The following is a 101,179-nucleotide window of genomic DNA, read 5'->3' as shown; positions in this document are numbered from 1 at the left end:
TTGTGCCATGTTGCCTTTGCCCCCCCTTTCTTCAACCCCCTGTGCCATGCTGCCTTTGCCCCCCCTTTCTTCATCCCCCTGTGCCATGCTGCCTTTGCCCCCCCTTTCTTCATCTCCCTATGCCATGCTGCCTTTGCCCCCCCTTTCTTCAACCCCCTGTGCCATGCTGCATTTGCCCCCCCCTTTCTTCATCCCCCTGTGCCATGCTGCCTTTGCCCCCCTTTCTTCATCCCCCTGTGCCATGTTGCCTTTGCCCCCCCCTTTCTTCATCCCCCTGTGCCTTGCTGCCTTTGCCCCCCCTTTCCTCATCCCCCTGTGCCATGCTGCCTTTGCCCCCTTTCTACAACCCCCTGTGCCATGCTGCCTTTGTCCCTCCTTTCTTCATCCCCTGTGCCATGCTGCCTTTGCCCCCCTTTCTTCATCCCCCTGTGCCATGCTGACTTTGCCCCCCTTTCTTCATCTCCCTGTGCCATGCTGCCTTTGCCCCTCCTTTCTTCATCCCTCTGTGCCATGCTGCCTTTGCCCCCCTTTCTACAACCCCCTGTGCCATGCTGCCTTTGTCCCTCCTTTCTTCATCCCCTGTGCCATGCTGCCTTTGCCCCCCCTTTCTTCATCCCCCTGTGCCATGTTGCCTTTGCCCCCCCTTTCTTCACCCCCCTGTGCCATGTTGCCTTTGCCCCCCCCTTTCTTCAACCCCCTGTGCCATGTTGCCTTTGCCCCCCCCTTTCTTCAACCCCCTGTGCCATGCTGCCTTTGCCCCCCTTTCTTCATCTCCCTGTGCCATGCTGCCTTTGCCCCCCCCTTCTTTAACCCCCTATGCCTCTCTGCGTTTCTCTTCTTTCACTTACCTCTGTATTGCTTTCTTTCATCTTTATTTTCTTTTCTTCTCTTTTCTTCTCTTTTCTGTCTTCTGCCTTCTTCTGTGCTTGGCTCTTCATTGAATGTCGGGCAAGGCGACGTCATGCCCGACATTCATTGCAAACAGAGAGGGGAGGAGGGACGCCGGCGCCGCGATCATGTGAGTATTTGTATACACACCTGCGAGTACTCATTTATGCATTTATAGGTGTACTCGTCACCATGTGCAAAGCACTGCTTAAAAAAAAAACTGGGCTGCGTGCTCCTGCTCACACATACTCACAAGGCCCCATGCTCTCCACCCTCCGTTGGTAGCAACTGGGGCAAATGTCCTAGCTGTTGGGATGGTGGGACAGTCTAAATTGAGACAGATGAAACAGATATGCTCACACTACACACACCTGCGAGAAATTACTATAGCTGGGAGTCCCAGCGGCTGACATTCACCTTCCAACCAATCACAGGTGTTTTCCAACACTTACCGCATGTTTTTTAAGTTTATGACCCTGTATACCCGTATTTAAAATAAAATCCTGGTTTCTTATTTCCTCTTAATCAGTTGTAATCGAAAAGGGGGGGGGGAGCAAATTTGCCATAACAAAGGGCCACCTTACCCTCTTTTTAATTTTTTTAAACAGATCAACGTGGAAACTGTTGTGTTCCATTACAGTATCGGAGTTGGTGCAGATCTTGTTGGCGGGGGGGGGGGGGGGGGGGCTACTACAGGCTATGGCTGCGCATGACCCTGAAAAATGCATTGTCTCCACACTTCTATCATATTTCCTGCACTACTCGCCAAATTGAGGCGCTCGGGTGCGTCTACTCCACACTTCACCAGGAACGCCTTCACTACACCTAACTCATCCGTTCTGACTGTTGCTGCCTTTACGCTGTGTCTGCATCTGAGCAGAGACTGGTAATGGTTCTGTAGCCCTCTGTTTGCTATGTATTCCGAATCCATCAGGTTAATGTGTGAAAGATGCATAAAAAGCAGATGGAAACTGCATGCATGAACAAGTCCATAGAAAGTTATTGTTAATACAGTTGTGCAGTGAGAGGTTATGTTGGAGGTTGGAACTTTTATCCATTTTTCTGTACAGTACAATTGTGATTCTAATATAATATGGTGCATTGTTACAGTAATCTGTTTCCAACTATTTTCAGTTTCTTGGTGTCCCATGTTAGCCAGTAGAGGGCGGCAGTTGAATACTATTTGGAGAATATACTCAACATTTTCAACTTGAAAAGTGATTTTGCTGCCACAAAAAATGAGGTGCTGCACTGACTGTATTAAAAAAAATAATTAATTTCTACAAACGCAAAGGTCTGTGATATTTAGGATTTTAGCTATTAATGTGCATTTAGAAGGCTGATTTTTATTTTATATCAATAAATATCAATAAAATATTGTGGGGCCAGCCAGGCGATGCTCAGCTACCTGAGCAATACTGGACAGAAGCAATAACTTGGGCTTTCAGTTCCATATTTATAGCTATCGCAGGCAATACCCCCTTGATGTACAGGAAGAAACCCTATCAAAGGCGAAAACACCCTTTTTTTGTACAAAAGCTTCTCCCGTGCTGCTGCCCATTTATGGAATTCCTGACCATGCTTGATCAGATATCCCACACCCTTCAAGTCTTTAAATGCACTTCACCCCCACGACGCTGACAGCACAGACCCCCTGGATGTTGACAGCACTTCAGGCCCTGGATGCTGACAGCACAGATACAGCAGCACTCACACACAGACGTACCTTTTTCCCTCTCACGTGCCGACAAGTGTCAAATGCATACTTGCCAACTCTCCCGAAATGTCCGGGAGACTCCAGCATTTTGCGAGAGTCTCATGGACTCCCAGGAGAGTGTGGCAATCTCCCGCATCTGGAGAATTCTGCCCACTTCCTAGTAAAGTGGGCAGAATTAGGTCCCAAACGCTGCGATTCCCGGTGAATCGTGGCGTTTGACCCCACCCCCCGCTGTCAAATGACGCACATTTTGGAGCCCCCCCGTCACGCCCACCTCCTCCGCAGGCTCCCGGAATTGAACATCATGAAGTTGGTAAGTATGGTCAAATCAAATGACAAGCAAAGAGCACATATCTGAAGGTAAATAGTGTATACACAGGAATCGGCAGGCTGATTGTGACTTTTTTTTATCGCCGTTGGTAAAATTGGTGAATTATCGCCTCCGGAGAATTTTCTTGCAGTGTGTACCTAGCCTAATGCACTACTGTACCAGTCTCCACTCTAAGCCACACTACTTCCTTTTCTTACAGCTGTGCTCTCTTCCAATTACAATGCAAGCTCTGTTATGTACAGGGGTCAGGGCCCTCCTTATCATTTGTTTTCATTTATTTTGTCTACTTTGTTTGTCCCTGTTTTATGTATGTTCTGATCGTGCAGAGCACTGTGGCTCCTTATAAATCCCCATGCTGCCTGCTCAAATGTTGGGAGGTATATATAAGAGTCTAATCATACATTGCTGGCATTTAAACAGTATTGTGGAAACAGCTAAGGACAGTAACACCAACAGATTAAAGTTGATCATATTATTATAATATTCTGTGGACACAAAATATTGTATTGCACTTCATCAACACCTTGAAAATCATAAATCACCTGGGGCACTTGGTCATTAAGGAAAGTAAGGAAAAAGAAGGAGTAATTGTTCTCTGGGACAAACCATGTAACAATGCAAGGGCACAAATTAGTTTATTATTTTGCACATAAGTTAAATACTGGTTGTTTTTTCATCTAGCACACAAATACTTGATAGCTTTATTTTTAGACTGAAATTTACAATTGATCTAGGACATGCCCTACCCCAACTATAAATTTGTCCCCACATTTTAAATTTATCTCCCCCTCCAATGCAACATGGTTTTGCCCAGGTGCAAAGTTACTCCCTTTTTATGCTTTGCTCTCCTTAATGACTCAGACCTTGTGATCTTTGCAGTGAATGTCAAGTCTTAACTCACATGTCCTGATATATTGTGTTATTATTTGCTTATGCAAGCATGTAATGAGTACAAAACATATATTACAAGTACTGTATTATGTATTATTAAGGTGAACTGGCCATAATTGAAAAATGGAAAGTTCTTATCTCATTACAATTATCTATTCTAGATTAAATCACTTATGCAACACTTATTCTAACAATATATAACAATTTCACTAAGTGTGGCTTCATAACTACAAATCTCCCAACATTATGGAAAGTCAAACAGTGACAGTTAATCTTGTTAAGTAAAAGAAGTCTAGTTACATGACTGTGAGATGCTTGGTTCAAACGTTATTGGTATTACAAAGCAAATCTTTGGTTAATTTTATGCCAACTTTTTATGTTTATGTGGGCATTAGGTTGCATTGTATTATTGCTATTTATGGTTAATGTATTTACATTGATACAGAACAGATATTACCAAAAGGCCTAGTACAATAGAGGGCAGGAAAAGCACTGGGTTGCATAGGTGGGACCAAGACAATAATTAAGGGTACTTTGGGGGGCAGTGTGGAAGTCTTTCTTTTTAAAGTTAATTCTGGGGTAAGGAGAAGGCGCAGAAGTAGAGCTGGGGGAAGAGCAAATCTGGGTCCTCCAGGGGCATGTAGGCCACTAAGAGCCCTGCAAACACCAAAAAGTAATACATTATTATTATCACATAATAAAACAAAACTGGGTATTACAGACAGAGAGATAAGAGAGTCCTGTTCGCACACTTACAATCTATAGGACAATAGGAGTTTATTAAATGAGGTTAAGTGCTACACATTGCATATTAGTCCAGCAAGGGTAAAAATGCTTAGTGGGCTTTATGACTCACACAGCATTATTGATCACATGGTCAGAGGATTGTTGAGTACCGAAAGAACACAAGTAAGTCTTGAGACTTGAAGGTTTGGCGGCGAGAGGAAAGTCTTGTTGTAAGAGGGAGAGCAGAGAAAAAAGTCCTGTAACCCGGACAGTTATGAGTGTGGATGATTTGAGAGATATTTTGAGACAGGTGAAGAGATTTATATTGGTGCAGTTTTCTTGATGACCACATATATTAGTAAAAGTATTTTATATTATGTTCAATAAAAAACAAGCAACCAATGTATGGGCTGACTGAGGAGCAGTAGTGGAAAAACATTTTACAAGACAAATCAGCCTTGGCGCTGCATGCAAAATAGATGGCAATGGTGAAGACATGTAAGGAAGGTATTGTAATAGTCAATGCAGGAAAGGAATGTCCTTATTCTGGATAAGTTTAGGATTTAGATAAAGATTGGATGTGGGATAACACCTAGGCAGCAAGCTTGGAATATAGGGTTTATTGTCATGTTATCAGCAGAAATAGAGATGTCAGGTAGAGAGCTTCTGTTGGCTGGTGTGAATATTTCTAGCTCTGCTTTTGACAACTTGAGTTTGAGGTGGCAAGGGGAGATCTAAGATGAAATGACAGAAAGATATTCAGTAAGCAGGTCAAAACAGATGGAGAGCATAGATATCATCTGCATAGATATGATGCTGAAATCCAAAGGAGTAGTATAGATAGAGAAGAAGAGAGGACCTGGAACTGAGTCTGGTACTCCAACTGATAAAGGAAGTAGAGGTGAGGTGGATGCAGAGAAATGAACACTGAAAGAGCGATTACAGTGATTAGATTGGTAGAATGAAAACCAGGATAGGACAGTGTTCAGAAGACCTAAGAATTGTAGTGTTTGTATGAGAAAAGTGGTCAACAGTGTCAAATATAGTAGAGAGATCCAGGAGAATTAGAAGTGAGTAATGGCCTTTTAATTTAGCAGTGTCCAAATCACTGACCACTTTAGTCAGTGCAGTTTCTGTACAGTGTTGGTAGCGAAAGCCTGACTGACGATGGTCCAATAGCTTGTGTAAGGAAAGAACGCTTGGGAGCGAGTGTAGGTTATTCTTTCAAGAAGCTTAGAGGGACATGGGAACTGAGAAATGGGACGGCAATTTAAGAGAGAGTTTGAGTCAGAATTTTGTTTTTCAGAATAGGAGTAATCACTGCATACTTAAATAATGATGGAAAGATATCAGTAGAGAGAGAAATTACAGGTTTCAGTAAAGGTTGGCATGAGCACAGATGGATTAGTGAGGGTATTGAATCAGGAGGACAGTTAGCAGAGTGGGAAGATAAGAAGAGAGTATATACTTCATCCTCATTTGTGGGATCAAATGAAGAGAAGATGCCAGAGGGTGCAGGTGTAATGGGGGGTTGTGGATGGGGACCTATGAAAGGGGAGAAGACTAAACACTTACTTACTTTACGCATCATGTGGGTATCTGGTAGTCCTTGAGAGCGCATTCATTTCCTTCGAAGGCGTTCACGCCGAGATGGGGGAAGAGGACTGGGGGGTGTCCGAGTACCTGAATGCAGCAAAGGAGTGAGACCTTCATAAGCCAGGCAATCATTTTGCTGTGGGGGGGGGGATACAGGGAGGACTATTCTGCAGGGTGAGTGCGCCACTGGGAACGCCCTTGCCGAACTATATGTCACGGAATTTCAGAGATGGCCTCTAACCGGTATTAGCACAACTGAACAGGAAGGCGCGGAGTCTAACGTACCCCCAGTATTCACCTGGGACCCCCGCAAGGGAGTTTGGGTTTAGCTGTAGAGGGTACGCATGCCGCGGTTCTCCAAGACAGTCACCGGTGTAGCGACAGTAGTAGACAGGTGTAGTCAGGCAGTCCAGGTCAAAGCCAAACGAGCAGTGCGGTACACAGGGAGGTTCAAGAGAGAAGTCAGATCAAGCCAAATAGTCAAACAAGCTGGGCAGTGAGGTACCAAAACGAACCACAGGAGAATAGTAACAGGAAGCCGAGTCAAAATTGAAGAACACTGGATCAGAAGTTCAGGAAGCGCTGGAGCAGGAGTGAACCAATACTCTGGCACACAACATGTGTCAGAGGGTGCTCTTTATATAATAAAGTGTATCCTGATTGGGTGATGGAGACTTGGCAGTCAGACACGCTGACCGCTGACAGGTGAGCGGATGTAGCATCCTGCTGCTAGGCAATGGGACGCGGCTTACAAAAAGGTGCACTGACACTTGGTGCAGGAGACGGCACCTGACACTATACTTATGAAATGCTGGTCCACCACAGTGAATTCTTTGGTCCTGGCAAAATCTAGGGGGGGTTATCTCGCTTGCTAGGATCTTCCAATGTCCATGAACACCTGTAAAGAAAGTACAGTCTCCCTACCATAGCTGTCCCTACCGTTACTGAAATGGTTCTAGGACTCCTAGGATCCTAACCCTTACAGCTATCTTGCGCACAACCACTCGTGAATAAAAGGTGCACCATACAGCAGCAATACAATAATGGGACAATCATAGACAGTGGGGGAGAGGTACATTACACATTCATGGTCCAGCGTGCGTGCACAACACAATATCGCAAAGTGCACTAGGCTAAGGGTGGCCTACACAGTTGCTTCTGCATTAAGGGGTACAGACCAGTGACCAAGTGATGCTGTGGCCTAGAGGCCTGGCTGGGGTCCAGTGGCCTAGCGCTGGCTGGGCAGACTAAGTCTAAGGGCTAGGAGTCTGGGGATAGCAGGCCCATGGCTAATGGGGGCTGGGGGCAGACTGGGTCTGGGGCTATTGGGGTCTGGGAGCTGACTGGGGCTATTGGGGTTGACTGAGCCAGGGGCTTTCATGGCCTAGCTGACCTGGGCTGTGGAACAGCAATACGAGGAAGGCTGGGGCACACAAACTGAAAGAAACCACTTACCTGGTCCTTCTAAGTGGCTGTGAGTCCTGTAGCTGCTGCTCACCCACATGCTCAGGACTTTCACTCTTTTTATCTTCCTCTTCTTTGTTCTTGTCTTCTTCATTGGTCATGAAGGAGTGGGAAGGTTGAGACTTCTACTCATCATTATTCCCCTCGCCAGTCTCTTTCCTCCTGCTATATCTCTCTTTTAGTTTCTGAGTCTTATTACCCTTCTCCTCTGATCCAGCTCTTATTCTGTCGCTATTTCATTTCAAGCTCTCTTGCAGCCAATCACCTCTTCTCATTGGCTGAGAATAGAGGATTGTCAGGAGTCTCTCAGGGTCATGTGGGGGGACCATGGCTCTGCAGATGCGCTGATGACAGGCATTGTGTTATTACTACACAGTGGTGGATCTGCAACTCACTTCTGTTCTGGGCTAAAAGCAGGGAGATTATGAGACTGTCCTGGGAGTTTGGGATATCACCTGCTATTTGGAGAGTCTTGCAGATATTTCTAGGAGAGTCAGCAAGTATGCAGTAAAGTATAGGATGTTTAATACATTTTTAAATAGCCTCTCTCTTGGATTGCCCTACAATGCTTATTGCTGAAGAGACCAAGTTATGTTTTTTTGGACTGCTTACTGCAAGTCCATAGCCCTGAAATGAATCCAGCCTCGTTATATCACTCTGAAATCAACTGATTAATGTGACAACATTTTCCCAAATTATGAAAACAATCTGTACAAAATGTATAAGTACCCAGACACCATATCTAGAACTTGGGACAAATATTGTATGACAGTATTCTTGACTACTTGTTACTTGTGGGGTTTTATGATGGTCAACCGTGGAAATATTTAGTTTACAGACCGTCCTTAGCTTTGACTTTCCAAAATGTTAGGAAGTTTGTAGTAACGCAGCTATGCTTAGGGTCTATTTACCATTAGGTGAAATCAAGGATGTTCTGTCACCACTTATTGCAGTAATAGAAAATCTTCTTTCGCTTCAATTTACCAATAAAATGTCACAAGGCAGCTGATATTCAGCTTTCCTGTTGATACTGGCTGATGTAAGAGGACTATTACCACTTCTCCATCCTCTTTTCAGAGTATCTTCATATGCGTGACCTGCCTGGCTAGTTTACACATGCGCAGGAACTGGAAGCCCGGACTCCTTATGGATTGTTAGAATAAGTGTTGCATAAGTGATTTAATCTAGAATAGATAATTGTTGTGATATTTCCATTTTTAAATTATTGCCAATTCATCTTGATAATATACCCTACAATACAGGTATTATGGGCCGGATTCATGTTCGAATGCAACCTGCACGTAAAATGCATTTTTAAAACAAACATGGAAGTTGAGGATATGTGCGCCCGTATTCTAATCCAAGTGGATCTCAAGAGATGTTTCCATTTGAATCTGGGTATAAGTATGTTCCGCCTAATCAGTACTTGTCGTATGTTAACAGATAAACAGACTGCAGAATGAGCACATGCTTATGTGCAATATCAAGTCCCATCAGAACACATGCAAAAAAATAACCCTATAAAATAAATGAATAACTTATAGTACTATAACCATTGATAAAAAAAATGTTTGTTTTTTTTTAAAAAAAACAACATTTTTATTCCATAATTAAATACATAAATCAGGATGTTCTTAATGTGACTGTGCATACAATTTTTTTTTTTTTTTTTTTTTTTATATTTTATAGTTTCTCTTCCTTGCATACACATGTCCTAGTTGCACGCATATGTGTATTTTTTTTTAAACAAATACAGTGCTATGACAGTCATCACTATCAGTCTGCACTTACACCTGCCCTGTAGCTGTTGCAAATAATACAGCTACAAAACACATACATACAAGATGCCTTGAATTGGCTGCATCTGCGTTGGCACTACTCTTGGAATGCCCTAGCTCTATATTGCCAACATTCATCCGCCCCTTCCCTCCTCTGTTCTGCTTTTCCAGTCATAGGCTGTTGTGTCATTTACGTTCGGACATGACTTGCATGCAATTGCGTTCATTGATATAAGGTTCCAATTTAAACAGTTTGGCGCTTGGATCAATTTCAAATATAAGTGAGAGATCGCAGGAGATCCAAATAGGTTGAACTTCATGGACTGGTGTCTTTTTTTCAACCTCATCAACTATGTTGCTATGTTTGTTCCTGAGCATGCACAGAGCAATTTCATGAAAGATACGGCACGCAAAGGGACTTACATCCAAACATGAATCAGGCCCTAGATGTTTTGTAAGCATTACATGCTTGCACGAGCAAACAATTGCACCATAAATCAGGACATAAGAGCGAAGATGTGACATTCACAATACAAATATACTCAAGATCAGATGATTAGGGATTTTATTAGTATTGACAAGGTGCAGTACAATATTTTATGTCAACAGAATATTATAATAATATGATCAACTTTAATTTGTAGGTGTTATTCATTATTTCCACAATACTGTATAAACGCTGCACATGTGTGGCCAACTTATTCATTACACATTGGTTTTTGATGACAGATGTCTTGTATTGTACTGCTGTATAAGGTAATGACTGAGCATTTAGCTGACGTATTCTCAAAACCATTTTAGGTAGTGGCATAACTACCCAGAGATACTAGTCTGTCTGCTACGAAGTCCTAGTTTTTCTGAACATGCAGTACAGTACAGTAAAATCCTGTTTGGGCTTTCAGGGTTCCCCCAGACACATATTGTCGACCCACCCTTCAGGTCTTGCTAAGAGGTATGTTTGTAGTGATTTGGAGGCATGGTTTCCACAAACGTGACAAGGCTTAATTTGTCCAGATTTTGCCTTCATAAATGTTGGGAGATGCTGGCTAAACTCTGGGCACAGAGTGTAATGGGTACCCACCCTGGTCTTCAGCAGAGACCCCCCAGGCTCATTTCACTAGGTGGCTGCTACCAGACACTGAATCATATATGGGCCAAGGCTAGGGATTGCAGCTCAGATGCAAACATCAGAATATAATCCAAGGTCAGGGGCAGGTAGGGAATCAAAACTGAAGTACAAGGCCTAAGTAGAATAATAGAGAACTTCAGACGAGGTTGCTGAGACAATGGTCAGAGAACCACAATCATTTAAATAGAGGCCGAAGGACATTATGATGCAAGAACACTCTCTTGTACCCATAGTATGCCTAATTAGCCATGACTATAAAGCAAGCGCCACTTCATCTGCACAGACAATGCTGTGCATGCAGCCCAGAGGGGGTAATACAATTGGCCGTGTTACACCTGAATGTAACGCAACCTGCACTCTATTACTGTTAATACGGTAATTTTTTAACCCAGATTTCTGCCTGCGGCTCCCTGAGCCTCAGCGTTAACAATTACCGTACTAATGGTAATAATGCACACTTTTACTGTAGTAACAGTAATAGTGTGTAGGCTGCGTTACTTTCGGCAGTAACGCGCCAAATTGAATTCCATCCAGAGTGTCTATGGACAGGTCAGTGATAGGAGGGATAAAAAGCAAGGAATACTGAAATTCAGGTTTAAAAGATAGATTCTCTTTATAAACAAGAGAAGCTGTATATAAATTATTTGAATTATTTTATTTCAACCATATGTTTTACAGATGCAGTATGAGAATTTACATATAAATCTATACAACTCCTTTCTTTTGTGCGTTAACGTTTCCTTGAAGGAATTTCAGGTGTGTGCTGTTGTGCTGTATGCCTTTCATTTCTCAGTTAGTTGATAGGTGCAGGCTGAAAGTATGTGGTTAGTGGAGTAGGAATGGAATGCAGATTAGTAATAAAGATTAGGTTTGCTACTCTTTGCTTACACAAAGCAGCACATTATACAACTGGGGGATACAATTGCATGACCTAATGACTTTATAATATGAGTCCAATCAACTGTGAAGTACAGTAGACAACAGTTTTCACAGATTTCATAACTGAATTTAAATAGAAGAGCTCCTAATATTTCTCCTGGTTCCTCATCAGTCATTTTGTACACAATAACTAGGAATGTTCACTGACCCCCTTGTTTTGGTTTTGGTTTTGGATCTGTATTAACTTTGTGTTTTGGTTTTTGGTTTTAGTTTTAACAAAACTGTCCTCATGTGTTTTGGTTTTGGTTTTGGTATTGGAATTGAATTTTTATTTTTTTAAAAATAAATGCTAAAAAATGGTAAAAATTACATAATTAAGCTCTTTTTTTGTTCCTACATTATTATTATTATCCTCAATAACATTAATTTCCAGTAATTTCCATTCATTTTTTGTCAAGTGAGAAGAACACTGCTACCCCTCCTATTTCTGTATGAGAAATGGCACTGAGCAAAGGCACAGGGGAATGGAGAGAGACAAGAACACTGCTACCCCTCCTATTTCTGTATGAGAAATGGCACTGAGCAAAGGCACAGGGGAATGGAGAGAGACAAGAACACTGCTACCCCTCCTATTTCTGTATGAGAAATGGCACTGAGCAAAGGCACAGGAGAATGGAGAGAGACAAGAACACTGCTACCCCTGTTTCTGTGTGAGCAATGGTACTGAGCAATGTCACTGGAGAATGGAGAGTGACAAGAACACTGCTACCCCTGTTTCTGTGTGAGCAATGACGCTGAATCTCCTAGGGAGGGAGGTACTTATGGAATCCAAAATACGCAAGATCCAACAACGCTACAATGACGTTTTGCCTTGATTCAGATCAGAGGAAGTGGGAATGTACCAAGCTGGCTCGGTACTCGGATTGGCGATGTTCGGGGGGTTCGGTTTTCGGAAAACCAAGCATGAGCATCTCTAACAACCCTTTGCTGGGATCTGTGAACTTCCAATTTTGTTGACTTACTAGTCCCACCCTGTTCTATCATCCACTGATTAAACCTGCATGCTGGCCACATATATTGCAATATGGTAAGCTGGCGCAGCAATCTGATCTGTGAGGAATTTCACCAAACACCTGTGGTGCCATATTGGATAGATACAAATGTCCAGGTGCCAGGCTGAACAATCAGCTTACAACGTGAATGAAGACACACATGCCACCTTCCGGATTGGCTGATGACCTCACCAACTCACAGATGGAAAGCATCAGATGGTCTGGTTTTCCATGCTACTAGAATCTGATAACAATGGTTTTTGACTGTTGAGGATAGATGGCAATCCAATGTGGTCAAAAATCTGCAAAAGGAGTGAAGGCCGACCAAATCTGAAGATATTGGTTAACTGTTGGGTTATGGCTGTGCCATTGTTTTAGGTCCCTCTGATGTTGTAATGTGCTATATAAATAGATATTTGGAAAGTAACAGACATGGAGTTAGATTGATGCATTCAGATAATCCAGATCCATAGGACACACTAATATGGATAGCGGCTGAGATGCAGACATATGTCTGCCAGTTTATAAATATTCTTGGATTTATAATTAGTGGTGGAATATATTTATTTAATTTATACAGATTGGATGCGGTCATATCTTCCGATATTCCAATTTTTGGATTTGGGACAAGAGTATGACCGCCTTTCTGTGATTGCATTATGAACAGGGTATGGCTGTGGCACTAGGGTGTGTGACCACGTCCTTCAAGCGTATGCATGACACCTCTGAAGTGCTAGGCTACCCCCAGCCCCCTTTCATCCCCATAACCACCCTTGCATGGTCGCACGCACCAGAGGTAAGCATGGAATACCTCCCAGCTATGGAGGAAAAATGTCCTAGCTGTTGGGACAGTCCCCCGGAATCAGTACTGCGGTACTGTATCTAAATTGGGGCAGTTTGGAGGTAAGGATGTGGTGGGATTTCTGCACAAACAGTGTACGGGCGCAGCAGCGCCGGTAAGTAACGGGAACACAGCACTGCAAGGGTTAATTCTCGGCGCTGAGAGCCGGGAGTGTGAAAGGGTAGCATAACTATGTGTACGGAAAATATATATATAAACTAAATGTATGGTCACAGAAATATTTTTCATATATTTGCCTGTCATTTCCCTGTGACATGCGGTCTGCATTGAGTTTGCCAATGGTGATCTCTGTACAAACCTCCTCTGTATCATATGACTGCTGGATAATATAATTATAATAATAATACTTTTTAATACAGCATATAGAGTAAAAAGAGAATTTCCCAAGCAATGTCCAGGTGGGGAGTACATAGGCAAATGGAGGGGCTATTAGAGATGGCCGTCATGTCCTCTCTAGACTGACTTTACTGATTAAAATATGGAGAAACTGCTGCACTGACATTTTTCGCACACACAGGGCTAGATTTACTAAGCTGCAGGTTTGACAAAGTGGGGATGTTGCCTATAGCAACCAATCAGATTCTAGCTTTCATTTATTTAGTACTTTCTACAAAACAGTGGCGGATCCAGGGGGGGGCGATCGGGGCTTGCTGCCGACAGCTACACACTGTGCAGGTCCGTTCAGCAGTGACAGTGTGCTGCCCGGCTGCTCTGATTGTGTTTTAAACACAATCAGAGCAGCGGGACAGCACACTGTCACTGCTGAACAGACCTGCACATACTGTGCAGCCGCCGGCAGCCTTAGAAGTCGGAAAGGGGACGGGGCCTAAATCGCCCCCCCCCCCCCCCCCCCCCCTACATCGCCCGGGGTATAATAATTTTCTAGATCCGCCCCTGCTACAAAATGACAGCTAGAATCTGATTGGTTGCTATAGGCAACATCCCCACTTTTTTAAACCCGCAGCTTAGTAAATCTAGCCCACAGTCTTGTAATATTGGCTCTAGTATTTGAGTGTAGGTGAAGTATCTGTCTTTAGGGTTAAGGACGTATGCGATGCTCTGCATATATCCAGGCAACACTACTGAGTCATCTGCTGATGTTAGTGCTTGTTATCCCTAGGGGTGGAAAGCTATTTGTGCTGGGTACTTTTAACTGACATAGCGGAGGAGGCTGGAAGTATGCAAACTCCTTCTGAACAAACACTATTTTTTACCTCCAATTAATATTAGATACACTCTAACAGAGTATATCTAATCAAGTAGACAAGTCAGCTCTACATTATGTCTCATTTCTGTCTACCTCATTTGCCTCTGTGATGTCCTACGCTGAATTCTGTGTGTGACCGTTATGCTGATTGTTTACTCATACACAAGGAAGTTGTTGTTGTGCAACCTGTAATTGCTCGAGCATTACTCATACTTGGAGTTTGTACCACACATCTGCTATTATGCTGAATTGTATGTGTTATTTAGTGTTCATGTAGCTGTATGCCGACTCTCCAGCGCCGCGGAATCTTTGTCGCCTTATAATTAAACAATGATGAAGATAAAGCTAATATAATATATAATATAGTACTCTACACACAATACTATATAATATATAATATAGGGGCATGGCAAGGAACTGCCTATAAAATCAAGAGCACTTGGTAAAGTTGCTAATCTCCAATGTCAAATATATAAAAACAGGGGTAAGAAACTAGTATACAGGTTAAAATCAACAAGCTGTATCCAGAATGGAAAATTATATAACCTGTTTTAGAGATAAAAATCTGTCTGTTAGCCTCTAGCACAATGTTGTGTCAACATATGACATTTGCGCTTTGTTAAATTACTTTTAACATGCAAAAATATTTTATTTGACAAACTTATCAAATTAGCCTGAGTCATTAAGGAAAGTAAGGCTAAAAAAGGTTTCCGGGACAAGCCATGTTACAATGCAAGGGGTGCAAAATTAGTTTATTATTTTGCACATAAGTTAAATACTGGCTGTTTTTCATGTAGCACACAAATACTTAATAGCTTTATTTTTACACTGAAATATAAAGTTGGTCTAGGACATGACCTACCCCAACTATAAATCTGTCTCCACCTCCAATGCAACATGGTTTTGCCCAGGTGCAAAGTTACTCATTTTATTGCTTTGCTCTCCTTATCATCATCATCATCATCATCATCATTTATTTATATAACGCCACTAATTCCGCAGCGCTGTACAGAGAACTCACTCACATCAGTCCCTGCCCCATTGGAGCTTACAGTCTAAATTCCCTAACATACTGACAAGCCCATATGTATTAAGAATTGTGTAACACTCAAATTTAATGTGTATATATCTTTGTGTAACATATAAAAGGCAGGTCTTTGAAATTTGTAGAGCTCCATGTCCGAAAACATACCTCAAATTTCAATAAGCAGGACTGTACTATAGAGGTGACCAAGGTGACCTTTAAAGTCTAATGATTTACTGTAGGGGGAATGTTATTCTAATATACAAATTTACAGTCACGCCTGGTGCATCTTATAAGTTGAACTACTATTCTCACACACTGCAATGCTATAGAACACACATACACACAAACATTATCGCAGACAGAGAAAAACTTACATTTTATAAATGCATAACACTTTTAATAAGAGCAAAAACTATATTATCAAGATGGTGATAACAGAACAAACCAAATAAAAAAAAATTATTTGAATATAGCATTTTTTTTAATATATAAAGGTTTTAAAATATTTTTTAATGTTTTTATTTTTCTATTTTCAAGGGAACCCTTACCACCACAGGCTAATGTTGCCAGAGCGGCCAAGTATTTTTTCAGGGGTATATTTTTGTAAAAATATATCAACAATTTTTTTTTTTCATTACCGCAATAAAATTTGTCACAACTTTGTAAGTTCTATACCCTTTAGCAATCTCTGGGAATACTGTAATACACATCACTATTCATAGCAGGTGTAACAGGGACCGCAAATCTGGTAATGATTTAAAATTGATCTGATAATGCAGTAGTCATATGCCATATATTCTATAACATTAATCTTCTAAAATGTCTGTACTGTTCAGAGAGAGAAACTGTAACCAGCAAACAACTTTCAGACACAGGTCCCAGGGTAAGTAATAAGAGATATATAAATAAGTGTATTGGAAAAAACAACGGTGGCTCGCGGCCGTTACTGGTGATGGGTGGTATATGCATGGTCTGATATAACTATGCCACTAATGGTCTGTGTGTGCATCTGTGAAACCTGAACATTTGTCATTAACATATAATGAATTGTGGAAAGAGATCTGTGTACTGCAGAATAAAATGTGTAGGACCTATCGGAAGAATTAAGGAGCCGACTAGGATCCGAGAGTTGGTCATTGGTTTTTAAAGTTTTATTTGTTTCGAAAGGGGAAAGTATTTCTGGATGCAGGTGGAGATTTTTCCAGTTTATGTGGATTATTCATTATGCATTAAAGTTTCTCCCACTTATGTGATATGGTGTGTCTCTTTGGGAAAGCATTTGGGATATAAATTACCTAATAAATCCTGGGAGACATATTAGGGAATTAATCTTCAGGAGGGTGTATCATGTATGCAGCATATCGATGTTGATGAGAATAACATGACCCCCATGGGCCTAGGATTTTGTCCAGGATTGTGCCAATATGAAGCACTACGCCGCTCTGTCTCCCATTTGGTAGTGGTGTCCCCTGTGATCTATTAAAGACATCGCTCTAATGGGCCCAGACAGGCATGTTCTTCCAGTCACAGTTGAACTGCATCCACAGTTGACAGCAGAGCTGCATCATGTTTGTGTAAAACTTACTTATATATAGATATACAAAGTGAGTGGCAGCACAAAAGTATATATGAGCAACCTGGTCTCCTACATTGGCCACAATATAAGTGTCAAACCAGAGTATATGCGAATTGCCATCATAAAAACTGAGGCAGCAGACTTTGTGAAAAATAATATTTGTGTCATTCTCAAAACTTCTTGCCCATGACTGTACATCAGTATCCTATTGGTGCATCATCAATCCCAGTGGCACCTGGAATGGTACTCTCAGATCAGTCTGCTAACCTACACCTGATAAGATACACCACAATTTAAGAGTAAGCCTGTGGGCAACCAAATATCATAAGAAAGGGGGTTGCTATAAGTGAAGCTCTCATCAAGATCAATTCTGCTAACATAGCAAGTAAGGATTTCATGACATTATAACTGGCCCAACAAATTGGGAGGTATTCATATGGAGAGTAGTCCCCTGTCTAATGCACAGGTTCTGGCCAGTCAGCTACAAGCTCTGTTGCTCATTGTTCAAGATATTTCTACAATGCTTCCTCCTCCTAACATCTAGTAAACAATAATAGAGCCCATCCTCCATGAGTAAGACCTTCCGCCAGCCTCCTAGTTTCCACTTCATCCCTGCCACAGCTAGTCCCAAGGATCTTGAGACGGATCATAGAAACCCTATTGCTGTGACAGAGGCCTTCTCTTAGCCTGGCTGGCAACTGTGCATGTGGATTACAGTGTATTTCAGGTGTCTATAAAGGCTGTCTGGGGGCAGAGACTAGGAAGGCCAGGAGGCACATGGGGCCAGATGACTGTATGAGTCACCCAGCCCTGTGTGCTTCCCGGCCTTCCATGTCTCTTGATTTATAAGTTATATTAAATTAATACTGTTTGATTATTTGGCAGAGATGTTTGAAACAGACCAGTGCTCCTCTAATGGTCTGCTGTAGCCTGTGTATGGCCTGGATTTTAGGCTATTTACTAGATCCCCAGCTGCTATTCATCATGCAAAGAAGTTAAGGTTTTGTTCACATGCATGGACTATTTGGTCAATAGGTCCTCCACAGAGACCAGATTGTATTGGGTTAGTCCGTCTCTGATGTCTGGTCCGTGACTCTAAACATACCCTGTAAACCATCACACAGATGAGGAGCCCCAGGAATAGATCATTTAGGGTGGCTCTTGTGTTAGTAACACCTGCAATTTAGAGGGAGTCTCTTGAAGTAGTTTGTGATTCTCTGAAGCACTCTTACTCTACAGAGGTGGTGACTCCTGGGCAGACCAGGGTGTGATGTAGGTCTTTGTCATTTGTTGGGCCAAACTGGGTGGCCTATTGGCTTCTCCATTAAGGGTGCAGGATTTCATTAGCCCTTCCACGAGTTGTTACAGCTGTTATTTGATAAGTGTTTTATGGCTTGTCCTCTTAGTTAGTGGGAATGCATAGCCTATGACTGGCCTGCCACGTGTTGTACTTAAGCTGCACTTCAAGTGGTCATGTAGGCTTGGAAGTATGGGTTCCCGTTTAAATAATAGGTAGTGACAAATAAATGTGCTGTATATTTTAAAGGACATCTCATACTTGTCTGGCCCTCAAATTAGATTTAATTGGACCCCTTAATCTCTGAACTACTTTATTTCTTATGGTAACTTCTTTCCTACAAATAAAGTTTTACAGCAAATACCATGTTGTCAAGTCACCTGTTTGTTTCCTGAGAGTTATCACGAGAACCCTTGTTTCAACATTTTCTTCCCCCATGTCTCTGATATCTTGGAGAGGTGTTAAAACCAATAAAGCAGGTACAGTGCAGTACAGAAGCTATTTTTTGACTCATTCTACTTATATTTAAATCAGTGACCAGCACTTTTTGCTAGGGAACATGCAGGAGATTGTCATGACAAGCATCAGTCTATTTCTTGCAAAAGGCTTGCTGCATTTTATACAGTGAACCGCAACAGTCCACTGCACAAGTGCCATCACCATCAACCAACTGGACCTCGCCCTTGGATGATATTACAGTCCCTATCACTTCCAAAAAATTAAAACATTTTAAATGTGAGACCAAGATCAACAAGGACCAGGTAATTTTGTCCTCATTCATTTCCATTTACTTGCACTATTGATAACTGGATATAATAATGTTTTGATCTCCAACACATTCTTCAATAAAGGTGGCATTGTTATCACAAATGTAGACATAGTTACATATGTTGATTGCTGTCACTTTTATTCCCTGAATATGTAGCTTAACCTCGCTGGCTAATAAGACAGTGGTAAAGCTGACTAATCTGATAGTTTGATCAGTAAGGGTTTTGCTAAATAGCAAAAATAGTTCACAACTAATAACTTAATACTCAGTAATTAATTCATGTTGTAATGTCATTAAAGCAGGATATAAGATCTAAGATAACTTAGTCTAACAGATGTATTTTTATCCACATAAACCTGTTGATCTAGTAATTAACTGGTTCTTTTTCTCATCTGCAGGTAAATATAGGTGCCTTTTGTCAGTCATTTGGAGTACATCATTAATTAGAAACCAGCACATAATTGTTTGTTGTGTTAAATAAATAAAGCTCTGTGTTACAAATTGTTTTCAAAATACAGAAATTACTGCTGTAATACAATTGATTTTGTAACAAAAATCTATTCTGTGTGCTAGAAATAGATATTCTGAGGTCCAAAACAATGTTTTGCAACTGAATCAAATGTGTTAAAAGGTGTTTGCATAAGAAAATCAATGATGTGCGTTAAAATAAATAATATTGTGTTGGTAAAATATTTGTGTGCCACAGAATCAGATTTGTGTTATGTAATAATGTTTTTAATGGAAGAAGGAAGCAAAAGAGACCTAGGGAGGCAAACAAGTTCACTCCAGACCTGATTATAGCAGTGGTAGCCATTGAATATCGCGTGTGTGTGTGTGTGTGTGTGTGTGTGTGTGTGTGTGTGTTTTCACATTTAAAACCTGACATGTGAAATAAATATGCTATATAGTTACACAGTTAGCATGAGAACTGGAGTGTAGCCATACAAGTGTCCAATTTGTAAAGGCTTTTGTCTCAATTGGCGGGACGTGTGTCCTGCTAACCTCACTCCTGCCACCGATGAGTGTGGCAATGAAGGGAAAAATTTGTAGAAGAGGAGACGGGGAGGCCCTAATGCTTCAGAAGACCATGGTGGTCGTCAGGACTCCCAAGAGAAATTCAGGTCCCCGGTACAACAACTTCATAGATAAGAAAGTAAAAAAAATTGCGCCGCCAGTTGCTAGTGGGTGCATTCATACAATTGGGAGCACACATGACATACAACTTATACAAGCCGCTGTTCTGCAGTTGTTTCATATGCATGATATATGGATGTTTACAATATTAGCCATGTAAATCCTGACACACATGAAATGCACAGGCTACAAGTTTATGCTGCAAATATTTTACATGCATGTATCATCACCATCAACATTTATTTATATAGCGCCAGCAGATTCCATAGCGCTTTACAAATGTGTGCATAGTAACAACTGTATCCCTTTTTATGAAATGTAGTACAGAATACTGGAAATATATATTCATTTACTCACTTGCCACTTTTTTAGGTACACCTTTCTAGGGCTAGGTAGGACCCTCCAGAACAGCCTACATTGTTTGTGGCATGGATTCCACGAGGTGCTGCAAACATTTCTTAAGAGATTCTGATCCATGTTGACATGATAGCATCATTCAGTAGCTGGATATTTGGATTATATCTCTCCCTTCTGGTGCCTCCTCTCAGGGTATCCTTGATGGTGGGGATCCCTCTCTTGCTCTGTTTCTCTCAGGAGTCATTACTGACTGCAGTTCTGCGGAATTTGCCACCCGCCCCTCCACCATGGAGCGTCTTTTAATGGTCTCCCCTGTTCCCCCAGGCTACATCCTTCCCACACGCCGGGGGAGTCAGGGACCTCATCCTTTTCTATCCAGAATCAAGAGCAAGATAGCCACCTCTCTACAAACGCGGGGAAACCAGAGTCTTATAGATTCTAGTCCCCCACGTGATGTCCCTATACCCAGCGCTGGTGCTTTTGGGCTTGCCAATAACCATGCCCCCCACCAATGACAGAGCTGCCCGCAATATCATATGGTGACACCTACCCTGTGTTGCAACACCAGCCCCAGTGACTGAGGCATTGCCTCAATAACTAAATATCCCCCCAGTGACCTTGCCTGCCATCACTGGGGGAGGGGGAGCAGTGTAACACTACATGCATTACACGTTATACTGCTGGAAGAAGCCATTAGGTGGTAGATCTGGTCAGCAATAATTCGCAGATAGGCTTTCATTTAAACAACACTGTTGTGTCTGTTGGCCAATGGGCAGGCAGAGGATGCTGGATGACCACATTGATTGTGTTTAAAACTAATGCTGTTCCCATTACCATGTTCTAATATTTGAACACCCTGTTTACCATTTTGTCACAACCTATTTCTTATGTATTAACGTACTTCTTGTATGATAGATTGTATTGTTAAAACACAAAAACTGTATGAAAAAGATGTTTAAAAATGTATCACTAAAATATGTCTAAAGTGTGCTTTACTCTTTGTTTGCTATATAATGACAATCAGTAATATACAATGTACAGCTCAGCAGGGGTGCACGGAGGATTTGTCAGGGGGAGGTTTCCTCCGCCCGACAAAAAAATAAATAAAATCTAGAGACCTGCCGCGCATGCGCTGCCGCGCCGTTTCGGCTGCACTGTAGTATACAGCAGCCGCTGCGCTGTCAAAGAAGCGTCCGCGGCGGTGCTGTATACAATACTATATTACTATACTATAATACTGTATACAATACAGCACCGCCGCGGACGCTTCTTAGACAGCGCCGCGGCTGCTGTATACTACAGTAGGGCACTTGTAGGGCACTTTTTAGCGGAGGGGGGGGGGTTTCTGGAGACCCAGAAACCTCCCCTGCGTGCCCCACTGAGCTGTGTGTAGACTGTAGCTGAGGTGGCAGGGGCCATAAGTCAGGTTAAATTTCATTCTAACGTCAATGGTTTAGTACAGGCAGCAGATACGGTAGGTACAGAAATGTACAGCAATTAGTAAACCATGGCTTGAAAAAGAAATGCAGCTCTTTACAACCTAGCAGTTATTTCTGATAGGTGTAAGTCAAGATTTCCCCTAATTAAAGATTGAAAACACCTGAAGGCCATCACCTGGCAAAAGGATATGTAAAACAATGAGCAAGTGTGTGCAAAATCTGTCTCTTATGTCAATGTTTCTCAAACCCCCTCTCCAGGGACTGCTAACAATGCATCCGCTCCAGGTCTCCACACAGAATCACAAGTGACATGATTAGTGCCACCTGTAGATCTTTCCAAATGTGTCAGTCGGTAATTAATATACTGGATGTATGGGAAACATTCACTGTTAGCGATCCCGGAGGACAGGTTGCCAGAAGCACATAGTTTGTACACTTTAATCGACTTATATTTTGATTAAATATGTCAGAAACTCTGACAAGTCAGTGACCACACTGGCATGCCTGCATGTGCTTTCTTTAGCCTATCCGACTACATGGAGGCTCTGTAGCCCTGTTATTTGGCCCAACCTATGAATGTATTTAATTTAACTTTGGGTGTATTTGAAAGAAGCAGACTTACAGTCTACATAAAAACTACTAAAGGTTATTTACGGAGCTGGCAAAGTACAGATGCAGTTTTGCACCTTCCTAGCTAAATGGACCATTCCGATGTATTTGATGTGGGGAAGTGATTTTTCTTATGTGCACATATACTATATGTAGTAAAAAGATTTGAATATACAAACTTGACACGAGAAATAAAGAAAGACCTGATGGTAGGCAGTGACATTTTTACCTTGTGCTTTTCCTAAAAATAGAATAAGGGCATTTATTCTTGGTGCACATAAAGACACATTAGCCCAAAGTGAAATGCGCTAGCTGTGTGCATATCCTGCAGTTATTAAGCGACCATTATTGTGTTTAGAGCAGGGTTTCCCAAACCCAGTCCTCAAGGCTCCCTAACAGTGCAGGTTTTCTGGATCACATGTGACATAATTAGGACCACCTGTAGATCTGTTACAATGTGTCAGTCAGTAATGATTACACCTGTGCTCCAGCAAGGAGATATGGAAAACCTGCACTGTTAGGGAGCCCTGAGGACTGGGTTTGGGAACTAAACTTTAGAGCCTAAATATTAATACAGTTTAATCGATAGATATTACAAGTAATATTTGTTTTAAATCAGCAAAAGTACGGAATACTGCTTTAAGGTGGGGAGGGGGTGCTAGCAAACTGTACATGAGAAAGGGGGAGTACTAAACAAGAAGTTGACATACATAGTAGATAGGTAACAATGAATCACAAAATACAAATCACTGGTCAACACTCCTTTTATTGCCAATCATAATAGAGTGATTTTGGAGTAACTTTGTTGTGCTGATTCCGAATATGACATCGGTTTTGCTAAATTGGTTCTAATTTTTGAGAAAATTGGTACCCCATTTACAAATCGCACTGAAAAAATTGCCTCAAATCATGCAAAAGTAAATAATTACAGTTAATGCATAGCAAAAATGCTGTTTGTACGATTCCTTTTATGTGGGTTACCAGGACAATCATGTTGCAGGCTCCAGCAATAGGCCCCAGGTGCCTTTATACCATTCCTTCATCACCTTTATATCTTGATAAAACCTCTCCCCTTGATTCTAACAAAAATCACCAAGATTATCTGGAAATCTGTGTAAGTAGCCATGTGACTTTATTCAGAAAGCAGTCACTAATATTAGGTCTACAGTGAATAAATTGGTTTTTCCTATCTCACAATACATTAACTGTGAGACAACTTTTGTCATCTACGTGCTGGAGTGCCCTTGTGGACTCCAGTACGTGGGCCGCACCACTCGCTCTCTGAAAAGTCGTTTCAGAGAGCATAGGCAAAATGTTATGAAGGGCTACATGAAACACAGTGTTTCTAGGCATTTCTCGGAAGCTCATGGTAATAATCCGAAGGGTTTGAAGATAACTGGAATAGAAAGATTTTGTCCTACAGATAGGGGGGGGGATCGTTAAAGGGAATTGTGTAAAAGCGAGGTATCATGGATTTTTAAATTACAAACACTACACCCAGAAGGTTTGAATGAAACCTTGGAATTTAACGATTGGGATATTTCGATTTTAATTTATGTATTTATTTTTATATATATTTTTTAATTTAATTTAGTTTACCTATTATATTCTTTTTGGTGTTATTATTATGATTTATATCTTGTTAGTTTTTGATTATCCTTATGTACGGATTCATATATATGTACTAAAGATCAGATAGTGTTATGCACTTTCTAAGTGCATTAATGGACATTTGTACCTTTAAGACCTTAAAGATCTGAACAGATGAATGTAATTAAATGAAGGAATACTCCCTTTAAAAAGGGCAACTATCCAGATGGAATAATACTGCTTGAAAAAGTCTGTTCATCAGACGAAACGCGTCGCCTTGTTTTATGTTGCCTACCACTATCTGAGTGCCTGAGTAATTTGATTGCTATTACCAAGCCTGAAACGCTATTATTATTGGGACCTATCATCCACACGTCATTTGTGTGTCTGGATCCGGATTTGGTGCGCACCGAAGGAACTGCTGTATGTTTTTTATCCTGACCCGCTTTCTGGTAAGGTGGTCAATCTTTGCCATTGCTGACAGACACTCATCATCAGCCGATTTGGATCCCCAGAGGTATGTGGTCTTTTGATTATATAGAGCCACTGAAGCGGAAAGAAGCTGCACCTCTGTTGGACGCTTAACATACATAGTATGGTTCGATATACGGAATTGTTATTGAATTTCAGTGGCGGTTGCGACAGATCTTATTTTACTGATGATTTATAATATTCAAATTCTCTTCATCTGTCTATTTACCGGATATTATTCATATTAGATCCACAATAACGGAACTGTTTTTATTCTTGGAGACATGTGGTATTTGATTGCCAATAGCCGCTGAAGCACTAATAAGCGGTGCCTCTATTTGATGTTTCACACACAAAGTGTGGTTCTCTCTATATATAGGATCATATTTGTTTTATAACAGTGACTGTGACAAGAGATTCCACTTTCTGGATAATTAACAGCATTTTCATTATTCCCTTGCACTGTTTGATGACTGGATAACATCTATATTTGATCCTTATAAGGACAGTTTTCTGAAGATCTAAACTCCATTAAGAAACATCATTTGCATGTACATGTAATAGTTCAATTTCAACTGTATTTATATATTTGAAGAGCTAAAAGGGAAAAACAATTTCTCTGCCTTCCTTATATCCTGCAGGATCCAATTAAATCTGGATATCCCAATTATATTTACCAGCTGGTGATAAATAGGTGTATTGGATTGCATCGCAATATATGCATGTATATACATGATTATGAGGTCATGTGATCTGTTTTTATTGAGATTTATTTTTATCTTTACATTTTTATTTTTATTTTTTTCTTAGAAAAGCTAGTGTATACATAGTATACGTTCCACCGTAACTCTGTGGTTGTCAGTATGTGATACATGTATTTTACACAGCTGTTTGACATTTTTTATTAAAAACCTATTAGGTACTTCTGCGCAACTCTCCTTTTTCCCTTTTGTATGCTTTGTTGGGAGGGTTAACACTACCTCCTTTTGAGAGCTGCTGCATTTGTTACCTGGTCAGAAATTGTGTTCTTCTTCCTATACCTGTGATATTCATATTAGCGCCAGAGATTTCTTTCGTTCTGATGGAGAAAGTGTACCTCTAAAGTCATATTAGTTCACACATTTTTAAAGATTGTGACCATTTTTTGCACCACTTCTTCATAATTGTCTGCTTCGTGGTTACCCTAAAAGTTCTTGATACCTGAGACATAACTGCAGCAGGCAGAAGCTTCAACGCCATTTATAAATTTGTTGAAATTAGAATTCTTGATAAGTTTAGGAATTTGAGGGCCATCAAAGATTCCAGCTTTCAGTTTTTTCATACTTGGAGTCCGATCTACAAATGTATTTGATACAATCGACATCTTTGTCCATGGCTTTACCAAATTGTTTCATTAGTTCCAGCTTGATATGGAGTGGTAGGAGAATGATTTTATTTCCTGTCAACCAATGACTTGCTAATGATGTTTGCTGCACCTACAATCATGTCACTTCCCGTCTAGAATGTTCAGGTAGATTCCCATATGAAAGCTAAGTTTCCTATTAATTGAGGGTATCCCTTATCTCAAGAACTAGAGCCAATTTGAAAAAAAAACTTTAATTTTCTAATTCAACAAACACAAAATACCCTAAAATCGTTCAAATATATTAGGCAACTAAAATATTTGTTGTTGTTGTTGTTTGGACTGTGTTAACAGATCTATTCCCTCGTATACTCACACACTTATGCGGTCTATGTAAACACTTCAGGATTAAGGGGGTTAATATTGAGACTGCGTGTATGATAATGTGAGGATGGACACCTGGTTTTGTGTGCAACAAACTGGAAGAACCTGTTTGTAGTCATGCTATATGGAATCTCCCTGACAATCCAAAAGGGGAAAGAGACAACATTTTGGTTTATTGGTTTCTAGAGAGGGGGGGGGGGGGGGTGTTGCGCTCTACTCCTAGTGTTGCAAGAGCTGCATTAACAAAGAGTATCCCTCCCTTAAGGACAATACTTTTAATCAGTTAAGCGCTCATTGACTAATGATTAAGTTAGTTCCCAGCGTAGCTTGTTGTAATGTAGCTCTAGCGTCTGGTGGTGGCCCATACAATCACTTAGGGCTCGAGAGGATCAAACTAATAAACCATGTAAAATAAACCATGTAAATAAAATCAATCTCAATTTATTAATTAGATAGTTAAAATAATACAATTCAAATATACAATCCTAACTTAAATTATCTTTGACACATATGTCAGTGTATTTAGGTATTTCAACTGGATAAATCCCATTTCAATCCATGAATAACTATACACACAGATTCACTCTATTAAAATAGTCCCAATGAGGCAAGTGATGTTAAGTGTAAGTCCAATGGAATCTAATATTGGCACATTCACCAATGTTCCATAGGGTTAATAGCAGTGTTTATATTATACCCATATTAGGGTTACTCAATCTGGGAGTGTCCTGTAAGGTCTTCATCAGTAGTTTATACTTGTAAATAGTTCCCTATAGTTGAAACGTTAGTAGTGTGTAATGCACTGATCACATATATATACTTGCTGTTAGCTGAGTTCCGACGATGGCCGGGTACCCAGCGTGAATGTTAGCTAAGAGGTAAGCAGTTGTATCGGTGTTCGGCGTTGCGGAAGTAGGGAAGCAGATGCGTTCCACTGGGGAACGCACTCGTCACTTCAGGTGTTCACGTGTGTCCAATGGATGGCCAGTGGGCGTAACCCAACGCGTTTCATCCTGGCGGACTTTCTCAAGGGAAATTTGTTTCAGTAGATTCAGTAGTTTCTGTATATGCTTAAAATATATGTTTTATGGTTTCTTGTTACAGATATACATTATTCATCTTCCTTCCAGTTGCTATATTTCAGTATAGTATAGGGTTGTATTCTTGGACCGCACTAAGTCTATTTAGATAATTATACAAAAGTATTGTTTACTCTGTAAAATATTTTATATGTCATGAATGTCTCAGAAAATCACACTTATGAAACATATTAAAGTATTTAAGCTTGTGAGCAGGACCTTCATACCTCTCTGTCTGTATTACCAAGTATTGTTTTATTACTGTGTTTGTTCCGAATTGTAAAGTGCTACGGAATATGCTGGCGCTATATAAATAAATGAGGGAGAGAGAAAAAAATGGTACAAAATGCATATCCCTGCAAATATGTGTCCAAAGAGGCTGCACATTTTATGGCTTTGCACTGATTTTTGCCATATTACAAGACATTGGGGCATGTTTATCACGTACTGTATTTTAAACATGATCATTTTCACCTTAGATCAATGATAAGGAATGAAAGATTGTGACTGTTTTTTAAAAATCTTCTTTAGGAAGAGCAGTCACAATAAACTCCTGTTCCTGTGAACTGACAAGCTTACAACGTCTTCACTTCCAATCAGATTTGCAGTGCAGATCAGCATTGATAGATCTGTGCATGCTTCATCTGAAACTCTGCCCTTCTGAAAACTATCAGGAGACGCCAGTCTGAGCTGGCATACATTAAGGAGAACAAGCGGGGGCGGATTGGCCATACAACCTACCAGGACTTTTCCCAATAGGCCGCTGGCCTCAGGAGGCCGAACACCGATACAACTGCTTACCCCTTAGCTAACATTCACGCTGGGTACCCGGCCATCGTCGGAACTCAGCTAACAGCAAGTATATATATGTGATCAGTGCATTACACACTACTAACGTTTCAACTATAGGGAACTATAGCTTGCCTTTTATATGCTGTAAGGTGACCATTCATAGATGTCAGGCAAAGGAGACAAAAACAAGATAATTTAACAACTTGTTCCAGCAAAATAAAATTACAATTTAAAAATCTTTCCACTATGAATACAATTTTTTTTAAGTAATCCCCTTTATTAACTTGGGTGTTCACAGCTAAATATATATCATGGATATAGCAAGTAATGAACTTAAATTGTCTCTATTATCATGTATAATTGGGTTACAGGTATACCCTGCCCTACTCTTTACATACACCCTTGTCTTTTCAGCACTCATTTTGTTCCATTTATTTGCTGAGACATTGCAGCAAGTTTGTACTAGAGAGAAATAATAGAAACTTCTAAATGTACTTTAGAAGCTCATTAACTTGAAACATTTTATTGTCACTTTTCTTTTCAACAGAATAAGGGTGAGCACACACAAGCATTCCTGCCACCATCCAAGGACACCAAACTTTGAAATGATAGATAGATAGATAGATAGATATATAGTTTGACCTGCAGCTCTTTCTAATGGGATTACCACCCTTTTTATCTCATTCAGTCTTTATGTAATGGCATTGTCCTCTCTCTCTGCAGCTTCCTTCTCCACAACAGTAACACTTCCAGCAGCTCATGTGATCCCTGGCAGGTTAGTGGACATAGCTGCATAGTAGCTTCTCCTTTATTGGCTCCAATCAGTAAAGATGCATTCACGGCAATGACCGCATTCCTGCACTTCTCACTTTCTGGCAAGTAACAGACTCTAATGTCATTTGTGGACTCTCTGCTCTTTGGGCATACTGGGATGTGTAGTTTCCAGAGCCCAAGGCAGCAATGGACTGCCCCAGCAGCTCCTCCTCCTGCCTTTATACTCCCTGACCACTAGCCTCACAAGACAGTTACACAAATAAATGCTACTCTTACCAATATTAGCTTCAAATTGCAAGCATATAATTTACATAGTTGCCAACATCTGATTATATCTTCCAGAGGCACTAGGCTTCTGGGCACAAACCTTGAAGCTCATCATACAAGTTGCAGTCCCAGCAGATCTTGGTGCACTATAACTCCCAGGGCATTTTCACTAAACATGGTTATAATGTCATGTCTTATATTTTCAATGTTCCTCTTTACCATTATACATATAATGGACAGAGAAAATATATATAGTGGCCTCCGAGTTAAAACGGGAATTATCGCAATTGATCTCCCATGTTTACCATCAAAATATCATCTGCCTCTGCTGTTAAATTAGTTAAACATTATTCCAAAAACGAAGCATTTTTAAAAATTATTTTGTTATGGTAATGTCACCCTGAGATGACGTTACTTAAACAGGCATTGTTTTGGTACAAGCACCATTGTGATTATTGATAACTAGGGACAAGAGCATGGGGAAAGCCTTTTCCGGCAATAACCCTTTAATAATAGATATTTTTATTGCATCTACCTACAGTTGGTGAAAATATCCGATTTTGGAGACAAATTGATTAATAGCCCCATAGTAAGATTTGTGTCTTATACACAGGATACATGAAACTACAGTACCATTTCCAATAGTGAAAGATAGCGACATTATATGGGACGGAAAATTCCAGGAATCTTTAAAACCTGGGAGTGTCCCTGTTCTTAAGTCATAATTGTCAACTTTGTATTGTTGGCCCCGGAGGGGGCGTGTGGTGGGAGGGTGTAAGGGGATGGGGTGCAGAAAATTGCGTGAAGTTGACCCTGCGGCTACGATGAAACCACTGTTTTGTCGTGGGGCGGGGCCAACATGACGCAATTCTCTATCAAACGCGTCATTGAGGCTCCAATTGGACAGGATGCGGGAGAATTGTCCCGGGAGACCTACGTGAAATTCGAGAATCTCCCAGACATTCCGGGAGAGTGGGCGAGTAGGTCTTAATTTGGCTGCTATCCATGTAATTAAATATATTTATTCAAAATAAAGGACATGCAAAATAACTCTTCTTTTCATTAGATTACATGGCTGCTTTTCACAGAGTGGGTTCAGTATAAATCATCCATAAACAAAGTTTGGTCATACTCACCAACTTTGTTACATCAACAGGAGAAATATTGCATTACAATGCTGGCAGGTGCAGCAGCCTTCCAGGACTGGGGTGGATTTCATTGCATTAAAACGGTCTATGCAGATGCAGAGAATAGGAATTAGGTACAGGAAGTAAATCAATTAACCTACTGCCAAAAGAGGTTTGGTGGATACAAAAAACAAACAAAACAATTGCTAAAATAATAAATATGCATCAGTCAATAATCATTACAGCACACAATATATGAAAGCTGCTTAGAGTTACTTACGTTCTCTAAACATTTTTAGTTGATGTTTGTAGAAGTTCAGCAAGTATTATATAGGATATATATTATATCTTATATTAAACCGCATATATCCCAACATGATCTTTTCACAATGTGATAATACTCATTCTGGTTATCACGCTTATTTTCCTAAGGCAATAACCAAGGCTCAATAGATTGTAAGCTCTGTCATGAGCAGGGCCCTCCCTACCTTTTGTTTTCACCTCTGAATTTATTTTACCTACTTTGCATGTTTCTGTTTATGCTTTGTTTTCCCCAATGTCCTTCGCTGCAGAGCACCATGGTGCCTTACTTTATTAATATTATTGCATTAATTTGTATTATCTCACCTAAAAGTGAAAATTCAGAATTGGGTAGAATAATCTATGTTAAATCCAGTCCCCAAAGGTTTTCACCTCTAGCCCGGCGATAAAACCATCGTTATCTTGCGCACACCCACCATCGCTCCCCTCTCTCGCACCGGCAGTGACGCTGCCTGTCTGTAAAAAAATAGGCGAGCTATATCTGCCACATTTATACTGACCCAGTCGCTCTGCACAGCATGTTATTCACAGAGAACACAGGATTGTGCAGAAACTAAGGAATCAATGGCAGATGGCTGAACACAGGGCCTCAAGCAAGTAAACTTTGAGGACCATGTTTTACATAGGACAGGGGTAGGCAACCTGCGGCTGGCCAGCTGTTGTGAAACTACAAGCCCCAGCATGCTTTGCCAGTAGATAACCAGCAGATAGGTGACAAGGCATTCTGGGATTTGTAGTTTCACAACACATGGCGAGCTGCAGGTTGCCTACCCCTGACATAGGATATATGGAATTATTTTTTAAATATCTGGAGTTATAAAGTGTTTTTTAACCTTAATTATTGCAGTTGAAAATAAGTGTGCAAAGCAAACACAGAATATTATCAAACTGTGAAAAGGAGCCAGGTATATGAACAGTGTAGAGCACAAATACATTTATGTTATATCTAGTCTCATCAATTCTAACTACTTATCTTTTTTCCTGACTACACAAACCTGCCATCTTTCACACATAACTCTATCCACAACCCTGCCCCTCTGTGTGTCTATTCCTATCACTGCTTCTATTGGCCCTAATCCAATTCCATCCTACCCTGTATCCTGCTACCTGTCTGCACCTCTGTTCTTTCCAATGGCTTCCCAGGTTAACTGTCAATTACCTGACCACAAAGTATCACATTAGGTTTCTTTAAGAACTGTAGTATCAAATACATAAGAAACTCTTCCATTATGCTCTGTAATGTCATTGTGAATCACACTGACAAGCACAGAGTTGGATGCATGCACATAGCAGAGAAGGGTTAAATTGTAGCCTCGCCTATGGGAGGACCTGTGTGCAGCACCTGGAGTGCAGGTAATACTGGGAGGGGTTGTTTAATCACTCAGCAGTACAAAGAAAACAGAACTGTATACAGGACATACTCTCTGGTGTTGTCTGAGGAGTCCTATCTTGGGGTTTTTGCTTTTGTTAGGAGAAAAATGAGGCTCAAATCAGGTCGAGCCAAAGTTCCCTGCTATCAACTGCCTTATTCTCTATTGTTGCTATACTGTCTGGCTGTTCAGGACTCTGTTGCTGATGTTCTATGGACAGCCAATGTGAACTACTCATATGTAGTGGACAATAGAACCTTGTCGGAAGGGGGAGAGATTGGGGTCTATGGCCATGACTCGCCAGTGGATAAGGCATATGGACTGGTGCTTCTGCAAAAGAAAAGATCGCCACATGTGGTCTGTCCACCAGATTTGAATTTTACTATTCCAGTGAACTATGTTGGTCGTTGGATCGCTCTTATCCAACGAGGGGGCTGCACCTTCAGTGAAAAGATCAATGCTGCTGCAGCAGCAGGAGCCAGTGCAGTGGTCATATACAACAACAAAGGCGATGACAATGAGGTTATTGAGATGTCTCATGCTGGTGAGTATTTCAGACTTTTCAACCAAACACCCATTACTACCTCATATTCAATTACATTTCAATTAGCGCAATCCATACAGCACATATCCATGTTGGCTCATTGCCATTTTATATTCCTGCCAATTTTTCTTTTGACCAAATTCCTACAATGAAAATATTAATGTTTAATGTTATTTGTGCTATTCTTATTTCTTTCTCACTCCGCTACTTTTTGTTGTTCAGTATATTTTGAGCTTGTCATGCGTTAGACGCTCATCAAACTGCGCACAGCCTGTCAACGCCACATATAAGCAATGCATTTTTGTTTGCAGGTTTCAGTTATCTATGTTTGTCCCAACTAAAAATGTCACTTTGAACATTTTGTATTGTCTCTGTAGGATTCTGTTACAGATACCTTTTTAATATGGTTGGTCTGCTCTATGGACTCTGACCAGATGTATTTTCTTTTAGTCAATCACCTAGACATTATATGAATGGCAATGTAAAGTGTTTTTGCAGCATGTCCTACGTCAGTGATGGCTAACCTGTGACACTCCAGATGTTGTGAAACTACAAACCCCAGCATGCTTTCCCAGCTATCAGCTAGTAATCTCTACTGGCAAAGCATGCTGGGGCTTGTAGTTTCACAACACCTGGAGTGTCACAGGTTAGCCATCACTATCCTACGTGATGAAGTTCCACTGGAAATGACTATTAGTAACACCGAGGCGGATGTGTCAGGTTAATTAAATACTTCAATAAGGATTAGATGTATGACATAATGTAAACAAAGTCTCCAAATTGTGACTCGCCCCTGGGGTCTGCTCACTGTGCAGGCACAGCTTGCTCCGCAAAAAGACCCATGGGAGGAGGTGCTTCAGCTGGGCATGGGCAGCAGCTCCATTTCCGCCATTTTGTTTATTACTACAGCGGCGGTACTGCTAGAGCGTAGAGAGAAGGCAAGCATTCGCGATACAGAAACGAAGCACAAAGGTTCCAGCCGCGGAAGATGAATTGGGCCGCGGAAGATTTTCTACCCGTAAATCTTCGGCGGCCCAATTCATCAAGGAAATCAGCTGAACTGATACTCTGCTCCCCAGGGACACTGACGGCAGAGGAGTCTTACTGCGCTCCCTCTGCACAGTCTCGCTCAGTCGACGTAATCCTATTTGACCACATTCTTTGGTGCATTTGTAAAATAAATTGATGGCACATTGGGAGGGTTCAGTCTGGTTTTAGTTTTATGTAGGGATAAGTTTCCATTTAAATCTGCACTACCAAACAGCTTAAAGATTTTACCCAGGTGTCCCATTTCCTTTGCTGGAGACATCGGGGTGCTATATGGGTTTTCCTGGGACTTTGTCTATTTGTAAAAAAAAAAAGAACCAGCAAATTTATTCTGTTTGCCACTTTAAAATGGCGGCAGAGGGTGGGGTGAGCAGGTGGGCCAATCCCAAACCGTAATCTCTTCGTCAAAAGTAGAATATTTAACTAGGTGGTAGTGCAGTTTAATTTCCTGTAATACACACCCTTAATGACATAGTCAAAAGAAAGTATTGAGCTGAAAGTTTTGCTGTTTTATTGTTGCCAAGAAAGGATTAGTTTTTGAGCTGTAAATAACCTTATAGAAACTAGATACCTTCCTTTGTTCCTGTCATTTACAGACCGAGAATAAGACAAACATTTGCAAAACAATAGGACCTGTTGTTTAACTGTTTGGCTAAACTTTTGTAATAGAAACTGAACATAAAAGCACCCTTCACTAGTGGGGGTTGCAGACACAGACAATCCTATAGTTTGTCATTAATATATATATATATATATATATATCTCTTTTCAACCTTAATGTATTGATTTTTGTTCCCACAGATACCATTATATATGGATCCTTATATTACACCATTTGTCATCTTTATTTAATAACTTTGCAAATATATAGTTACAATTTATCTGTTTCATTATCTGGCTCATGTTAACATTTTCAGTGTATCTCTTAGCTTTGCAAAACTGGTACTAGCATAAATTATTGCAGGGTTATTTTTACTCCAGGAGATCTGTACAAGGAATGTGTGGTAGTGTTGGGGCTGTTTAGTGGCTACTTTATTAACTTTAAATTATTGTAAAACTACTGTATTGAAGATACTAAAATTGCCTATTTATCAAACTTTTTTCTTTTTTTTTATTCTGAATATCATGCAGAAACGGCCTGCATGAATATCTAAAATGTCTGTAACAGAGGCATTTATCAATAGGCTACCACAGAAGATATCACAATACCGCCATCCCCAAAGATTTTTATGGGGATGGTAAACTGGGGCAATTTAATAAGCTGTGAAAAGGTTAGCTTTATGCAGCTCGTCTCTGATTGATGAGGATCAGCTTGTCTCTGATAGCTGACGCCATGTGAAGATGATGTTCGCAGCTGTTACCTATAGTAAAGGCCCAGCCAGACAGTGGTCCTCTGAATTGCACTAAATATGCACGTTATGTTATGTTAACAGGATTTTTCCACATTACTAACATGTTTGTTTTCCCTCGCACTACTACTGGTTGCCTGACCTCTAGGATCTCGGAGCTTTCTGCACAGTCCCTAGTAATGTTACTGAGGATCTTGGCCAATCAGGCTCCATAGTCCTCTCTGAGCATAGAGCATCTGATGCACACATTACAATGAAGGCTGCTTACTGATTTGAATGTTACATCAATATTCAACCATTTTCCAAGTTTGCATGTATAGTCTACATTTCTGCTCAATGGTAATAGCCATTAACCATTAGCTGTATGCTTTATACTATGGCTATAAAAAATATTTAACCCTTTGACATTGTTTTCTTACACCATGGAATCGAACTGGATTTGGCAGAAATTTTTAACCTCAAACAATTACTTACTGTAATGTCAAATATTTGTTTTTAATTTAAAAAAAAAAAAAACCAGAACAAAACTAAATCTTTTTCTTAATTTAGAATAAAAAGCAGACAAGAATTGTTTACATAAGTGTTCACGTCCCCTTCTTTTCATACTTGGTATAAGCACCTTTCAGTCGCAAGTTTCTTTGGGTTAGCCTCTAAGAATTTTGCAAATCTTGACGCAGCAATTGTTGCCTATTGTGTCTTAACGTCTCATGCAGGCTGAAGCAGGCATTCCTCTAAGGCTGGGTACACATTACAGGGACAATTCTAACAATGTGATAGTTTTAGCGATTTTACAGATTATAGGGAAAAAAAAGTCCCCATTAGAATGCCGATTCATGTGTACACACCATACACGTTGTACACGATTACATTCAGATCTGTGTTCTTCATCTGTCATAACCATTGGCTGAAAATTTTTGTAGTCTTCAAATGAGCAGTACACCTTCTGGGGGAGTGATCCCCGAGACTGAGGTGAAGGAAGTGGATGAACCAATAGACATAACGAGACCAGTTTCAGCAGTGCCCTCACTGACTCTACAGTCCATCTCCTCATTAGTTCTACTAGCCAATAACATCTCTGTGCCTATTGGAGAATTGCTACCAGGAGTCCTAACCCTGCAAGAAACCACACAAGCAGCAGCACTTTATATCCACTGAGGGGGCTGACATGATGGAGACCAATAGCACAGATGAAGAAAGATGCCATGCAGTAAAGCCTCTTAACATCCCGGCCTGAGAAGCGCAAGTCTACTCCCAAGGAGCACATAGACGAGTAAGGTACATGTTATGTCCAGTGTTGGATGGGGTAATGCAGTGATAGGGGTCCACTACATTGCGGTGTGGCCAAGTGTAAGAGTGGGTGTGGCCAGTCAAGGGGGTGTGGCCAGCCCATGGAGGACAACTTATTGCACTATAGTGTGGTCCTTAAAGAACAAAGTGGACATTGCAAATTAGGTGAGTTTCACATGTATCATGTACACAAAACTATAGATAAGTCTGTGGCAGATGCTTTTCAGGAGCTTGCTGTGGCCTGGTAGCATTGAGTTCCTGAAAAACCTGACATTGATTTTTTTCTATTTGCAGCATAATCATGAAAACCCACCATTGTGATTTAAAGCTCTTTTCTCTCTGTTCCATGGACATTGCCATGGAACAAAGAGAGAGGGCAGGACGTATGGATTTGGGAACTACCAGTCTGTGGCCAAAAGACCAGAGAGATGCATGTTGTGAGCACCAGGAGTGGAGAGAGTTGTCTTGAAAGGAGAGAGAAATCAACGGAGATGGGGGGAAAATCAGAAGAGCAAACACGATAGGCAGAGATAACTACATGTGAGGTGATGACAGGTTTATCTGTTGTATCTGCAAAATAATTTTGTAAAGATATAGGATCTTGTTCTGCAGTGTGGGCTATACTCTTAACAACTGCAAACTTGGTAGGCAACATAGTAGCATCAAGCAATCATACAATAAAGTATTTATATTGTATTTCAGACCTGAGAAGGTGAGGAACCCATGTTTACACCAAAGGGTGGCAAAATTGCTATAACGGCTACAGCATATGCTGAGTCGGTATAGCTATTTACCTCACAGCTCTCAGTCAGCTCAAGAGTAATGGCAAGGATTGTTATAGTTTAGCAGCTTGTGACGTTTTTGGATGTGATAGAACTGAAGCATGTAGCACATATCCTGCACCATTGCCACTGAGCAACCCACAAGATTGGGAGCGCACTGAGTCACTACTTACCTGTGACTGTAAAAAACTCCGGCATCTTGCTCCTCTGGGTGGCGGCAGCTAGTGAGAACAGGAAGGCAGCCTCAGCAGAAACTCCTCCTCCCTTGCTGAAGTGAAAAACGCACTGCCGTGCAGGTCATGTGCTCCCCGTAAGCTCTGCCCTAACAGCGGAGGGGGCGGAGCTTCAACGCAGCAGGGCCTTGGTGGATAGCCCGGCAGGCCAGTCCGAGGCTGGTTATGTCCCAGTTAAACATTGCAGGGAATTGCTTGCTGTGTGCAAGGCTGGAAAACTCGTCTTTGTGCTGCTCAGCTAACTAAACTGAAGCAAGATGTGTTTAATCAGCTGTGTTGAAAGAAGGTCTCACCCGCAAAAAGAAAATTTCCACAAATGATGATTTGCACAAAATCAAAAAACTAATTCAGGTTAACATGCAGCGCTGTAAACTTGTCATGGATCAGATCACCAAATCCCAGGACCACGTGCTTAAAGTACCAGATCACAAGGACAAAGACTGGACAGGGAGCTGTTAAAGCTGAGCCACTGCGAGGACAAAGACAGTTGTCGTTGAACGAGATTTTTAGTTCAGTTTAAAAATCTCGTTCAACCATATCATGGGCTGTAGAATGATAACTGTCCATCATTGCAGGGTACACTCTACTGTGATATCGGGCCCACCGGTTGTTTATCATATGATTGGCCTGATAATTGGCTGAAAACACTATAGTGTGTACCCATCCTAAGATTTGTCTATCCATTGCCCTGGAGATATCCATCCCCATAGCTTCACAGTAAGGATACTGTCAATTGAACTATGTGCAGTGTTAGACTTATGTTAAACACTGCACCTAGCATTGATGTCAAAAAGTTCAATCTTGGTCTCATCAGACCATGGGGCCTATTTACTAACAAGCGGTAATAGCGATGATTTTGTAATAGTGCTTATTGTTGTAATAAAAATAATAAATCTTATTGCCGAAATTTATCAATAAAATATTGCCGATGCAGCTGTGCGATAATCAGCTCCCTCTTATATAGTGGCCAGAGTGGTAAGGGTCATCTTACTGTCTTACCAAGCCAGTGTCTGCCCATATGAGCTGTCTAGATGATTTGCACGTGTGCAGTGGAACTGAAAGCCCAGTTTCCACTTAATTAATAATATTGCAGAAAAAAATAGAAATTTGAACTACTGACCGTAACAAAAATGCTTTATTCAAATAAAGCATTTTTTCCAGTAATTTACTAGAGATGGCATAACCAGTATTGAGGCAGTACATTTACAGCTGCAAACCTTGTTAAAAAGGCTTCTCCATGTAAAGCGTGGGGCAACTATCTCCAGGGAATGCTGATAAATCTTACTGCCATTTGGGGTTACTGCTGGTGTTATTGTCAGTTGTAAACCCTGGAAGTATAGGGGAAAGCCTTTGAAAATGCTCATTTTTGCTGGCTGTACGATATTTTGTCTTATGATAAATATACCCCTGTCTAATCTTCCTCCACTTAAATTGTGGGTGTCCTCCATTCTTTCAGGAAAACTCTAAGATTTCACATGGGTTTTCTTCAATACAAAAATGCAAGCTTGTGAAGTTCCCTGGATATTGTTGGCCCAGGATTAATATCTTCCCTCTCTACTGTGGACGACTGTAACTCTGAATTTCCATAAGCCTTTTAGTGGTGACCCTAACAAGTGCCCTTGCAGTGTTCTCTTTTGGAGTATGGCCTGTTTTAGAAAAATTCACAATTGTGTCATCTTCTTTGCATTTCTTTGTAATGGACTTTTTATTGCCCTAGTGTATCTTAGGCATTTGAAATAGCTTTACATTCTTTCACTGATTTTGTGCTTTTCTATTAGCTTTTTTTTAGATAGATTTGAATATTCTTTGATCTTCCTGATGAAGCATTTGTTTGGGAAAAAAAACAACTAACTGCAGGACCTCTGACAGAAAGATATAATTATTTTAAGCCAATAGAAAATCTTTAATTGTACACCGGTGCACTCCAATAAGTGATGTGACCTCTGAAAAAAATTGATTTTATTTAGATGTATTTTTACAAAAGTGGCAAATACATGTGTAATTTATATATTTTTATAACTAAGAACAAGCTTTGAGGTTTGTTTTGTTATTTTATTTATTTAGATGTTGTGTTGCTTGGTGGCAACATTCCCCAAATGAATCCGCTTTGATTCCATAATTTAAGAAATAAAATGTGACATGCCAATGGGGGTGAATATTAGAGAAACTTTATGATATTACTGTTCGGTTCATGGTTTAAAAACCATCACTGCACGTTTCTGTAACTCACAATGGGGCCTCTGTGGAAAAAGTCAATACTAAGGGGTTAATTACCCACAACTATACTTCAGGCCCAAATCCCTTATCCCTCCTTCTTTACATTTTGTCCCTTCTGAAATGACTATTAAAGCGTCTAATGTTGTAGCATTCTCATAGGAGTTATAGTTGACAATCTGCAGACATGAGTGTGCACGCATAAATTAATCTCTAAGTAATCCACTTGGACTGTCTGAAGTGTTGGGAATGTGCGGATTTCCCAACTCCTATTGTAGACGTTGTGCATTTTGTGTTTGTTTTGGCTGGTGCATGCGATCGCTGTATACTTGTCACATTCTTTTTTTTTTTATATCGCCTGATCTGCAAGAGAGCAGAAGTCAAACACAAAACTAAAACAGCACAGCTAAAATATTCAGCTGCACTACTGACAGAACGAGTTCTCACATGTTCTCCCATTAAGTGGTCCTATTACATAACATAAGCCTGTTTAAGTACTGTATTATTATTTTTGTGCTTTCTAGTTTATTAAAGAAAAACACAAACGCAAGTTCAAGATTTTTCTTTTTGGCCAAAGGATTAGCTGAGTTGGGGTTTTACTTGCAGTGTTATAATTTACACTTCTGTAGATCCTCTCTGTACATCTAATGCTATACAGTACTGCTGTATTGATTTTGGCACTTCTTTGAATTGTGGTTCATTTAAAAATGTTAACAGGGAGCTGCCATGGTATTGTAGCATACTTGCCTACTTTTGAAGGCAACTGTCCGGGTGGGGGTCCGTTGAGGGGGTGTGGCCAAGTGTGGTGCACCGTTAGGCTCCGCCCTGTCAATGTTAGGCAATTTTAGCCAATTGCAGCAGGGGGGTGGAGGCCACGATGGCACATTTAGCCCCGCCCCCACCATCTTCAACAACAATGACGGATCCGGGATTTTTGCCTTGCCCAAAAATTCGGGAGTCTCCCGGACATTCCGGGAGAGTAGGCAACTATGTATTGTAGTAGTAAGGGCTTGTTCATATAAGCACAGGGAACCACTGATTGCTGTGTCTGCACCACTGCAGCTCATATGCTGACCTCTGGCCAAGCCAAAATGCAAGAAATTTTAAATCCCAGTATCTTCATTATATTCCGTGCTTTTCTTGTGATCGCAATTTCAGGAGATACTTTCAAAGCGCTCATTGGATTCAGCCCTGGTGATGTTGTTGTTTGTTTTTTTTAAATCCTTTAGAAAGTGACCTGCAAGATATCTAGGACAGCTAAAAAGATGGCAATAATCATTCTGCAAATTTTACATAAATGTAATGCCTTTTCTGGAATAGCTCTATGGAGTACAGATGATTAAAAAGTTATTCTGTTGGCTAAAAAAATATTTCCCAACTTTCATTTAAAAACCCTATCGTGTGGTCATCCTAAGGGTCAATATTATGGGCAGTTGACCTGTTGCACCTTGTCCTTTGTTTACTAGCAAGTTAGTGTTGCTCGAATGGTCATAAACATAGCAAACAATAGATCGCTATGTGGAGCATACTGTAGTGTATCCCAGTTGTGACCTCAAAAGTATTGTCTGTGCAATTATTGGTGAGAACTGTTTTACAAGGGGCTGCATAACTGCAGTATGCACATTCATCATCATTTATATAGCGCCACTAATTCCGTAGCGCTGTACAGAGAGCTCATTCACACCAGTCCCTGTCCCATTGGAGTTTACACTCTAAATTCCCTAACATATACACACACAGACAGAGAGAGAGAATAGGGTCAATTTTGATAGCAGCCAATTAACCTACCTGTATGTTTTTTGGAGTAATACTGTTCTCCTTATTGCCTCCTAATACCTGTGACAGGAAAATTCTGTTATGATTGTTATAGTAGTAAGAGCATACTTGCCAACCTTTGAACAGTGAATTCTGGGAAATCCCAGGCAGGGGGCATGGTTGGATGGCGGGAGGGAGCAGGGTGCGGTCATTTGATTCATTTTGGCCCCACCATGGCGACAAAAATGACATTTTGTTGCGGGGGTGGGGCCAAAATGTCACGATTTACCGCAAATTGCATCATTTTGCCCATCAAATAGCAGTATGCGGGATACTTGCCTGCTCTCTCGGGAATCCGGGAGACCTACCCAGACTCCGGGAGTCTCCCGGACATTTCGGGAGAGTTGGCAAGTATGAGTAAGAGTCAAGTTTTTAGCAATGGAAGTGGTGAAAGCTGTTTTCACCATTAATATTGATAAAATCCAGAGATAATAAATATATAGTTAAAGTACAACTGCTTGGCCATAAACTATGCACTTATTGCACCTTTTTAAATTGCTGCAGTTTGTGTAAGAGGAGTTGTTTTGTTGCTAAGGCTGAGATTATACAAATGGGTTATTTTCGAGGAGGGACTGACATTTATTGTTCTACAGAATTTCACTGACCTTGACCTCTGAGTTTATAATTGAATTACATAAATTAGGTAGTAAGCAGTGATGGTATGGAAAATGTAAGTAAATAGACTTTGGTAGTTTTCAGTGGTGGTAGTGGGCTGGTATACCCACCTAGCTGTAAAACTCTCAAATTCCATTCACTTATGTTTTCCACACTGCCAGTTCTAAACCACTTTGACCACTGGTAGTTTTACATTCATAGGAGTAGTGGCGGTATGGCATACCACTGTATATCGCTGCCCTCCAACCACTGGCAGCAAGCATGTCCTTTTGAACAAATTCTTAGAACTGAAAGGATAGTACAAACATTACATATAAAATCAATGTACAGTTTGTATAACTAAAGCTGTAATTAGCTGGTGGGATGTATTTCAAATTTCTACAGTGAAAAACATCTACAATCATAAGGTCAAAACACTTCTAAGGTTGATGGTCAAAATGTCTACATAAGCAGAAGGTAGACAAGGTTAAAATGTTTGACATGTAAAATATGTACATAGTTGCAAAGTTAAAATGTTGACATAAATCACTAGATTTAAAATGGCAATACACAGGGGGGGACAAAGAGTTTGGGGTCCCTCTGATCTTACTATTGTCAGCTTGGGTCGGTGTAACTACAGCAGGGAAACTCAAAGCATTGTGTTCCCCTGCCATAATGCCAAACCAGCCCCAGGTCCGCAATGGGCTGGAGTACCTAGGGAGACTGGGTAATAAAAATCTTCTCATAGTAATTAAAAATAACCGTTTCAGAATAGCTTCTATTCCTTAGTTTTACTGACCATTAGGACAGCATTCCAGTTATCATGTGTATTATGTTTTTGTAGTCCTCAATTCATTCAATAACCTCAAAATATGCTACTCAAGTTACAGGGATAGCTAATCCACTTAGTGGTGCATCAGCACTGCTTGCTTGCAGAGGGGAATGTACCAGGGATTCCCCACCCAAGGCACCAAAACAACCGCAATTAGCAGTGGTGATGAAACAATAAGGTAAGGGAGGCAGCACGGTGTCCTTAACTGACAGGGGAACTATCCCTTATCGTGATTGACAGGTAGGAAGGGCAAGAACATGACTGAACATAGGCTAGCACCAAAATAACTGGCTGGATGGCAAGCAACTTTTTATACCCTAAAATGTATTTGCAATTGTTTAGTTAGACCAGTACCATAAAGTGTGAATTTAACAAGCGTTATGCTCATTTTACACAACAAAGTCTTTGCTGACAGTGTTATCGCCAATGATAGCAGTCTTATCACTGACTGTAAACTTTAACACTAGCGAAAACTTCAATTTTCCTAGTCTGATTGATCTGTATATGTTAAAGAATTGGATGTTGCTGCCATTATTTTTGCCATATTTATGTCCTGCACAAGGTTAAAAGAAAGCAGACATCCTTGACTCGGCTTCACAGAATATATATTGTGAAGCCAAAAGCAATGCATTGCAGACATTCTAGTCTGACAATGACCTTGATAGATTCTTTTTATTTACAATGTCAATCCACATACTTTGCAGGCATGTAGACTGACATGTACATATCCTCGGTGTGCAAATTCATGGTTAAGGAGTCGTGATGGATTGTGGGAGGACTGCTCACAAACATTGGGAGAGCATAAAAACGCCACACAGGTGGTGCCATTGTCTGAAGGCTGCAATGCTAACCACTCTGCCACAATGTAGATTGTAAACTTGCAAACAGGACCCTCTTGCCTCATTCCTTCCAACGTTCTTCATTTGGAATTTGGGACATGGTCACAAAAAGGGATTTGTCTGCCACAATGGGTGTGTAGTCAGGGGAGGGCTGGCAAGCTTTAGTCCAGTGGGCAAGACTCGACTTGGTAGCCTATTTTAAATGGAAAAAAAAATGCAGGTGACCCAGCCCAAAGTATCCCACTTTGGGACCAGCCTGGGGGGCAGATGCCCCCAGAGCCAGGCTGCCCCTGTGTGTAGTTACATTGTAGGTATCCTATGACCGTAGGATAAATGGCTAGTTGACGATTTATAATTTTATTTTTATTTTATTTTTTTCTTCAATAAGTGAGTTCTGATTGCCTTAAATATAAGGGAACTTTTGTGTTTACAAATAAATTTTTGAAATACTACAATAACAATGGTCATCTTACATTTCACCCCACTATAATTATTTCTGAATTTTGTCCATCCTCAACCTGTAGGGGGGGAAAAAAGGGATGTAACAAAATGTGTTTAGTTGATAAACATATGTATTCTTTATTATATAGTGTTTCTTCTGAAACTAGTTTGTGGCAGATCTTGCTGTGTATCCTGAGGGTTTGTTTTAATGTACTCTGGCTATCACTGACATCTCATTAGTGATTTGTGGAGTGATTGTGTTCTAGGAATCATAATTCCTCCCCAATCCCACGGTTTCATGGAAATGGACTATAAAATAAAAGGTATATGATGTAATTATTTTACTTTAGGGGACACCTTAAATGATGAAATTATGTTAAATGAGGATATTTGTGGTATCTGGTACATAACCTTGTGTACTTTGTGCCTCATGCCTCCATTGCTGTCACATGTTCATAGTGGATTGATAAGTTGAATATTGGTTCAGTACACAAAATGGCTGCTTCTATGGTATGTGACAAGTACACTTCAGCAATGGAATATTTTCAGTATTATAATTTTGTTTTAGTTATTTTTTCCGTATTGTAACAATCACTTTTGTAGTTGTGGTAAGAACATTCCAGATTGTTGTTTTTAATCCTTCAAGTCTTCAGTATTGAGAAAGTTCCACACACGAGAACATTTTAAAATGCTTGAAAAAGCAATGGTATCTAGTATAACTAGTATATATTTACAATTTGTTTTTGTAAGGAGATTCTGCAAACAAAACACTGTTGGGTGCCTGAGGACAAGTTCCAAAGTTATAAAAAGGTACACAATGCACTGTGGTTCCATAGTCTACGCTTCAAGGCACTCTGACACCACTGGTCTCAAAGTGACCACAATGCCATGATTTTGAAGGCCAGTAGGCCACTTAAGACCCAATTGGCCATAAATCACAGCATATATGGGCCCACAAAGGCTGAAAATTGATATGGGCACACAGTAAATCCCATTGGATGCATCGGATCATGCATGCCGCCATTGTCCAGCCATGGACCGAGCTCTGTACAGACCAGTCTTTCAGATACGGCCTCACAGGTTTATTGTCAAATCTGACAGTGATGCGGCAGCTCGGTAATCAGGAATAATGTCTGGTCTGCCCAGTATATGGGCATGTTAAGGAGGGCCTGCGCAACATCTGCGTCATATGCGCATACGCACAAGCAAAAAAGGCAGTTTGGAACCCTCCAATTCGATAATTATTTATTCCTACATAAAACTCCATTCAGGGTAAGGCAGTCTATATATGTATTGATTTTTGCAATGACCATTATCTGACGGTGTGTATGAAGACAGCGGAAAACTACATACATTTTTCTGTCTGTGCACCGAACTACCAGATGTTTTCCATTTTAGCCACCCACGTGGACTTGGGTTGAAATCCTGGTGCTTGCATTAAACAGTGGGGTCTCTGCCTATGCATGATCATTTTAGGGCTCATGCACATGGGCATTGAACATATGTTCTTAATGCTACACCATTTAATGCTGTATGGAAACTGTGGTGCCAAACAAATTCTGATGATGAACCCACCAAAATAAACCTTAATTTGATTTATCTTAAAATAAATAAAAAAAAATTTTTTTTATTTATTTGTTCTGGAATTGCTGTGTGGGCATATTGACTGAAGTAACAAACAAAACAACACAAAAAAATAAACTGTAAAAATTAAATGTAGCGGATTTTTTGACAAAAGTATACCTACACAAAATGGCCATCAACTGTTTCTATTGAGTGTTAAAAGATAAATTTAAATTATACACCATACCCCTTTACCTAACATTTCTAGGTTATCTACTAAAACTAACATGTCATTTCCTTTGTGAATATTTGCATACAACAGTAATATTGTCACAGCTATAAACACATTTTATGCAAATGCAATGAGCCATTCTCATGGAAGAACCATTATCCTTCTCTAAAAAAAATCTCCCCATGCTTAGAAGGAATTCTATAATGACATGTTTGGTATATTGAGTAAAGCGATGGAATTTTCAGGTCTAAAAACTGCCTGGATGAAAAGTCTTCGAGTGAGCCTGTCATGCTGGTTAATTTTTATTTGTTTGGAACATCTAATATTCTAAACTTGTTCATACATATCCATGGGGAAAACACTTGAAAGCTAATGAGAGCTTTAGATGCTTGTTAGTGATGTGTTGTCCGTGCACTTTTGATGCTTTTCACTTCTACGGATGCAATTTGTTTACACATGAGGAATGGGTTGTACTGTATGGTAACATTTTCGAAAGCAATGGTGGAAACAGCCCATAAGAAACCATTCATCCAATTTTAACGTGGGTTTCATGCGTGCATTAGCAGCTGCTAAGTGCATTTTTGATGGATAGTTGTAAACTAATAGTACAGCCAGAGCGGGAGCTTAATTGCAGGACCTAATTATTAACATGTATATTATTGGTGATAAAAATCTGTTATAAAATGGTGTATTCTGTGTTTTACTTTCTGATACTATGACTGGGGCATTATATACATTGGCTGTTGGTTAGACTCTCCTCTCGGTGACATCCTGTATCACTAATCTTATGACCATTGAGAGCCAATATGTTGACTTCCAAAAATTTGTCACATATAGGAGTCTATTAATTATTGGAAGATATCTCTTTTTTGGTGAGGTATCGGTGTTTCCATTGGATTTGGGGCTTCTCCAAATACATCAAGGGCTTTCCCCTTGCAGAATGTGTTTAAGTCTATTTACCGTAGACCGTCTCAGGATGGCAATAGCAGGGTCTAGGAAAATGAGCTGATGTGTGCAGTACGGTGGCCTAGTGGTTAGCACTTCTGCCTCACAGCACTGGGGTCATGAGTTCAATTCCCGACCATGGCCTTATCTGTGTGGAGTTTGTATGTTCTTCCCGTGTTTGCGTGGGTTTCCTCCAGGTGCTCCAGTTTCCTCCCACACTCCAAAAACATAGAGGTAGGTTAATTGGCTGCTATCAAAATTGACCCTAGTCTCTGTCTGTCTGTATTAGGGAATTTAGACTGTAAGCTCCAGTGGGGCAGGGACTAATGTGAACGGGTAAAGCGCTGCGGAATCAGTGGCGCTATATAAATAAATGGTGGTAAAGATGTGTAAACAAGTCAATCCAGTTCACTTATACATTGATGCACTGAACACTGGCTGGCTCAGCTGCTGCAGTGATACTTTAATGGTAAATAGCTTCTATTATTGCAATAAGCAAACTGTTATCTCCGCTCCATGATATATATGGGCCACGGTCTCACAGAAGCACAGAACGCAATCTTAGTCATCAAATGGCAACTTCATGCAGAGCAGGTGAAAACATTAAAACAGAACAAATTCTAAGATGCATCGCACAGTGATTGTACCCTGTAAAGATATTGACCTTTTCAGGCATCTGTTTACTGTGTAGCAAATGTGCTGATTTTTAACAAAACGGATATGCTACCACTTCTTGTAATATTAAAAAAAAAAAAAAAAAAAAAAAAGTTCAGTATTCTATAATGGAACTTTGGAATATTATTAGGGATACCAACATAATCCAGTTTTTCTTAATTTTCTATAAATGTTTTAGTAGATTAATATGTATTGTGTTCATGCCAGTAGCCAATATAGCTTTATTTTCTCTCACCCGCCATTTCTTTAGCTCCTCCTTCTCCGCTCACCTTGATGACCCCCTGCAGTGCAATGTTTTCTATGTTCTTGGAAGGGGGGGGGGGGTCTCACAGCAATGTTTCCTGAACGCTGATTCTGTAGATTGAAAGGAAATCCAGCAGTTAAACGTGGATACTATCGTCATCCAAGCCATTAATAACCTGGCATATATTTTGGCTGCATGTATTGCTTACTACTCATGTCTGGTTCTCTGTATTTGTGTTCTGGTTGACTGTTAACCAAATTTTGGTGCATGTGACATGTGGTTACAGTTTTTTCCTTTATTTTTTCTTTCTCTTTATTCATTTTCTTCTTGCTTGCTCTATGAATTTTGTCCCCCCAAACTGGATTATTTTCAAGGTTTTGTACCCCTTTCCTTATATAAATGTGTTGAGCTTTTTTTTTTTTTTTTTTTTTTACCTGCTTTTAAGAAACCTTTCCCTCAATAAAAACAAATACAACTTGTCACGATGCTCCCATCCCTAAAAGTACACTATCCCGATTCTTATCTAATATTATACAGTGCTGTTGTGGGGACAGGGTGGCATCATAATTTATTGGAAATGTGGAACTGGGTTATGACATCATAGCCAAGTGCCCTACTGCTAGCCCATTACAAACATGGAGGAGTGGCAGCCTGCAGCTTCAGAGGTAAGAGTTGCCAGACGCTGACCCTGTCATGTTAGTGGCCGTCTCTCAGTGTGGGGGCACCACAGTCCACAGTCACTGAATGAGTGACATTTATCTCACCCATTTAGCCTTTTAGGCACCCCCTACACCCTTTCTCCCCAGGCAACGGCCTAGGTTCACCTAATGGCAGCACTAGCCCTGTGAATATGTAGTGTATATAATAAAAAAATAACATTTCACTGGCCTTTTAATCCTCATGTAAAATGTAATGGCAGAAAGGAGACCATTGATTTCCAAAACATTGTTGCTTTTTATTTTTACTTTTTTTTTTTCCTGTAACAGATTTAAAATTTTAGTAGTAATTGTGTAACTTGCTTAAAGAATGTGCACTGTTCAATTCATATAAAGGTAAAAAAGACACAAAACTAAGTTTTCGTAGGTATTGGTTGTCTACATATTTGTTATGGAGGCCAACGGTGCAGAGTCAAACTAGTAAAAATAACACTTGAATAAACAGTGCTGCTTCTCAACCAAACAATGCTGTTGTTAGCCCTGATTAGTGTCCTGGGACCAAGAGGCATTCAATGCCAAAACAGACCTTAAGGGCTTATTCCATGATGTGAATGAAATATATATTACCTGTGTAGCAACTGTTCTGTAAGTAATAGGTAAATGATTAAAAATGGAACAAAACTAATAATATAGATATATTGGTAAATACCAGGGATAATAGAATTTCTATTATTGCTATAAATACATTTATATATTAAATACATTTAAGTATAAACAAAAACATTTTCACAACTTGGACTGTCCTGCTAAGTACCTAGAGCAGGTATAGGTAACCAATGCTTCTTTCTGTTGTGGGCAGGGCCGTAACTAGGTCTGTGACACAGGGGCGACCACCAAGGGCGGAACGCTGAAGGGGGGCGCAATTTAGGAATATTTTAGGTTTAATTTGGTTAAAATTGAGGGCTAGGGGGGCTGCATTTGTCTTTCTTGCCCAGGGCTTTGGAATGCTAAGTTACAGCTCTGGTTGTGGGACTAGAAGTCTCAGCATCACCTGCCATATACTAGCATAGCAAAGATAGGATAATGTCTAAGGTGTTAATACTTCAACACTAGTTATAAAGATGCAGGATATGGATTAAGTAAATATAGTGATAAACATTTTGAATAGCACTAATGTTTCACAAGGAACAGAAGGACAGGATTTTGCTATATGTAGCTCTGATGCTTTTATGAGATCACCTGTGAGTCCCTTTAATCTCATGATACATTTACTCTTCCCATATACATTTCCATAATCACATAGTCCGTGTTTGCGTATGCAAACTTGTAATATCTATTGCACAATAGGCAAAACCTAAAGCAGGTAATTGCTCTGATCTGAATCACTGTTCATTATAAACTGTGTACTCTGGAACTGATTATGTTTAAAGTAATTAAATGAAGTATGCACAGAACAGGATTACAAGGAACAGTTTCCAATACAGGATTAGTGTGTGTGTATATATACATTGTGCGGCATGGTGTAGGTCAGGGGTGCTCATACCCAATCCTCAGGCGCTACCAACAGGTCATGGTTTCAGGATTTCTGTCTGAGGAACAGGTGTGATAATTACTGACCCAATCAAATACATTAACTCACCTGTGCATGGTTAGAGAAATTCTGAAAACATGAACTGTTGGTTGCTCTTGAGGACTTCGTTTTGATGCCACCCTACAGATTGAGATATTGAATAACAAGGCTTCAGGCTATCTCCCATTGACTTCACTTTCTCTTTTTTTATATTTCTAATTTTATTATATCTCCACCACATTAATTGGTTGCAGGTAGAAAATATAATGGGCTCTGCAACAAAAGTATGTCTCAGAGCTGATACTCGCTTGCCTGTTTCATATATAAAAGTAGTTAATGACTTTAGCTGGTCATTTTGACTGATCAATTGTGGCATGGCTAAATTATATAACACCTTTACTAGCCAAACTGATCATCAAAAAGAAGTGTAAAGGTTTAATAGTCAAACATACACTTTTAGATTATAAGCTCTTTGCAGCTTTTTCCTATTTGATTATTTTATTTGAATGCGCTGCTCCCTCCAACTGATAGTTTTGTTACGTGTTATAAACAAACCTATACATATAGCTGGAACATGACTCTCTTAGATTGAGCGTCTGACACTCTGCATTGATTGCACTAATTGTGCTTGATTTCCTTTCATGTACATTGAAGTGGGGGTGTTGGGATGGAGCAGCTTGGCAAATTATTTGTGCCTAGGGAGTCTCCAGATCTATGGAAGTAAAATGTAGAGCCAAATGGAATTTTCAGTTGCAATGCACTATTAAGAATGACCTGCACTTTCTGCTGTAAAGAACAGATGCCAACAATTGTGTTTTCTTTACATTTTATTTGTGATAATCACTTTTAACGTTCAATGCCTTATATCAGTACTTTTCTAGAAAATGTATTTTTGTTTTTTTTAATGAAGTATCTAATTTTTGGTGATGTGATGTTCTTATTTATGTAGGCTTTATACATTACATATAGATGGCCTGAGTCATTAAGGAAAGTAGGGGGGGGGGGGGGGAAGGAGTAAGTGCTCTCCAGGACAAACCATGTTACAATGCAAGGGGTGCAAATTAGTTTACTATTTTGCACATAAGTTAAATACTGGCTGTTTTTTCATCCAGTACACAAATCCTAGATGGCTTAATTTTACATTGAACTTTAAAGTTAATCTAGGACATGCCCTATGCCAACTATAAATCTCCCCCCCACATTTCAAATTCATCTCCCCCCCACCCCCCCTCTCCCTTTAATGCAACATGGTTTTGCCCAGGTTTAAAGTTACTCCTTTTTTATGCTTTACTCACCTTAATGACTTGGGCCCAGAAACTGTAATTTACCTTTGTTCAAATTTTAAATCCTTTTTTATTTTCTAAACACAAACTCTATCTCCCACTTTTTCACAGGCACAAAGGACACTATTGCCATCATGATTGGATACCTAAAAGGGATGGAGATCGTGCAGCTGATTCGGAGTAACGTCCAGGTGACCATGTTGATCGATGTGGGAAAGAAGCATGGGTCCTGGGTAAACCACTATTCCATCTTCTTTGTCTCTGTGTCTTTCTTCGTTGTCACAGCAGCTACTGTGGGCTACTTCATTTTCTATTCAGCCCGCCGGTGGAGACACACGAGGGCTCAGAACCAGAGACAGGTAAGATAATGTTGGCCATAAACTTTTGAACTCCTTTTTGTAAAGGTTCCTTGTTTTATAAAACCTGAAAACACTACTACTTCCAGCAGGACATCTAATAAATGGGCTCATCTATGACAGGGTTTTATACGGTAGACTGCTTCACCATCTAGACTAGAGCTTCTTAACCTTTATCCAGACAGGCCCTGTTTTGAGTAACATGCCAGATAATTATTGGGCAGGATAATTAAGCTGGGTACACACTATTGAAATTTACATCCGATACGATTTCTGTAACTATTTTACCAACGACTGAAAGTCCCGAAGAAAATTACTATTCATGGTACACATCTACACAATTTACCTACAAATCTGTGATCTTCATCTCTAATAACCATCTGCTGAAAATGTTGTGACTCTGTACACTCTACAGATATCTGCCTATACTGCTGGTCGTGAGTGCGTACACATGTCCACATTTGCCCAACATCGTTCCATTGTTGATCGTGATTATTAGAAAGGTTATAAACCCAAATCAAACTGTACGATAAAATGTGATTGGTCAGACATTGCAACAGTGCATATGCTCCAACAAGCTGTCATTTATTATGTGATCTGCATCAGTGTGTACCCAGCTTTGGTCAGATTAATGTCCAGTTAAAGACTCAATATATAGTATGTTGGTTGAGAATCTGTTTTCATGGCTGGATACAAGCCTGATGGGTTCCCGTGTAGCGATAGCCTGCATTCAAAGTGAACATTCAGGGCCGAGGAATTCTGGGTAACCTGGTGATGCCATGATCTCCCCTAGCTGGTAAAACTATTAGAGCAAATGTTATGTGGATCTAAGGCTGGGTACACACCTATGCTATCATACTTCACATACAGTGTCTCTAAATGATTGCAACATCTGTTAAAAGTCCCGATGAGAATGCTGATTCATGCGTACACACCTACGTCCTTTACCTTCCCATCTGTGATCTTCATCTATCATAACCATTTGCTGAAGTGATACAGTTCCATGGTGGATAGTGATTTTTAGGAAGTTTTATAAAAACAAATCAACAGATGTGATATGGTTTGGTGGGAGCATACACTCTTGCAATATCTGAACAAATGGTCGAGAATCATGTGATATGCACGATAATTGGGGTGTACCCAGTTTAATAGATTAGACCCAAATAACCCCAGATCTAACAATGTTAGTGTGCAGTGGAGGTACGTCAGACTTGTTGATGACTGTATATCGCCAACTAAAATGTTTTTAAAAAGTTTGTTGAAAAACAAAAAATTCCTTTTGTCAGCGTAACAAGAGCACGTCATACATTTTGTGACATACCGGTAATATACCTGTGCAGCAATGTGTAAATATTAGTTAATAATGGTCACTGCAATACTACCTAAATTGACTTCAGCCTCCAAAATTTGTATGTTGTCCTCACGTGGTAACTTAGCATATCAGAAGGGAGAGAATTTTTTTTTTTAAAACTAATGTGTTCATTTCTATTCCTGGACCCTATAACTATGTCAGACCTTGTATAAAGTAGTCATTTGGTGTAAATATTTGGGAATAGCAATAAGTGGGTGTAGTTATGAATAAAATCATGGAAATGTTCCATAAGCAGTGGTGAAGTGGGCTGGTATACGGTGGTATGTCATACTGCCACTTCTCCTGCTGCCTTCATTGTAACACTATCAAATTACATTCCCATTGCATTTTCCATACCACCACTTCTAAATTTCCACTTCGACCACCGGACATTAGATAAAACAATATATATTCTAATATGCTACCGAAAGAAATTCCAATCTGTCCTGAAACAATATATAAAACGTGTGTAGACTAGTAAACTTATTCCTGAACAACTGTCAGGTCACAAAAATATAAGAGTTGGATTGTTCATTTTGGGTTTTCCATCCTGTCTCTCCTGTGCCCCTAACATGTTTTCTATTGCACCAACTTTATCTTTCACATTGGACATCAATACATTCCTCCTTTCTCTGGCCACACTCTCTGTAAACTAACAAGGGGTTTACACAACTATGTCTGTCCTTAACTTAGGAATGTGATTTTGTGGTTATGACCTGTAATAATGTTTCATGTTCAATTGCTTAATTGGCCTCATATAGCTACATACGCTAATTGCTTAAGATGTTCATAAAGCTCAGTGCAAGATTACTTTTAGATAATACAGGAGACAATGACTTGCTCTAATGATTCTCTAGAACAGGGGTCAGCAACACCGAGCTGTGGAGCTCCGGCGTGCCAGCCAGAAGCGGCCCGCGTGCCAATTTTGGCACACGGACCGCTTATGGCTGGCACGCCGCAGCTCCACAGCTCCATTACTAAAGTAGCCAAAGATGGCCGAAAGGGAGCTGTTGCGCATGCGAAGTAGCTCCTTTTTTAGTAGTCTTCGGCTGCTTTAGGGAAGTAGCTTCAAGGCTCCCTTGAGGAACCAATGATATGTGTGCTGAGCCGCCAGAGGATAAGTGTGGCATTATGTGAACCGGGGGGGGGGGGGTACCTCTAGGTGGCATCGTGTGTGTGTGTGTGTGTATATATATATATATATATAATTTTTTTATTATTGGCAGACCTGGGCTTCAAAAGGGGTTGGATACCCCTTAATCCTACACTTCATACCCAGACAGGAACACACCGAGGGTGTGTTCTCCGACAGGCTTTTGACAGCGGCTGCTTGTAATATACACTTGAAAGGATTCCGATGAATGAATATGATGGCCGCCTACAATGACTTTTCTTTGAAGAGTGACCGTATTAATGTTGATAATTTAAGGAGGCACCAGTTCTACAATGTGCTTTACAAAGGCTTGTAGATTGTGGAGCCAGCAACACGTTAAATTAACACCTTAGCAGTAACGTTAATACAGTCACTCTTCAAAGAAACGTCATTGTAGGCGGCCATCACGTTCGTTCATCGGAATCCTTTCAAGTATGTATTACAAGCAGCCGCTGTCAAGAGCCTGTTGGGGAACAGTCGGTGTGTAACTGTCTGGGTATTGAGTGTCAGATTTGTGTGCTTCGTTATTTAAGACTGAATGTTCAAAAGATGTTTTCCGGCACACTGATAGAGAGGTTGCCAACCCCTGCTCTAGAACATGATACAATTTGAAATCCCAGTATACAGAATAATTTGTATACTGCCATCTGTTTTAGTTAGGACAAAGCAACATTTAAATGTAGAAAAGTAATGAATACATGATTTAGTGTATTTTGTGGTGGAGTACTGTCAGAAGCATGTTTCTGTATTTCAGGGTTTCTACCTAGAAATGCGCTGATTTAAGGAATAAGGTGCTCTTGTGTGTTTCAGAATTATGGCTCACATTAACAATGTTAGTAATTGGGCTCCTGTGATATCAACCGTATGTGAAAATATTTGCATATATATTTAGAGAACCATTTCCTATGTTTCCGCATATTCTTCATACCCCTAATCTTGATGCAATATTTTATTAAGTGTTTTATTAAGAATTTATAAGCAGAAGGAATTGGGTGCTAAATTTCCACAGATAACAATCCATCTCTAGAATTCAGACTAATAAGAGCAAAACGTTGATTCAGGAACAATTTGTACCTATCCCATATTATTCTTTCAATTGCATTCTAGTGACAGCAGTAACCAGTATTACACTGGGCATCCTGATATATCAATCGAAGTAACAGGTTTTGCTGCATAATATACCTTTTGTAAATTGGAACACCTGGCCTATGCATTAGGGAACATAGAGTTCAGAGATCTACTCCTGCTGACGCCCGCCCCTCTAATTGCTTTAATTATAGTGTGACAACAATTGCATACAATGAACAAAGGCATTAGGAACATTTTGTGATGGGGCTATGGCATGAATGAGCTTTCTATATTCAGATTAATTAGAATATATGTTGCTTGTATATGTAAATTAATGGCACATATTGTACTTGTAAAGCCAGATATTTTAAAGCAAGTTGAGGTGATATTTGATACACATATAATATAAAAGAAAATCTATTGTGTTAAGATGAATACTGCCCCATAAACTTAACCTTTGAATACAATCCTTTGACATTATATACACAAGTATAGCCATCACTCTTGTTTCTTAATTTATTTTTTTTATTTAAAGCAGAGATTTTAAAGTTCTCTTTTGTCCCTTTCCTTTTATATCGTATTTCGTTACTACCTATAGTGTTTTTTATATTTTTACTTTTTAAAGTGCAACGGTCAGCTACATAGAATAGACGGCCATTTTGAACTAGATTACCAGCATTTTATTAATACAGCCCGCATAATGAATACCTTCACAATGTACAGACGTGACCTTTCTGAGCATAGTTTTCTGCATAAATATTCAGAATCCCAAGGATCCTTTATGATTTCTGAATATTTGTTTATATCAATATTGACTAGATGTCGTAGAATTTTTCTTGCTCTTGATGCAAGTTAAGTGTTGGACATAAATGTCAGTAGAACCATCTCACTGGCCAGACTTTCATGAAAGTGCGGAATGTTTGCATGGCATTATCGTGGGATAAACTCTGAACAATTTCACTGAATAGTGTTGCTGGCCAAATCTTGATTTTTATTTTTTTGGGGGGTTTTTTTGTCTGCAAAGATCAACGAGCTGTGGATGGCTTTCCTTTCAAATAGTGTTGTGAAACATTTTGTATGAATTGACTTCCTTTTGGCATCACACTCAGAATGTATTTCTTATATATATGCTATTATGATTTTGTGACTAAATAAAATTTAGGTTTGTTGAAATGTCCTGTTGAAGAGTATTGTACAATATGCCCAATCAGCAAGTCTGGGACTTGCCTGAGGTATTCTCACGTGATCGTTTTACCATCTTGTCTCTCACTTCTGACACCAGCATGTTTGAGTTACACCTTTTTGTCTCTGGCTACACTCGGTAAACTAATGTTCTCTCTTGCGATTTGCTGGTGTCTCTCAGGGCGATCACCCATCCTTGGTTCATTGACAGGTCAGCATCACCCTGTCCTTTTAATCTCTCTCAAGCTCATTTCCCGAGTCTCCGAAGCGTCTCCTCTCAAACTGGGTTCTGGAGCCTCCCTCTTGTAAGAAATACTCAAGCACATAGTAGCCGGCTTAACATAATCACAGTCATAGAAGGGGTAGCAATTCAGACTCTGATACAGGACTGGAAGCAAAATCATGGACCCATCCCTAGCTAGCACTCACAGGTCGCTAGATAAGTTATTTCAAAGGTACATGTATGTATATTTTATGTTTCAACCAGTTAGTTGCAAAACTTAGGGCTTACATGAGTAAAAAACAGAATCCCTATTTTTAATATTTATGTGAAATAAAATAATCTAAAAAGTTTACCAAGAAGAAATGCACTTGGACTCAACCCTCAGTTTCTGAATACAGTTTTGACCAAATTACAGGAAAAAGGCTTTAAGCATTTGCATTTTATAAACGTGTTTATAGTTTTAATGTTTATATAACTGAATGACAGAAATTTCAGACAGGTGGCAGTTTTAAGTGACTCTGGTACGATGTTCCAGAAATGGGAAGTTCCGGTAGGAGAAGACATAGGCCTAGATTTACTAAACTGCAGGTTTCAAAAAGTGGAGATGTTGCCAATAACAATCAGGTTCTAGTTACCATTTATTTAGTACATTCTTTAAAATGACAGCTAGAATCTGATTGGTTGCTATAGACAACATCTCCACTTATTCAAGCCCGCAGTTTAGTAAATATACCCCATAGTCTAGATTCTTTATTGTATGGAGGACCTATTATCAAGCTTCTGGAGGTAGATCTTAGGGGTAGGCTAAGTACTGCTAGCTGCAGTGGGAAAGAAGTCTCTTTGAATGACAAAATAAGTCAACATTTATGTTTAGTCCAGATACTATGGAATGCTGTGTGCGCTGTCTAAAGGCGTGGCAATAAAACACACTGCATGGACAGTAATGTAAGAAAATGATGTCTGTATCTGGATAATTTACCCTTTGAAAGCATGTATTGCGTTTCAGATATAAAACTGTACCAAAACAGTGTATTGGTTGGGACCATTGGATTAGATTTCATTTTGATTCTATATGGAATGCTAGTGTAGCAGAATCCGGAAGCTTTGTTACTGTGGGAAGGAGAGACTAATACTACTAGGTTATTTAGACACTTTTTTTATATTGTTAAATCAATGAAAAGTATTTATTTCATCGACAAAAATAGACTGGTATTTAGCTTTTAATATAGCTTGATTTTATTTATTTTAAATTATCGTAGATTTGTAAGGAGCCACAGTGCTCTTCAGCGCTGTACAGTAGGGAAAACAGGACATACATAAAACAGGCACATTCAAGGTAGACAGAATGTAAGCTCTCTAATGAGCAGAGTCCTTCATACTCTGTTTTCATGTCCGTGTTTATTTTAAGTGGAAGAGGGCACAACTGTAACAAGAGGAGCTAGTGTGGCTTCGAGTTAAACTGCAGTTTTCACAGCAATAATCTGCAATAACACTGTAGTATTGTCCCAGGCTTCAGTTAATGTCTTCGTAACTCTGAGCTCTACTTTTAAATCAAGCAAAGAACTGCAAAGAGAAATGCTGTCCCTTTTTTGTTCTTTATATGTAACTGTGATTCTGGGCCCATTACATAAACTGCAATGTCATGCAGTTTCCTGGATGAATGACACATGTTACATTCCTAGATAATCCTTTAATGACTCAGAGGGTGTATAGGTTCTATTTATTTCCTCTAGTGATATAGAATAATGTGATACTTAGTGGCTTAAAGGAGAACGCCAACCTCTGTTAAACTGCTCTCAAAAATAAATGTCAACATTGATCTTTATTTGCATGCTCAAATCTTTTGTTTTCTGAGGATACTTGGCACACATTTGTGGTCATATGGCAATAAACTAAAGTCTAAGGTGTGTGTGTGTGTTGTGTTTGGCTTAATGAATAGGTAAACAAGTATTCTGTTTATCACATTATTGCCTTTTGGACTTTCGGTTCATAACAATAATGAAGTATATTGATTTCTTATTTGGTGGGGAGCCTAAATGTCCTTGTTTGTACACATTTTCTGCCATGTACTTCTATACTCCATTTTTATATGGTAGGACATGTAGTAGGAGAAAGAGGCAGCTGTCTTTGCTCTGGAAGACTAATGCATGCTGTTTCAGCTCTAAACACTCTTGTGCTACAAATGTAAGGCAAGCAAATAGCCCCTAGGGTCCAACAAGACCATTGGTATCTAGATCCAACACCATTCGTTCAGTTGGGTTGACGAAGGTAAAATTTTGACTGTTCTGCACTTTGTCCACGCTGTATATGTATCCTAGTGCTGGAATAGTTAAGCAAAATGTACGCCAACACTATATTTTTAGTTTCCCTTTTGTATTTGTCTAATGTTTCTATGGCGATGGTAGTAATTTGCTTTTGGAATTCGCCATTTAATACAGTTGCAGTTGTTTGTCTTCTCTTTCCCATAACCCCCTCTCCTGTCAAACCAGTTGGTGTGGTGGTGGTCTCGCTGTAACAGCTCCAAGTACACATGACTAACTGGCAAGGGATATGTGCCACATCATTTGGGGGTAGGTTTATAAGCTAATTGAGTGTAAGTCCAAATCCACTAAACCAAAAACTATGACTGGGATTGGACAGACAAGTAACAGATGCAACTTCCTAAGTTTGCTTCTAGCCAATACAAGGGGGGTAACACAAACCAATGCCTAGTCATGGGTCAAATACAGGATCTCTACTGGGGAGTTTACAATGTTTGCCACAATCCCTTAATCATCATCATTTTATATAGAGCCACTAATTCCACAGCGCTGTACAGAGAACTCACTCACAACAGTCCCTGCCCCATTGGAGCTTACAGTCTAAACAACGTTCATGGGCCTATCAGAATACCATTAAAGGCAATCTGAACAACTCAATGAAGGCAGGAGGATTATTATTATTTTCTGATCATGCTGTAGAGCTTGAGAACATTTCAGGAAAATTAAGTCTTTGCAAAATGTCACATACTGTATTAAATATCGCTAAACAATGGGGGATATTCTAAATATGACTGGTGGAGCAACTCTATCTTTCACTACTTGTATTTTATTCACGGAGGTAATTTAACCTTCTTCCTTGTTACGCAATACATATTAAAATAACCACACAAGTTACCTACGAAACCAGATATCCTTGAACAATAAATTGTTTACAATAGTTATTAACTTAACTGATTAACTGAAAATATTCTCTTAAGTGGTGCTGGGTGTGTATGCAACACTAGCTAGCCGCTGTTAGATATTTTAACTTTTTTTGCATTGTTTTAGTGCACTATCCAATCACAATGCATTTTATCTTTTATTTAAGCCACATGAGAAACTTGTTCTCCAGCTTGCAGTTTGATACTAACCACTGACTGTAGTCTATTGTTACATGCTGCTTTAACTCTTGAGAGGTTGTTTAACTCGCACATTAATGCATGTTTATATTTGTGATTAGTTGCACCCATGGAACTCTGAATATCATGTGCAAAAGTTTCTTTCTGCCTGATAGTTGATTAGTTGATAACCAATCAAAATAAACAATTTTGTTTAGTTGGTTTGATGAGGTCGGTAATGTGATTCCACTTATTTCTGTAGCCTTGCTGAATGCTGAGTGATTTAAAGGTGTTTTCATTCTTCATATACAGTTGTAGCTAACTGAGCAATTGCTAAACAGTATTCTATCTGTTCTGTAATCATCGGATACATTAGTAATCCGGGCTACATATGATTTCCCTTCAACCGCCACCCCCAGCCAAATTATGAGGGATGGGTACCCTTGTATAGAACACAGCTGTGGTAACTGTCTCTCCTGTGATTTAAAACGACACTTCACAATATATCTTTTACTGTGTTTAAAGGTCAGTTTCTAGTGTATAACGCTATACCCCATATGGTCCAAATGCACGCTTATCTGTCAACAATGACACTGGGGAGAGATGGAAAACTACAGCAACTCTCTCTTGATTGAACTTCAACCTGCTCACCCGCAGTTCATTCAGGTCAGGAATCTTCCTCTTTGACCATAGACTCTCTTTAAAGTCCGGTATAAGTACTCGCAGGGCTCTCCCACTATTGACAGGTTGCAGGTAAAACATTTCCTACTTTGAGAGCAGTGAAGTGTCTTACACAGTATAATACCTTCTCTGGTGGCAGTCTAGTTCCCTGGGGTGACCCCATCTCCCAGTCTGGTGTTCTCTTCTGGCTTTAGCCCCCCCTGTTTGGGGCCTCCTGCGTCTCTCATCAGGGGCTCTCAATATATATATACAGCTTGGGCTCTGGTGCAGGGTTCTGCTCTGGGTGGTCTCTTGACTGACACTGCCTGCCTGCTGCATAGGTGCCTAAATACATCCCCACTGGTTCATGGTCTCTCCTATCACTCAGGACTTGCCTCTCGGATGGTGGCTTCCCTCTCCTCCTTCCCCCTGCACCTGAGACACTGACCTCCTCTCCGTCAGCCCACTCCACATGCTGGCGCAAAAGTAAGCATGATTAACCTTGTCGCTGACCCTCAGTCTGGGGTTCTTGTGCAGGGCTACATAGAGATTCAGTTCTGTAGAATGAATTTGTATTAATTTCCACTGATCTAATGCAAGATTTAAATGTACTGGGAATAATTGCCTGCCCTGTCTTGTTGTTCTGCCTAGAAGCCTTCTGTGTTTTGGGTTATTAATTGTTAGATGTACTTTGGGTCGGTTACGTATGATTCTAAATATAGAATAGCCAAAATGTTGACTTTAAAGTAATCTGATTTAGATGTGGTCATGTGAAACGATCAAAGGCTTTATGTGGATGTACACTAATGGTATAATATTCAGCACTTAGGTCATCAGGACCGGAGTTATATCCATTGTTATGTTGTGACATTATGTATTGTGATCTACCACTCCTATTTAAATACCCTGGAAATTGCCCAACAAACATACTTATAATATCTTGTAGTAGGACCACACTCTTATCCAAGGGTGCAAGAGCAGCACACACTAAGGGAAAAAGGCACTCATTGACTTGTGGGTCTTTGCGTTATAATGCTGCCATTGCTCTGATTCCCAGACTCGCACATAAGACTTTCCTCTAGTCTCCAAACCTTCAAATGTTCTCTGAAAACCCACCTCTTCAAACATGCATATCAAATTTCTCAGCCACCCTCTAAACCTCTCTAGGTTACCCTATTACTACCCCTGTACACATTTCACACAAGACCTACATGTGTTCTTTCTATACTCAAACATTTTGTTTTTGTAACTGTAATTGTATGCTGTGTATTTTAGTGAGTGTTGCTTTTGTCTCTTACTATTTATTTTTATTTTTTTTTGTCCCTAAACTTATCCACTCCGTTTCAGGTACCTTTTTTTTTTTTTTTTTTTTTTTTTTTTTTTTTTTTTACATTTTAGCATTTTGCACAGATGATTCCACTATAGTTTCTTCTGATAGTTCTACCTAAACTGATTGACATTGTTTTGTTTAAACAATCAAGTAGTAAAGGCCCCAATTTATCAAGATGTGGCGATAACACAGATTTTCTATTGCTGCTTATCGCATCAACAGAGAATCTGTTAATGTCATAACTACTTATAAATATATCACCATAGCGGCTGAGTGTATAGGAGTTGGAAGCCATTACTACTTTGCCTGGTTAGTCTTGCAGCATATGAGCAGTGAAACTGAAAGGCCAGAGCTATCAGTTTCACTTAGTGTGTGTGTGTGTGTGTATGTATATATGTGTGTATATATATATATATATATATATATATATATATATATATATATATATATATCTCTATCTATCTATCTATGTGTATATATGTGTGTTATAGCTTTCGCTAGAGAAAGCTGGCAAACTTGTTTGCCAACGGGGCTACTGCTGGCAATAACCTTTGATAGGGAGAATCTCTGGCAAAATCACCCATTTTAACTGGCTATGAGGCTTTTCCATGTTTAATAAATACGCCCAATAATGTCAGAAAGGGGCTTTATGTAGCTGTGCTAATAAGCCATAGATCCATTGTGTTTTAATACAGAGGTGCACAATTATTATTTTTTTTGGTCTGAGGGCAGCATTGGGATATAGGATAAATTTGGAGGGGCCACAATTAAAACTGTAAAATGTTTAATACATGTAGAAGCAAGTTCAAAGATGCTACATGAGGGAATGAGGAACCTCTGCACTTATTCCATACTTCTCAAAATTGTTAAAAAATCCAACGGAGGCAGAAAGGGTACTGCTGTTCTGTCCCCGATCTCCCTGTATCTGTCCTGTACCATTGGCCCTTCTGGGCTATGTATTTTGCGAGTTGTGCACCATTTACTTGCCTATAATCCTATGTACATTCTGTATTGATGTTACTAATACCCAGTAGAACAGAAGGATATAGGTGCAGCAAACAAGTGTTAAATAACATACACAGTTCCTAAAATGTATTTTCTTCTATGAAATCAATAGAAGAACCGTATAGATTGCTAAAGGAAATAATGGAATTAAGCCCCATGTATGGATTACTGAATAATTTCGGTGCATTAAGTGTCTACATGACACTCCTATAATACATTCAGTGAAAACCAAAAAGTGTATAGCCTGAAATCGTCAATAAAATAAGAGGTGACAACTATAATGTATACCACCCAACTTTCCTGATTTCAGTGGGACATTCCCAATTAGAGGGCTCTGTCCCACCTAGGGCATGATTGTCCTGCGGGTGGGAATATTGGCAGAAAGGGAGCTCTGTAATGGGCTTTACAGTGCTAGTCAGCTCTCTGAGAGTTGGACCATGTGCCCGTCCTGCTGTGGTCATGCTCCTTTGTGACATGGTCATGTCCCCTGTCCTGCTCCCGGGGACAGACATGCTGAGAGCTATGATTATGTATTCACTTCTTTAGCCCCTTGCTAGCTTGTGCCAAAGCTTTATTTTAAGTTGAACCATCTACCTTGTTCTGGTTCATCCAGCCCTTGGAATTTGAGTGGTATCCACCTAGAAACGTATACACCGGAGGAACCTGTCTGTCCTGATGTATGCAACTCTTCCTCGTTACCATTGTAATAAATACTGATAAGCCACAACATTAATGTTATTTACTTCACTTATCAGTGATTATCTCATTACTATGGCACATGTCAAGAGGCAGGATATATTAGGCAGCAAGTGAACAGTCAGTTCTTGAAGTTGATGTGTTTAAAGCAGGAAATATGGACAAGCGTAAGGGGCTGAGCAACTCTGACAGGGGCCAGATTGTGATGGCTAGACTACTGGGTCAGAGCATCTACAAAACAGCAGGTCTTGTGGGGTGTTCCCGGTATGTAGTGGTTAGGACGTACCAAAAGTGGTCCAAGGACAGACCACCGGTCAACTGGCGACAGGGTCATGGGTGCCCAAGGCTTATTGATGTACATGGGGAGCGAAGACTAGACCGTCTGGTTTGATCCCACAGAAAAGCAGTTGTAGTACAAATTGCTAAAAAAGTGCTGGATATGATAAAGATGTCAGAACACAGAGTGCATCGTAGCTTGCTGCGGAGCCACATACTGGGCAGAGTGCCATGCTGACCCCTGTCCACCATGAAGCAAAGGCAGAAGGTGGCCTGGTCTGATGAATCGCATTTTCTTTTAAATCATGTGAACGGCCCGATGCATGTGCATAGTTTACCTGGGGATGAGATGGCACCAGGATGCACTATGGGAAGAAGGTAAGCCGACGGAGGCAGTGTGATGCTCTGGGCAATTTTCTGCTGGGAAAACTTGGGTCCTCGCATTCATGTGGCTGTTATTTTGACATGTACCACCTACCTAAACATTGTTGCAGACCAAGTACACTTCTTCATGGCAATGTCATTTCCTGATGGCAGTGGCCTCTTTCAAAAGCTGTTCAGGAATGGTTTAAGGAACATGATAAAGAATTCAAGATGTTGCTAGATTCTATTGAGATCTGTGGAATTTCTCATTTGTGGAATGTGCTGGAAAATCAAGTCCGAGCCATGGAGGCCCTACCACACAACTTACAGGCCTTAAAGGATCTGCTGCCAACGTCTTTGTGCCAGATACCACAGGACACCTTCAGAGGTCTTGTGTAGTCCATGTCTCTATGGGTCAGAGCTGTTTTATCTGTATGAGGGGGACCTACACAATATTAGGCAGCTGATTGGTGTAAAAGAATAGTTTATGCTTTACCCCTCCTGCCACATCTACCATCTTACTACAGATACTAGATTATGATGATGGAAATATAGCAGTGTCCTTTTGGAAAGAAAGAAACTTTAACTATTTTTGTATTGTAGCTACTGAACTAGTGTAACTAGGAGAACAAATGGAAAATGGCAGAAGTTCATTTCCTTTTGTATGTTGTTTACCTCTGTCATATCTCTCTGTACTTTCACCTTTGCACAGTGCTGCAAAATGTTAGCACTTTAGATAACTCTAATCTAGTATTGTGTAATTAATTTTTAAAGAGGAAAAGTAAAGTTAAACTTTGCACACAATGGAATCTGGAACTCTAGGGCTCTAGCTCCCAAGGAAAGTAGATGCTTCTTTTGGAGTAATGTCTACACCATACTTTGAAAGTGAAAAACTATAATCTCTATGCTGTCCCTAAGATGTTTGATTAAACCTATGGGGTCTATTTAACAAGTGGTGAAGAGCCAAAATGCCAGCATAAATGCTGGCAAAATCTTTCACTGCTTTTTCTTTAATAAAGAGTTAACGCTGGAGAAATCGTATATTTCTCTGGCATTCACTCAAGTACAGGCACTTTCCACTGTCCATACGCACCTCTACGAGGACAATTTATTAAGCTACATAAAGCAAAGTATTTCACAGCAAAGTAATGTCACCTCAGGATGGCGTTACTGGGCTTTTATAATGGGATCCAGAGTCAGCCTCTCCAGCTTCATTGGATCCCTCACACATACGAGTAGCACATCCTCCATTTGCCTGCTTTTGTGTAGGGGGGGGTGTATATACGGGGCTCTGCATGTTGGGAGCTAATCCCATTCTCTGTAGAAAATGTAGACCTTTTGATTTTGGGGGTTTTAATAAAAGGAGTTATGGCATTTGTTACACTTTAGTAATAAGAATCTCAAGTTCCACAATATATCCTTAATAGTGCATTCAATGGCTGTCAACCATGTATTTTAGACACTTTGTGGCCTTTTTATACCTACAGTTAGCAATACATATAAATCACTAAGTAACACCAAATAGCCCTCTAAAGTCTATTCATAAGAAAAATCAAAAACAGAGGGCAGAAATAAGTAAATTTAATTTAAAAATTTAATAAGCCACAAACATAAATTTATAACCAATAAATTATAACACTAATGCGTCACATGTGAAAAATTAATTAATCATGAAGCAGATTTAATAAGAAAATTAAAGGTAACCAGGAGTGTAACCTTTTTTAATTTTTTTTTTTTTTATTAAATCTGCTTCATGATTAATATGCTTCACATGTGACGCATTAGTGTTATAATTTATTTGTTATAAATTATTTTGTAGCTTAGTACATTTTTTTTATATTTTACTTATTTCTGCCCTCTTTGTTTCTTATGAATAGAATTTAGAGCGCTGTTTGGTGTTACTTAGTGATTTTGGTGAAAGGGATATATATAGGCAATCCCTTTTTTTTTTTTTTTTTCTACAGCAGCCTTTTTATATTCAGAAAAACACAATTTTTTTTTTTTTTTTTTAACCATACTAATTATTTCTTTGTTTTCATTTTTTTTTTTTTCTCTTGCATATTGTTCGTTCTGCGCCAGAGTAACGTTTTAATTTTTTTGCTGTAACACTACATATAGACTTTGGACACCCTAAGGCAATATTACCTTACCACTGATCAAGATCATGATAAAAATCTATTACAATTTCATATTTCTACTACAGTTAAGTAGTGAGGACTTTCATATCTGTATAAAACCTTTTTTAATCTCTTCAACACAAACTTGATAAATCCTTGTTTAAGGTTTTAAAGAGCAGTCACTTGTTACAATAACCTATCTGACCATCTCCTCAAAAGTAGGTTTGTAATTCAAGTTGTCCTTTCTTTTTCTACCTATCATTCTTATGTCTTGGTTTCCAGTGTTGGAAAATATGTATTTGTACTATGACCCTGTCTACTCATTTCTTTTAACAAGATATTGAGAAAAAAATAATATTGATAAATCCATGGGTACATTTAATACATCCAATATGTTTTGTTGACTGTACTGGCTGGAGACAGCCCTGCCTACAATTATTGTTTAACTCCATCTCTGATGAACAAACCTCTGCTATCTAGCAGGGATTTTTATGTGGCTGGCTTGCGTCTGTAGGTTAATGTACAAGCGTAGATGATTGATTTGTATAATGAGAGACTGGCACGGCTATCTCTAAATGTCCTGCTATGCTTGTGGAATCTGATCATTTTGTACCTATCCATATCAAGAGAAGTGTTGCAGAAGACAGCTTGTTAGCCAGGAATGTGACTAGTGACCAGGCAATGCTGGAATAGAGGAGCAAAAGCTCATTCATGCAAACTGCCCACAGCTAGGCTTTATTCAGGAAAAGTTCAGCTTTACATTCACCAAAATTGAGCTTTTTTTTTCCATGCATAAATACATGTATATTTGAAATATGTGCATTATTATACGGCTGTTAACCTGCTCATATTATGGGTCATGTGCATCTTGCAGTGTAATGTGGAACATACATAAAACTAGAATTTGGGCACCTACATTTTTTAATACAAAATGATAATATCCTTTCTTAAAATGGTGTAAATTTGGTACCACAGACTTGTGGCTTCTGCAGGGCATCCAAATATAATGTATTCACAAAAAGAACTGCCATAGAAAACATACTGCTGTGCCAAAGCAACCTATATATTGAAACCACACAAACTCGAGGGAATACAAAGCAGAGTATAAAGTTACAGCTGAGTTTTTGCTGTTTAAAAAAAGTATAGAAAAAAAATAGCCGGTTACTACCACCTTACACTAACCCTAGGTATCCGACTGAAAAAACACAAAAATACAGATTGTATTGAATGCATAGACACCATACCTGTCTGGATTTGCATATGAGGGTTCCTGGTAAAATGGGCAAAATAGGAACTGTGCAGTTCACACGTTGATGGATTGGCCACTTGGCACAAGCCTCACAGCCAAGTAAGTGGTATGTTATTGCATTGTAGTGTGGAATTGGGTACTTGGGTAGGTATCGCAAGTGATAGCACTGTGAAGGCTGGCTGGGGTAGGCATTGTGGTGTGGTGTACAGTTTGCTAGAAAAAAAAAACCTCTAGTCCACCACACATCTGAGAGGGGCATCAAGTAATATCTTCCATAAAAATAAGAGTGCAAGAGAGGCAAATGCAGAGATTTTATTTTATTTGTGTTTTTGTAGCATTTTCTTCTTCCATGATCAACGCTCAGGCGGTGGTCATAGACACCATACAAAGGGAGGAAATGAATGAGTTTCTTGGTGTATTCTTGCAAGCTCAGAGCCTGGCTATAATACTGAAAAATAAGTTCACTCTTGGTAGACTTTGGAGTTGGGGTACATTTACAAACTGGTTGTTAAATGTAAAAACAAGTTTTTAAAGTAATACAATTATAGGTTATACCCATTCGAGGACAGAAGAGGTATTCGCTCAGAATCTACATGGGGTATCATTAAAAGTGTTATTGCTAAATTTGAGAGGAGGAGCCTGTACCTCTGTGTGTGGTTTAAATGAAGAAAACATGCTTTTTTTTCTTTCCCCTCTCCTTAGCTCAAATAATCCCAGCTACAGATACATTAAAGCAGAGTTGGTGAAGGGGAGGGTGGATTTGTAGAGGGGTGGTGCCTAATCTTTTGTCTAGAGGTCTAATTGTTTAGGGCCTCTTATATTGCTAAAGGATTTACAAACAATCATAAATGTGAAATTAGTTTAATATTTAAGGGAATAGTTTAGAAAACTTCAAAATATCTGGGGATTATGAACCAAAGGTAACTTTTGTCTGTAGCAAACATTAAAGATATGTGGATTTTTGGTAAATAAGTTAGCGAGACGCAAAGCGTGTGATGTGTGGGCCCATGATTTGAGAGCCACTAAAGACAAATAGAAGTTTTAATCCACTCAAGACTCAAACAGGCTACACAGCAAATGCAACTATTGCACAATGTTTGACAATGTGCTTTCTATGTAGGGAAAATTATTCCTGTATTTTTTATTCTGTAGTTCCTGATCTGAGTAAAGGTTTGGTTTTCTGACATATCTTAAACATTTTTATGGAATGGCTTTCTTACTGTAGATAAACTGTCTAGAAATGGTTTCAATAAAGATTTTCCAGGAGAATACAGCATTATGAATTATAACATTCAACTGGTTTCAGTTAGGGTTGTATATCTATCAATAAGTGGGATATATCTTTACAAAATTAAATAAAGTATTAGTGTGATATGATTGACTTTTTCCATGACTGACTGTACTGATAAGGCACGTCATTGTGAGAATACACCCATTTAAGAGACTTGTAATGTTATCTGGTTTTAATCTGAGACTATGACATATTTGCCTGTTAGTTTGTGAAATTGTGTTATTGCTACATATCTGCTCAGTTTCACTGTGGGCTAATCTCATCTGGAAAAAATGACCATCCTGAGATGCCAGTGGTTAAGAGGAAGAACTACTAAATTGAGTTTACCCAACTCTCTTGCTCTGTTATTTGGGCCCCTATTTAAGAATAATCGCACAACTGGCCCGTTAACTATAATCTCTTATTGGCGCTTTTCGCAGCGATAAAACATGAATTAACAGGTCAATTATCAATTGAAACTCGTTGGGCCAGCAATTTTTTTTCAAGTCTTCAATTTCCCCAAGTCTTCTCATCAAACTACCAAATTGTTAATACCCAGTAACCACCACCTTCTATTGACTGCACTATCCATTGCAACTGCACAATGCTCATTGTTCTCTACATTCATGGCTACATTTCAGCAACAAGATTTGGGACCACTTTCTCACTTGTCAGTCACATCTTACCCACGTACTTGGCTTCAGCAATACTCAGTACTGCTATCACATTAATTGAGCTCCATCCTCACTAAATGATGCCTCTTCAATTGAGAATTGAGCAAGGGATTAAGTTAATGCTTGCTGTAAATTGTTACGTATGTACTGAATCTGTATGTGTCCAATTGGGCTACTGCTTATGCTTATGAAAATGTGATTTGGGGGCTCTGTGTGGCAATTTGGGAAACTGTGATTATGGGATTAGAAGAGGCCTCCAACACTACAGGAGCACTATGCAAAGAAAATCTGTGCCCTAACTTTCAGCAAAAGGACAGCATGCTGGAGACAGCTCCTGTAGTTACTGTAAGTGTAAAACATTGGCTGTATTATTGAGTAATATACCCAAATGAATTACAAACAAAAACTTTTTTCAGATGCTAAGGATATTTGAACACATTTATGTATTTTGTGGTTGCTGAATTAAAGGAAAGGGTTTTGTTTTTTTTTTTCTGATTGGCTCTCATTCTTGAGATAATGGATACCCTCACCCTCAATTAATAGGGAACTTGGCCATAACACATGCATTTGGGAATTTACCAGATCATTCCAGAAGGCAAGACACGCGAATATTCTAGGTGTTCACTCCGTGATTATTCTAGAAGTCCAAATCCAGTAACTACAAAGAGTCCTACCTTACAGTTCAAGTATGTTCATACATTGACCTAATAATTAAGCAAAGTGTTTGGGGGGGTGTTTTACCTTGGAAATGTCAGGACATCTTAGATTTGTTTTCAGCTCTTTATTTTACAGACAACGTGCAGTATTCAGCCACTTAATACATTGCTTCACTTTTATTGTTACAGACACGGTTAAAAGATGAAGCAAAGAAAGTCATTGGTCAGCTTGAACTTCGTACCATCAAACAAGGAGATAAGGTAAAATTAATAGCAATGCATAACTTGTGTGGTAATTGTAGAACTCCAACTTTTTTTTTTTCATTGGAAAAGTATTAAAACCATTTTTTTTTGGGTCACATTTTCTTTAAAACTCATTTATTTCTATACCCTGCGGTTTTGTGTCAACAACACTGACATCAGGATCAGATTTTAAACATTACTTTTATAAACCAGAACATGAGTCTTATGTAAAAACAAAAATTAAAATGCAAAATGTTTAAAGCTCTGTTGACCTGACAATTATGTACGTTTGGATGAAAAATTGATCATAAGAATATGCTGCCTTTTTAGAATATACCGACAACACTGCTTGTAGGATAGAGGTTAGAGTGGGATAAACATCGCGGAACACTGCTCCCTTCAGCTGACCTGGTCAGGTGGTGGTGGGTTTTTTTGTTGCTTTTTTTATTGCAGACAGCATTTGGGACTAGGGTTTACTTAGCCACCAAACTACCGTGGTCCATGTAATTTTACTTTCTAGTTTCGCAGTCTGTGCAGGCTGATTTTTTTTTTTTTTTCTATTCAACTACAAGTGGAGGGTGTAATATACACCCAAAGACGATGGCTACATTGCCGATAATCAAAGATGGAGGAGGTAGACAACCAGGTTTGTCTGCATAATTTGCAGACAAGTGTTCGAATTAAGGACGGCCTACCAGGGATTAAACTGTTTTTTCATAATTTATTAGAATTACCTCACTTATCTAAGAAACTGGTGGACCACTAAATTAGGTTATTTTAGACCAAAAAAATTGTATTTTTTTCAAAAATAGCAAAACAAAACCAAAACCGAAACAACATGCAATGGCGGTTTTGCAAAACCAAAACACGAAGGTAATCCAGATCCAAAACCAAAACACGGGGGTCAGTGACCATCTCTAATACCAAGTAATGTTGGATGTATGGGTTGTAACTCTTCAACTCCCATGCCGGCGTTTGGATAAAATGAACAGCCTCATTCTACTTAAAAGCGCTGTGGAGCCGGTTATGGCTGCTTTACAGATGCAGCTTTCTTACCCTTTACTCTTGTGCTGACACCTTTTTAAACCGCAAGAAACCAAGCCTTTTATATTGTATATTTATTTTGTAGACACAGCATTATGATACGCCCTTCACACAGAGGTCAATAGTCCCATTCCTAAACACACATTCTGCATAAACGAACACACACATCCTATACTCTTAGCCTGTCCAGCACACTAGAAGATCCTCAAGAAATAATATCCAGTTAATGGATTAAAGTGATTTACGTATCTTAGTGCAATGAAATTTGATACAGGATATGACCCCAATCTGTTCTATAAGCCAATTATTGGCAGCCTGGCAGGACTTCACTTGGACTTATAAGGCCATTAGTATTGTATATCACACTTTATATTGCCTCATTTACTTATGTAGGTCTAATATAGTTTTAATGTATGTTTTCATTGTATGTAAATGAATATTGTTCAATGGGCTGCTATGAGAATAGTGCAACACCTGGAAGGAGGTCACTTCACTCAATAAGAAACATTTTATTTTATTTAGACTCTGGCCTGGACTTTCATTAATGACTCTCCCCCCACCTCTGTACTTCTATTACCTCTACACTAACTGCAGGAATGAAGAAGCGCACACTAAGGGGAGGGAGGGGAATTCTTCTATGAGGCAGTTTTTCAATGCTTTTTTTTTTCCCTAATTTTTTCAAACATGGTTTTGTTTTTATTTGAGAAATGTTTGTAGCCCTCACCACTCTGCCGCATACAGCAAAAAGATTAGAGTCAACGTATCCACTTTATGGAAAGAAAGGAAAAAAAAAATCTTTCAGATTTACCATGTCTCTGTGCATTTTAGCTTTGTCACGGAGTAGGAAGGAACTTGGCTCATGGAGGCCCCCTGTTGACTCGCTGGTGTGTTACAGGTCAGAGAGGCTATGGGTCCAGTAACAAAATCTCTTCCATAGCACTGGTAGCGCAAAAGATATTTTAATTACTTGTTTTGTGGAGCAGGCCATAGTCCTTTCATTTAAAAAAAAACAATATGATCACTTAAAAAAAAAAAAAATAAAAAAAAAAAAATGTAATTCTCTAGATTTTCTTTTTTTTTATTTTTTTATTTTTTTTTTTAGTTGTCTCGGTTAATACCATTCTGAGATGGTGTTAACAGAACAAAGATTGTGTTGGTAGAAGTAGCATCGCAATACTTTATATTGTCTGTAACCCCTTACACGTGTAGGGTAAAGCAGAAAAAGCCCTATCTGATATACATCCTCTACCTGATGAGCAAATTTGTTGAAAATAAATTGACTTATTGCAGTATAAAATATTTACATGGCATGTGTGTTATGGTATAAAATGGATTCCTCTTTTTAGTTACATGACCTGGTATAGCCCCACAAGCCGCTGCATGGCCTGATATAAATATCCTATAAGCCCAATCCCCTTTTTTATTTTGACCTCGGCAGGGAAATGGAGGACACAGTCGTGGTTGGTGTGACCATTTAGTGTCCACCTTATTTAATATTTTTCATTTCATGTTTAAACCCAATGGCAATTTGTTCTCTTTATCACAGGATGAAGAAATTTATATTTCTCAATATACACTAGAAAGTGTCCTATTATGATTAAGCTGTCTAAACCACCTGACTTGCCTTCATATGTTCTAGTTTGAGTATTGAAAACCAGTTCAGAAACAGGGTTTGACCCACTTTCATTATGCAGTGTGCGGGTATAAATGAATGTGTTGCTTCTCTTGTTTGAAGATTACAGTGCTAATTAAAGTGACACATAATTGGCCCATTTAGATGACTCAAAGTTTATCCTGGTACTTCGTAGGACAGGAGACTTAATTATCTTCTATCCAGTAATCCTGGATTTCTGAGTAAAGAATTTATGTATCACTTTAACATACCTGCAATCCTGGTTTGCCGATACTTAAATACATTTTTCTACTGATGTTTTGTTTTTTTTAAAAAAAAAATATAAAATTTTGGTAAGTGGTATATTTGTAAATGTACCAACATTTGTCAGGGTTTGTAATTATGCAGTTCAGATCCCTATACAAATCATTAGTGATATATCTCAGTGTTTAGTGTTGCGTAAACGGGATTTAGATTGTGTCTCAGCACATTTACTGATAATTGGCAACCCCGATGTAGAAAATGGAGAATTGTGGCATATTTACTACAATTTGGAGATCTTGGAATGTTTTGCCCCAGCTGCTTCGCATCTTATGTTGTGTGTGTGTGTGTGTGATGGTGATTTGTGAGCTTCTATTAAGTATCCACATTGATCTTCCTGATATGTTGGGATTGACCCATGAATTGATGCCATGGCCCCAGGGCCGGATTAACCATAGGGCTAACTGGGCTACAGCCCAGGGGCCTATGGCATCCAGGGGGCCCTTGAAAGTGCTCAGCAGCAGTATTGATCGGTCGATCAGTGCTGCTGAGCACTTTCACTGCGGTCCTTCTCTGGTGCGCTGTAGTCTCCTTACTGAGGAGATCTCGTGAGTCTCACTCTCACGAGATCTCCTCAGTAAAGAGACTACAGCGCGCCGGAGAAGGAGGTAAGTGCTGGGGGGGCAGCTCGGATCACGGGGGAGGGGGGGCAGCTCGGATCACGGGGGGGTGGGCAGCTCGGATCACGGGGGAGGGGGGGCAGCTCGGATCACGGGGGAGGGGGGGGCAGCTCGGATCATGGGGGGGGCCTCATGGGGGAATGGAGGCCCCCTTAGCTCAGGGGCCTCCATTCCCTTAATCCGGCCCTGTATGGCCCACAAACCCAAAACAATCCAGTCTCAAATTGCAAGTTTTGGTGCTAGAATACGGGCTTAATTGGCCTGGCACTGAAATAAAGTTGGACCTATACATCCTCCTGCCCAAAGTATTAAAAAAAAAAAAAACAAAACAAAAAACCCTTGAAACATATTTTGTATTACCACATTATTATTCAAAATGCTTTAAACCTTAAAAAAAAGGTATAAACCTTTTTTTGTTAAATGTCTAAAACTCGCACACAAGTTCAGTATCATTACTAATGTAAGAGGCTTTCTTGTTAAAATCAGCAATTCTACTTGACATAGCATCAAAATCCTCCAACTATCCTAAAAATCCTTGGGCCTGATATTACTTTTCATGCATCTCTCTGGCCAAGCTTTTTACATTTTGTATTGTGGGATAACTGAGATGCGGACTCCTCCATCACTAGATGTTGCTTGATGGTAGCTCTTTTCCCTGAACAAACTAAGTTTGCAAGTCAGACTCTTGTAAGCACTTGTTACTATGATCACTATACATGTCCCTATGCCGGTAATTGTAGAATGTTCATTATCCAACTAGTGACAAAATGTTCCAACTCTGCTATTGTATTACTTTAGCGCTATACTTGCTATTAGTCACTGCTGGACTTTACAATATGCTGTGTTATTATCTATGTTTTCTTTAAATGGATACTTATATAAAAAAAATCAAACCCATTCCCAAAAAATTCGCTACCACTCCTTTACATAACCACATTATTTGCCAAATTTACTAAAGTAGATATTCCTCCACAGACTTTCTGGAACAAATGCTCATTGTACTCGCCTTGGATACATAACAAAAAATGAATTCTTCATTGTATTACATATTCTAGATCCATGGGGGAGTTTATACATACAGCATACTTACCAACTGTCTTGAATAAGGTGGGTCCACAGACTGTTGGGAGTTATGTACTTGGGTCCTTGGGTGTGCACAGCAATGCAGAGTAGCTTTTTGGGCAGGGGGTTTGGTGGCATTAGCACCTCAGAAGCGCTTGGAAAGTCACCCAGAGGCATTGCGACACCCACTTGGTGATGTGGCCATGCCCCCTTTCCTGAGGGGTCTAGTGTTTATAGCTATAATACAGATTTACTCATTAGATTTGGAGCGTATACAGTAATATGGTCCAGATAATATGCGGCCTGTCAACAGCAGTTATGGAGCTCACTCATGGTGCACTCTGTTCATTTACACCAATCGCTGAATAGGCTCCTGTCTTTGTTGTAGATCCTAAACAATATAATGTATATAAAAGGCATTTTTTTTTATATTATCCAAATATTTGTGAGTAATATAAAATCATAGAAATAATTGGGGGTATGACTAGTGTCTAGATTATTTGGAACAAATTTTTTTTAATATTTCCCTTTTCCAATTTATATTTAGAATAGCATGACTGGCCTCTTAAAAAAAAATGTTTACGTTGTTACAACTTTTGCTCTTTTTCGTGATATTTTGTAGCTGAACAGAGTTTGTGAATGTACAGTGTCTCTTGTTAACAATAACAAGGCTTTTCTAGAGGGAGCAGAGCTGTGAGTCACTGCCGGAAAACTGCCTCTCCTCTTATCCGCTTATTCCTTATGTATAACATCAGCAAAAGATCCCTCTAGTGACTTACAGCTCTTCTATTCACATAGGAGCCTCTTGTTGTTCAAGACTAGTTAGACCTGTTCTCATGCTGACTGCAAAACTTTGGCCCTGGAGGTAGTGTTGTTTCATCAGATGCTTGATAACTCCTGTTTGTTATGACATTTTTAATATCGGAGTTCACTGGACTCTGATAGAAAAGTCATCAACCCACCTCTAACACCATTTAGCATGACAGGAGTGCTCACTCCATGTCAAAAATTCAGCACTGGTTTGTCTTGATTACATTAAAGTGCAAACACTATAAGCTGCACTGAGCTGGGGAGCAAACAAGGACCAGTAATAACATGCTGGTACATGACCTGGGGGGTGGGTGTACTCTGCTCCATGAAAGTTTATATTCTAGCCTGTGTCTGATACAAATATAGGTTAAATCAGGGGCTGGCTGACAAGTTTTAACCACAGGGGGAAAGCACTCTGCACAACCTCAAAAACAAACATCGTACAACCACGAGCTGATAAATCAGCCCTTGTTCTGTACCTAAAACTACAAATGATGAAAAGCATTTTTTCTGGAGAAAATTGGTGATTTTTGCTCAAAAAAGGACTTTATTTTGCTTCAGCCTTTTACATTAATAGGGTTACCACCAGCGATTACCTCTGTTAGTGGAGCCTATTTATCAAGCATTAATTTGGTACTCCCTGTTCTGTTAATACAATCGTCCGATATTGTGACAAACAGAAGCATTAAACTTTCAAATCTTCTGCTGCCTGCTCCAAATCAAAAGGTTTGAAAACAGTGATTCAAGGGGAAGAAGCAACACTGATGAGCTAGTGGCGCCTATATAACCAACAAGTTTTGTTTTTGTTTTGTTTTTCTTTTAATAAATAAATAAATATGTAAACAGTACTGCATTAGAAAGTGTTATTCCAATTTATTCCAAAAATAAAGCTTTGTTTTTGTTTTGTTTTTTTAATGCCGCCTCTTCTTTTTTTTTTTTTTTTTTTTTTTAACAATGTTTGATTGCGCTTGAGGAACAGGGAGTACCGCCTCTGTTGGATAAGTAAGCTCCACCAATAGAGGTTAGCTGTTTATATAATAAAGCACCAAAAGACAAAATAACTTTTTTTTTCATTTAAATATGTTTAATTTAAATCAACTAAACAAAAACAAACCACCTACAAAAGTTAGATCCCATTTTAAATATTCTGCAGCTGAAATATTTATATTTTACTGTTTAAAATATAGTCTAATATATTAAAATAATGAACATGCACTTGCCTAGGCAATGAGAAAAGATAACTATAGGAGACACATACAGACAGACTCCCATTGAATTACTGGGTACAGCCAGATACAGTGCGGCCTATGTGGGAGCCTCCTACTGACAACAAGGCTCCCATTTAATTATTAAGTGCCCAGTGCCACTGCCCAGGTTATTTATATGGCTGAACAGGCAATGACGAAATTGACTCCATTTGAATGTGTGTAAGTACATTTAATTTTCTTTTTATCAAAGTGCATTTAATAAGCTTTGCGAATGTGTGTTAAATACTTTCAGATAATGCCTGCATGTACAAGGACATTTGTGGACATTGACCCCTATGGAAACACATAATTTTCATACTGCAAAAGACAAAAGACAACATTGTTAATCTGTGTTATACTGTCCTCTGAATGACTCATGGATATTATGTGTTTGTTCCCCAGGTGCTTGGTCCAGATGGTGATAGCTGTGCTGTGTGTATCGAAACCTACAAAGCAAATGATGTTGTACGCATTCTAACCTGCAAGTACGTGTTTCTGCTAACATTAAGCACATTTATCAGGGCCTAGGGTCACACTATTGGGTACATTTATGGAAAATGGGGCACAGTTAACTGTGTTGTTGCCACAAAGCAATAAGGTATACATATTATTATAATAATAATAATAATAATATTGTATCATATTATATTAATAGTACACATTATATTAATAGTATACATATTAATCTAAAAAACAATATAGATCTATATACTTGTTGTAAATGACAACACTGTGGGCCAGTTTTAAATTGTGTTTACCTTTTTATATGTTGCTAGATCAATTAGTAGTTTTGTTTTGAAAAATTTCAATGATCAAATGCAAGTTGCTGAATCTGCAAATATATATGTGTATTCATCACTGTCCTTTTGTGATATTCTCCTTAAAGCTATATTTGAACAAAATCATCAATTAGTATTCATTTAAAATTGTTGTACTTTTTTTTTTGGACCAGTGATCCTTGGTTAGAAACAAACAAAAAAAAATGTCATCAGTGTGTTTTGGTCTTCACATAATAAGATTACTTCAAAGCATTAGTGCAGTTTAAGGAGCGATTCACTTCAGCCACATGGTTCTAGGAATAACACGGCGCTAATAGGATTGCCGTTAATACGATAATTTTAATCTGGATTTTTGCGTGCGGCTCCGAAGGCTGTGAGCAAAAATTTGCGGTAAAGTTACCGTACTAATGGTAATACTGCGCAGGCCACGTTATGCCTAACGCGGCTGAACTGAATTGGCCCCCTAGTGCCATGTTCCTCTTGGCCAACGCCAAATAAGTTCTTTACTTGGGTTAGCAGATTAGGATAATATTTCTGCATTAAATAAGTACTACCTAAATTACTTGTTTGATCTGTGAGCTGTTAATGAGCTTCCACTGTACATGTAATTTATATAGAATATCTAGACTATTGATAGGTAATTATAGGGCCTTAAATCATGCAGAAATGGGTGATTCCACATGGTTAAGGCAAATCTAAGGAATTTAGTTAATAATTGAGTAATGCAGGAGCTTATTGGAAATGTTATGCAAACAACATAGAATACTGCAGTCCCCATTATTCTCATTGGGGACTGTGAAGCAGGGGCGGATCTAGACTTTATGTTTAGGGGGGGCGATTTTGCATAATCACGCCCCTCCTTTGCTCTGATTGGCTGGCCTGCGTTAACCCCGCCTTCCACCCGCGATTGGCCCCGCCCCCTCCCATTGTGGTCGCTGGCTGGGACCTAGCTTTTTGCTGCTAGGGGGGGGGCGAATGCCCCGATCGCCCCCCCCCCCCCCCCTGGATCCGCCACTGCTGTGAAGTGGAGCTACTTATCAAGCCTTGAAAAGCCTAACTTTTCTGGACATTCCGTGATTGCTTTAGCTATAGGCAAGACCTGCTGAAGCCAACCTCAAATTCACAGTCGATGAGGGATCTTCTGATCCCTCCCTGGCAGGTTTAATGCTCTTCCACTTATTCCTGTAAAATATAAATATATATATATATATATATATATATATATATATATATATATATATATATATATATATATATATATATATATATATATATATATATATATATATATATATATATATATATATATATATATTTCTCCATCCCTATGCAGAAATGGACATAAACATGTCTATTTTTCTCATGCCTTCTTTTCTTTAAGAGAACAACAACAAGAATAGCTAATGTATGAGAGATTAGCCGTTTCCAGAGGGTACACCTATTTCTAACCAGCAGTGGGAACAGTGCCACCTGCAGGCTCTTCATTGCTAAAAATGTCTCTGATTTTCAATAAATCCATACATGAAAATTTAAGGAAAAAAATGTATACAGGCATTTGAACTACTGAAGTCATTGGTAAATGTACAACCAACGCTGTTAATCACTATTTTGGCTATGATACAAGAAAGTGTTCCTTGTGGTGACCATATTCAAAATGAACCCTCTCTCCTAAAAGTATTATTACACTCATGGCAGTATGTATTGGTAGGTTCAGGTTCATTTTCATAATCACTGTATCTCTTGGGTCAATGGTTCTTAAGCTGTGGGTCACCATGCCATTTTATTATATTTAGTTGAAAACCGCATTAAAATATTTAGAGGAAGTAAATTGCTAATTAAAATCTGCATCATAAGCTGTGAATCTAGATGACTAACATTTCACAATAACACTTATATGAATGGTGATTTTTCTCTGTAGAACGCTGAATAATATGTAGGCGTTATAAAAGTGGAGGTTTACAAATAAACAGAATGTGCTACTAGACCTATATCCTAGGGCCCAAAGACAATGAATAATGTTATATTTCTATAAGGCGAGCTCAGGGAGAAACCTCTCGTGGAGCAGAAGGGCTCCACGGGAGGTGGTGGGTTGCTAGTGGGTTGCTTGTTACGTACAGATCTTATTTTTTCATTATCGGTTGTTTATCTCTTAATAATCTTGTCTAATTGTATGTTTTTATAGTCACTTCTTCCATAAGAACTGCATTGACCCCTGGTTACTTGAGCACCGAACATGCCCTATGTGCAAGTGCGACATTCTGAAATCATTAGGAATTGAGGTAAGTCCCCAAACTGCAAGATTGTGCTTCTGACAGGTATTATACATTTTGTTGGTCTTTAAAGACCTACTATCACACATTATATACTTACATCAAGTACTTTTCTATAGCATAAGCTAGATTACCAATTTTAGTACCTAGCCAAGTCAAGTACCATCTATACTGGTTAACTGGGCTATGATAATAACAGAAAGATCATCATCATCATCATCATCATTTATTTATGTAGCGCCACTAATTCCGCAGCGCTGTGCAGGGAACTCACTCACATCAGTCCCTGCCCCATTGGAGCTTAGTCTAAATTCCCTAATATAGACACACACACACACACACAGACATAGACAGACAGGGAGACAGACAGAGAGAGACTAGGGTCAATTTAATAGCAGCCAATAACCTACCAGTATGTTTTTGGAGTGTGGGAGGAAACCGGAGCACCCGGAGGAAACCCACGCAAACACAGGGAGGACATACAAACTCCACTCCAGAAAGATGTAGCTACGTCTCCAGACCACTCTCACAAAATAGGCCCACCAATATAATGATATATGATAATAAAAATATTTAATCTCATATTCTAAGCATGAGGGATTTCTATATATTCAAAATTTTTAATTCAAACTAGTGATGTCAATAGTTTCTAGGAATGGATAAGTTGCAAACTTATGGATATTGGTTCAGCCTCAAAATGGCTCTCTCCACTGCGTGTAGATGATGATATTTTTAAATTTGTGTATTAAATAAAGGCGGAAACCAGAAGAGTAGGTTTAGGTTATCCATATAATCTGTTAATTTACTCCAGTTGGCTTTATTTAAAATGTTCAACAACTTATCTTATTTTTTTCCATTGACTTGACAAATTATCAAAATATGCATACAATCGTTATCATTTATATAACGTTACCAGTTCTCCAGCACTGTACAGATTGGTGTGATATGGGGAAAGAAACATGCTTCAGTTGTTTATTATTATACTGTATCTGGAATACAAGGAATGCAATAATTGTTCCTAATTAACCAATAACGGTTATAGTGGAAAACAAAATATCTTTGTGGCAGCATTCCCATTGCTAGGTAATCGGAGAGAGCCATAAAGGGTCACTGGACTTTGTTATTCCGCTATTGGATTTTAAATCACATAATTTCTCTGATTTATGGACAATATCTTGAACACAATATCGGCTTATCTCATCTGTCCAGTGTGATCTGGACATTTAAACAGTGATGTCATACTTATTTTTAGTAGAATAAAAAAATTATATAGCTAGAACAAAAAAATCTTTACAACAGATAACAAAGTAAAATGGGACCCTCTGTCCTGAATTCTGCTGCTAACAAGATTGTTACATAGTCCAGTTGTGTTGAAACTAAAGAATGCTTTTAATAAAGGACAAAACCTACAAACTACTTTTTACTCTGCACGGAGATACACTTGTAAACTCTATTTCTAGATCCCTCGATAGATAGTGTGTGTGTGTGTGTGTATATATATATATATATATATATATATATATATATATATATATATATATATATATATATATATATATATATATATATATATATATATATATATATATATAATATTCTCAATAACAATGGCTTTTAAATTAGAGGACCTATAGTACTGTAGTTTGACATCTGGTTATTGTGAGTTCCATCTTTATTCCGAGTACTTCAAGCCTGGTCTTGATGGTGGCTTTGTCAAAGCATAAGCTATCAGATAGTTGGCCTCACAGTATATAAACACAATCACACCGTGTTCCACTTGGTCACATAGGTGGTGGTGTCTGACATTTATGTTTTGGAGCTTGCAAATAGTGAGAAGATCAATGCTAGAACAACCACCCTTCATTGTCACTGTTGGCTGTCAGAGATTTTCTAGCTGTTGGCTCAACCTGATCACCTCTTGGCTAGCATAAGCTGCTAAACATATTCTGCATCTGCATATTTTGATGTCATTGGGGCTTATTCACTTAGCTTAGCAGTCTGCGCTTTACTCAAGGTAATACAGTACCACAACACCACGGGTTTCCCTTCATAACCCTATGAGGTGCGAAGTAACATCCACCTTATTGCAGTACCGCATATTACCGTCGCCGGCCGTTCTGGCGCGTAATCGCCAAGCTAATTAAATATACCCCATAATATCTTACATTCATATACTGTACAGCTGTCATGGCTATTGTAGCTCTGAATGTATCCTTTTTATTGAGCTTTTGTAGTATTTATTGGCTTCCTAGACATCCGTACCACATATGGATGCAGTTCATATGTTGGTCATACTTGGCGGTGGTGTTGACTGCTGCTTTGCACTGTAGCTGGTACTATTCATCAGTGAATATTCCTTCTGCAAGTGTGATAATGAAGTTGTCATTCTTGAGTGTCATAACACTGACTTGCTTTGAGTTTCTTCGCTAACGCACAGACTAGGTACATATAGCACTATATATACTGGGATCATTTCAATTGTAGGCCGTTAAGGTAACATTTCCCTATTTCTTCATGTAATGTCCATTCGCCTTGGTAACTATTTCAGTATTTCTTTGGTCAAGGTGAGAGAGGCTTTTATCACTGGTCCTGTAACTTGTGGCTCCCATGGTCATTATAACGTTCTTGCTGTGATACACCCACACAATGTCCGGTTCTTTATTAAAGAGCAAAACTGACAAGTTGGTTTTTACTTTTTACATTGCACCTACAAACCTGTCAACTGTGTCCTTTTATGGTTTTGTGGTCTTTCATATTCATTTTTTAAAATGTATTTACTACATAAAGTACATGGCACATACATGTATAATTATAGAAATAATATTGCAACAATTCTATATTTATTTATTTGCTTGCTTGTTTTATTTTAATGTTTGAAGGCTGATGATGAAGAGCCGGCTACAAACGTGCCCATACCTACTGTATCCAGTGAGCTTCCGCAGAGCTCAGTGCAGGTGGAGGATGAGACCCGTAGCGAGACTGCGTCTTCTGGATACGCCTCGGTCAGAGGTGCTGATGAGCCAATAGGAGAACCTGAAGCCATATGTGAGTCTGCTCATGCCAGGCTGCCATTCATCCCTGTATGCACATAATCATGTACAAATCCCACATTTAATGTACCAACAATTCAGTCAGAAAACTATCATCTAGGTCAGTGATGGCTAACCTGCAACACTCCAGGTGTTGTGAAACTACAAGTCCCAGCATGCTCTGCCAGCTATCAGCTAGTTATCTACTGGCAAAGCATGCTGGGCTTGTAGTTTCACAACACCTGGAGTGACACACGTTAGCCATCATAGGTGAAACAATTATATCAGGAAAGAAAACCACACCTGTACTATTTTGTGTATAACCATATGACATACAGAATAGCTGCCAAATAGGAATATGAAGTAATCCCTTCCTTTTTTTTTTTTTTTTTTTTTTGTGTCAAGACCATTGAACTGTGGTTTAGAAACAAAAAAAAATCATCAGTGTGTAGTCTTTTTAGGTCTTCACATAATAAGATTACTTCACAGTATTAGTGCAGATTGTGTCATGTTCATCTTGGCAAACTCCAAATAAGTTCTTTCCTTGGGTTAGCAGATCAGGATAATATATTAAATAAGTACTACCTAAATTACTTGTTTGATCTCTGAGCTGTTAATGAGCTTCCACTGTACATGTAATTTATACAGAATATGGAGACTATTGATAGGTAATTGTAGGGCCTATTTATCTAGTTTCTTTGCCATAAATCATACATAAGCTGCTGTTTAAATAGAGTGAAGGCAAATCTAAGTAATTTAGTGATTTAACAATTGAGTAACGCAGGAGCTATAGGAGATGTTATGAAAACTAACGTAGAATACTGCAGTCCCCATAATTCTCATTGGAGACTGCGAAGTGGAGCAATTTCATAGTTGCCTACTCTCCCGTAATGTCCGGGAGACTTCCGAATATTTACTAATCTGTCATTTTTAAACTAATCTATTTAACTGATCTATCTTAATCTTTGTATCTTTTGTAGATGAGACTGTTGAGCTAGTAAACAATGACACCTCGGCCACTGCAATTGACGTTCTTCCTCACATGGACAATCCAACCTTTGAAAGCGAGGACTCCTCCCACATTCGTAATGTGAGATCCTGAGCTCGGCGTGTAAAGGACAATGCAGATCTGGGACCCTTCAGCCCAGCCACCTGCATGGTTTTAGTCGCACATTTATGTACTTGTTCTGTCTTTTTTAAATCAAGCGAAAAGTTGTATGTGAGCAATGTTTTAATTCCATTGTTAGTAAATATCACAAACAAATGTGGAAGTTATAGTTGGGGGGGGGGGGGGGGATTTGGAAATCTTAGGCATTTTACAGGGGCCCATATTAATTGTTAGCTGGACTTTTCCCAACTCCTTATGGTGCATATTCTTTTTATTCAATACATATTTTAACTCGGACTTGTAATAACAAACTCAAACCAAAAGGGAAAAGATATGCAATCTAGTTTAAAAATTTTACGCACTAAATATCTCACTAAATCTATCCTATGAAATGTGTTATATTTATCACGTTAGTCATCACTTAATGACATTTGTAACTTTCACAGTAATTAGTCTGCAGTGTTTGACATCCATAGGAAAATGGCAAATGCCTTCGCGTCCCAAACAGTGGAGTTCTACCACACGCAAACCAATGGTTCTCCAACCTTCAAAGAACTCCAGGGGGTAAATGTATCAACATGAGTTTTCCGGCGGGTTTGAAAAACCAATCAGATTCTAGCTATCATTTATTTAGTGCATTCTACAAAATGATAGCTAGAATCTGATTGGTTGCTATAGGCAACATCTCTACTTTCCAAACCCGCCAGAAAACTCTCAGCTTGATGCATTTACCCCCCAGGAGTTATCTATCATGTTCATCCATCCTAGAGGATAGAAAGGCATGCTGGGACTCAAAATTCTACTGTAGTTAGAGAGCCTCAAGTTTCATACACCTGTTAAACAGTATTTAAAATATTCATACTATATAAAATCTTTCTGAATTTGGAAACAAAACAAAATAAATTATAATTATCTTGCTTTCCTTACATCACCATCTCAGAGAAGTCAGACACCATGTAGCTTCATCAGTAACAGATTTGGAATGATATATATGACCTCACCTGTGTGATCTGGTGGCATGTGTTTAATGTGTGAAGGACAAAATAGAAAGGAAAATAAAATATTGTATGAGATTGTGATGTTTAAGTGCGTTTATGCCCTCCACGGCAATGACCCTTTTTCGTCATGGAGCATAAGATGAACATATGTGGGCAGGGCCTGTTCATCTATTATGTTCGGACAAAATGAATCATCCACATGCATAAGGCATTTACTGCTGATGGCAAAATACAACTAATGAGATCACATATTGTAGCCGAGAGGCCAAGACAAGTTTCAGTATCTTTTTAAATATTTGGATATACTGAACATTACATTTTATTCTCTCTATATTATACAATTTTACTAATAATCCAGCAATGCTCCAGTCTGCTGGACACAAAATGATAGTATAAAAGCGTAGAGAGTATTTAATTAAAAAGCATATTTTAATTTTGAATTTCATCAATAGGTTATAGTATAATAAAATGACTGATCAAGAAATCTAAATTGTAAATTTAAATATTAACAGGAAACCTTTCTGCTACCAAAAATCTGTTTTGGCAAGTTCCTAGAAGTTTAAATGTTGTAAGGAGTTTGTAGTAGCATACGTAATATAACACAAACCTTTGAAGTTTTGTAGCTAATGTAATGCTTTTAGGCACTAATAATTTGCATGCCAACCTATTGGCCAACCATGGCTTATCTGCTACATCCCGCCCACTCTGCTTGTCACACGCCTCATCTTCGGATGTCAGACTTAATTTAGACTGTAGAATTCTGATTGGAATCCAAGTGGCAACTGAGCAATCCTGTAGGCTGCTGCAGCTGCTAGTGCACAACTGCACTCAGTATGCCATTTAAAGCCTCTTTGTCTTAGGACAAGAAAATAAATGTTTTTTATTTCCTTTTTGCAGGGTGAAATAGGATATTTTAACAGCTTTATTGCCTAGTTCTTTGCTCGCCCTAATGTTCTGTTAAAAATGAAATCCTACAACTAAAATAATTCAAGTAAGCAAGTAATTCAATATGGAACTGAGGAAGCAAACTGTAGTCCATGCATCCCCACTCATTACCACTTTATAATTCATCGCTATTTTAAAAAAGAAATTGAAATCCACAATTTTGTTTCATTTTGCTCATTATTTAGCCACTTTCTTTTTGGCTCCCTATACGTTCCCTTTTCTTTGAGCCATTTGCTGCTATGGCCTCACCAAAATTTATTAGTCTTAATAGGGTTGTCAAGACATCCTGCTAACATGCTTCTAGTGTTTGAACCCTATACAATACTGTCTTGTCTACAGCTTGACTTTGTAAAATATTAAAGACTTTGCCACATTATTGTAGTTAAGCTTACAAAGTCTGCTAGCTTTGCATTCGCTTCAAAGTAAATATTGCAATCTCTTCACTCCTTCTTATACCAGTGGATGTGGTCATTACACCTCTTGCAGCAGCTATGTCTGTGTCTGGTTTAGTGTCAACATTGGGTAAAACTGGTATAAAATGGGAATATCTCTCCATTGCTGATCGGCAACTATGTAGAAGGGCTTGGTTAGTGGAGAAATGTGGGACTAGTGTAAAATGGCTAAAGTATGACTATATTAAATTATTATAAAGAGGAATTATTAAACATAATTGTTAGAAAAATTACATACACTAACAGTATATATATATATTTTATATTCATTACCACATTTTATGTGCTCTGATATCAGGCCCTATATAATTTAAAGAAAAAAAGCACTTTATTTTTAATGCAGTAACCTCAATTAAATGTGAACAGAAATGTGTGAATAGTTAATAATGGCATTTTAATTTTTTTTTTTTTTCTTGGTGTAATCTAAAAAATGTGTATCTGTAAAATGTTAAAATATTGTACATATCCTGATTTGTATTGGTAAATTATGTAAATAAATGTATTCCAATAGTACTGCTGTATAATGGTTTTTAATAGCGCATATGGACTGTTCTATTATAGTATCTCTCTAGTTTTTGCTTCTGTTTTATTTTTCCACATATCCCAGTAAAACCTATGGGCAGTGGGGCACGCAGGGGGCGGTTTCTGAGTCTCCACTATAGAGGCACTGTCCTATACAGCAGCCGCGGCGCTGTCAAAGAAGCGTATACAGCACCGCCGCGGACGCTTCTTTGACAGCGCCGCGGCTGCTGTATAGGACAGCGCTGCCGAAACGGAGCTGCTGCGCATGCGTGGGCGCATGCGAAATAGCTCTCGCGCGGGTTGGGGTTTTTTGGGGGTTGGGGGGGAAACCCCCCCCCTGACAGTCCTCCGTGGGCCCCTGATGGGCGTTATTGGCTTAGATATTGGAACCTTTCTTGCTCTGCATCTAAAATTTGTTATCATTCATATACTACAATGCAACAGTGAAGCTGGACACCACTTACCTTTTAACAAGAAAAAAACCAAATAGTTGTTTAATACCAACAACAGTTCCAATTTTCTGTGGACAAAAAGTGCATGGCCTACAGGATGTGGACTAAATGAGTTATGCATGTACAGATCATGGGTATGACTGCTCTTTCTTTGTGGGGTTGGGAGGAAGGTTTATCTGTATGGAAAGCTGTAACAAGCATAACAGAATGCAGAAATGAACAATCCTTTCATCATTAGGCAAATTTGAAATAAATGGCATTTAGGTTTACAACAGTAGTACAAATAGGCAGGTGGAGAACAGTGGAAATAGTCCACTTTTATTTTGTGTAATTTTAATTGTTGATGCACTTTCTAATACTCCATTTGATCTACATGCGGTTTTCTAGTCACGTACAAAGCCTTTCAGATATATTTTTGCGGTTTGACATTCATAGCAATCTAATAATTTTCAATTTTTATACATAATTTTTATTAAAATGGTAGAAGCAACCCCCTCCATGGAGAAAACCAAAAACATGAATACAAAATGAGCAAGAAGAAAGGGTTGTGGAGGGGAAAATCTCCAAGATGGACCAATGACTGCAAAGGGAAGATTATCTAAAAACAGTTCTCCAACAGTATAAGTCTCATTTATATAAATGACTTGTACCTTACTTTAGACTTTTGCATGTGACATTTACTGCCCCCCTCCCCCTCCAAATTGACCCCCTATTCCATCCTCTTTTGTTGAGCTAACATTTTTTTTCATCTGTGCTGAGATTCTGACTAGCCTTAAAGTGTAACTCCTCCTTTATAGTAAATAGGGGATCCCATTTACCAGAAAGGGAGCTTTGAATCATGCCTGTTTTCCCTCTTGCTTTCAGCATATTGCAAAATTGTGTATAATTCTTTACTAGAGTTGTATACAAAGAGCTCTATTGTCAAATGCTCCCAATTTTAACTAGGATGTGCGGTGTGCTTCACGTGTGTGTGTAAATGCCTGTATTGTAATGAAGTTATACATTAATAGCCAGATCTGCCTCTCCAGGTGCAAGGGGCTGCAAATGCAACTTTGTGCAACTAGAAATTTGGTACCTACCACTTTTCTATCAGGACACATTGATCCTACAACCACAGATTTGCCCTGGATATTTGCTCTGTGTTCTCTATCACCGCTATCTTCTGGCTATCAACCAACTCTGGGCCTCCCCACTCCTGCAGCGTGCCATATCACCATACTATAGCTAACCCATCTCAACCATCATCCACATCAGTCTGGATGCTCTGGCTCTTCTCCAGCCTGAAGCAACTCTATCCTGAAAGCTTCATATTCATATCCCTACATCAACTTCCATCATGCCTAAGCCTTGATGCCCAGGTAATGGAAACCTCTTCACCAGATCTTCACACCTGTTACATCTACTATAATGGATGCCTCCTTCAGTTCTCCTCCACGACCCCCTCTTCAGGGCCTCCTGAACTTTAAATTTTGTACCTTTTGGCCTATAGTTCTAGACCCCCAGTTACTCTCCCACCCCTGCAGTGTAATGACTTCTACCTGTTTATATGTTTGCATTGCTTTAATTTTCTTGCTTCATATAATTTATTTGTCATTTATAATAAGTTTTATCCCTTTCAGCCAACATCTAATTAAATAATAATTGAGCAATAATAAAGAACCATTAAAATGACTAGCTGGTTAACACAGAGAATTGAAATGTAGAAAAATATGATGATTTCCAGAGCTCTTGCTAGTACTCAGCCATTGATTATTCGCCCAGTAGAATAAAGGCAAGAATATTGAGGAACAGGTGATCCACTCTTTATCAATAGGATAGCAGATCCAATAAACAGACCAAAATTAAATCTATATGTTCCTAAGAGCTCTCAATCAAATGCATCACGGCTTAGATAGACTGGCAAAAAAAAAATAATAATTGTAAATTAAATAGCAAGTCTTCATGTGTAGCAAATGTCATATGACATTGAAATCCAAACTGTTATATATTCCCTCCACATACAGTCTCTTGTTGTAACATATATAAACTCTGCACAGAAATAGTCACACTGACGCACAATTTGGTAATGTGCAAGTCTTTCGCTAATTAGAACCAGGGCTGTAATAAGGAAGATGTGGGTGATGCTGCCAAGCGCCAACCATGGTCCACTATTTGCGCAACAACCAGCCCCCCAGATAAAAATGACTTACCCGGTGACATGCAAACATATCAGGACGCTGTTCATATAGAGGAGTCAACGCACAAGTAGGAAGAGAAAAGTGACCAGAGGTAGACTGCGAAGGGGGCTTGAAAATGGTACTTACATGGGTGGGTACATTAGGGGGAGTAAAAGGTGTGAGGGAGTCCCTGTCATCACAAAAACTCGGGCAAGCTGGGGGGTGTCCGGTGGGCAGAGCTCTGAGTGCCCTGCATCATCATTGAGAGGCAGCATGGACTCCCCCACCCCCCAGACACAGCATGTAAGCAGCTGAAGGGGAGGCAGGCATCTAGATCTAGAATCCGGTTTCCCACTACAGATGAGCAGAGGTGCCACTTTCCTGGGTGCCTGGGACAAGAGGAGACAAGGTTTCATGCTCCCCCTAACATTCCAGGAAGCGAGTGTTGGCCATGAAGGCCAACTTATATTGCAGAAAAAGGAAGGGGGAGAGCTCCAACAATTAAGTTTCATATCTAAAACAGGGGATTTCTGTAAAACATTGTGTCTTGGGGCAACAAAGGAGTGCATGAGTGGTAAGGAACCACTTGGAGCAAATTACATATTACAGAGGGAAAAAGTCTCCATGTGAATATAGTACCCACATGTAAAACTCTGAATGTGGGAAATGTTTTAAAGCCCCTAGATAAAGAACCCACTTGTAAAGTGCCCCCATATATTGAAAGGTCGCTGCAGAGACAGTGGCTGGATTGTGGCTATAGGGATGGTTTATGATGCAGATCAGTGAGAGAGCCTGCAGTATATCTATAAAGGAAAGTGAAAGACAGGCAGAGGTTAAGAGTGTAAATAACAATGTTCAATTTTTATCATGAGATGGTCTGGCGCCCAACATTTCTATAGACTTTGCACTGAATTTACACTCTGCACTACCTGTTTATTCCACTGGTTATGTGCTATGCACCCATGTATTTGTGGACCCTCTGATCATGGATACCACACCCATGCCATAGCTAGAGATACAATGAGGGGAGGCTTTCCACACTACATCCTACATTCTAGCTCCCCAAGTAAGTGTATATGCTGCACCAGAAGGGTTCACAACTCTTTAAGGCTCTGAAGCATACTCTCTGTGATGCATTTCTTCAGCTGTCAGTTCATGTTGTGGGTCCAACCCGATAGGGAAAGAGGACAGATCCTCTGGTGGTGGATCCAGTTCACACTGTACACACATGCATTATTTAATTGCTTTCTTTCATACGGATTTTAACTAAACCCTTTAAATAATGCATGTGTATTCAGTGTCGACTGGCCCCACCACCAGAGGATCTGTCCTCTTTCCCTATCATAAACATGGACTGACAGCCGGTTATGCAGAGTCATTATAGACTCTGGTCCGTGGGGGACCAGAGTCTATAATGACTCTGGTTTCCCTGTGAATCTGGTGTAAATTTCTGAATGTGACCTCCCCCTTATTTTCTCAAGCCCCCCCCCCTCCTCAACATTTTCTCCATCCTCTCTAATTTCTGGCGCCCCATCTCTCTCTACACATTTGCTGGTACCCCCACTCAATGCTTCTAAACCAAATAACAAAATAGATAGTTAAACAATATAAATGGAATAAAGTCAGCAGATTGTTCTTCTCTTTTTCCAACTTTACCGAACCAATTAGCAATGCTGTCAGTTTCAAAACAACAGTATAAATCTCACCAGATATTATCTTACCTATCTGGTTTAAAGTTGAGCATGGTGATAGGGTGACCATTCAGGTGACCAGTCATTTAAAAAATTAGCCTTGGCCTCAAAGGGGAGCAAAACGCTTATTATGCTGTACTAAGTGTCGACAGATTGAGGAAGATTCCTTACGTTTCTGGGCAACTGATGCGGAGAAGTCCTGGAATATTTTCTGACCTACCTGCAGTTGGGGCAGTTTATGATAAACTCCTAGAATATTTTATTTTGCCTCTAATCTAGAAATCTTGCAATGACTGACATCTCCCTGCCTCACTGATCCTATCTATCTATTGGCACGCTCAATGTGTATTTGATCGAGATTACTAGGCAAACCTAATGCAGTGGGTAATATAGAGCTTTAGGTATTCTGGCAATTGAGAGTTTTTAACTGATGCCGGCATTTCCAAATCATAAGTTTTTTTTTCTATTTCTGTTCTAAAAAGTCTTCTAGTTTGGCTGACATGGCTTGATGGATTGGAGGGCCCCTGAATGAGTATCAATCAGAGCTTGGTAGAAATGATTGGTGTCTTCAACATCACTCATGGGTTCTAGACCTGCGATCCTAGATGTTTGACTCTATATGCACACAAGGAATCGAGCTCTGTCTGGAGGTTTTACATTTTTTCATCAATTTGGGGCATTATTAATTTAGAGATGGCATTGCCTACTTCAGCAATGGAATTGGGGACCAGAATCTTCACTTGATCTTTCTGATCTAATGCCTGGGAATCGTGATCATTGTCAGGGGTTGTTTGCGTGGAAGAGATGAGTTTGTTATAGGTCTGTCTGAATTTGCCCATTTTAGCGTGAGTACCATGTGATGTAGTCTTTGAAGAAGTAGGTTTGTCCAAAAACTTGTCCATCCCACAGATGAGAACAAAGATTTGAAAAGCACGGTCGTGCAAATAAAGTTAAGATTTCTCAAATTTGTTACATTTTATCAGAAATCATGAAGCAAGAAAAAGGAATTACACTTGAATTCCAGAGGTCCCTACTCCAACCACCAGACCTTGCATAAAAATGACCGCAGAGTAATTCCAAATCAGCAAATAACAGTATCATTATCATCAACATTTATTTATATAGTGCCAGCAGGTTTCGTAGTGCTTTACAATTGGGAACAAACAGTAATAAAACAATACTGGGTAATACATATATGCAGAGAGGTAAGAAGGCCCTGCTCGCAAGCTTACAATTTATGGGATAATGGTTTGATACACAAGGGTAAGTGCTACATCATATTGCATATTTGTCCAGCTAGAATACAAAGGTTACAAAGTAGTTGGTTGTATGTTCAGTCACACAACTATGTTGGTCAGAGGGTTTTAGCTTTGTGTTGGCTGTTTTTTCATGTAGCACACAAATATCAACTTTAAATTTCAGTGTACAAATAAGCTATCAAGTATTTGTGTGCTACATGAAAAAAACAGTCAGTATTTAACTTTTGTGCAAACCAGAAAACTAGTTTGAACCCCTTGCATTGTAACATGATTTTGTCCAGGAGACTGAAATAAGATACCTCTTCATTTAAGATCCTTAATGAATCAGGTCCCAGGATAGGACAGATTCTTGAGGTATTGTAGTGTCTGTATGAGGAGAGAGTGGTCAACAGTGTTGAATGCAGCAGAGAGATCCAGGAGAATTAGAAGAGAGTAATCACCTTTAGTTTTAGCTGTGATCAGATCATTGACAACCTTGGTCAGAGCAGTCTCTGTGGAGTGTTGAGAGGGAAAGACTGATTGAAGAGGATCCAATAGGTTGTTTGCAGAAATGAAACGAGTGTAGGCAATTCTCTCAAGAAGCTTGGAGGGGCATGGGAGCAGAGAGATAGGACGGTAATATGAGAGAGAGTTTGAATCGGAATTTTATTTTTTTTAAAATAGGATTAATCACTGCGTGCTTGAATAGTGATGGAAATATACCAGTAGAGAGAGAGTACAGATTTTAGTTAGAGGTGGAATTAACACACGAGACAAGGATCTACCAATTTGTGAGGGTATGGGATCAAGAAGACAGGAGGTAGAGTAGGAAGATAAGGAATAGAGTAGAAGCTTCCTCTTAATTTGTGGGATCAAATGAAGAGAGGGTATCAGAGGATACTGGGAAGGAATTGAGCTGATTGCTAGTCGAGGGAGATGATATCATTTCAAGTCTGCTCTTATCAATCTTGTCCTTGAAATAGGAAGCAAGATCCTGGGCACTGATGGTAGTTGGAGGGTTTGGATTGGGAGGATTGACAAGAGATTTAAATATGTTAAAAAGCAGTGACCAGAGCATTTTGAGTTCTAGATAGCAGTATATGCACAGAAATCATTAGAGGTACAAGATTTACGCTAGTGGCATTCAGCTTTACGAGAACGTTTTTGTAGATTTCATGTTACTTTAGTGTGGCACAGTTGACAACGAAGTCTACATGGAGTATGAAGAATGGAGCCACTTGATCAAGAGCAGTTGCTAGAGTATGGTGAAAATGAGGGACTGCCATATCAGGGAAGGAGAATATAGAAATTGGGGAGAGAAGGTGTTGGAGAGAGGTGAAAAACTGTTGAAAATCAAGAGTTAATATCCATGCGGGTATGAGGAGGCTTGGAAGAGTTTGACAGTAGAAAGGTTAAAGAACTGGGAGTGAGCGAGTAACTAATACGGTGATGATCCAAGAGGGAAAAAGGAGTGTTAAGGAAATGAAAAACTGAGCATAGTCTAGAGAAAACAAGAACAAGACAGTTGCCATACTGATGAGTAGTGGATTCAATCCACTAGGAGAGGTCAAGTGAGGAGGTTAGAGAGAGTAGTTTTGAAGCAGCATTGGAACGTGGATTAGCAATAGGGATGTTGAAATCACCCATGATGATGGGGGTGTTAGAAGATAAGAAGTGAATGAGCCATGCAGAGAAATGTTCAAGAAATTGTTGGCGAGATCCAGGGGGATGATAGATCACAGCGATATGCATAGAGAATAGGTTAAAAATCCTAACACTATGTAATTCAAAAGATGTGAACGTGAGAGATGGGACATTTGGTAGAACTGTGAATGTGCACTGTGCAGAGAGAAGTAATCCAACCTGACCTTCTTGTCTGCTTCTAGGTCTGGGGGTGTGATTGAAATGGAGGCTACCATGTGAAAGGGCTTCAGGTGAGGCAGTGTCTTATTGCGTGAGCCATGTTTCTGTTATTGCCATAAGGTTGAGGTTGTTTGAGAGGAAGAGGTTGTGTATGGAGGTAACTTTGTTACAAACAGAGCGTGCATTCCAAAGGACTTTGGAAGAGAGGTGATGCGTTTGAGGTTTGCTATATTTCGGTACCATTCAGATATATGTGTGGGGGAATTGTGGGGTACCTGGATTAGGTGATATCACCAGCTAATAAAAGCAGGGAGTAAGAAAGATAGGAAAGATGATTGTAAAATGTGTGTCCTTTTAGTTTCTGGCAACAGGGTGAGGCTGTTATAACTATTGAATTTACATAGGACAACATTTCATGAGTGTTAACTAGTGGTGAGTGAAGTAATGAAGGAGCAATGTAGACAGAGGTGTGTGTTGCAGGAAGGGTTAAGAATGATATAGTCCTAAAGATAATGCCATGAAAGGATAGCAAGAAAAATAATTTGACAAACATAGGGAGTTAGAATTAAAATAGCAACAAATGCAGGAATTAAAAGAGTTACCTAGTTGTAATGTCCTGTGAAAGTAGCAGAGAAAATCTGTAGCAGATGTAGATTATTTCTAGATGTGTTCAATTGTCTTGTTTAACTGTATTTTCTAAAAACCTTGTGCCGAAAACACACGTCTCCCCCAACACTAGATGGTAAGTTATAGTGAGGCAGATTTCAAAAAAGTTACATCTGTGGTAATTGGACAGCTGATCAGAGAAGGGAGGGGGGACTATGGGGCTTACTCAGACTATATGAGAGTCAGGCCAGAGTCATAACATTGGTTCAATGAGCAGCAACTAAACACAGGTTAAGCAAGTAACAAAGTCCTATTACATACTTTTTGAAAAAATACAGGCACAGTTGCAAAGATGAGAATAAGAGAGGATGAGATGAAATGTTCACTTCTTGTACATACCTTGGGATAAAACAGATAAACAATGGTTAGCAGTTATATCACCCAGTGCAATTAAATCGCAAATTTGCAATAATTAAGGCAACCGCTAGCTGGCAGCCAAGAGGTTTAACTAAGCAATATCAAGGTATGTATTGTGTCTGAGATAAACAAATATCAATACAATCTGCAACCACCAGAAGGCAGTAGAGGAATAGTAAAATTGTTTAGAAGGCAGAGGTACTAAGGTTCAATTCCTGGCTGAATTAGATCCATCATAGAACGAGTATGGGCCTCCTGATGTTAGCAGTGGGCTATGAGGACCTTACATCAAGTATTCTTCCACTAAAGAGGTTGCAACCAGATAATTAACCTTCAATTAAACCAAGACCAGGTAATTATGATGCCTGCATTATGGAATGATACCACTAGATGCCAGCAGATTTAAATATCAGGACTATTATGGGTATGAATTCTAGCCTAAGCAAATGAACAGTAGTTCAATAATTAACCACTAGATGGCATCAGGTATATAGTTGAACAGGTTAATATGCAATACACAGAATTTAAGCTGTATTACAAAACTGAGAGAATAGATTGTGCAAGACCCACAACATGAAGCAAAGTTCACACTTGTGGAATAAAGGATATGTAGGTAATAAAGGAATGAGTTCTCCTATCAGGGAGCCAATGGTCACTCTTTCTGCTGACTGCAGGATTCAAACAGTCTCAGACAGTATAGGGAGCAAGGAGCTGAGAAACAGTCCATAGAGTAATTTGAAAAGTCAGGAATCCACTCGCTCCAGGGGGTATATTTACTAAGCTGCGGGTTTGAGAAAGTGGAGATGTTGCCTATAGCAACCAATCAGATTCTAGCTGTCATTTTGTTGAATGTACGAAATAAATGGTAACTAGAATCTGATTGACTGCAATAAGCAACATCTCAGCTTTTTTAAACTCTCAGCTTCATAAATATACCCCTAGAGAAATCCTGTCAAAGAAGTCTCTCCTAGCAAACGTTAATCAGGGATCTTCCAGCAACTCAGCTCCACCGCATGCAGCAGAGTTTAATTGATATGAGGCCCAAGCTGTGAGGATAGGCACCAATAGTTTCCGGTCAAAACAGAATGGCAATCCAAGTCTATGGCCAAAACTAATAAAGAGTCCCACCTGGCAATTTGGAGTAATGTTACAAAATAGGCATCGGGTACAACACCATTTAGATCTGCCCGGGACAGCAGGCACAGCGGTATCACAGGTCAGTGACTCACTCACCGCTGCATAGGGGATCGCCTCTCCTCTTTTCGACACAGTCAAGGATGTGAGCGCCAAGCTTGGCTGGCACAGACCCCTCCGCTTCAAGCTCCAACGCTCTGTCCAACCACATAGGTCCCCTCTGGGTCACAATGCAGGCTGCGTGAGAGATGGTACACTGTCCAGCTCCTGGGACCCTCAATGTTCCGCTTCGCAGAAAAAGAGTCTCCAAGACAACATATTGGGTACAGCGCAGCCTGGCAAAGGAGAGGCATCAAAGGTAATGGCGGTAGTATGTGACTTTCAATCCGGCACTGATAACCAGGTAGTCACACGAAGTATTAGCCACCAGACAACCTTTTTCAGGCAAAAGCAATGAAGGGGGCAGAACAGCGCTCCAGGTTCCTCTATTTGGCACTACCATTGCAAGAGCTAGTGTCCTCAACCAAGCCTGATTGAGTGCAACACACTAAGGAAATGGAACAGGCTTTCCTAGCACTGAAGGAAAGTCTGATACGATCACCTTCTTCTGTATGGACAGTGCTGGTTGTGCAGCAGGACTCCTCACACAATGACATGGTGACGGTCACAGACCTGTAGCCTACTACAGTGCACAATTAAATACTGTAGCTAGTTCCCTCCCCACCTGGTTAAGGACAGTAGTGCTGCTGCTTTTCTAGTAGAGAAGAGCAAAGATGTAGCATTGGGTCATGATTTTACACTCCACACATCTCATGCAGTGTCGGCACTTTTAAATTAGGCTCAAAAATCCTGCACATTTCCTACCTTACGTGCCTCATAAGGCGTAGAGGGTGGAGGGTGAGGAGGGAAATTTAGAAAAATGTTACATTCGTGCAGATACACATGACTATATGGAGTTTCTAAATCAGAATTTCATGGCGAGACCTGATATCCCTTTAGTTGACGCAGAAATAACATTTTACACACTCCACGCCCATGATACCACACTAGTCACTGATGCCAGTTACCCCATGCTACTGCTTGCCTGACAACACATTTCCCATCAACATTCGTTACCGCTGTATCTCAACTGCCACCATTCTCTTCTACTAGACTGACCTGCACAGGAGAAGAGGGATGACAGAACATAGCATAGGTAGAGAGAGAGAGAGAGAAAAAGAAAGAAGAGATTACATTCATTATAATCAAGGTGCATGTACGAGCGGTTCTGAGAAATCTGACAGATCCGAGATTTTGGGTTCTGAGTAAATACGAAACGACTGAATTCTTTGCACCAAAATTAGATTTGAGAATGAGAAAAAATGTAATTTCCAGGAAAATATGGAACCCAAACACTTGTTATATAGCATGTGTGTCATTGCACTTCCGGTTAATGCATTCCGAGTTGAACGCATACAGCCAGAGTGTCCGTTTGATAGTGGAGGTGAGTTTTTGCACCTTCTTGGTTCAAGTCTTAGGTACTCATGGGGAATACACACCTGCTAGGCAGGTGTCCCAGGGACTTACCTAGGAATCGCTGTGTTTGGTTGTTGTAGTGAAAACCCGTTTGTGTACTTCCGGGTTTGGCACTTCCGGTTTATGCGTTCCATGGTGGAATGTATATTGTTTGGATTAGCTCATAGAGAATACAAGGGAGCCATTGCCTCATATATTTTGCAATGATATGCAGACTATCACTTTTTGATGAATCAAGAGCTGCAACTGAATACAATCTGGGATTGCATAAGAAATGAGGTAAGAACATGTTTTTTTAATACCTGTCTCTTCTGTGTCTTGACAAAGGTTCAAATGTAGGACCGATCGACTTATAATGTAAGATATGGAATTGAATTAAAAGAAAATGAAAGCAGAAGTGGTGATTGTATCTTTTAGTAAACTGCCATGTATTTTTGCTGCTACTCTGTCACTAATTTTAGCCAGTCAGCTCGCTGCAGACTTTGGCCAAACTTAGTAAAAATTTGGGAAGTTGTGAAGAGATCATTACCAAACAGACTGTAAATGAATGTTAATGCTATAAATAGTAATATAAGACCAAAAAAAAGCTCAAAATCACATAATTTTACCTATATTTCACATTTTTTAATTAAATCCAGATCCAAAACCAAAAACTTTTGTAAGAAAACCAAAACACGAAGACCTTTTATATATTTTTATATATATATATATATATATATATATATATATATATATATATATATATATATATAGCCTTTCAGGTAGAAAATATTTAAATATAGACTATATATAACTTATCTAAGATACTTTTTTCTAACCTATTTAAATGAAGTTTTTTTTCTTTTAGTACTTGTTAATTACACAGACATCACTGTAGCTCTCCAGTGCTGTGCTGCTATTTAAACTTGAGTTGCTGTTTTCAAATCATCCACTGCTTGGCTGAAATGATGACTTATTCACTGACTTAAGGCAGCAGCAGGGGATTTGATAAAAGCAAAGTTCAAGTGTTAGAAGCAGTACTGTGCTGAGGAGCTACAGTAGTGTCCATATAATGAAAAAATACCAAAAGAAAAAAAAAAAGAAAAAACTTTACTCTGTGGGCTGACTATATTCCCTCTAGTGGCTCACCATGCTCCTTCAGTGCTGCACAGACCCCCGTGGACCCTGTCACAATTCTAGCGGAGTGGATTCTCTTTCACCAATCTGAATCAGCACCGGCAATAACAGAGGAGTGTAGTTTAATGAACCCCCATTTTCACCAGGGACCCCCGCAAAAAGGTTTCTGCTTCGCTGCTTGTGGGTTCACAGGTCGCAGTCCCCTGTGCTTCTTCCAGGCGTAACAAGCTGGTATTAACAACAAAAGTCTGGTCAATGTAGCCAATCAGACCTTACCCCAGAACATTAGTTTCAGGCCTCTTCATTGGAGACAAATTTGTTTGTTACAATTGATTTGTTAAAAGGGAGCTGTACGCTCCATCTCATACCCTGATGGTAGTATCCCCAGGAGTGCCGAGGGCGGGAGGAGGGGAGTCGAGTACAAATTACCCAGGCCTGGGCCTGTCTGGGGGGCCCGGGGCTCAGCTGGTGCAGTATAGAAAAAATGTTTTTTTTTAAAAGTCCTTTCTTTGTCTCCACGTTGAGGGGGGGGGGGGGGGGGGGGCGCGCAGCCAGCAGAACAAGCCAAGATCTCCAAATAGAGCTACACAGACCAACAGCAGATAAACATAGCACCTGCTTACCATGGTGATTAGGACATAATGTCCACATTGCCGACAGTCTGGATAAAAGTGCTATAGCTGTAACAGCTGCCCTGTATTACACAGCATTCACTGGACATTAAATCATTGGCGCCCAAGATGCATTTAAACTACATATTTATTTCAGTTATTAGTATAAGCATAACCTACTACATACGGCTCCAATGTAATACAGCTCAAAAACACATCACCAAATATTTCTCTAACCCACTGATCCCAAACTGGTGAATTTGTTCATAGTTACCTATATTGTAGTATGTGATAGCTTCCCATCAGGTAACAATATATTACACAAATAGTATATGTTACACGTGTCCGGGGATAGTCACTTGTCACCCTGAGCTATAGGGCAATTTTGTTTCTCCTTATAACAACCTGACAACAATTATCTCCAAATGTCAGCTTCCTTTCAGTGGGCATGCACAAGGTGATGGAGCTTCCCTGCTCACTCTGCAGGATGTTTTCACATTTATTAGTCGCGTGTAGGTAAGTACAAGTGAGCTGGGGGGGTCATAATATGTCTGGGGGTTATAATGTGTCTGGGAAGTTTATATTATTTGGGGAGGTTATAATATGTCTTGGGGGTTACAATATGTCTTGGGGGTTATAATGTGTCTGGGAGGGGCTTATGATATTTCTTGGGGGGCTCAGAATGTGCCTGGGGGGTGGCATGATGTGTCTGGGGGGTGGCGTAATGTGTCTGAGGGGTGGCATAATGTGTCTGAGGGGTGGAGCGATATGTTTGAGGGGTGGTGTGATGTGACTGTGGGGTTGGCATGATGTGTCTGGGTAGTGGCGAGGTGTGATGTGGCAGGGAGTGGCATGATCTGTCTGAAGATGTGGCTGGGGAGGGTGTGATAAATGTAATATTTTACTATAATGTATGTATGTTCAAAGAAGAGCAGCCTCGC

General features: G+C 39.5%; 1 protein-coding gene across 1 annotated transcript; it reads left to right on the top strand.

Annotated features, from left to right (window-relative positions):
• The first annotated feature begins 32,266 nt into the window (after positions 1-32,266).
• Positions 32,267-87,430, top strand: RNF128 (ring finger protein 128). The gene is made up of 7 exons (XM_075184266.1): positions 32,267-32,789; positions 51,502-51,749; positions 70,567-70,638; positions 77,739-77,821; positions 80,298-80,394; positions 83,265-83,430; positions 84,395-87,430. Exons 1-7 carry the CDS (start codon positions 32,354-32,356, stop codon positions 84,514-84,516), a joined length of 1,224 nt encoding a protein of 407 aa, XP_075040367.1. The 5' UTR covers positions 32,267-32,353; the 3' UTR covers positions 84,517-87,430.
• The last annotated feature ends 13,749 nt before the right edge of the window (positions 87,431-101,179 follow it).

The sequence above is a fragment of the Mixophyes fleayi genome, chromosome 9 (genome assembly GCF_038048845.1).
Source record: "Mixophyes fleayi isolate aMixFle1 chromosome 9, aMixFle1.hap1, whole genome shotgun sequence".
Taxonomy (NCBI): Eukaryota; Metazoa; Chordata; class Amphibia; order Anura; family Limnodynastidae; genus Mixophyes; species Mixophyes fleayi.
Note: the sequence above shows the minus strand (reverse complement) of the source record. Positions and strands in the feature narration are given on the sequence as shown.

Coding starts and splice junctions, on each gene's coding strand:
- RNF128 (XM_075184266.1), top strand. CDS start 32,354: ATGAGGCTCAAATCAGGTCGAGCCAAAGTTCCCTGCTATCAACTGCCT. Junction 51,750..70,566: donor GGGCTCAGAACCAGAGACAG/GTAAGATAATGT, acceptor TTATTGTTACAG/ACACGGTTAAAAGATGAAGC. Junction 77,822..80,297: donor GTACGCATTCTAACCTGCAA/GTACGTGTTTCT, acceptor ATGTTTTTATAG/TCACTTCTTCCATAAGAACT.